Genomic DNA, 144179 nt, shown 5'->3' on the forward strand with positions numbered 1-144179 from the left:
GTGGTTCTCAAGAAATGCTCCCTCAGGTAAAAACAATAGTAAGACAGAAAATGAATCACTACTGGACTGGTTTTTCTCTCCTATAATAAAAACATTCATAGAAAATTAACCTGCATTCAGTATTTAAGTCATTTTTCATATAGAGATAACTTTCCAAATAACCTTGAAGCAATTTGGAAGATATTTCTCCTTTAATTAATTTTCCTAAGAGTTTTGTGGACTTGTTAACTTTCTTAAACTGAGGTGCATGCCACAGTTTTTTCTAATTATTTATTTATATATACTGTGTGTGTGTGTGTATGTATAATGTTTATTTATTGAAGAAGTAGACAGATCTGAGAGAGGAAAATGGACAGTTCATTTTGCTGTCTCTACTCCTAAATACTATCAAAACATCCTCCCTTGCTGCCTATTTAAACAAACACATATATTTGGAGTGTATTTTTTAGTTACCACATCAGTGTCAGGGATAAGAAATATTATCAGGTATGTACCTTCCAAAAATACCACATCATCAAAAAAAAATAATATCGCACCAAGTAGGTCAACCATTCATTAGAGCCTGGGGAACAGCAATCACAGACTAATGTCAAGAGAAAGTAGGCCTGGCACCACATAGAGAAAAGCACTCTGTCTGCAGGAGACCAAACGCTAGCGTTCGGATATGAAAGAGGAAATTGCTTCCTCTCCTCCGTTTCTTTTTAATCTCCAAGCTTTCATTCATTCAATAAATATTTGTCAAGTGTCTACTACATTAAAGTCACGGGGGCTGGCAGTGGGGGAGATGGGGAGCTGCTGTTCAACGGGTGTCGAGTTTCAGTTATGCTGGGTGAGCAAGTGCTGGAGGTCTGCTGTACAACACAGTGCCTACAGCTGGCAGCACTGCACTGCTCCCTTCAACATCCGTTAAGACAGGAACTCTCGTGGGGAGTGCCCTTACAAAACACACACACACACACAAGGGCATGAGGAACTCTGGGAGAAGTTGGTCATGCCTATTACCTTACTTCTGGTGATGGTATCAGGGGTCTTGGCATAGGTGCAAACTCATCAAATCATACACATTAAACATGTGCCATTCTTTGTATTTCAATTACACCTCAATAAAGCTGTTTAAATTTTTTTTAAAAGATACAAGAGCCTGTTCTGAGCATTCAGAATGTAGCAATGACAAACAAGTCTCTGTCTTGAGGGCACTTATTTTCTAGCAGGGGAGGCAGAAAATAAACGTAAAAGAATATCAGTTAGTGATATGCTAAAATCACAGATGACACATCTTAAGTTTAAAGCTTATGGACATCATTGTCACACACATTGACATTAGCATTGCCCTTACCACCTTAAAATGACTTTTATTCAACACCTAAGAATGCCACTAGGCCAAAGGCTACAGAAGACAAATTTAAAAATACTATCTCTGCACTCTGGTGGTATTTGATGAGGATGAAATTGTTACAAGTCAACAGAAGAACATCTAATACTTATGCAAAGTTAATTTGTAATCAACAATTGATAGTATAGTGTGTGAGGATACAATTATAAAAAGAATAGGGGGTGTTATGCAGATGGCCTGTCTACTTCCATGAGTCACCAACTGACTTCAAGCTTCCACCAAAAAAAGGAACAAACTCACCCTGGCTGGGTGGCTCAGTTGGTTGGAGCAGCGTCCCATGCACCAACATGTTTCAGGTTCCATCCCCAGCCAGGGCACATACCTAGGTTGTCGGTTTGATTCCCAGTTGGTCAGGGCACATAGGGGAGGCAACAGATACCAATTGATCTCTCTCTCTCTTAATCAATGTCTCTCTCTCTCTCTCTCTCTCTCTCTCTCTCTCTCTCTCTAATTAATAAGCATATCCTTGGGTGAGAAGTTTTGAAAAAGGGAAAAAAAGGAGCAGACTGATTTTTACCCTGGGCAGTTGCCCCAATGTTTCACCCTACTCAACTATTCTAAGAACTCTTGGCCAACCCTTTGTCACTTGCTGTTGCAGCTGAGCCAAAGCTGACGTGGACAAGGCGGGCTCCTTCCTAGGATTAAGGCCAACCCCAGAAGATCCTCACTGTTCTCCTCAGTGTTGCTTTGCTTCCCAAGAAAGTTCCTATATGGGGACAGGGTATCATACCAATCAAAACCAGAAAAAGTGCGGCTGTGGGTCTAATGTGAACTGAACCTGAGTACTGAAAGCCATACACCTTGCTACACAAGGCCATTTTTCTATGTTCCATATTATGGCCATGCAAATTTAGATGGTAACAATTGGTGGACTTACTAAAATTCTAGAGAAATAATAAAATTGACACAGTACACCTCTACTTGGGCAGAGTCCTTTGTATCAGGAGATGTCATAGGGTGCTGGTCAGACAATGAAATACTGTCCTTGGGTCGCATGTCAATGCACGATACAATGGGCTATAGAAGAGTGTCCTGTGATTCATGCTGCTGCAGCTAAGGGTTCTGAGTGAGGGAGTTTCTCAAGGTGAGATCATGAGTAGGAGAAGAAATGAAAAATGTGAGTGTCTGTGGAAACATGCCACCTGGAGTCCATTACCCACTGAATTATAAGATGAATTAGCTACCCTACAGTGGGTCCCAGGATCTCTAGGTGATGGGGAAGACAGCAGGAAAAATTAACTGGAAGGAAGAAGAATAAAAGAGAGGAGTGGAAGTTAAGTAAACTACTCAGCCCAAGGGGTATGATTGGGCGGTATGTAAATGAGTGATTCTTTGGGCCTGTCTATAAAGACAATATAAGGAGGCTGGATCACCTGTAGAAGAGATGAGCCTTGCTATAATGGGTAGCAGTTGTCAACGTAGGTTACATATAAAAACTGCTTGCTCCCCTTCCTGAATTTTGCTGGAAGCCAGACCTCTGTGTGTGACATGAAATGGCAAATTTTCTGTTTTTATCTGGATGCTTGACAACATAGATACAGTCTCAATATTCATGAATAATTAGGTGTGGGAAAAGATTAAAGCATAAAATACATGAGCCAGCAGAAGCCTTCCAAGACTGAAGGGGCAGTAAATAAGTGCTAATAGGAATGAGCTGAACACATCTCCCCAGGCCACATGGTTCCTTCTGGACACACTCAAAGACTCAACTCCTTGTCTCTTACAGGAAGGGGATATGGTGCCTGCCAGTAAAACTACTTACCATGCACTCTACGAGACCCCTGTTCCTTCCCAGAGGGTCCAGCTCTGGGCTAAAAAGCACAAGGAAAAGCAAATGGTTTGGAAAGAAAAGTTGTTGATGTCTCTTTTCCCCAAAGGTACTTCAAGCAGTAAATGAACACACACAATCTGTGTTTATTTTCTTTTAAATACATTTTTGAAAATATTGTGTGATCCAAAATATGTGTTTTCAATTTGACTTGTCATTCCCTGGCCGTGAGTGATGTATTTTATCCATATTCATAACCATGCACAAACTTTCTATTCATAGCTCACTCTGCAGTATAAATTCTGGCAGCAAGGAGGAATTTCCTTGTGTGGCCCGCATATGGCAATCCTTTACCAGAGGCCTGGCTCCAAATCAGTGTTTGCATTCCTCCAATGGCTCAGGTTAAATGTAAAGGTATGGAGTATTTGGGTCCTTTTTCAAAAAATTAACTGCATTTACATGTCCAGGGAGGATAGGACAGTCTGTTCACAAGCTCTTGCTAGCTTCAGGAATGTCTAACCTGATTTCCTGTTATAAATATCCCTTAAAAAAAGACTTCAGAAAATATGCCAGTTCAAACCCAGTGCAGAGCCTTCCAACCCCAGCTCTCTGCGGCAGTGGGAAACCAGCACCGCAGGCCCCGGTGCCCAGTCCCAGGAGGTCATGGGCATCCCTGCTGCTCCTTTCTTCATCCTCCGTGTGAGGGAGTCATTTTCCCGGGGGTCTCTCCTGGGTGGCAGGGGTAGAGCTGTGGGTGGTAACTCTGTGTGTGCACAGCTTGGAAAGGAGGCATGTTTACTAAGGGGGTGACTTCAAAGGTGTCTCGTAGAGGAAGCGTCTGTCCCCGTGTCCACCCCTGCTCTAGAGAACAGGCTTTCAGTTTCAGGTAGAAATCTTGGTTGGAGCTTCCTTGTTTGAGGGACGACTGCCAGCCCCTTTTCTTTGCACTTTGAGGAGGAGGCACTGGCTCATCACAGGATCCTCCTGCCGCCCAAGCTTGGAGGGTACCATACCGTGCATGTCTGTGGGCTGATGCCTGGGAAGGTCTGGCCTTTGGAAGTGAGTGAAGTTGCCTCCTAGGTTAAAAAGCAAGCCCAAGGCAGTTCACTTTTCCTAGTCCCTCACCCACTCACATCTTCCCACTTGGCATTCATTCCTGGGGCTACCAGCGAACTGAAACTGAGAAGCTATGAAAATATACACAGAAGCGGGAGGTAAGGGAAGGGCATTGCTTGTTCCTCTGGATCTGAAATCATAAGTTTCTCTGGGTTCTTTTTGCCTTTTCTCACTTGGCAGTCCCACCCCAAATTAGATACCATTCTCCTTCATTTGATTTGCCCTCATTGGATGTAGGGCCAGCTTTGTGGAAGAAGCAAAGGAGAATTTAAATACGCTAAGAGCCCCTCGGAGAGTGGTCCCGTTTCCAGTGAATGGCTTTTTTTTTCTCTGAGGCGAAACAGGAGCAGATTGGGGTGTTGTCTTTTTCTGGTACATTTCCCAGATGCAGCTCTCAGGTTTCCCAGCAATGCCACTCAGGAGGATCCTGTTTTTACTATTAAACTTGGAATCATTCACATAACGTTGTTGCAATCGCTGTTTTGAATGTTTCCAAACTGACTGGCATAAAGTTAATAACATAGATCAAGGCCAGCTGTGTCAACAGAGGTTAAGGAATTTGAATGGCCAATTCCTTGATGATATTTATAACTCTTGTACAGAAAATATGTCAGTAATTATAATAAATAACAGGTAGAAAAGGTTTATCTACATTCTGCATATACCAAAGACAACTTTATCAGTACTCCTCATATTAATAACATACGTATGTCTCTTCCCAGAAGAAATCTACACTCAGCTTCCCTCACCAGCTGTATACTCAATCACCTATCTAAGAAAGGGTTAAGGAGCACCTACATTTTCTGGAAACACAGGGAACACCAATCAGATAGATATGGCTTTCTTTCTTAAGAGACAATATGGGTGAGCAAACCAACAATTATGATACACTAACATACAATTTAGAAGATGTGCTTAAGGAAGCAAGCAGTCTATATCCAAGTTGTGTTGGGGGATAGAGTGTCGGGAAAAATGTCCTTAGAAGAGAATTTTAGTGGACTCTTGATGGTGGGTAATATTTACTGGGTTTGGATGGGGTAGAGAGTTCAGTGGGTTGTTCTCGCAAGTGCAAAGATGTGAATATGGGAAAGTGTTAGAAATATGAAGAATCCATAATTTGCTGAGACTGAAGTGTAGTGTGCACTTTGGGGACATCAGGAGTTAAGAAGGAAGGATTAAGTAAGGAAACAGTTGATTAAAACTTCGATGCCACTCTAAGCAATTAGCAAGTATCTGACATCCTCACCTTCCTGGAGAAGCCAATGCAAGATTATATCAAGTGAATGTTCTGAAGTTATTATTTTAGAAAATATCATTATAGCAGTAACACTGAAGACTGATAAAGAAGAGAGGGGCAAGGCTAGATGCAGGGAAGATATCAAGTAGCTACAGCAACTGGGTTTCAAAGGGAAAAAAAGAATTATGGAGCTCTGAATGGGAAATAGTCTATAAAGTTCAGTGTCCAATTTGGGGGAAGGGTGGATACATGAGTGAGAAAAATGTCAAAAACTGTAAAAGGTGGGCGATTTTACCTTCCTCGTGATCTAACAATTTAGCCTACCATAGTTTCATGGATGCTGACAGAAGACACAAGTCTCCTGAGTCAGAGACAAAAGACTGTTTCTGTGCCAGCATTTTTGTGCCAGTTCCTTGAGCTTCTGTGTCCACATGGGGACACAAAGAAGGGTCAGGTGACACCTGCAAGCCCAGTGGGTTGTATTATGGGGGGAAAATAGCCTGAGTGTAGGGAACTCAAAGCAAATTATGAGCTTTAAACCTGCCTGTACTTTTCTCTGAAGGGAGACACTGTATCTGTCTTCCAAGACTGTAAGCAAATTTGTACTATGCTCCGAAGAAAGACCCTATCTCTGTCTGTCAAGTCTCTACACTCTGCACACATCTTTGTGAGGACGACGCAAAAACAGTGATCACTCGGTGCCTTGATCGCAGAAATGCAGTACAGCTGTGGAAAACTGTCTCACCATAGAAAACACTGAGGGAAAAGAAGTACCTGGAATGACCCTCAATTCTGTGGCACAAGCAACTAGGGGAAAGAACTGCAGGAGGAACGGGAGAAGGATGTGTGGTCCCTTGTGCGTGTCAGAGCCCATATGGTAAAGAACATGACACAAATGAGTCCTCTGTATCACAGGGCAGAAATATCAAGTCATATATGGCAATGGTGAACCTCTCATATGTAGTTTAGGGTTGTCTTTTGTCTTCACCATACTGTTCTGATGAGTCTTCTTAGTCAGCATAATCCTTTCTGAAAGAAATTCAGAATTTTTGCCAAGTTTTGAATCAATGTCCAACTTGAATATGGATATGGTGCCTGCTCTTCTAGCCTCCAAGAAGAATCTGTGAGATGAAGGAAAACCACGCAAGAGCAGAATTAGCAGCTAATGCATAATTCAATCTAAGACACACTTGAGGAACTGTAGATCCTTTCCAAGTTTTCCCAGACCAAGGAGATATATATCTAAATGAGTATCATTCACATGGTATCCTCCAAACTGAAAGAAAGACAACCGAGTTTGTTGTGGACTTAAGTGCCGTTGGAGAGACCCTCATACATCCACTCCCAGCCCCACCACAGTGCTGATGTCTATGATTTGCAATTCTTTGGTTACAATTGTTCATCTCTTTCAATAAACCGCAACTTTCTGGAACTAGGGAGAATGCTATTCATCTTTGTATTTTCTCACATCTATCTGCAGTCTATGTTGCATAAATCAGGAATGAGAAGTCAATTTATTTTAAATTTAACATTTGCATTTTAGAAACTCTTTTGTCCTCCACACCATATAACTTGGAAACCATCCAACAAGCCAAATTATCTTCAGAAATTAGGTAGAATTGCCCGAGCAGTTTCTATAAGCAAGATTTTGAAAATCTTACTTAGGTGCTATTAATTTTATTCATGAATGAATATAATCCCCTCATACAAAACAATGATTTACTGTAATGCATATTTTCTTTCTTAAAGTAATTCATGGCTTTGTAAAGAAAACAGTGACATCACTACATTAATCTACAGGTTAATTATAAAACATTAGTTGCTCTGAATTTTAACAGCCCAATTAGTATTGTTCTTGCTGTTAGCCTTTTTAAAGATACTATCTGTTTATGTGAGTTCGTGTTTTGCAGTTTCTATAGCTTACCTGAGCTCCAAGGCTTATGTCACTGAAACCATTACAGCATTATAAAGTAATTCTGGTACTACACAGAGAACAATTAGTGGTTTTGTATACCACCATTGAGTTACATCTCAAAATTTAAGGTCTATGGTGTTTTCACAGGTGGAATGGTAATAACAAAAAAATTGACAGGAAAGGAGGAGAGAGGTTTTAGACACTTGAATAGGATGATTTGGAGCAGGGTTATAGAAATTTTATTAAAAATTTCCTTAAGTGCAATACATCTTCTCTGAAGGTTTCAGCTATTGTATTAGTTTCCAAAAGCTGCTATAACAAAGTACCACAAACTGAACGGCTTAAATGGCAGAAGTTTATTGCCTTGCAGTTCTGGAGGCTAGAGGTCCAAGATCAAGGGGTCGGCTGGGTTGATCCCTTCCGAGAGCTGTGGAAAGAATCTGTGCTGTGCCTATCTCATCTTCTGGAGGTTTCTCAGGGATCTTTGGCATTCCTTGGCTCGCAGACACATCACCCCAATCTCTGCCTCGATATTCACATGGAGTTCTGTGTGTGTGTGCAAACTTCCTCTTCTCATAAGGGCATCACTCATATTGGATGAGGGCCCACCCTAATGATCTCATTTTAGCTTGAGTATGTCCAAAGGACCCTATTTTCAAATCAGGTCACATTCTGAGGTACTGAGGGTTAAGACTTTAACATATGAATTCATTTGAAGAGACATAATTCCCATAACAGCCACTGATGCTCAAACCCCCACTTTGTTAATTCTCTTTTTATGCATTTAGCTCTTTTTTTTTTAGAGCCTACAATCTCTCAATAGTGCACACTAGCCCACAGGGCAAAAATAAAACTCCAATGACCTTGGTTAATTGAAAAATAACTTTTTTCTCAATTTTTATGTTTCAGATCTTCAGACAAATTTTTTTCAACATAAGCAAGAAGTAGAATTCCAATTGAAGTGAAATTATATCTTGGTGCATTATCACTCCCAGCTTCCATCTAGAATTTCAAACATCAAATAAAAGATACCAAATCATGTGCTTAATTACATCAGAATGCCTGGGATTGTTCTGAGCATGTATCAAATTCTCAATAAATGTCAGTTAATTTTCTTTAAATATAGTGATTATAAATCTTAAGTTCAGGAATAATTTATTTCTTTATTATCTATAAATCAAACCAATTCCCTTAAAGAGTGTTCATTTATTGAGGTGGAAGCAAGTCCCATCTTACTGGGATTCTAATGTTTTAGTACAGACACAGCTTATTAAACCATCTTCACCTCATCTGTCCAGGGACAGCTCTTTCTAGTTTAAAAAGAAATTCCTCCCTATCTTCTTCTCCACACCACTCTTTCTGAACTCCAATCTTACTTGAATAGGTTTTATAGTGCAGTATACACAGAACCTGGCTCATTAGCAATAGAAGTCGTGTTCTCCTTTCCTCAGGACAATAAGGTTTAAATATTCAAATCTTCCAAGAAAGTGAAAAGAAATATTTGTATCTTTGTCTTCTAGTAAATTAAAAGAAAGGAAGCAAGACAAAAGAATTATGATGATATAATAAAACTCACATCCAATCTAGACCAGAGAACAAGGTCAGAACTAAGTTAAATCACATTTTCCAACTACACACAGTGAGTTGTTAAATGAATAAAGGAAAGCGGTTCTTTCCTGACACAGGAAAAACCCTCAGGCATCCCGAGGGAAAATGCGGAGGGATAGGCAGTAAATTACTTCAAGGGCTTACATTTTGGAGTGAGAAGACCCAAGTTCAAATTCTAGTCTTTGCTGTTTGACCCATTTTGAGTCTTGGTTTCTTTGACTATTAAATAGAGATAATTAACATTTCGGGAGTCTTGTGAAATTTTAGAAATAATTTATCTCAATTGCTCGGCAAGTTAAAATACTTCACATATGGGTAACTGTGGTATTTACGATTATTATTGTTTTGTTGTTATTGTTTTTACATCCTCAATAAATCATACATAGCTTGGCATATTGTTGCTGTTTAATGGAAGGTTAACTGAAAAGCTAGAGCTTTCTTGTGGTTTCTCACGGACAGTATGGATCGATAGAACATCAAACTTCATTGTTTCATTATAGAACACTTTGGTAGACAGAATAATGCCCCCCTCCCCTACAAAGATGTCCATGTCCAAATTCCCAGAACTTGTGAATATGATTAAGTTAAGAGTCTTGAGATGGGGAGATTATCTTAGTGAACCCAACATAACCACAAGAATCCTTAGAAGAGGGGGCAAGAGCGTCAAAGTCAGGAAAAGATGAAAGAGGCAGATGCAGAGGTTGGAGTGATGTGTGTCAAAGACTAGGTGGCTTAAACAACAGATATTATAAATCTTCTAATATCCCAGGATGCGCCTTCATATGGGAGAGGCAGACCAGCCAGACTTGTGACAGATTGTTGAGATTAGGTTCCGGCTACAGCTGACTACTAGTTTCCCAGGCACATTGATCGGTGTGAGAAGCCCACAATGTGGGAAATCATTCTGCAGCTTCACTCCATGGGACAACTTCATCATTTAATCCTTCCGATTTTGTTAAATTACATTTTCTATGACTTGGTTTGGCAGGACAGACAACCTCAGGTAAAGTTGAAGGAGGAGAGTTGAGGTTCCAGAATATAGGGGACAAGAAACAAGAAGTCAGCAGCTAGTAGATGGCAGTAGGGGTGGAGAGTAGCCAATAGGACAGGAGAGAGCTGTGTGTAGGCAGTTCATTGGAAAGGCCCTACAGAAATGAGGGGAATGTCAACATTCGGTAGTGATTTACACAATATATTCTTCTTAAGGGATAGCTGCTTTGTCACTAGCTTGTTGAATGTAAAGGAAGTCAGACACGGTTAACTAACAATACAGTAGGAAGACAATAAGCAAGTATGGTATCCTGGAACTCTAGTGAAGAAGATGTGAAAGGGATGATTATGTATGATAAATGCAGATGATGGGTCAGATAAGATGCAACCTGAGAACTTGCCTGAGATTTACAGCTACTATGTTTAAATAAAGCCAATTCATATTTAGTATTAGCATTCGTTTTATGGTCAGATAGTGCTAGGCATTCAGACACATACATTTTCCCTTTTACTTGATATTTCCTGCTCTTAATTGTGAGAGAGTGTGGCAATGCACTGAACTTTCACTGTCCCTGTAGTGGAAACTCATTCCCACTCCGTTACTCCTCTCTGTACTTCACTTGATATGAAAGCTTCATTTTTCTCCAAACAATTCCACTCCATCTACTTTTACACTTCATATTCCTTCTGTCAGAAATGCCTTTGCCCTTGTTTACCTAGCCATCTTTCAAACAAACTCAAGTGTCTCTACCTCTACAGAAATACAGCCCCTTTTTAAAAAAATTTTGACTACCATTTATTAAGGGCAGCCATATACTGGCATTGAGCTAATATTTTCCCATGCGAGATCTCATTTAATTCTCAACCCAAAGACAAAGGTCCTGTTATTAAAATCTCTACTTTAGAAAAGGCATGGGGAAGATAAATGATTGATTTCAGAACTAGAGCTCTTAACTTCTATACCATTGTCCTCTCCCATTGCCCACTTCTCCCCTCTCTCCCACTCTCTGCTTAGAGAGCATCTCACTGCCCCACAGTGCACTAAATTACTCATAGAGTGCTTCCTTTGTTGTGTGTTATGCAGTTTTGTATATGTCTGTCTCCCCGTAGTCTCTAATACCTTGAGAACCTACACTGTTTTCCCTTTTCCTTCATAGTGTGTTCTCTGTGGATGGTGTAGGGATGGATAGACAGCAGCAAGCAGGTCCCTAGAGTTTGCTGACATGTGTTTTTCTCCAGAGAAGAAAGGCCTTCTACGTATTCCAGGCTTGTTATTCAGCATGACAGCAGTGTTTCCTGGTTGTCATATACAAACAAATATGTTAATAAGAATTCTCCTTCTAATTCTAGTTTTACCACTTAAGCTCCCAGGGTGACATCATTTAACTTTTTTTTTTAAGCTAGAGAGTTAGGACAGGTGGGGAGAAGCAGGAGAAAACAGATTTTGACTGATATTCTGATGCTATTTGTAAAGAAATGCTCAATTTCCAGAATCTGAGAGTTCAGGGTAAGTAGGTAAAACAAAGCAGAATGCTAAAAGGACGTGTTCACACTTTTGCTCCCTATGCAACCATAGTTACACTACTAAAACCATCCATTCTATACTAGAAGGGGTGCTTTAAAGTAATAAAGGGAAAGAACTTATATGGTTTTGCTTTTCAAGCAAAGACCTCCAGTTCTTGATTAAAATAGTCTAAATTTTAAAACAATATCAGATGTTGGCAAGACACATCTGGACCTTGAGCTGTTAACCAAAAAAATAATTTATGGACTTTTATTGCTAATGTGTAAATCACATTAAATAGTTTTTACATCTTTTATGGTAAAATGGGCTACTTGGAAATCCTATAGACAGAAACACCAACTTCCATCAGCCCCACCTCCCAACCAGATCTTGGAAGCTGGAAGTGCCCTGAAAGGTCCCTCTTGGAGGTGGCACTGAGCCCAGCAGGCATCGGCTCTACCTGGGCAAGGCCATGGTGCTCAGGGCTTTTGTTCCAGGAGGTCCACTATCTTACAAAAGTGAAAAATACAATCAATCACAACCATTTTGACCTTTCAGGGAATGTTGTTATGAATAGGTGAGTTTTGGGTTCTGGTAGGGTATTTATGCCTTACAGTATTATTTGTTGGCTTCAAACATACTTAATTGATCAAAATCTTACTGAATATCATTTTATGTTTCCTATTTCTGGAACCAATAATCAAATATCATTGGAGATTTTCTTTGTCACTTAATATCACCAGCATTAACATTTCCAATGAGCTCTATTGCAAGGCCATGATGGTTCTTGGGTTTATCAAAATTGAAAAGGATTTGGGCCTCTACATTGAATGACTCTGTATATACTTATAAAGCGTGGGCTTTTTTGGGGGGGGGGGCCTTGTAGCATTTTCCCAGCTTTTCTTATGTACTTTCTCTCTCTTCTATGAATACAGATGTCAATGACTGCAGATCTGAAATGCCTTGGATTATAAAGCAATTTACATCTACAGTAACCACAGGTATGTTGTGTGATACAGTAATAACTGTGATGCGTGTATTGTTGGTGGAAATTAGGCTCTTCCATGGAATCGCCAGGAAGGCATTCCAGGGACCCATGCATAGGAGGTTGTGCTGTGGCACTGTGGTTTACTAGTGTGGAAGGCTACCTCTGTACCCCCTTTCTGTCTGTCTCACCATGGGAAAAGTCCAATCGTTTCTTCAGCAACGCTAAACAAAAGCCTGTGTCCAAAGTTTCTGCATCATATGATATAGCTTAGTGTTTTTGGAGCCCACACAGTCTGCCGTGGGCCCTGGTACCTGCTAGACCCACATGGTTGCGTGCTCCCAGTGGGAGAGAACATGAGAATGCCCGGAGCAAGTGTGGGTCACAAGCAAGAGAGAGAGTGAGAGAGTGTCTTTGTTCCTCTGGGGTTATATTAGCTTGGGTATTGGATGAACCAGATGCTTTTTCAAAAGAACCAATGAACTTTCTCAGGTTTTTGATATACCCACCCCCTAGTTAGACTAACAGGCCTCTTTGGTCAAGCACTTCTCTCTGTGTCCCCCAACAATCCAGCACCAGAGTTGAGGAGAGAGGAGTATTAATCCCCTTGGTAGGGAAATGCTATAATTTCTTGGGGTGTGAAGCTGTAGCTTCCTGGTGGAGCAATCAGGCTCATGCTCCCCAGTTTATTAAGATTAATTTCCAATTCCCTTTGCTTCCTATGCCTTTATTAATAACTAGTTAACTACCTATGGTAGCATATGTGTAGTAACATTAAATACTAAAGGGAGGACCAGATATGGCCTCCTGCGAATACTGGAGCTGTGCCTGGGTGCCTTGCTTTGGTATGGATATTTTAGCAGTCCAGAGCTGGTTTGTTTGTTTTGTTTTGTCTTGGCTATTGTTCCTGGTTTGAACTGTATTCCAAATACATAAGGTTGCCAAGTAGATGAGTTCCTAATAGACCAGGTACTGAAATAATGAGTGCACTTATCTTATACCTGTACAATTATGTCCATCTGGGCACTTCAGACAGAACTTGGATTGTGTAGTGGTGAAGAGAATGAGCTCTGTAAACTGGCCTGCTGGCTTCTTAATCACTGAGCAGCTTTGTGACTTTAGGCAAGTTGTTTAATCCATCTGTGCCACGGTTGTCTCATCTATAAAAGAGAGGTGATAATAGTACCTAACTTATGGGGTTAGTGTGAAGATTAAATATGTAGAGTCCATAGCACTTGCCTAGCACATCTGAGCACTCAGTGCATATTAGCTTTTATTAAATTGTTGTTGCAAACCTAGAACGGTGGACCCTGTGTGTTAAGTCACTGAGGTGCTCGATATCCACAGTCCACCCAAATTCTGCTTCCTGCAAAGACCTTCCCCAAATGTAATAGGCCCTCTCTTTAATCAGGGGAACATTGATCTACTTTTCTTTTAGTGTTTATCTTGCAGTACCTACAATTACAGTCATTGAAAACAAAAGCTCTGTAGAGGGCAACAACTGTAGTATTATTGACCACCATGACCTAAAGCAGCAGCACTTAAGGCCAGTCAAAAACTAGTGTGAATTGAGAGTGCACTTGTTATTAAGCAGCTCTTTCACCTAAAAGTTGTATGTATAAATGACACCTTGAGGAACATATCTGATTAATGACCATCTTACAGAGGAAAACTTGTCCTGGGAGTGAGTAATGCTTACCAGAAAAATTAAGTTTTCTAAGTGCTTTTTTGGGCTGCTAAATCTCAGCACTTTAAGTCAGTAGGAAAGCAACCTCTCCAAAGAATGTGACTTTCAGTAATAACAGCAGGACTTTTCCTCTCATGCCCAGACCTTTCTCTGAAAAAAGGAAAATCAATGCCCTGCAGGGGATTTTCCAGGTTGATTTCTTCCAAAGTTGCCCTGCTCTGGCCGTGCGTGCCGACAGCCCAGATGGAAAATGTTGAAACGTTTATAAGGGTGCTCTTCCAACTACATCAAGCTGAAGCCTGTGGAACAGCTTTGATATACCTACCATTTTCCTTACTCTTCCAAGTCTCTCAAGTTAAGTAGTGAAGGATGTGGATTCAATGCATAACACTTTATCAGTGATAAATGGTCTATTGGAACCATTGCTTATAGGTTATAATACATAGGTAGTTCATGGTCTATGAACTCAACTGAAAAATGTCTTGTGACTGAAAAAGAGAAGTTGCATTCTGTGGGGTGCACATATTGCTGGGTCACTTCTGAAGACAAAATACTGCCTTTCAGGGAGGTTAGAAAGAAAGAAAGATTAATGTTAGATAAGGAGGAGGAGATGGGAAGAGAAACATTGCTATCTTGAGAAGCGAAGGAACTTGGCCTCTGAAGAAAGCACAACCAGCATGTGCCAAGTTTCTTGATTTGCAAACTTGCCCTTTCCCCTCCTAATCTTCCTTAGCCTCTCCTTGCAGCAAGACAACCAAGCTAGACTGGTCTCTTTGCTCCACCTTGTGGCAACATCTAAACACTCTTTAAAACAGTGTTGTTTTATTTCTTTTTTTCAGAAATATTCCCAAAACCTGCATGAAGCTCTTCCTTTTCTGGTTAAATAAGGTTTTTTTGAAGCACCACTTAAGGTAACTAAAAATTTCCTTCATGCCATTAAATCATGTAATGTATACTGTTTTGTCCTTTGGTAGCACAGGCTGCTAGCAATAACTCATCACCATTTGTATTTGTGTATTATTAGTTTGAGGCTACTGATTAGCAATAAATTTTTATAATATAAACTCTTTTGCTATTGAAAACACTGAAAGCAGAACTACCGTGGAATCAAGGAAATACCTATAAAATATATACAATAAAAATAACAAAATTTTAATGTAAGAAAGATGTGGAGCACAAGAAAACTGGCTGCACTTCTGCTTTCCTAAGCGAAGGCCTCCTCAGATCAGCCTGTGACAGTGGGAGGCCTGGGGTGGTTCCATCCCTTCCAATAAGAACTCTACAGATAATTGATATCTCCAAGATCCATCTTTGTTCCCAAAGATTCAGAAAACTATATGGTGTGTTCTTTTTTTAAAATTTTTTTTAAAGATTTTATTTATTTATTTTTAGAGAGGGAAGGGAGATAGAGAGAGAAACATCAATGTGCGGTTGCTGGGGGTTATGGCCTGCAACCCAGGCATGTACCCTGGCTGGGAATCGAACCTGGGACACTTTGGTTCCCAGCCCACGCTCAATCCACTGAGCTATGCCAGCCAGGGCTTATGGTGTGTTCTTGATGAAAAATAAACTCCCCGTGGAAGAGAATGCTTGAGTTTAATATTCATTCCAGTGTTCGTATTGGGTTCAAGGTAAAAGAAACGTGAACAAAGAGCTGAAGACATAGAGGTGTTCGGAGATGAAAAGAAATGTTGACTTCAAAGAAAGTAACAAAAGGAGACATCTGGATTTAAAAAGAAACTTCCAAACTCCCATTCATTAGCTGCAGAAATGAAGAGACATAACTAAGTTGACACATGGCTTATTCATAATAGTGTGGAACAAGAGTCAAAGAACGTCTGACCCCCAGCTCATCAGCCCTCTCAATAGCAGAGGAAGAGATTCAGGCCACGATGAAATAAAGTCAGTGAAGTGAAATAGGAAAGCGACAGTCATGCTCTCTTCTAAACTTAGACCTGGCTGGCTGTGTTGCTCTAGGTGGCATGTAATACACAGAGTTCTCTGTAGACGAAAGGGAGGATCTAATCAGAATAGTAAGTACACCAAACCACCTTGTCCAGCATTTCTAAATGACTCCAGGGGTAAAGAAACAAGTGCTGTTTTTGGATTTCTTGCCAATCACATGACCTGGTATCAGCACATTGTTAGACTAAACCTTAATGAGGCGAGTTCTGAACTTATATTACTCTGGGACTTGTAGCAACTGCAGACATGGCCTTCCTGTTTGCACAAGGAACCTCCGGGACAGGCTGAGAATGGGGCTCTTGATGGGTAATATCCATCTTGACATATCTCAGTCCCGGTGAAGCCAAACTGCTGTGTCACTGTTACCTGTTCTAATCTCCCCAAGCCATGGGTTTCAATGGAAACTCTGTTTATGTGTATAGGAAAGCATCACATCTGACTTTTTTTTTTATTAAAGTTATTGTGGTGACATTGAGTAATAGGGTCATGCTGAGCTAAGGGAAAGTCACCTCTTGTAATGGTGCTCTCATCAGAACTAGGACACTTACTGACTTTTAAACAACCATTGCACCCACACTTCAGGGGCAAGTGACGACAAAAACCAATGCCACTGGAATCCATCCAGCTTCCCCAGGATGTGGCATGCCCTGATCCATGTTACCCTTGTTGTTGCGCCCATCAGAGACAGGCATGTTGGGACATCTGTAGTTATGTGATGTCAAAGAAGGGTTTGCCGCAGGCTTTGGCTGGACAGTTTTGAATCATTTCCAGAATTTTGGAGGTATTACTGTATTTTCCAAATATAATGTATCCACTTTTTTATGCTGCCAAAATATGTTATATGGGAAAGACAACATGGAAAGTTGCCTGTGTCTACAGGATTCTAGTTCCTGTGTGTTTCTGTGATCTACATGTATATGTTAGGAGCTGGGCTGTATGAGGAGGGTAATATATTACATTAGTAATATATTACTGAGCTATTAATATTTATATAGTGTGGGGTGTCTAGGCACTCACACAACAAAGCTAGGAGCGTGGCCTCAGAGTCATGTTACCCTAGTTTTTCTTATTTATATAAAATAAGAATATTTACCTAGATTTGTTGCAAGTATTGAATTGTATAACACAAGCACAGTGCTGCTCATTACTGGCACAGACTGTTCTAAAAATGTCACATAAGACAATAATTCAGACTGTGAGTAAATGGTTAGAAACATTAAAATATTTGAAATCACCTCATCAATTGAATTTTTAAAAATTTACCATAACACAGACTTATCCTGGAATTGCCTTTTTCAAAACATTTCATTTCACATGGGGTGTGTAGCATGTTTTGCATGTACTTTTGTACAATAAATGTTTGTAAAATAAATGAATAAAAAAAGGAATGAACAAATGTATTGTTACCCATCACATAATATATATTTTTTTTCTTTCAAAATCATCATAGAAATTTATCTTTAGCCTGTATTTGCCTGAGCACTTATGAGAAATGGAAGAAGAGTTGAATACAAGTCAATGAATATGCTTATTTTTCTGACCCTCATTTATATGAATATACTCATTTTAATAGCAAGTTAATCTGTGCACAAATAATTATTGGCAGCTGCTAGGTACGAGGCATTAGTGATACACATGTGAGAAAGAAGGGACTTCCTCAGGGAGTTTATATTCTGCTTGGAGTTCAGAGAGCACACACAAGAAATACCACAACAGGGGAGTGAATGTAATTCCTTCAGACATTGGTAATTTGGATAAGATAAAACAGGATATGATAGAGACTAGAATATAGGACATGGTGGGGAGAACATTTTGCAGGGATAACTGAGGAGGTTTTTCTGAAGAGGTTAATGGGGAGAAGACCATTGCAAAAATGTTGAGACATATTTTTTCTTTCAATAACTCTTTGTAAATGACTTTAAGATATTCATATGTCTCTATCAATCTGTATATTTTAATGTTATTCATTAAAAGCAGTCTGTTAATTTATGAAACCATTATCTATTTTTATTATTCTTATAAACACTAAATATTATTTTTTAAAACTTGTTGCTAATTCTCAGTTCTTTTAAAGCTACTTAAATTTTACAGTGAGATTATTTATGCTGATATTTTAAAATCTCTTTTATCTCTATCTGTTGCTCTAATTGGATTGAATCCAATTTAGGAACTAAAATGTTCCTTTTATCCTTTTTCAGAAATTCCATTTGTATCAAAACAGTCTGATAAAAATATTGGTACCAAATGATCTAAGACAAGCTGGAGTAAAACAAAAGGATCATAAGGGTGGAAGCAGATGAACATATTCTTTTTCCAGTATTTTAATTTGGTACTGGTTATTGGTTTTTCCACCAAAAAAATGCTTAGAGGAAATTCATGATTCAAGCCAAGCACAGCTAAAGAGATGTGGAATCTTTCAGCAAAATGAGACTAGCTGTATAACAAATCTCCAATAGAAGCCCAAGGAAAGCCTTACAAAGAGCGCTGTAACTTCATAGTTATTGAAGATTGTCGCAATGAAACCATACAAAGGGACACAAGCTTCAGACATCAGGATCCTCCCCTGAGCAGTGCTATTCCCTGCTGATGCCTCAGGACAGCAGGAGACCGAATCCGCGGCCTGAGGCCTGCTGTGGGTTTCAAGCAGAGGAGTGCCCTGGAGATAGGGAGTGAAGTCTGTCCGGTCCATCGATTCCATGGTGAACAGTAAGAATGGCTTTGCAACTTTCAAACACAAACACAATATAATACCTTTTTTAAAAATCCAGAGCAAGGACTTATAACCATGGTACTTCTGTGTCCAGGAGCAAGGAAGGTAAATACACGCATGTAGTATATATATATATATATATATATATATATATATATATATATATATATAACAAAGAATAATGAAAAGTGATGAAAACAAAGCATAGTGGGGGAGATGTGAAGATACAGACATTTATTCACTATGTAGCTTAAGAATTTCAAGGCACCGGACTGACTTCTCAAAGGCATTTAATACAATTCAACTCAACTCAACATATATTAAGTGTTTATTATGTGCCAGACATTGGATCTAGGTCAATTTTCTCAGTTCTTTGAAACAAGCCCACTGCCAAGCATGCAGTATATATAACATAAGTGCTACTGAATAAAATTGTATGACTCACTCAAAAATCTGTCAGAAACTAAATTCATATTTCTTTCTCGATCTGATTCCATCTCTTCTATTCGCTATTTAACTTATAAGTAATTGCATATTTCTAGGCACCCAAGTTGACTTTAGTTGTTTCCTCACTTAGGTTGGTTTTTCTATTATGACTAAAACACACTAGCATGCACATAACAACCTAAAACACCGCTCATCTTTTATCTCACTGTTCCGTAGGTCAAAAGTCGTCTCTGCTCAGGGTCTCACAAGACTAAAGTCAAGGTACTGGTTGGGCTGACTCTTATTGAAAGGCTTGGGGAAGGAATCCCATTCGTTCTCATTCAGGTTGGCCAAATTCAATCTCTTGCACTTGTGGGACCTAGATCACTGTCTTGCTAGCTGATGGCTAGGAGTTTCTTTCACCTTCTGCTGAAAGCCTCAGCTTCGCTTTTCTGTCTTCAACTAGCAGCAGCCAGTCCTTCTCACAGGGGGGGTTCGGTACTTCTCATGCCTTAAACCTCTCAGACCTCTCTCCTACTCCCAGCCAGAGAAAACTTTCTGCTCTTAAAAGGCTCATGCAATTGGATTAGGACCACGTGGATAACCTCCTTTTTGTCATATAATATATAATGACAGGTGCAGTACTAGGGCATAACGGTCATGAGGACCATCTTAAAATTCTGTTTCCCAAAGTCTCTCACACCCACTGAATTGTCAAGCATTATGGATTCTCACAATCACTCCTTTGCATTACTACTACATATACATGAATAAGGAGGGTTGGCGTACTTACGAGGAAGTAGTAGGAAGTATAGAGTCTTGCCCTGGGCAGGCAGTAGCCCAATGTTAGATTTTCAATAAAAACCTAAAAACCTACATTTGAAGAAATAACTATGTCTATTTCAACTATATCAACTTTTAAATAATTTATGCAGATCCAAACAAACATTTCTGCTCACTAAAACTAGCCCTGGGTTATTAGTTTATATTATCTGCACTAGACACTGTGTAGATTTCTAGCTCTTCTCAAGACAAGGGTTGTATATCTGCTTATTTTCAACATCTGGAATTGCTCTGACACCTGTTACATCCTCAATTGATGTGTATTTACTGAATTAATGATTATATTCATATTTAGTTAAAATAAGGTAATGGTGTATGTCATTTGCCTCTTCCATGAGAATGTAACAGAGTCAGATTTTTTTTATCTCGTTAGATAACAGGCATGCCCCTGATTTAGAAGCACAGGAGAAGATATATTTTAATAGTAGAGTAATAGGGTGTGTTCTAGGAGCAACTACAGTTAATAAATAAAGAAAATATTTCCACCAATGAAACTGACATTCCTCAAGGAAGTAGGAGGGGAGATCAAAAAATCCAGAATTTATTTATAAAAATTGTGTATTTATTCTTACACTTTTTAAACTTTAGTTACCTTCAGAGTACTCTCATTTGATGCAATAAACCTATCGAGACATTTTCTCCACTGCTAAAAACAGTTTTTGAACTGGTGGATTTTGATTCCTTTTAGAGCTTCTGCCATTTTTTGTTTCACATCTTCTATATCAGCAAAATGTTTCTCTTTGAGGACATTAGTTCATCTGGAGAAACAACCCAAAAAAAGTCACTGGGGTGAGAAAGGGTGAATAAAGAGGGTGGGGCACATGGGTTATGCCATTTTTGCTCCAAAATGACTGAACACTTGAGGTGCGGGCAGGTGCACTCATAAATCAACCATCATGAAATGGGCAAACTTGTTGAAAGAGTCTACAAAAAAATTCACTAAAGCTGACCATTACCCCTCACAACAACACCGGCTGGCACACTGATACAGGTGGGTCCCTAGAACACTTGCCCAGCGGGGGAAGGCTGTACTACAAGGGGCCCGCCCTCCAGAAGATAGCTCTGATTTTTTTAGTTCCCCCCTTGTCTACCAGCCTTTGACAACATTTATGTCCACATCATTCAAAGATTGACCAAAAGCATTTATTCTGTTTCAGAAGCCACATGTGCAATATCCAAAACCTTCTGAGATATTCCATTAAATGCTTTACAAGTGAGTTTTTTACTCAAAGCCCAGGTTTTTAAGTACATTATCAATCCCTGATCCCCAGAGGTTTCTCACATGGCTCTTCACCAGTGTAATGGTCTCACATGGCGTCATATTTATCACCAGCTTTAAAGCCTCACTCAAAATTTAAATGTATGTTCTCAAAAAATAAGATGGCTCAAACTGGTGGGCAGGTATTGGGTAGAGAAGGATTTTAAAAAAGCACAAATGATGATTTTACAAATTACCGTGAAGAGCCTCAGTCAGTGATCTAGACAAAAGGCCCATCCCATCAACAAAACAGCATACGATACATTTTGAATTTCTGGGGTGACTATCACACTTCATTTTCTTGGAGCCTCAGAACCTCTTTGTCTCCATGGCAAACAAAATGTATTTTGAGCTCAGAAACTATCGGCAAAGAGATTTAGCAAACTGCTGGTTCTGTTGCTCCTGCACAAAGATAACAGCATCCCCTGCACTGGCCTGAGGACAAAGCTGGCCACTTGGAGTTGGTGCTGTCTCAGTGTTGCTTACGGTCAAATTCAAAGAACGCAGGGCTAGCTGAAGTATTTAAAATTGTGTACCTTGTTACATCACTAGACTACATGGCTGCCTCCATGTGTTTCCCAGCAGATGTGTAAAAGTGCTGTGATTTTCTTTATCATATTGAAATAGTAGTTCTGAAGGCGCATGGCACTGGATTTTTAGGTGGATCATTCAGCTATTTTTGGTTGGTGGTTCTCATGTCCTCACTTGCTACTTTAAGTGCTTTACAAGGAGAATGGCATTTTTGAACTGAACGGAAACCTGGTATTCTTACGAATTGTGCAGAAAGTTAATCTACACCTTGTGGTAAAATGTTCTGATTTTTATTCTATGATTACAAAACTAGTTAGCTGACCAACTATATCCAGTATCCTAAGCCAATTGAATTGATACTAAGTTCTAGAAAAATAAATGAAATGAAATGAATTATTTTAAGGGAGGTAATTCTTACACCATAAAACACAGCTGCTTCTCAAATAACCTTAACTGGATTTTTAATATAACCTATTAGAATTTTGTTTTTTCTTTCCCCTCTTCTGGAGACGTTTTAAGTCAAATATAGTAACCACAATCTACAGTTTGGCTCTCCTCTCTCCAGGCATCCTTTGCTCAATTCCCCCTATTTTTAGCTTTATGCAGTTGTTCCAAGAACTTACCTTTTCTCAGAAAGTAATATTTTCTCCACCTTCAGAAGAAAAATTTAGGAAAAGTTCAGAAAATGCAGACTCTCTAAAAATGTACTTGGCGTGCTTCTTCTCAGAATTTAAGAATACCTGTGTTTCTCTGGGGCAGTGACTCTGAAACACAAAGGGACAGCGACGTTCTGCTGTTGTAACCACGCCACTCAACTGATGATGAGCTAGCAAACTCAGACCGCAGTCCCCTCAAACCAAGTCTGTCCCTGCTGTTAATTCACTTACTTTATTGAGTAGCTGGTCCCTCATTTTCACCGATGCTCACAGACAAGGCTGGTCTTGAATATCTAGAAAACGTTAGCCCACGTTTGAAGGGGAGCCACACTCTTGCCACCATCAAACTGCCTGTTGGGATATTGATTTGACGCTGGTTCTTGAGAAACAAGACTCAGAGACAACTTTGAGTCTTCCCCTTTCTTGATGGATAGACCTGCTCCTGGAAGGAAATCTTAGGATGTTCACCCGAGCCTGATGTGAATTAAATATGGTGGATGGGGCGGCTCCAGGGGACGGCCTGGGGACTAGACCACCCTGGGTGTCCCACCGGAGCAAGAAGGTGCCTGCCCCGTGTGTTCTGCTCCTCCCGATCACCTGTGAATTGCCCACTTTTACTTTATAATCTAATGCCCAGGTCCCTGGTTTCCCAAAGTGACATCTATACCCCAATTTTCTTTCTCTGTTTTGGGGAAATTTTCATGCTTACGTGAATTTCATGTTTGTAAGTATTAAAATTTTATTTTCTCCTGTTAATCTGTTTTTGTTAATTTGATTATTAGCCTAGCTACAAGAACTTAGAAGGTGGGAGGAAAAGTATTTTTTTTTCTGCTTCCACAGACTCCATTGCTCTCTTCAGCTCTATTTAATATCATTGAGAGCTTGCCAGGAGAATTATATTGACCAGCACACAGTGATTAGGCAGGAAGTGCGGTAATCGCACTGATATTTTATTATAGGGATGTGATATAATGATATATTTAGAGGTGTGATATGATGTAATATGTGATATAATGAGTTCCAAATAAATAAGTGATACTAGTATAAAATACCTAGAAAGACACAAGTGCAGGAGTCAAGTATAATTCACAAGGATAAAAATTATTAAAGTAAACATTCATTGTGGTGATTTCTACTTTGTAGGGGGTTATGTTTTATTTGTTTATATCTTTCTCTTTTGTTTTGTTTTTGGAATAGTGTGAGGAAAGGAAATTACTATGTTTTTTAGTATATATTCTCTGAAGGTACAAGAAATATGGTGCTTTCAGGTTGACTAATTAATAGTGAAAAAATAAATCTCTAATTCTGTTCCCTTCTCCTTACAGAAGTCGAAGGGGGAAGCTGAAATTTTAAAGCCCATGCTATGTGATGAGGCCCAGAGTAGGCCGTTATTTGCTGGGTGGTTTACATTAATGAGTTTTTTGGTATGAGAAGTAGGCTCAGACGTGAGTGGGTGGTGGAGAGTTTATTTGCAGGACACCCTAAGATGATAAGCCCGAGAAATGGAAGAATGAGTGAAGCAGGAGAGGCCATGAGAAAGAGATGGGGCTGGAGTAACACAGCCAGAGTAGTAAAGCCAACCAAAAAACTTAGCATGATGGGAAATAATTAATTTTGAAATATTTGTATTCCATAGCTGTTAAAAACTCACTGCATTGTACCTACTCTTAGGCAAAAATCTGAGACACACACAGTACCACTGGGCAGTCTGGTGAATCATTCTTAAGCATTAGCTCAAATGTCACCCCTTCTTTGTGACTGTAACTCTAACAACCCACCTGTTTCCCAGAAAGCCCATCAGAGAAAAGTAACCCGTTTTTGCTCTGCGTTCTTGTACTTCACACATAGCTTCTAGAACTTACAGTTTTGTTTTGAAAATTTGTTTCATCCATAAGACTATAAACTATTTTAAGTCAAGGGCCTTTTCTATCTCTGAAACTCTAAAATCCCGGAACTATGCCTGCCTAGCACCTAATAAACCTTCAATAACTCTTGGTTGAAATGAATCAGTTAAGGCAGCCTTCTAAGAACAAGTAAACTTCTCATCAGTACCACGTGCTAACCAGTTGTACCACTGGAGCTCCTCAAGTAAACTTCTTAAAAAGAAACATTAGTTAAAAAGTTAAAAATAAAAGGCAGGAACAACCACTTACTGATCAGATAGAAAGATAGATACCAAAATAAATTGTATGCATGTAGGAATTAGGGTGGACTTCTAACGTGTTGCAGGGCATGGCCCAGGACACACTTTGTACATGTGTTCCCTTATGTCATTCATATTCCCTAGTGCCATTTACAGTCCCTTTTGGCATCATATTCATTTATGGCATTTAGAAGGCTGTATTGCCACTAATTGTTTTCAAGTTTCCCACTAACCTGTAAACACCTTGATGCCAAGACTGTTTTGTGTTCCTAAATAGATCCCCAGTAGCGGTACGGTAACTGACACATAGAGTAAGCTGTCAAGAAAAAGTTTGACGAAGGAAGAAAGACAGGAAATAAAGGAAAGGGAAAAGTATGAAAGAGTTGGGGGGAAGGCAAAGGGTAAAAATTTAAGAGCATGGTATAAAAATGTTACAAAAGAGCCCTGGCTGGTGTGGCTTGGTGGACTGAGCACAGGGTGCTCAAACCAAAGGGTCACCGGTTTGATTCCCAGCTAGGGCACATGCTTGGGTTGTGGGCCAGGTCCCTAGTAGGGGGTGCTCGAGGGACAACCACACATTGATGTTTCTCTCCCTCTCTCCTTCCCTTCCCTCTCTCTAAAAATAAATAAATAAAATCTTTAAAAAATACATTACGAAAGGTTTTTTTTATGGGACTGGGTGTGTTAGGCCCAATAAAGCACTCAGAATAGAAGTTTCCAGAATGACGGTGATTGAGCCAAAAGCAAACCTTTTCTTCCCAGTCTCCTCCTTGCTGCTCAGGTGCCACATGCGTATCTGAATAGTGTCCAAACAGAAAGCTGGCCTCCTTGGATAAAAATGTGCTGGCAAGCCGTCAGTGACCTTTAAGAATCAATCACGGCAAACGGGCACCACCGCAAGAGGAAATGATCTTCAGCTGGGCTGTTCCTCTTCTGCTGGCAAAGAGGGGTGCATACAATTACACGGAGCAGAATTTTTTGTTTTCAAACCGCCTGTCCAGATCTTCCAGCATTTTCCATAGCTCTGCTGCAAAAAATAACACTAGCCTCAGGTTTAACAGGATGTGAAAACTCCTTCCACGTCTCGGAGACAACCCCCCTCCTGAGCTGCTGCTCCGCCCACTGGCCTCTTTTATTCACCCAGTGTGATTTGCGTAAATTGTTTTAGCAGCCAGGTACCAAGAGCAAATATTGGCCTCTCTTCTTCCTGAGCCCCTGATTTTTCCCTTTACCCACATGCTCCTGCCAAATCCCCGAAGTCGGGAGGCATTGCCTAGGTTGTACTTTTCAGTCCAGTGTGGATAAACACAGCCGGTCAGCAGTCCCTAGGCCTGCTTCCTCACTCGGCCCTTTCCTCTCCCTCTCCCAGTGCAGGGCCTCACTGCCTACCTGAAGCTGCCTACCTCTGGCTCTCTTCAGAGCACCATGCAGAGTAGGGTGCTAGGCTGCAAGGGCAACACCTGACCAGACATTTAAAAAGTGACATAAGCTCTTGCTTATGTGGCTGGGTTGGAGCGTTGTCCTGTAAACCAAAGGGCTGTGGGTTTGATTCCCAGTCAGGGCACATGACTAGATATGGGTTCAGTCCCCAGTTGGGATGCCTGATTGTGCGGCAAGCAACCGATGGATGTTTCTTTCTCACATAGATGTTTCTCTCTCTCCCCCTTCCTCTAAAAAACAATGAAAAAAATGTTCTCGGGTGAGGATTAAAAATAATAGTAATAATAATAATAATGTGCATTAAATATGGTATCTAGAATAATATTACTCCTTTGACATTTTCCAAGTTCTCACTCACAGGCTTATACATGTTTTCCTTGAGTGGTTAGTAGAAATTGACAGTTCCTGCTATTCTTCTAAGGCAGAGATGCAGACATACACACATGTGGGAAACATATCTTTTGTTTGTTTACTTGTTTGCTTTTGGAATGGAAGGAGGAGTTGAAGAAAGAAAGTTGGTTTGTTTTCTAGTATCTATACATATATATGATATATGATATATGTATATCATATATATTTTATATATATGTTAAAAAAAAACAGGTGTATCAGCTTTTTAAAATCATACTGTGTTGGTACTTTAGATATGTGTCATTTTTTTTCTAAAAGATAACATTTCCAGCACAAGTAGAGGAGGTCAGCCAGAAAGAAGCTAAGCTGCCATGGGAAGCAATGTAATGTTAGAACAATCCAATGTTGTTATAACATTTTGTCACCAGCTGACGATAAGCAACAGCTTCATAGAAGTTTACATATTGTTCAGAAGTGAATTTAATGTTGTGGATGAAACACTGCTGTTGAAAGTATTTTTCTATTTGAACTTACCTGTAGACTATAACACATGTAATTGTCATTGTATATCTAACTGTGAAAAAATGTGTGGATGGAAATGTGTTTGAATAAAATTTATACTATACAACCTTCTAAAAAGTTTATTATCATTGTATTTTTTTCAAAAATCTATTGGAATAAATCTCAAAGTCTCATTTTTGTTCTCTCCTATTTATATCTCTTCTTAGAAATTTGCTGTGAATGTGTGTTCAGAGCCACAAAGTCATGTAAGAGTCCATTCCTCTACCTCAAAGTCTACCTAGGCAGTGGGAAGCCTTATTACAACAGGCTGGTATGAGACTAGGTTTGCTCTAGAGCACATTTGACATCACTCCACTGGCCCAGCACCCCTAACAGACACCACTGATGAAGCCGGTTGCTTTCTCCTGCAGAGAATAGATTAGACCCAACCCTGCCAGATATGAAGCTCCAGACAGCTAGGGAAACCTATCTCTTTAACTGGTTACAGAGCTGGAGGAAGTCAATGCTGTCCTTTAAAGTCCCTCTCTGTGTCTTGGCATTGTGGTCCCCTACCCACCGTCATCATTCTGGGGGGGTTTGTCGTGGCCAGCCTGGGAAGCGTCGTAGCTACTGCTTTTCCGTAGTTCTGTAATAGAAAGAAAAAAGTGTGTGACCTCTCCGGTTGTACGAGTCAGAGAACTTTCAGAATATTAATAGCGCTGGACCAGGCCTGCTCCTGGAAGAGCTAGTGCCAGGACAGGAGGTTTCTGCAGCTGTGGAAGAGGCACATTCTGTTCCTTTTCTCGTTCCGCCAGCCAGACAAAATAAGAACAGGACTCCCCTCATCTCTGGAGCCGCATTCCGGTGTGGACTGGAGAGGTGCCCCCGACACATGGCATTTCCTACTGGGAAAAGTGCTAAAATTAACCAGAAGTTCCTCAAGCGCTGGCCAGCGAGATATCTCCGTCAGCCCGGCTCACGTTTCCCTCCGGCACACTGGTTTCTTTGCTATCTCTGGAGAGAGTTATCCTTGGCACCCGTGGAGCATTTATAATTGCTGTGTCTTAAAACTTCTAACTCTCTAGTAATGACCAACTTGTGGAAATTTCAGTGAATAGAGCTTTTTTACTCTACTAATTCCAGCCATGAGCTACAAACAGAAAGATCCTTTCTGAGGATTTTTCTTGCACAGGCTCCATCTGGCGTTTGCAACGTGAGTCCAGGGGAACCTCCAAATGAAACGAAGCCTCCTGGTGCTCCCCCAGTTATCTGCTGGGTCTGCTCTTTAAGACTGCCCTTTCTGCACCACGCTGCCCTCCTTTTCAAACAACCATCTCAGGGACAGGGGTGAAGGGGCCCGAGGCGCTAAGACCAGTGCAGAAGCGCCACACACACAGGCAGCTTCAGCCGCAGAGGCCCAGCAGTCCCGGGCCATGACAGAGCGGTCACGGCCCTGCCCGTTCCCCAAACCCTCTGAGTGAATGTCACTTTGTCCCCGTGCTCACAGAGGTGTCCAGGCCCTGTGAGACTACCCACCCAGAGCTGACTCCAAGTCCCAACACAAACATTTGACTTTGGATCTGCTTACGTCACCCCCACCCCCACTCCCTCTAGCTCTCTGCTTCGGCCTGAGATGACTTCTCACCCCCCAGTCAGGTCGGCCCTGGTGCACTCGCCTCACCCTTACTAGCATTCTCCTGTGTCCCGAACAGACCACGGACCTGCCCTCCTGCTGACAAAACATACCTGTGCCCCTGGGTCCCTTCTCTCCAGGCCTCTAGTGTCTTTCTGGAAACTTCCAATCAAGATTCAGCCTCCCAGAAAGCAGGAAGTGGGGACACAGCCCAAACAAGGGCCACCTGTGGCGGGATGTGGGCGCCAGGAAATGCTGGGATGAGTGTGCAGCCTGGGGGCCACTTACCCGTCCGCTCCGGGACCTTAAGCAAGTCAGACCTGCTCTGAGGCTTGATTTTGATTTTCATCCTCACAAGGGGAGAGCTCCGATACCCAAGGTCTAATTAAGTATTCTCTTCAAAACCTTTAGCCTGGTAGTAGCATAAACAACAAACAAACAAAAAAAAAACCTTTAGCCTGGCAGATGGTACTTCTCAATATTCGTTTTTGTAATTCCAGCATGTAATCTCACGATTTATCATACCAACAAGCCTTCCGAGTTCAAAAATGCAGATGTATAACGTTCAGAGTTCCTCCACACAGCTCCATTTCTACTTCCTCATCCATAATGTGGGACCGATAGTAGTCTCTCCCTCCTATTTATTATTTTGTGAGCACGAAATCAGGTGCCATATATTAAACATTTAGCAAAATACCCGGTATAGCCTATGTGCCCAACACATATTAACAGGAAGTATTCCTTTTACTACTGCAACAATGACTATGTGGTGACTCGAGAACTCCTGTAATTCAAAACACAAAAACTTTTTACTGTTGCTGAGTGAAGTGTTTCCGAATGTAATTTCAACTCCTTAACAGTTAAGGAGTAGTTACATTTATATAGTTCTAAAACTATTTCGGCCCTTTGAAGGCAACTGCAAGGCTGATGTGGCCCCCGGTAAGAATGAGTTTGACACCCTTGCTCTTATATGTGACCTCTATTTCTGTGAATCTGTTCCTGTTCTAGTTGTTTGCTTAGTTTGTTTTTGCATTCGCTTTTTTTTTTTTGGTTCTGCTGTTGATAGTTGTGAGTTTGTTGTCATTTTACTGTTCATATTTTTAATCTTCTTTTTCTTAGATAAGTTCTTTTAACATTTCATATAGTAAGGACTTGGTGACAATGAACTCCTTTAACTTGACCTTATCTGGGAAGCACTTTATCTGCCCTTCTATTCTAAGTGAAAGCTTTGCTGGATAGAGCAATCTTGGATGTAGATCTTTGCTTTTCATGACTTGGAATACTTCTTTCCAGCCCCTTCTTGCCTGCAAGATTTCTTTTGAGAAATCAGCTGATAGTCTCATGGGAACGCCTTTGTAGGTAACTGTCTCCTTTCCTCTTGCTGCTTTTAAGATTCTCTCCTTATCTTTAATCTTGGGTAACATAATTATGATGTGCCTTGGTGTGTGATTCCTTGGGTCCAACTTTTTTGGGTCTCTCGAGCTTCCTAGATTTCCAGGAAGTCTATTTCCTTTGCCAGACTAGGGAAGTTCTCCTTCATTATGTTTTCAAGTAAGTTTTCAATTTCTTGCTCTTCCTCTTCTTCTTCTGGCACCCCTATGATTCAGATGTTGGAATGTTTGAAGTTGTCCTGCAGGCCCCTAAGTCTCTCTTCATTTTTTTTGAATTCCTGTTTCTTCATTCTGTTCATTCTGTTCTGGTTGAATGTTTATTTCTTCCTTCTGCTCCAAACTGTTGATTTGAGTCCTGGTTTCCTTCCCTTCACTGTTGGTTCCCTGTACATTTTCCTTTGTTTCACTTTTCATAGCCTTCACTTCTTCCTCTATTTTATGACCATATTCAGCCAATTATGTGAGCATCCTGATTACTAGTGTTTTGAACTATGCATCTGATAGGTTGGCTATCTCTTCATTGCTTAGTTGTATTTTTTCTGGAGCCTTGATCTGTTCTTTCATTTAGGCCATATTTTTTTTTGGTCTGGGCACACCTGTTTTGTACTAAGGGGAGGAGCCTTATGTGTTCACCAGGGCGGGGCAACCCACGTCTCTGCATTGTGGCCCGGTCTGCATGAACGTTTCTTCTTTAACTCCTTGGTTGTCAGACTTTCATACAGTTCAATTTTCTGGAAGTTCTGGTCATTTTTTGTTTTTAAATTTGTTGTTGTCCTTCTGTTGGCTGTGTGGGGAGGCAAAGTGTATCTATCTATGCCTCCATCTTTGTTGGAAGCCCCATTAGTGAGTGCACTTCTAAAGTAAGGACTTTATCTTTTCTCTTTAGACAGTTTGTACACAGTAATGCACCTGACGTTAATGTATTTAGCACTAAATACTGTTTTAAAATAATAATATCTTTTCAAGTACATTTAAAATACAAACATTAATGTACACAGCTTTCATTACCCAGTTCATCTATTTCCTGAGAAGGATTATGAACTCTTGCAGGCAGGTAATATAATGTGAAGCTTCCTGTTCATTCGACAAAGTTCAATGAAACCAATACTATTATACCACACACCTGCTAAAGATTCTTAAAACATAAAATATGGCTGTAGCAGTGTTTCTCATAGATGGACATTAACAATAAATTTGGATGTTTTATTATTTGTTTAATTGCTTCCATCTGAAGCGGCTAGAAACATTTGATCACATCATTGTGTTCAATAGGTTCCACTAGTAACGTGAGACAGAGACTGAAGGAAATGATATTTGGGGTCAAAACAAGTGTCTTTTAAAAGACTATATTAAGATAAGCGTCCTTGTTCTTCCTACATAATACAAGTAGAAAATATGAAATTCTATCAGGGTTGCATTAAGATTTTTATGTAGATCCTCAGATGCCCACCCAACCATCTAACAATATTGAAATCATTCTTAAGTTCTTACTTTGGAATCTTTCCAGAGAAAATTAGCACTGTCTTTGCAAGGTGGCAGCTCTACCGGAAGAGGGCACTGTAGCCCCAACTCACTCCAAAAGAAGCTAAAATTAGAAACAGTACTGTGTCCTGGCTTACTGGAGATTCCAGATGTTGCAAAAGAACATTTGCACATATTGATTGTACTCAAATGAAAATGAAACAGGGAAGCCCTTATGAGCTCAATTCTTCCAAAGGCAAGAAAACAAATGTAATGACAACTAGTGGTTTGTCAGTGCCTCGAGTCATTTTTCATTCGTCCACAAGGTGGCACCTCTTCCTCAATGACAGCTGAGCTGCTCCCGGGGACCGCTATAAATTTCTTTTTTAAAAACTTTGTCTTGAAAGGTACTGTGGGGAAAAAAAAACCAACTCTGATAAGTAGAAGCTTTATTAAAAACTTTTGAAGTTATTTCACCTACCTTTAAAATTTTTCTGTTTTTAGAGAATGTGTTTCTGCAAAGATGGCCAAATGGGAGTACAAGGAGCTAGAGCGCTGTTTTCGCTACTCCTAAGGGATTCCCACCAGTGCCTGAGTGGAGGCTTATATAATGAGGATAATGCTGAGTCTCACATGTCTCTCGTTCCCAGTACTAGGCTCAACCTCTCAGCAAAACTGACAGAAATCCGTATTTTAAACAATCAGTAACAAGTTAACCATGAAGTCCATGAAAAAGATAAATTATATTTTGAAGAATGATTTCATTACTTAGTGTTGCAATTAGGTTCTCAATTATAAGTTTAGCTGGATCATTTTCTAACTCGTACTGTTCTCATTTGGCCTTTGACCTACACAGCCCATTATTAGTAAAGGTCTCCGGTCCGAGGCGTTCCTGGGCTGGATTACAGCACCGTGAACGGGGGGGGTTCTTTCTGTCACGTTACGATGATGTGCTCTCCCATTCAGGAAGAGGAAAGAAGAGAGCAGACAAGTGAGAATGGGTTTCTATAAGAAATGTGCTGTGATACGGTGTAACAAGAACACTGATGAACATTTTTAAGAAGCCACTGCATGGCTTTCATTAACCATTGTGAGTGTTTTAGGTCCCTTTCCTAACACGATGTTTTAGTAGCTGTGATGTGAGGACTGGGGCTGAGTAGCTTTATTTTCAGAAAATGCCCATGGTGATTATGACTGACATCCAGGTTTTAAAATCGCTGATGAGGAAACTATGGCAAAAGGCCTGTTGAGAGACAACTAGCCTGAGTTAAACTTGTAAAGATGAGGACAGCAGAAAATATTCCAGGGTCTACAAGACCTAGGGACAGGCAGACAGACTGTGAGGACTAAAGAATCGAGTGAAATCTCTGTTGAGTTCAAATTTCCGTCTAGGTGAGCCGCCCATGGAGTGAAAGGTCAGTGGTTTGGTCCTGTTCAGAGCACATGCCTTGGGGTGCGGATTCAGTGCCCAGAAGTGGCACGTAGGAGAGGCGGCTGACTGATGTTTCTCTCTCATATGGATATTTCTCTCCCTCTCTTTCTCCCTGCCTTCCCCTCCCACTAAATAAATAAATAAATAAATAAGATCTTTAAAAAAATTCAGTCTAGGTGAATGAGATGACTGTGGTGCCAGTTGACAAGAGGGAAATAGATAAGAACATAGACTTTTTGGAGCAAAATGATTCCATTTGAAATATAGTAACTTTTGAAGTGAATATACATCTAACTGAAAAAAAATGTATTTGCCATATATTAATATATTGTGTAATAATATAACGTACATTAATATATAATGTAATTCTTGTATTCATATAACTAAGTTGTTTTGTCTAGCCCAGTGTGTTTGGAAACCAAGAATTATCACGAGGCAAACGATGGTGAGTCCCATGGAGAAGACAGAACCCCAACAAGCCCCAGCATGTGAGTCTGGAGCCTGCTGAAGCACATTGTGTAGGGTCCGCTCAGCCTTTTTTTTTTAATTTAAAAAACTTTCTAGTTGAGGCTTGTGTTCTTCATTTTGTTCAGAGACCCCTTTATTCCAAATTTTCTGAGACTCGATAAGAAGGCTTATTTATATTACCAATGTGGCCACCATGGTTATTGAATTTGCCTCCTCACACTCAAGGAGTGCGAAGGGTTCGAGAAAAGAAACATTGGGAAAGAGTTAGGAGAGAATTGTGATGTATCAGCAAAGGGAAAAAGTATGAAGAAGGAAGAAGAAGGCAGTGATCATTGTTTTAAACTCAACAGAGGAGGTAGACGAGGTTGGTCTCAGAAACAACCTGGGTTTTCATCTGATAACTCATGAAAGACTGCAGTTGTCAACAAGTGTTTAGTGGTGGTTTCTCTGAACCCAGTAGTATGTTGGGAACCAGTGAGACACAATGAACATGATAGGTATCATTTGGTCTTCATGGAAGGTATAGGCCAGAGGACATAGAAAAAAATATATAGGGAATATACAATAATAAATCCTCTAAAAAGTCAGCATATGATGCTGTTAGATAATAGATGAGGAGTGGCTAACCCAGATGAGGGGCAGGGGGTGGGCAGGAAAGTGTCTGGGAGGAAAGCGCACCTGCAGCTGGCCACTTCTGTGTGGGTGCCTGATGTCCTTGGCTGGGGCCAATCTGACTGGGTTTTCTGCTCTTCTTTGGCTCTGCACTCTCATGAAATAGTTGGAAACTCCCCACTCCTGCCGCACTCCCAAGGAGCCCCATTGACTGGGTAGAAAAGCTTTCATCCTCCTCCTTGGGAAAAGTAAGGATTCAGGCAGACACCAAGTCATTTCAGATATCCACTCATAGAGAGATTTGTTGACACATACACTTCTCAGTGTCATGAGTCTCCATCTAGGCTGCTGTCTACGGGCATGAAAGGGGCCCAGCCATCTCCCTGAGTCGAGGAGACAGAACTAGGATTACAGGAAAGCCAAGGATGCTCGAGTTTATCCTTCGGATGAGCTCAGAGTTCAGCACGGATGCAAGTAGAGAATGAAAAAAAGAGAGAAAGGCATAGAGAGAAATCTCCAAGAACCTGCAGGGGTCCCATTCAGTATTAAGTTGACTATTAATCAGCTCAAGCTTACACGAGAGAAAACCCGCCTGAAAGGATTCCAGGGAATAGAGCCTGGAGGTCACTCACCAACAGCCAGAGTAGAAAACCATAATTCATGGGGGACTGGTTAAAATGCTGGAAAGAGCTTGATTCAGTAGTGGGGAAAAAATAACCTTAGACTAAATTCTGCTCTGTTTGCACACACAGCTTAAATCTGGAGTTTCTTTCAAAGGGGGGAAAAAAAGCAAGATCTAGGGATTATACAGCTTCCAAGTAATTTAAGAATGTTCTATAAAATGTTCAAGAATGTTTATAATAATACAAAAATACCCAACAACCAACAAGGTAAATTTCAAAATGGCTGGAATTCCATCAAAAATTCATGCAAAAAATGTCCTGCAAAGACGCAGGAAGATAACAGTTGGTGACGGAGAAATAAAGTCAATCCGCTGAAACTGCCCTAGAGATGTGAAGGTGGGGGTTTAGCAGACGATAGCATCACAATAGTTACTAGACCTGCATTGCACACGTTCAGAGTACACCTCAAGCATGTTAAGTAGAAACAGGGAAGATTTGGTTCAAATTTTTAGAGATGAAAACTGCAATACCTTTAATTAAAAATACATCGCATGGTAATAACAGTGGAGAAGACATTGCTGAAAAGACCTAACAATAGAAACTTGGAATAAAACACAGTGAGACAAAAAAGACCCCATGGAAATAGTGAATAAAGCACTAATGACTCTGGGACGACTTTAAGAGGCCAAATATACAAATAATTGGAGTCCTGGAGGAGGAAGATAGGGGGCAGAAAAACTTTTTGAAGAAATAGCCACAATTTTTCCAAATATGGTAGAAACTATAAATGCAGATCCAAGAACATTAACAGAACTCAAACCCAAGAAACACGAACAAAATTATATTAAGGTGCTCAGAACTACTGATAATTTAGAGACAGATACAGATTCAGATATAGATATAAGGTATATCTACCTCTATACTTTTCTGTGAAACTTCACTTTTTCATTTATACTTTTTAAAATATTTTATAAGAAGGTGAAAAATTAGTACAGATAGTCTTTGTACCATGCACCCAGCTGTCCACAGTGATAACATCTTAAATAATCCTAGTACATTGTCAAAAGGACATTGGTGTGATACAATTCACTGAACTACAGACAATGTCTGTATTTCACCAGTGTTTGCAGGTATTATTTCTTTTTATTTGGGAGGAGGAGAAGGGTACTTCGTCCTACGAAATCTTATCACATGTGTGCATTTGTGTAACTGTCACAACCAGGACACAGAACTATTCCATTGCCGCAAAGACAGTCCTTCATTTTACCCCTTTATGATTCATACTCTACAGCCAACCCTAATTCCTAGCAACCACTGACCTGTCTTCCATCACCATGACTGTGTCGTTTTGATGATGTTGTATGAAGGGAATCTTACATTATGTAACCTTTCAAAATTGCCTTTTCACTCCTTAAAATGACACTGAGAATGCTCCCCTGTTCTTGCATCAATAGTTCATTCCTCTCACTGCTGAGTGGTCTTTCACTGTTGCCTGTACCCAAGTTTGTTTTTCTGTTTGAGAACATTTGGGTTGTTCTCAAACAGAGCAGTTTGAGAAAAAACTGTTTTCAGTTATTATAAATGAAGCAGCTGAGAACTGGCAGGTGGAAGGAGAGTGGGGAGGGAACACGAAAGAAAAGATGAGGAATCTGTGGCGCCCCCGTGCTAGCTCAAATGCCAGGCTGTCAGTCTGGCAGCAAGACAGACTGCTGGACCCTCCAGTAATGAGAATGCTTCCGCAGCTGCCTGGGCATCTGGCCCCTAGGGGCACCACAGCCTTGAAAACCAAGTGAGGACTCGCGTGATGTGTTGTGTACAGCTAAGTGTCATCTTTACCCTCAATGTTAGTGGTATTTTTAGAACTATTAACTTATTTTTGATATTACCTACAGATAAATGTATTTAAATTAGCAATATAAAAGATCTTTTTTTAAGTAAAATATGTCTGCATCTCCAATACGAATGTTAATGTTATATGATTTCGATCTACTCAACTCTAACTAATTTATTATTTAATTTACTGCATTTTTGAGCACGCCGCCTGCAAGAGTGAACGGGGAGCTGAGAGACGGGATGAGCAGGCAGAGAGCCTCTGGAGGAGGAGGTCCTCGGCCGCGTCCTGTGGCAAACGCTGCGCAGCTACCGAAAGACCCTTTCACCTGGACGCGTTACCCAGTGCTCAGCCTCTGGGTCAGAGCGGTTTTTAGTGTTTGTTCTGATGGGAAGAGTGGACGTTAAATTTTGCTTTATATCCTTGCAAGGAACAAAAGATTGACTTCAAGTTGACTTAGGTACAATGAAGAAGCTAGAATAAAACATTAAAAAAATTTTAAATCCTTTTAACATAGTTATATAAGAATCCTGCCCACTAGATTGTCTACTGTGACTTAACTGAAAAGTTTTCATCATTTCCAGTTTTCATCACGTTCCTTTGTAACTGCCACAGAGTTTAGCACAGTGAATTGCCTATAGTAATTTCATTATAACTATTAGTTGAATAATTCTGAAGTATGTAGTTTTAGGATAGCTCTAATTATGCATTTAAAAGTTTTTAAGTAGGTTGCCAAATCCCAATAGGCAAAATATATTTAGTATGTAAAACTCTGAAAATTCTGAATTTAGTGTTTTGTCCCAGGTGCGATGTAAATAATGTAATGTCAGACTAAATGAATCAAGTGTTTTCACATAAAGTTCTTTCATGGGCTATCTCACTGTCGGAAAAGACAGGACTGTAAGACCAGCTGAAGGCTGAGTCTTGCATTCAGGCCACACTTTGTAAACAGCAAAATGGCCAGCCACCGTGAGACCTAGCTGCATGAACTCAGAGCTTGGAGGATGGATGGAAAAAGCTGGCTTGCTGGCTGCTGCGTAAAATTCCACAAAACAGAGCATTATTATTTGGTAATGGGAAGATAATACTTTAAATCTTATTATTTCTTCTTTACCAAGAAGGAATTTAATGGAACGTGGTGCGGGGAAGAGGGTTGGAGGAGAGGAACTGTAAAACGTGCATTGTGGGCAAAAAGAAACTATGTGCCCTGGACATAAGAATTGATGCTATATTAGCTATGCAAAGAGAACTAAAAAAAATAAGACTTTTTTAAAAATCATAACTGCAATCTGTTTTTCTCCCTAAATTTGAGCTTCAGCATTCTTGTGTACCACTATATTTCAAGTCTGTAGCAGTGTCTGCCTCAAGGGTGAATGAGCAATGAAAAGTTAAATTTGCTTAAAAGCTCTGTACAGACTTCCTGCGGAGCCCACATGCATGGCCACATCCCAATTAAGCAAAGGGCAAACTGCAGGAGATTTCTGTTGACCATGAAGATAGGAGATTTTTAAAAAGAAGGATAGAAAAAATTATCTGATTAGCTAACAGAAAGCAGCAGAAGAAAACTGGCAACCTCAGAATTATGCGTAGTATATGCCATGTTTGCCAGCTCTCCGAGTGTACGAGTGTACGGGCCATATCTGGCTTCAGGCACGGGGATGGTATTGCCATAATATACTCCGGTTTTATAACTTGGAGACTATGGAGTTTCAGCAAACAGAGTACTTCATATGAGGACCGGGTGGTCCGTGGAAAGCAGCACTATTTTTGTAGCTCAGGGTGCGATCTCAGTGATGGGGCTTACAACTCCAGCGAGATTCACGAATGACTTCAGGCCCTGGGAAATCATCCTTGGAGGTCCTGGGGAAACCCTTTACGGGAAGCCGGTGGTGCAGGTGTGGAGAGTTCCAGGGGAAAAGTGCTCTTCTTTTTTTGTTCACAAACTACGTTCTCACCACTGCTCATGATTTCGCTTAAGTGCTTCCAAATTTTATTAAAGAAGTATATCGTTTTAAAAAAATATAAAGAACTAATGGACTAAATAATATATTGAAAAGTCATGATTAAGATCGTTAGATCAGAATTAAAAGTGGAAATTAAATTTAAAACCGAAACAAAAGATAATCAAAGTTAAAAGATAAGTTAAAGATCTAAACTGTTTTAATAGAAGGTGAAATATAACACACAAGCAACAGTAAAACAATTTGGAAATGTAAAGAAAGAGGCTTCAAATTCTCACAGTAAAAGGGTTAAAAAGACAAAAAAATTGATCTTAGAACTAAATCCTAAAAAAGAAAATTTTAACTTGAGATAATTGAATTTAGAAAGAAAATTTTAACTTGAGGTAACTGACTTTAGAATTTACACCAACAAATGTACTAGCGAAGGAAGCAGGTAGAGTTGGAGCTCAGAGGGGTCGGGGCAGGTGGTTAGAGGAGACCAGCGCTCCAAGCACCCCTGCTCCCTCCTGCGCGGGCTGGATTTACCACCAGGCATACAGACGCCCCCTAATGGCTGAGAGAGAGATATACTTTCCTTATTTGCTATGGATAACCTCTCTCACCCGCTGTCTTTTATTTCCCACATCTCTCCTTATTTTCTGGTTAACAGAATGTCATTATATGTAGTAGGATTATTTGTAAGAGTCTGTTTTTCCAGCCATAATAGTAATAAAAGAAGACAACTTATGGGATAATTTCTCAAAGTGAGGTGAAATACTATAATTAAATATGGAAGAAAAAGCCTCATAAAGAAATAAAAAAATAGAGAATTTTAAACTAATCATATGAAAGAAAAGGGAAAACTAACCATATGAAAGAAAAGGGAATATAAAAAACTAATTATATGAAAGAAAAGGGAAACTGGTTCACTTCAACTCTGAAGGAGCTGCAGTTTCGATAAGAACAGATTATTTCCAATAGGGAAAAAATACAACAAAATACTTCAGACACACAGCACATAACAACGAGCCAGTCATTAAAGTTGTTTTTTTTTTTGAGTGAGTGATCATGAAACTCATTCAGACCTTATATTTATTTGATTAACTATCATTCCCTCAGCAAACATGGTTTGGTTAATGTCAAATTCAGTCGCTTATGTCTAAAAGGCAGGAGAGAAAACCTGTGCTTTTTGTCAGATGTTGAGTCCCTTGAAAGTGAGATCTTGCAAAGGGAGGAAGAAAACCAATCTTGATAGCTCGGTGTGCTAGGCGCTATCTCTTCATCACCACATTGAACCCACAAGTTTATAAAGTTAGAAATTATTGTCCCTACTTTACTGATGGGAAACAGAAGCTTAGTAAAGTCCATGCAATTTGGACCTAGTCTATCCACATGTCGTTTGTAAAGCGATTGAAACCGAGCTCTCCCATGGTAGCTGCAGAACAGCATGCTCCCTACTCAGCTCTTCCGAAGGTAAGTATGCACCTGTGAAAGCAGTTTTCAACATTAAATGAAAAATATTGTGAAAGCACTTTACAGCTGTCAAAGCATTATATAAGTAGATGCCGTTATTATTGGTTGTCAATAGTTAATGGAATTATTTAAAACTATTAGGGGGAAATGGTCCAATTCAGGCTTGCATCTTACCTACATTTATAGATTATTCCCCCAATTTCCACTTTTTTGCATTACATCAATTCCACACTATTAGTCTGTGTCTATCGTTTGAAACTTTCCAAAGATATATAGCCTTATTTGTCAATATTTCTCATATACCTTATTCTTACCATGTAATTCATTTTAGCACATTCTTTAGAAAAAAAAAAAGGTAAAGGCCCTGGCTGGCATAGCTCAGTGGATTGAGTGCGGGCTGCGAACCAAAGCATCGCAGGTCCGATTCCCAGTCAGGGCACATGCCTGGGTTGCAGGCCACAGCCCCCAGCAACTGCACATTGATGTTTCTCTCTCTCTCTCTCTCACTTTCTCCCTCCCTTCCCTCTCTAAAAATAAATAGACAAACTCTTTAAAAAAAAGGTAAATTACCTTTTCTTTGCTCTATGTAAATTATACTAACTTTAATTTTAAAAAACGGTGTTTGTTGGTTGGCAAAATAAAAAGCAAATAAGGAAAAGACAGTGAACACAGGTGGATGCCCGTGTCTAGCTGGAGGTTGTGCCGTTTCCCAAGAACAGCTGGGGATCTTTAGGAAGCTGTTACGGAAACCTGACGGTGCTCTGCTGGGGAAGTTGTATGCCCCAAAGCGTATTCTTTGGGGAAAAGTTCCTCCGCCATAGCATAGGTACACTGGTCAGTGAGTTCAGGTATGCTTCACACTGCGTAACCTCTATTGACTTTCAAATGCACATTTTTATATAGTGAGGACTCTGAGAAGTTCGGCAGTAAGCCTGTTTAACTTTGTAACAATTTTTCATGATTCTGTACGTTCCATGGACCACAACTCTGGCCAAGGGAGTAAGGGATGCTGCAAGGGAGTAAGGAAAATCCACCATTTTCTGCCCATAAAATGCCAGTTTGACTCTGCTGGATTTGGATACGACTGTTGGTCAAGTTCTCGCAGGGCTGAGATGATCAAACTAACATATAAACTAGGTTCATGGACCAAATAGTCTAGGGAGAAGTGATGCTCCATGACGATGAATGGGCTTTTTTCATAAAGCTACAGTGTTACAATAGAATTCAAAAACTGCCTAAACCCATCATCCAGAGTCTTCAATTATTATCGTTTTACCATATTTGAATTATCATACTCTCCTTGTAGACAGACAATAGATATAGATTGAATTCTTCCCTAAACCATTTGAGAATAATTTGAACAAGTTGAAGACATCTAGTAATATTCATCAAAATTCACAAATATTTATAATTATTAACTAAAATCCTCAAACGTACACAATTAAGTCTGTAATTTTACTTATGATAACTTATTACAAGGAGATTTTTCAGATATGAAAGTTTTAATTAATAAGAATGTTATTCACATCAGTGTTTATCATACTGACTAGAAATGGCCAGTGTATTCACCAATAAGCATTCAGTTGAGCAAATTGTACAATGCAACTGTGTACTGCTTATAAATGCCATTAACTTCTGTGGCCATTGGGAGAAAGTTCAAAGCTCCTAATATGTCTGTCACTGTTAAATGTATCACTCTCCTCACTACTAGGACTCCTTGGATCCCAATTGATTCCTCTTCAGAGAAAATGATCATGCAAGATACCCTCAACCTCACATGGCCTTGACGAAAGTTGTTTTCATCATGTAAGTCCCTCCAACTCTCCCTGCATTAAGGATGAAATCAGGGGCTGTTGTAAATGGGTGGTTTGCCTCAGGTCCCAGGCACTCCTTCCTGGTGTCCTCGGACAGATAATGTGACCAGATCCAGCACAGCAATGGGCTCTGTCGGGAAGGCCTTTCAATGTAAGAGCAAATGAGCTTGGAATACAATCAGAATCCTACGGATTTTTATTCGATAAAGAGTCAATTGCTCAATTTACATATATTCATGAGGATTCCCAGAAGAATGTCAGCTTTATTCTTAGTCACATCAACTGGAAAACAGATTCCTGTGGCTCCAAAAACGCAAGCTTCCAAAAGCTGTGCGTTGTTTTCTAGCCAGTATGCTTTACCTTCCTTACCAAGAACAATGAACACAAATATAATATTACATAATTTCCAAAGGAAATCACTTCACTTTGACATCTCGGATTCACATGTTCTCAAGAAAAAATAAACATAAAATTTCAGATAGAGAATATTTGGGATTATCATATTTCTTATTTAAATATTTGGATGGAAAATCATAGAATCTGATATAGCAGTTAAGAAATAAAAAAATAAAATTTGACTATAAAATATGGCTTATAAATATTACAGACCTTTCATTATATGGGCAAAATTCTTAGAATCAGGAAGGAAACACTCCAAAACATAATACTTATTTAAAAGACAGTATAGTTTGTGCTGAAGACATTGTTTGTCTGGCAGAAAGGGCTTAAATATGGAATAGAAAAATGCAGCTTATTTAATTGGTTTGACTGGAAACATCAGTACGGAGTCACCTTCTCTCAAGGAATGTATAAGATACCACACAACAATTTAATTTTTTGTTGAGTTTATTAATATTGATCCAAACTTAAGAAATGAGAAAAGGACACAAGACAAGATTTAGCTAAATTATACAAAGAAAACCAAAAAAGTCACAAGATTTTCAATTGATAACAATTTTATTATGGAAAGTTAGTCTCTTATCTAATATAGAAATAAATCTACAATGGCAACTTTGACTCAAATTGAGCCAGTATGCAGCACGTATGACACCCAATGGCAGTCACTGAGACACCACATGGACCTCACACCCTCCTTGGCTGGCTCACCCACACTGTCTGACCTTTGACCTGGAACCTCACAATAGAACCCTCACGACACAGGGTTTGCAGCCAGCTACATTTTCTCCTTAGCCTACAGTCAGTTAGGTACCATTTCCATATTTTCTGTAGCCTCTTTCTTTTCCGGTAGTGACAGATCTCAAGGAAACACTCCTCTGGCCAGTGCTGAGCAGGGAAGGATACTAAAGTTGTCTGAGGTGGGTTTGGATAGTTTGGGAGCAGCAGCAGACTCAGGTAAATGAAGAGGTTGGAATGGGCATTGTCAACAAGGACGGTGGCATGGGACCCACAGGTAATTCACAGGAAAGGACAGAACTGGATGACATCGAAAGGCAGGAGGGACCCTTGTTCCACTTGGGAAGTCACACCCAAAGAATGATAAAGAGGAGGAAAACTGCAATGGCGAGAGAGAACTTTCTTTTACATTTCTAAGATGAAAGTATTTTTAAAAAGGAGTATAGAAGCCAAAGAAAAATTAAAAAGTAAAATAGCAATTATGAGTGTTTAAATAAAATGTAATACAGAGGTAAATAAAGGTTTCTTTTACTTCCACTTGACTTTGTCCAAATTTTTATAGAGGTAACATTACCAGATCAGTTTTGCTTTATTGGTGACTGGTACATTTTATCAGACATTTCTGAAGAAACGAGGAGAACCCATGACATCTCTCAGGTACACTGGGAGAGTGAGGAGGAAAGGAGTATATGAAAGATAAGTCTCCATGATCTTCACACTGACTCCTCAGACCCAAAGTGGTTTGACTTTAATATGAAATGACAGTTTCGGATCACGGAAAACACTGTCGCCAAGGACTGCAGAATTAGGACCACAAGTGTGAGCGGCTCAGCATGCTGCCCAGGACTATGAAGCACACCAGCAGCCTGAGAGAGGAGTTTCTGTTCGGAGCCGAGGAAGGAGAGACACACACCAAAGGTTCTGCTCTATATGGCCTTGCTATGTCTGGAGGTGAGGCTGTCATCCCTTGGATCTGAAAACGAAAGAGCAGACAACATCAACGAGTGCATGATTCAAGAGCAGGGCCGTGGCCAAGCCTGCGCAGCTCTTCCACTTCTGCAGGGATCAGAGTGGTGGGGGATGGAGGGACAGAGGGCTGCTGGAGTTGTCAAACGTCAGGAGAGTCACCGCCTTAAGGGATCCGGGGGAAGTGGAGAAGAGGGCCGGATGCACCTCTGGCACAGAAGAGATACAAAACAGGTTCCGCTGCTTCCTGAAACTCTCATCTCACCCTATTGCCGTTTCACTACAACGTTTGTTTTGGAGTAAGTTTCCCTCTTTAAAGGGAGTGAAATCAGATTTGGGTCAACCCAAGTAATCATTATCAGCTGGATTGGTGGCATTTATGGATCTTTGTCTGTTCCTTCGACTTTACCTGTTGTGGATTCAAGGTAAAATGTGACACCTGGTTTCCCCAAAGATTAGAACAAAGCAGGGCTCACCGACCACTCTGCATTGTCTGTCTTGGAGCACCTCACATTCACCGGCAGGCTGAGGACGAGCTCGTTGAAGGACAGACCTCCCTGCGTAGTCCACTTAAACTTATCCATGGCCTCCATGAAGGAAAGGTTTTTATACTGCTTGGGGCTTTTGATAATGAAAGGCCAGGTCCTGAATTAAAAATAAAAAACACACAATTAGTCAATTCAGAATAAAAGCATTCCATGTGTTCATTCCTTTCCAACATTCTAAAATAGACTTCATTCTTGTTCATTTTACCAGTGTAGATGATCTAGTGCAACGCATTGATGAACTCATCAGCAGTAACTAGAGGAAATGCATACTAAATAAGGAGGAGTCTTTTTAAACAATGAAATTCCTTGTTTTAGTAGAGATGAATATTACTTTTAGACAAATAATTTTGGCTTCCTCAGAGTCAGAAGGCTCCCCTAGACTCTCACAATTCCTTATTTACTTGTTTTGTGTCTAGTTAACAATGTAACTGGTACAAACAGTTGTAAATAGTGTAATAGTGTAATTAAAAATGTGTAGGATCTTTACATGGACAATAACGACACCAAAATTTCAATTCTACACACATTTTTACATTAGAGAAGCCCGACCTCTAGTGGCCGCCCTGTGCTGGCTTGCTTACATGGAGATAAATTAAAAAAATTTGAAAATGAACCAGTGTTTTTAAAATTTTACTGCAGAAAAAAAAGATACTCTTCAGATGACAGGCTTTGCTTCTACTTTGCTGCTCTAAAAACAAACAAACAAATAAAAACCATGTTAAATGTCCAAGGAAGAAAGAACAAATCACAGAATGACAAGACTTGCTTGAAAACATATTCTTCATTAAATACAAGTTTATATTATTGATTCATGAAAAAAAGAAAAGTATAAATGTTGACACACAACACAGAGTTACATGAACTAACGGCGGACCTTCCAGGAGGCTGCCATGGGTGACCAGCCAGTGTCTGGCTCCATGGCGCCCCATGAGGATGTTCCAGGAATTACCAAATAATTCACCTCCCGCTGAGGAATCTACATTTTAATATTTGATCTTCACACCTTCTTCTTTTACATACACAACCTAGTCAGACATATTGATACTATCTTTTTAAGTGCATTAAAAATTCTTTATTAATTTTTTAGAGTTGTAAAGATAAATATGTAATGTCTAAATTAAAATTATGTCCTCCATACTCTAGTAATACAATGAAAAAGCAATTCATAATACATGGTGATGTTTCTATTCTTTAGCCCTAACTTCCTTTTTTTCCTTTCATTAAAGTCAATATATTTTTGTTGAGTTTTAAATGCACTCTATACAGACTTTAAAATTGAATGTCATAAAGAGCATCAGTATCACATTACGTTAAGCATATCCACCAATGACCTAGAATCTATTGCATTTTAAAATTAAACATGCCGTGAAGATTTGTAGAGATAAATATCAGAATCAGTACAAAACAAAAACTTGAAAGGGGACTATTATGTTTACATACAATGTCCTTTTAAACATAATAAAAGCTACATCTAGATTTTATTAAATATAAAACAGTTTTAAATCGAATATTAAAATAAAATTTACTTTTCAAGGTGTCTGGGGGAAAAAACCAACTTCATAACTAGGGAAATACTGCGGGGCGGGCATGGGAAGGACGTGGGGAGAGGAATCATCAGCCTGCAACCACCTCACACACCACACGGTGGCACTAGAATCTCTACCAATGATCTGAGGCGGCCTAAATCCTCTGAATTCTCTGCAGACTTGCTGATAAAAACGAATACTGTTATTATCGTACATTGATAAGCTTTGCCGCTAGAATATATTAGCAACGTAGAGTATTTGACATGAGGCATAAAGACATTTGTTAACTTACTATACATATGTGGAAAGGATGTAAAAAGGGAAAACCCACAGGTTCATATGTTGGGGACAGCATAGCTCGACTGATAACCTGGGGGGCACAGTCACCAGCCTCTCTGGGATGGCAACGTTGTCTCCTGTTCACTGCCTCGCTTCCTCTCCTACTAACTTTGTTTGTGCCCCTACTCTACAATAGCGTTACACCGTCACCTCCGGCCTGTCCTGCACCGCACTTTTACCCTGGATAAAAAGAGGGCAAAACAGAAAGAGGAAAAATCCTGGAAAAGTGAATATTTTTATTGCGAGTATTTTCTCTTCTAACACTAAGCTTTCAGCCAGAAATAAATAACCTTGAAGTAGTACAGTCTTCTGCTATCACTGAGACTGAGAGTTAGAAATATCTGGAATGTTCTAGAAATTAAAAGTTCTACTCCTACACAGCTGGGCAATATGCAAACATCTACCCAAACAAATACTTTGAAAAGGGTATTATTTCTATATTACTGTAGTTGAAAAAAATAAATTACAATAATTTATATTAATGAGTAAGTTTTCTTTGAAATTTTCATCTAATTCACAGGTTAATTTAAAATATATTCAAAAATGAACTAAACTTAAACTATCCAAAGTAATTTGGGGAAAAGAAGAAAATGTCAAGATTTGAGGACTTACACCCTCTCATTTAAGGACAAACTATAAAACTGTAACACTTTAGTGTGGTATTATATTAAGGCTAAACATGAACAACAATGGTACAGAATTCAGAAGCCAGAAATAGGCAACACATGGATAAATGGCTTTCAACAAGCATTCCAGTGTGATTCAATAGGGAAAGGTAGGTTTTCTCCATCATATTGGTTCTTGAACAACTCGATGTCCATGTGAATAACAGCGAACCTCACATTTGTTTCATGCCACACACAGACATTTATTTAAAATGTGTCATCAACCAAGATGTAGAACCTAAAACGATAAACTCCTTAGCTTAAAGAAAAAGGAAAATATCTTCATGTCCTTAGGTAGGCAAATATTCCTTACATAGGATATCAAAAGTACAAAACAAACTATAAATTATAAAATGGATTTCAAAAACTATGGTTAAAAAATGAAAATCAAACCACAGACTGGGAGAAATTACTTGTAAAAATATATCTGACAGAAGGACTTATATCCAAGCATAAAGAACTCTTTAAAAATAGAAAGAACTCCTACAAGTCAATAGTTAGACAAATAACCCAACTAAACAGTGGACAAAAATTTGAACAATTAAATAGGAACATATGTAAATGACCAATAAGCATGTGAAAAGAGGCTCAAGATTGAGTCACAAGGGAAACAGAAAATAAAACCGAAATACAGTATCACACTACATACATACTAAAATAGATCAAATTTAAAATACTGAAAACACAAAACATCGAGAGGAATGTTAAGCCACAGGAGCACTTATACATTCCTGATGAGAATGTACAAAGGCCTACCATTTTGGATACAATTTTGAGAGTCTTACGAAATAAATGTAAACTTAGTATACAATGCAGTGACTTCCCCACCGGGCCTGACCCAGACGCTCAGCAATGAAACGTGTTCAGTGTAACTTGTGTGTTCTGCAGGTCAAGGACAAGTGCCCATTCACCCACAGAGATCTCTGAAGGGGGTGTGGAGGAATGACCCCGCAATGTTATACCCAGCCAAGTTCTGTCCAAATATAAATGCAGAAATTCTCAAATGTAAAGGAACTCTGGGCACAAAACACCTGGAAGTCCTTCTTGATTAAATAAGTTGAGACTAACATCCCAATGAATCAAATCAAAAAACTCAAAAAGGCAGAAATCATATGAAGATTCAGGATTATCACTAAATCTATTTAAAAATTAAAGTTGCATTAAATATTGTTAGCATTAAGTTTCAAAATTAAATGTAAAAATTTAAAATCTTGATAATACAAAAATTATAATATAAATAAATATTTGGAGGTACAGAAAAGGGGGGATGGATATGGTGCGAAAGTATGGATGTCCTCCTCATCTTTTAATGACCTAAAATTGAAACTTGTAGTTCAGGGGAGGGGAGAGAAGGAAAAGGAAAACAATAACTAAACAAAAAAAACACAAGAAAACAATTACCCCAAATCCCAAATTTTAAAAAGAAAAAATAAAAACAAAAAGACCAAGAAAAGACCCCACCATGTAGTTTTTAAAAAGTGAGTGTAACATCTTAATGTTTTTTACAATATATTTTCTTAACATTTGTGATCCCTTTTATTAATTACTGTCTCTTGTCGTTAAAAACAACAGCAACATTTATTTGATGTTCAATAACTCTTCAGTTTTAGTTGTTCCTTTTCCTTCTGATAAATTAAAGCAAAATTAAATTTTAATGTTTTTGTTTAAAAGAGTGAACAAGTTATAATCTTTATAACATAATCTATTCATCTTTATATTAATACCTACATAGGAAGATGTCTGTAATTGCTTTCAATTAATGTTATTAGTATTTTTTCTAACAGAATTTGAGGTGATAGTTTTTATCCTTTGTAAAACATTTTTCTGCATTACCTAAGCTATAATAAACATTTGTGATTTTTACACATTATAAACATAAAGTGATTTTTCATGTAAGTAAAAGAAAGAAAACCCTCTCCTGATTCTTTCTAGAAATAGAACAAAAAAACACAAGAACTTTTCCATCACATACACCTTCCTGGAGCTGCATTGAGCGATGTTTCAGAGAACAGAGAATTGATAAAAACTCACTATCTGTTCTGTCATCTAATTTTTGTGAGTTTTTGCTCTTCCTCAAGCCTCGCCAGCTCTGTGGGAGGCATCCCCAGAACAGAGAGGTGCTAAAACAGGATGTAGTTGTCTCTGTTTTCAACCAAGCCATCCTCTAATCTCAAGGTTGCTATGAAATGTTTAAAATGAAATGGGCCACCTACCGAATTATTATATTTAAAAGCACAAAATAGGAGATTTGGGGTTATAGGTAGATGACATTCCTTTTCAGTGTTGAATCCTGAAGCCAAATTAGCAATTTTATTTTGAGCAAAAACAGAAAAAGCCCCCAAACCATTTTCCTTTTTCTGGTCTTTTAACCAGAACCTTGTGAGTTTGCCCTTCAAAAATATTTGTGTCGCTGTGCTGATGAACTGGACTCGAAAGTCTGATTTAAAGTCCAAACATGTATTTTGTAACAGAGGCTCTTTTCACTCATAAGAATAAATACATCTAACCTGTAGTTCGATGATTTTATGTGGGCAGTCACATCTCACACTGGCCTTGCTCTGGGAAGCACTTCTCCTGCCCTTCTCAGCGATGAAAACCCAACTGCGGGATTGCCCGGGGAGGCCAGAGGCAAGGACACTGGCAGAACTCGCGGGGACATGGAAACGGAGCTTCCCGAGGCTTTACACAATAGGAACCAAAAGAAACTAATTCGACCATAGAACATTCAGAAAGAGAACGTGTTTTGAATCACCATCTGGTAAACACACAGCCTTGAAAGTCCATTTGTTTCAACATTCTTTCAAATTAACCGTTGATTAGGAAAAAGTTCTAGTCAATATATGAGAAATGTTCTAAAGGAATAAAAGACTACTTCAATGTCTGTAGGAGGCAATATGATATCAATATTTTAAAAACAAGACTATGTTCTAGTGTTTTTAGAATGGCATTTTATGTGCTGTTCTGGTTTTTATTACCATTTTATTTAAAATGTAATCATTTATTTTTAATAAAAGACATATATATTTATATCTAAGTAAAATCAGAGACCCCAATGCAGAAGCCACCGCAGCTCTGCCATTTACTGTGAACTCCAGAACACTGAGCAGTTTTATAGCCTCTCGGCCTCCGTTTCCTCCTCTATAAAACTAGCATTGCAAGTCCTGCTCCGCCTGTTAGAATTGTGTGTAAATAACTTACACGCAATCATGCATTTGAAAATACTTCATAAACTAATTTATATAAGCATTTTGTTGTTTGTATTTTGATGGATTCAGCCGTCTGTTCTGAATGGTGGTCACTGGGTTGTCTTCATAGGGACTCAGTGTAACACATTCATGAACCATAAGTTTAATTTAAAAAGGGTGTTTTAGTTCACATTTCATAATCCCTATACTATTTAGAAACAAAAAGTAGACCATAATTATATTCTCCATCAGCATTTGAATTTTACCACATCCTCATTGGGTTTTTTACCTTCTCCTTAAATATAACCCCTCGAAAATCTATGTGTAACTTTTGCCTAATTATATCAGTCTCTTTCATTCTGAAAACTCCTAATCATTAGAAAACCCTTCCTTATATTAAAACAAAATCTACCCTTCAAAATTTCCACTAGGCACCCTAATTCTTCTCTGTTTTTTCTACAACAACCTTAATATATCCACAACAGAATTTTCAATATCTCCTTCAAACAGTTTTCCACACACCATCACGCCACTCACATGACGTCACTTTTCCTTCAGTTTTCCCTTCTTTGACTGGCTCCCTGAGATGCAAGCAATCAACAAGTCCAATGAACACTCCCTTCGAAAGGTAACCCAATGTAACCATTTCTCAGTGACTCTACTGCCACCACGTGGTCCAGGGCACCTCACCTCTGCCCTGGACAATCACAATAGTCTCCTGGTTGACACTATTCTCTCCAGTCTTCCCCTCCTAGAGTCTCTTCTCAACACAATCACCAAACTGACTTCCTTTAGTACACTATAGTGTCTTCCCTTTGCACTTAAAACCCTACATCCTTATGTAGCTTAAGTCCTACATGATGTGTCCCGCTTGCCGTCAGACCGCTCACTCACTCCCTACCACATTCCTCTGCTCCAGCCAAACTCTCCTTCGTGTTGGCCTCTGAACATGCTAGCTTCTACCCACCATCGGGTCATTATACCGACTCTCCTCTCTGTGTAGGGTATCCTTGAATATCTTCGCACGGCTGGCTTCCCACCACTTAGAGCTCTGCTCAAATATCACCTCCAGCCATGGACTGAATGTCCCCAAATTTCATAGGCTAAAATCTTGTCACCCAAGGTGACATTATTAGAAGATGGAGCCTTTGGAAGTAAGTCTATGCCCTCATTTATGGGATTCATGCCCTTATACAAGCAGCTTGAGAAAGCTCCCTTGCCCTGTCTGCCATGCAAGGTTACTGTGAGAAAAATGACCATCCATGAGGAGGTGGGGCTTCCCCAGACACTAAATCTGCCCACGCTTTGATCTTGGACTTTGCAGATGCCTGAACTGTGAGAAATCAGGTTTGAGAGTTGCTAAGCCACCCCATTTATGGTCTTCAGGACACAGTGGCCAGGCTAAGACTCCTCCCCGGAAAGGCTTTCACCACCAACTGACAACAGCTACACTCATCTTTTACTGTGTTGATTATTTTCACAACATCTAATATCTGAACTTTTATATTTGTATTGTTTATTTGTTTAGTTTCTCTCCCCCACTTGAGAATATAATTGTAACTTGGCAGGAATAATGACCTAGTTTATTGTTTTGTCTTAAGTAGTTCTTATGACGTGCAATTGTGCAGAAAGAGTTAACATAGCCCGCCTGAGACTGCTGTTTTTAGAAATGCCTGCTTGGATGTTTGACATTTGGCTGGCATCAGGGACTTTGAATAGCAACCAATTTGCTATATTACTACACAATTTTCTGTAAATGATAAGAGCAACTCGTTGTGCCTAGACTGTGCAACAGTATAATTTCTCCTGAATGCCCATTTTCCTCCTGGGAGTCTGGAATGTAAGAATTTTCTAAGCAGAGGGCACCTATGTGACCAGCCCCCAATAAAAACTCTGGGCACTGAGTCTCTAATGAGCTTCTCAATTCCCCACACTTCATACATGTTGTCACAATTTGATGCTGGCTGAATGAAACACATTCTGTGTGACTCCACTGGGGCGGGTTTCTTGGAAGTTCGCATCTGTTTTTCTGTTGACTTTGCCCCATATGTGTTTTTCCTTTTGTTCATTTTTCTTTGTGTTTCCTTACTGTAATTAATATGAGCCATGAGTACAACTATATGCTGAACCCTTAGGTCCTCCTAGAAAAATCTCTGGACCTGGGAGCAGCCTTGCAGACCTGGACAAAGCAACCAAGAAGCTCACCTGGTTTCCCCAGCTGAAAATAACCAAATGGAACAGCCCATGAAGAAATATGGTGATAAATTCAATATGAAATTAACACCCATCCTTTTCAGAAGTATATTACCCCTACCATGAAATTCACTTATCACTTACGTGACTGGCCTGTAGATCTCCTTAACACCAATGAACTTAAGTTGTTCCATAATGTCTGGAATACTTGCACATCGAGTAAGATTGATTCTTGGGTAATAAAGAAGGTATGAGAGACACATTTCACTCCTGGTGCTTAGTCCTCCCTGGAAATGGAGATGTTTTGTTTAGAAAAGCATGTTCTGCTAACTGAAGCATTTATCGCATGTAAGCCACCAGGGTCATACAGTTCCTTCCAGTGTTAAAATGCAATAAATCTTAAAACTCAAACATAATATCAATGACAATTTAGTTTGTTAAAAGGTAGTAACACATTTAAAATTCATAGAATGATTTCTGTCACTTTAAAAGTGGCCTTTCTTAAATGACCTCATAATCTTCTTACATCCCTGTTTAAATTAGGTTAAATTCTCACCACAGTGAACATTTCAGAGGATTATGAGGGTATTTGGTTAACACAATATCAGTGAGGCACTGGAAAAAGTATTCACCCAGCAGCACTGAATTTTCTGTAATCTTGTTGACATCTGTGTCAATATCAGCAGCTGTGTACCACAGGGAGATGGATTTCACATTTTGAATCTAGGTAGTAAATTATCTATTAAATTAAAAGAAAAAAACTCCAAAGATCTTCAGAAGAAGAGAATCTAGAATTGATACAGCATATTATCTACCCTGTCTAATTTTTCAACTAAAAGTTATTAAACATGAAAAGAAAGAGAAAGCTATGATTTGTATTCAGAGGGAAAAATGGTTAATCAGTAGAAACGAATTGTGAAAGAATACAGTCACTGGACTTAGCAAAAACTTAAAAGCAGATATAAGCATATTTAAGGAATTAAAAAGACATTCAAGTAACTAAAGGCAAATATGTTGAAAATGAGTGAAAAAACAGGGGGTGACATCAGAGGAGGGAAAACAAAAAAGAACCAAATAAAATGCTACAGTTGAAAGATACTATGATTCAATTAAAAATTCACAGGATGAGCTCAACAGCAAATATGAGATGGAAGAGGAAAGAATCAGTGAATTTGAAGGTAGGTCAATAGAAATTATCCAATTTAAAGAACAGGAAGACTGAAGCATGTATAAATTTCCCAGAGATCAGTAGGACCATTGTAAGTGTTTCAACACATATGAAACTAGGGTTCCAGAATAAGAAAAAAGAAAGGGTTAAAAAAATTAAAAGATAATGGCTCAAATCTTCCCATTTTTAGTAAAAAACATTAACTTATAACCCTCAGAAGCTCAACAAATGCCAAAGATAAATATCACGAGAGCCATACCTCGACACATCATAGTTCATATTGCTGAGAGTCAAAGAAAAAAGAAAACCTTGAAAGAGCAAGAGAAAAATGACACAGCACATGTAGGTGAACAATAATACAATTGGCAGCTGACATTTCATACTGAATGATGGAAGCAACAAGAACCTGTTGAAATTACACATTCAACTGCTACAGGGAAAAATAATCAATAATTATGCATTCAGCATATTATTTATCCTTCAAAAATGAAGGTGAACAATTTAATAATATTGTTCATGATTATAAATTTATGTAGTGGCTAATATGCAATGACTACACATTACAAAAACATAATGCCTTACCCTAGATGAACAAGGCAGGACTGAGCAAAGGGAGAAGCTATTCTATGAATAAGGCTGCATCTGAGGCTTCTGTAAATACTACATTTATCCTTGAGCTGAGGTAGCTACTCAGAGTTTTACCAAACTGTAGGAAGGAGCTGGGCCTTTGAAATCTCACAACCACCAGTCATTAGCTGCTGGCTGCCCCACTAGAGAAAGTGTAACTTTAAATGAGTCATTCCCTGGCACCAAAGTCAATGCCTAGTGAGGGGTACAGTTGGAGCTGAGGTTTAGTTGTCTTGGATCTGAAAAGGGAGAATATTGAGGCAGAACACCAAAATACACACTAAAATAATAATTTATTATATATTTAGTAAAATACTTCATGCAAACAAAATTATATGTGAGGCATGAGAAAAATGATGTCAACACCAGTGTTCAGACTACCTTCTGTGTGCTTCTCCTCAATTCTCCTCCTCCCTATCCAAAACAAAGATGATGCTGATCTCAATATCTTGTTAATCTTTCTATTGCTTTTCATTACACTGTACACTTAGTTCACTGATGTAGGTATCCTTAATACATGTCTAATTTTGTATGTTCTCGAACTTCAGATACATGATATCACAACCACATAGAGTCAGTTGCAAATTTGCCTTTTTCAATCAACATTATGATCTTCAGATACATTAGTTAATATATGAATGGCTTTAGGTCATTAATTTTCATAACTATATATTATTTATATAATATACAGATATATCATAATATGTTTTTTGTTGTTATTGTTTTCCTTCAGATAAATAATTGAGCTGTTCCCAGGGTTTTGCTCCTGGGTTGTTACATGTTACTATAAATATTTTATATATTCCTCTCCTGGAACATTTCCTGCAAAAGTAACCTCAAGGTTAAATCCACAGAGGAATGGAAGTAGGAAGAGCATATATCAATCTCCAACTTTACTTGAGAATGCCATGTTTTTCCCTCAAAGTGGTTTTATACATTTATATTCAACAACATATGAGGTGTCTAGTTTCAATACACTGGAATTACAATTTTAAATATTGCCAAACTGCTAGGTATACAATATCTCATTCTGGTTTACATTTGCCTGACTCTGGTTTCAAATAAAACAAGGATCCTTTCATATGTTTATTATCTGTTTGGACTTTTATTTCTATGAAATGTTTTTATCTTTTGTTTCTATTGTATGTTTGTCTTATGTTACTGAATAATAACATTTCTTTTAAATGCTGAATAGTAATGCTGTTTTAATCTATGTATCGCAAATATTTTTTCTAGTTTTAAACTTTTCACTTACTTAACCATTTTTGTAACCAAAAGCTTTAATGTAGTAAAATTCATCAGTCTTTTAATTCATTGTTTGTGCTTTTATGTTTTGTTAAAGAATTCTTACCTACCCTAAAGTCATAAAGAGAGATTCGTATATTTTTTCCTAAAGGTTTAAAATTTTTCCTCTTCACATTTAAATATTTAACCTATCTGGAATTGATTTTCTGTATATCATGCAAGATAAAGAATAATTTTACTTTTGTCACTTGGATAGCCAACTGTGTCAGTATTTTTTAATGAAAAATCCATCCTTTTTTACTGATCTGAGTGACATGTATATCCTAAACCAAGTTTCCATATAAAGGATTTGTAGGTCTGTTTCCACGACACGACCCCTACTCTGCTTCACTGTTCTAACTCTGGACCCAAACACACTATTGATCACCATAATTTTAAAATAAGCCTCTATCTCCAGTGGTTTGTTTCTCATCTTGTTCTTTTTAGTAGTGTCCTCACTATTATTAACACTTTGCTATTCTATGTAGATTTTAGAATTAACTTTCTCCATGTAAAAGCTAAAACTGTTCAAGTTTTAAAAAATTACTACATAGGAGAATATCTTTGTAGCTATGTCTAGGTGAGGATTTCTTAATAACAGAGTCCCCAATCATGAAACCTCTCTGAATTTTCACTGAAATTATATAAAATGTATAGGTCAATTTAAATAGAAGAATTATTTTTATTTTACTGAGCTTTTCTACCCATGAACATAGTATCTGTTAATTTCTTTAACACATTTCTTTAATGTCTTGCTATGCATATTTACAATTTTTCCCACAGAGATCAAACACAGCTAATGTTAGATTTTATTTCTATAGAACTTAGAGCTTTTAATTGTATCTTCTTGAGATACTTTCTTAAATACTAAAATACAATTAATTTTAGATATGACCAATTTTGAGAAGACTTTTCATGTAGAAAATTACATATCTGTGAACAATGTGTTTTGTCTCTTTGCCTCTGCCTTTCTGACCTTATGTCTCATTTTTTTCTTTTCCAGTACAACATTGAATGGAAATAGTGACAATAAATATCCCTGTCTTCCTGATTTTCAAGAAGTACTTCTAGCCCTTCATTTAGTTTTGTATTTGCTATAGATTTTTCATGGCCAATTTTTATTTTGTGAAGAAAATTCTCTCTTATTTCTGGTTTGCTAAGTGCTCTTTTTTCCCCCACGACTGACCTACATTTTCATGAATGATTTTTTCTTCCTCATTTGAGGTTAACATACAACTTTTTCCTTCAGTCTCTTAAAGGAAACTTCAAGAATGGCATTAATGTATTTTCTAATTTAAGCCAGTTTGATATTTCTTAGTGAAACCCAAATTGGTCCTAACATTACATTTTTATATAATGCATTTTTATGTAATACATTTTTATATAATGCAGGATTTGACAACACTTTTGTCAATGATATTTCCATCAGGTGCATATTGTTGACTGCTCTCAAACTGCCATTCTCAAGTTTCTATTTAAGATTGTGCTAACCTCATAAAATGAGTTGGTGGGAGATGAGTTCCCTGGAAGAGATAAGCAAGTCATGAATGATCTAATTCTTGAATATTAGGAAGAACTCCCCAGTAAACCTTTTGGGATGAAATTTCCCTTTGGGGCAGAAACACTAAGATCATATAATTCATTCTTCCTTTTGAAGTCTTGATTCATCTAAATCCAGACTCATGTACATGGTCATTAGTAACCACAGGTCTTTTATTAATAATAGTGTGTGAGGAAAAACTAAAAGACTAAGGATAGCTTTTCATGAAAGTGTCAATAAATTCCAATGCAAATGTTACCATAGTATCATTAGTCAATCTGATAGAATGTTAAAACAGGTCTGATTTCACTTTTATAATGTTTCATGTTTACAACATTCAGGAATTTTGCTTCCCAATGGGAATGTTTTTTACCCTTTTATTTAAAAATCAAAGTTTACTCCTCCTTTTCTTCAAACAAAATTTAATAATAAAAATTTTCTTACCCAAGTCATCAGGTCTCTATCTTCTGTGTTGTAGCGACACTCAGTAATTAGACTATCTCCCTAAAACATAAAAAAATATGAGCTTTCAGATTGGAATTTTATGCTGCCCCATGTCTCTAATACATTTGTAGGCCAACAGTTTAATTTGCTATATGAAGGGACACATTAAGTAATTTGATTCAGGAGAAGACCCTTCATCTATTAAATTCTAGAATAACAGCAAGCAAGCAAACAAGCAAGGCTCTCTGGGCTCGGGCCAGACGCCACCATGTGCGAGCTGCATGACCCTCAGTAAGGAAATGACTCATCAGGGCACAGTATGTTCACACACAAAATAATGATAAAAATAGCGCTTATTTTGCACAGCTGTCATGAGGGGATTAAATGACAAAACACACATTTAATCCTTAGTAGAGATTAAACACTTCATAAATGTTAGCCATAGATACTAGGTATTGTGATTATCTCTTCATTTACATCATTTTCTTTAGAGGTCTTTAGTCATGTCTTTATTTCCTTACAACAGAATTGTGATGTAAATTAATAGTAATGTATTTTTCCAGTGTTTTCCAATTGTTTGGACAATTCAGCACACATAGGAAATAATACTATTTTAGGCTGCCCACTCAGGTAAGTGGGTGGGCTATTTATGGATCAGACACAGGTAACTCTGGGTGCTAGCCCTCAGATTCATTCTCCTCGCCCTGCCAGTCAGAGGGACCAGGGATCAGTATCTCAACACACTTATATGCTGCTCACAGCCGACCAGTTGGGAAGCTCTGAGGCAACACAGTAAACTGGTTGGAAAGCCCGGAGACAAGATCAGGCAAAAAAGAAAGCGTGAAGAATCTTGACTACATCTGTGTTTCTCACACTTCATCTTTCTATTCCCAGGGTGTATCAAAGAATTTCTGCACATAGAAAAAATATAGCTATTGCTCTCATTTCAAAAATAGTATGTAAGAATTGAACTTTAAAGAATAAAATAGGATAAAAATTTGGAAAAAAAATGAAGCGTCGCCAAAAAGAACAACTTTTTAAAACCTTCATTATTGTAAGGCATATGATTCTCTTCTTGTCCTTCTGCCATGGCCCCAAGTGTTGGTGCAAGGAGGTTACAGAGCACAGGATAATTAGCCATGTCTGAACACCACTGCCAAACAAGAGAGTTACCTTTGTAGTCGTGTTTACTGAAATGAAACTTCTAAAAAATATATCCTATGGAATAAGGAAAGCTCTGATGCACCATTACCAGAATTGAACCTAAAGATTTCAACTGGGGAGTCAAGTAAGAGAAGAGTAATATTAACACTTGGAATCCAATTTTTATTTCCTTTTAAAATCAATAACTTGAAGTGCCCCTGGGAATAGCAAGAAAAATAAGTTTTGACTTTGGAAAACAGAGCAAACACATTCCATCTGCTCTGTGCATCGCCCATTGTGGTGGTTTAAAAATAAGGATACCGTGAAGCTTTCATTTCACCAGTAGAAACCTTGCTAATTCTCAGCAGATATATGTCTCGTGACTTTTATAACATTCATTGAGAAAGAACAAAACATTCATACTGGTAAGATTGTTTGTTCTTCTTTTAGATACTGAAACTCCTGGAAATTGAAGTCAAAATTGTCATCATAAGCAAGTAATCTCAGTTCCTCCCCTTTGCGAATATGACGCAGCCTGATGCCTCTGCCGGCCAGGTGAGCGTGGAGAAGAACAGCAAACACGTGGACTCCGCTGGGCTTTTCGGCTTCCAGAGCCTAGGGGTTCGGGTTGGGGAGAGAGGAAGACTCGATTAGCCCATACAAGGGAGTATTCAGATAGTGCTTGTTAAAAGTGACTTGGAAAGACAACTGAGAAGAAAAGCTAAGGCAATTTGAGTAAGTGCTTGAGCCATGAAACATTTTGAATTTGGATTTTCCATGGCATTCCTGCCAGTGTTATCATTGTGAAGCAACATTTATTGCACCACTCCTAAATATTATCTTTCTTTTTCCTTCTTTTAAGAGGTAAACAGGAAGTCAAAGCTCCTGGCAAAAATATTCCGGTATGTTAGAAACCTGCAAATTAAAACTCTTAAAAGGAGAAATTATTTATAGATAAGAAAACCAAGCGGGAGAGATGCATTAAATGGGCTTGCCCATGGTCCTACAGCTTGTAAGTGATGTAATGGCAATTTGAATTTTGATCGAATAACTCACAAGAGCATATTTCCACTTCACCAGCCTCCCACACCGCCTACAATCACACCATCTTTTAATTCATAAAGAATCTGATCTATGTTAAAATACTGTCATTCAATAGAAATGAATATAAATGGAAGTGGCTATCATTAAATATTTATGCATGGTTTTATCTTACCCAATCTGTATTTTCTGAATATAGTTTATGGATTATGCTGTTACAGTTGGCCTGTTTCCCCTCCCCCTTTTTCCCCTCCACCCTACACATCCTCTCCTACCTGCATCCCTCCCCCTCCCCCTCTTTAGTTCATGTCCATGGATCACACATATAAGTTCTTTGGCTTCTACATTTCCTATATTATTCTTAACCTCCCCCTGTCTATTTTCTACCTTCTATTTATGCTACTTATTCCCTGTACCTTTTCTCCCATTCCTCTCCTCCCTGCTGATAACCCTCCATGTGATCTCCATTTCTGTGATTCTCTTCCTGTTCTAATTGCTTGCTTAATTTGTTTTTGTTTTCATTTTTCTAGGTTTGATTGTTGATAGTTGTGAGTTTGTCGTCATTTTACTGTTCATATTTTTATATTAGTTATTCTTGCTTTTTGGTTAAAGAAGGGAAGGAAACTATGAAGCAAAGAAAAAGAGAAAAAACTGAAAATAAATGATGGAAAAAAATTGAGATGCAAGGTAAAGCTGAGAAAAGAAACTACACAAACAGAAAGGGAAATTTTAAAAGATAAACTGAAGTGTCCAATATGAAACAAGCAAAGGAGGTGGGGCCAAGACCAAAAACACACTGAGTCATTCTTATCTTCAGAATTCTACTCCTGTAGCCTTCAAGATTTGAAAAAGCAATCAAAGGCCTTGCTAAAATTGAAACAATGGTTTTATAGTGTGACAGTAAGAAAAACATTGATAATGAGCAAGCAGGGAATTTTTCCAACAGAGTTTTCTAAGAACATTGACTAATCTGTACATAGCAGCACGCACATTGAGACGCAGCCTACCTCTCCCAGGCACTCCAGAGTGCAGTGACCCTCGGACTGGAACTCCGGCATGCCTGGAGGGATGGTGTGGAAGAGGCTTACCCAGAGGCCAGCCTCAATCACCCCGGCATCATATTTCCTTATATCTGTGGTATGAAATAACCTCAGTCCGGAGTTATCTATTAAGCCTGGAACAAGAGCATATAATTAAAAGTGAATTTACATTCTTAAAAAGAGAAAATCCCTATGTGCAGTTGAAGTGTTTCATTAATTTTCCCTAAAGTCTCACAAAGAAAAGGAATACATGCAAAGATTGATGGAAGACAACATCCAGCTTCACAAATGGGGATTAAAAGACGAGTCACCATATTGTCTGCATTCACAGGAGAAATGTTTGTATTGTCTAGCTGATCTATTCCAATGATCTAATATGAAGACAGAAAGAAAATCCTAAAGTCATTCATTAGAGTGTTGAAGAACTCAACAGAAGTCTTATATGGTTTTCAGGTGAAGTTCAATAACATTTGCCCAGAGGTGAAAACCAACCGCTTAGTTGAGAAACCATGGAGAAAAATATTAATAATTAACTTTCTATATAGTTTGTCACCATCCTTTCAATCACCCAACGATTATTCAGTCAATACTAATTGAGACTTTATTGTGTGAAAAGCACTACAATAGGCATTGTGGAATGAAAGGTGAATAAGACACATTCCTTGCTGTGATGTAAGGAGGGAAAATATGAATCCCACACTTCATACATCTGCTCCATCAGTTTTGAAATTAGTTGACTCCTTTCTGCAGTGGTGACGTACCTACCTATGAATACCAAATTAACCCTTTGGGTCAATTAGCATATGTTATATATAATTTTATATTAATTGATGTGATTATTCTATTGTTTCTCTTTCCTACTACACTATAATTTCCACACTGGCAAAATCAGTGTGTTTTGCACAAACATTACATCATTAAGTACAGGTCCAGCACATAGTCGGTGTTCAGTATTTGCAGAATAATTGCATGAACTGATATAAAACAATAACTTTATGTTGTTTCTGTTGATAAGTTCATATTAAATCTTTTAATATTTTGGCTTTAGAATATTACATAAATAAATGTAGAAATCAAATGTAAATACGTATCCTTCTTCATTTCAATATCATATCATGTAGTGTCTCTAAGTACTTGTTGAGTATATTTATGGTTTACCTTTCACAAAACAAAATGCTTAATATTTTCTAGTGTGATAAATGGTAGTTTTTCATATATGTACTTAGAAAATGTTTCATAAGCACACTGTATGTGGGACTGATTTACATAACAAAGGGAAGAGCCTATTCTTCTACTTCCTGGTAAGTAGTCACACACTTTGTTTAAGATTAATGACCACAAGGCCCATCTGCCGTGTTTATTGCTGGTAATGACTCTTGTTCCAGTGTAATTATTAATAGTACCCTCTTTTACTCTAAAAAGTATCCTAATTTGAATCATAAACATAAAATTTTATTCTAACAGTGGATACTATTTTATTTTGACTTTAAGGCAGAAGTTACAGAACTTTTTAAAATCACAGGTTGAATACATGAAGAACAAACTCACCTTCCTTATATGCCGGATTGTCATAATGAACTTCCAGAAGCACATAACGAGGATCTAACGGAGTGCCGAGGGATAATCCCACGTGAGGTGGATAGGAAAAACCCTAAATTAGAAAAATTCCATGAGACAGTGTCCTATGAAAGTGAAGGAAAGCTCTAGTCCATTCAAAAACCAACCTTTCTGAAAGAGATTTCAACATACTGGAACTCTATTAATCAATAGCTAATAAGATAAAATGGCTTAAGGAAGCAAATCTTTTCCTTGGAAAGAAAAATAAGCCACCCTCATATCAAAACTAATGTATAGCTTTACTTATAAGTATTGGATTCGTAGGGAAAAGCATAATCAGTTAATTGTTACATTTCAGTAAATACTAGCCCCACCTCTCCACCAATGGCCCAGGCAAACACAACGGTCTCGCAAGTGTGGAATGCATCGGGCATGTTGGGGTGGTAGCACTCGTGGCCATAGTCCAGAACACTGTCGTTCAAGTTGCTGCTGCACTGATAGAGCAGGATGTGATGGACCAGACTCTCGTGGCCTCTCTGTATCACGGGCTCCACCTGAACAGGCACAGAGCAGAGAGAGGAGGCAATAAAGTAAATCAGTCTACCACACGGCACAAGCATGAGACCAGCATCACTGATGATCAGTTTTTCAAAGAAGTGGTTTTCTCAGTCATGTAAAAGCTATGTGGCTCAAGTATAATTTGTTGTAATGATGATGACACCGACCGCCACAACAACAAAGAGGAGATAACTGTTGACTCCAAGAATCACAGGACTTTATTAATGTTTTTTTTAACTTCCTCTTGTTTCCCTTACCATTCTGCATAATAGATGTGTCAAAACTTGCTTGCCTTCTGCTAGCCTTTCCCTTTCCCTTGTTCCTCTTCCCTTCTTTTTTATTTCCAAATAGAAAGAAAAAATCAAGGCACCTCTGCTGGAGGCGATAGATGATGTCTCATGCATCTGCCTAGCATCAGTCTATTTATCCGTCCATCTTCTTCACGCTGAGCACAGAGCTGAGCACAGAACAGGGCTCAACAATGGGTATTTTTATTTTAGGATTTAAAGGGAAATTCTATTAAGAATTTGGCTATTAGAATTTGGGAGAGAAAAGAGAAAACACTGCAGTGATGTGCTATTGTGACACCCCTAAAATTAGGAAGGGGAAGCCGTGAAAATAGAATCAGCAGGGAAGCTAGTCCTCGGAGTGAAAGCACGGTCCAAGGGAGCACGGCTCCTTCCACTGCCCCTTCCGTGAGCTCCCTTCAGGACACCCTCTCACTTCAGCCGGGGAGCTCAGAGAGAGCCACGCATATCCTCACATCCCAAAGAGCCTTCTAGCCAGAGCAAATAAATGCATGAGCCCTGCACTTAGCCTCGCTGAGTTATTGATGCTGCCACCAGTTGTAAGGTTCTTTGAGTCTTCTATTTATCGGACAAAGAAGCCCTAGTGTGTCCCTAAATTTCCAAAAGTTAAGCTGTCTTAGGGCTCTTCCACACTTCTTCTTTTAGCCTTATTTACTCAAATGCAGGCAATACATTTTGAAATCCTTGCTTGTTCTCTGCCTCAGACATGCATATAAAGATGAAGTGTTACCCTGGCTGGCATAGCTCAGTGGATTGAGCACGGGCTGCGAACTAAAGTGTTGCAGGTTCGATTCCCAGTCAGGGCACATGCCTGGGTTGCAGGCCATGACCCCCAGCAACCGCACATTGATGTTTCTCTATCTCCCTCCCTTCCCTCTCTAAAAATAAATAAATAAAATCTTAAAAAAAAGATGAAGTGTTTTCAGCTATTTTCTCCGAAGGCTTTCCATTTAAGTTTTCTACATAGTTTCACTTTAAAATATAGTAAAATCTAAGCAGCAGAATTGCACAGTGAGGCATTCCTTACTTACCACTTGTACATTTTTAACATCACATACACAGAAATGACGTTGCCCTTGGCTTTGTCTGCACTTGTCTTGTCTCGAAAACAATGTGCCCCCTGAAGGCAGAAACTATTTTCTATTTTGCTTGGAAAAGACAACAGATATTGTTCAAACATAGTTGCATAATATACAATGGTTACACAAAAAGGTAACCCAGGATTTCTATTAGATTTCACTTTCCACATGTACTTTGAGCTTTCTTGTGAGACTTTATTTATTTGGGTATCTCAGTGCTCCAAGGGGGACAGGGCACTGCAAATATGTCCACAGTGAAATATTTAGGCACATGTGAGATTTTTGCTAAGTGCATTATAAATTCAAGAGGAACTTGTAGGTTGTACTTAACTTTACAAGGTAGATCCTAGAAAGGAATTGTTAGGTCAAAACAGTTGGGTATTGCCAAGGCAGCTACAGACACTAGTGGTCTTCATTAAGGTATAGCAAGAGTGAGTTGAGTGTGTTTGCAGAGATGTGAGGCTAGGTAGTGCCTGCCATTAAGATGCTTAAAAAGAGGCAAAGGACCCAAATAGATGCTTCTCCAAAGACAACATACAGATGGCTGATAGATATATGAAAAGATGCTCAAAATTACTAATCATCAGAGAAATGCAAATTAAACCCACCATGAGATATCACCTCACACCTGTCAGAATGGCTATCATCAATAAATCAACAAACAGCAAGTGCTGGCAAGGATGTAGAGAAACGGGAACCCTCATGTTCTGTTGGTGGGAATGCAGACTGGTACAGGCACTATGGAGATACCTCCAAAAATTAAATATGAAACTGCCTTGTGATCCAGCGATTCCTTCCACTTCTGGGAATTTATCCAAAGAAATCCAAAACACTGATTCAAAAAAATACATGCACCCCTATGTTCATTACAGCATTATGTACAATAACCAAGATTTAGAAGCAGCCCAAGTGTACATCAGTAGGTAAGTGAATAAAAAAACTGTGGTACATTTATAAAATGGAACTACTCAGCTGTAAAAAAGAAGAAAATTTTATCCTTTTTGACAGCATTGATGGACCTGGAGAGCACTATGTTAAGTGAAATAAGCCAGTCAGAAAAAGACAAATACCATATGATTTCACTCATAAGTGGAATCTAATGAACAAAATGAACAAACAAAATAGTGATAGGCTCATAGATAGAGAGCAGGCTGACAGCTCTTGGTGGGGTGTGGCAGGGAGGTGGAGGGATAGAACAAAAAAAAATAAAAAAGCTCACAGACACGGACAATAGTGTGGTGACTGCTTGGGGGAGAAGGGTTGGGGGAGGTGGAGGAAGACGAACGTGGGATAAATGGTGATGGAAAGAGACTTGACTTGCAGTGGTGAGCCCACAATACCATGTACAGATAGATGCCTGTAGAACTGTGCACCTGAAACCTGTATGATTTTAACCAGTGTCACCCCAATAAATTCAATTAAAAAGATGCTTCAAATAAACGTCTTAAAAGAAGCCTTTTTTTTAAAAAAAAAAAAAAGAAAGCTTAAAAAGCTCTCTTTTTAAAAGAGAGCAAATAACAAATTATCTCCTTGAAACCTGGTGAGAGCTTCAAGAAAAATTAAAATGTAATCCGACCTACAGATTGCAAATTGAGGGTATGCACTAGAAAATGAGGATTTCCTAAGAAAAAATACATTCATAATACAATAAGGAAACTTTATGCATGCCCACCTAGGCAGTGGTCACAGGAACAGATAAGTAGACTCTGAAGAAGCAATTTCTTGGCAAAATAGAATGGACGTGAGAGATGAAAGGGACAGACAGACAAAGAAGTGCCGGGGAAGTATATGTAAAGCTAGCAACTGAATTAAGGGACTACTAATGTAGGAGAAGATAAATGAGTTATCAAACTTCCACAGAATGGGTGAATTTCTCAAGAAAGACATTTAAGATAATCATGTGGAATAACTGAGAAACCAAGAATATTGGATAAGCACAACCCGTTTGGTGCAGGGTAAAAGTTCCAGAAAATCGGGGCACTTTGATCAGAGGAGATCACAGCCATTGGTTCACAGCATGCTCCCCCCGCCACCAGTAGGATTGAAGTTCCCACAAAACTTCCTGCCATGCTTACAGAGCCTAGGGATAGTGTTGCTTTGCTACCAACCCCCAAAAGATGGCTGTTGTTATCTTCTGCTTCCTTGCAAGCCCCGCAAAACACCTGAGGCAGCCATGGCCCGTGTGTTCTATACCCTGTTGTGATCTTCTTTAGCCCAAGTGATGCTGAGGCAGAGACTGGAGAGCAGTGTCCAAGGCAGGATGGGGAGGCACACCAATGCCCCAGACACGTGCTACTCATTGGCTGAAAACAAGCACCAGACACTACTAACACTACTGTTTCTTGTGTATTCACTAGCTGTCCATGGGAAAAAAAAACGCTTCTTTCTGCACCATCAGAGTATTTGAAACAAAGGTGCAGTTATACATTTTCGTATTAAAAATATTTCTGAGATAAATAAGGCTGTAACGTATCGGTGCTACAAGAAGCAGCACTTGAAGAGAGTGCCCTATTTTGATCACTTCACAGATGTCACATTGTTATCGCAACCAAATGGGAATGCCAGGCGGTTGCCTCTATTCAAAAAATATTAAACTTACAGAAATTGTCAAAGAAGGCAGGCAACATAAAGTATAGAAAGAAATGAATTGGTGTTTCTGAGACTGAAATGAACACTTAAGTTTTGTTTTAGGCTGGCTCTACGATTGCAGAAGAAATAAATACAAAGGAATACAAAACAGAGCATATGGAAGTGGGTGGCAATGACATACTCACCCGATGACATATTAAAGTATGTTATTGATCACTGTGTTCTTCATCACAAAAGTGGGATTTACACACCTGCTTTCATATGCAATAGATGCCAGGCGAGGATGGCTTGGCAGTTGGAGGTGATCCGTGAAGGTGGGTGCATAGTAAAGGAGCAGCCCAGGAACCAAAACACAGATGAAAGAGACGTAAAAAAGAGTTGCTAAGTATAGCCAAGACCAAGGTGGAAATTAACATGGACCGTAAAACTGAACCTGGAAAGTGAAGAGCCCCAAATATTTATACGATTCCATATGACCTGTCATCTCTTACCCTCTTTTTCCAGGTCAGATGTTGTAGCATAGTCCCTGCCACATACAGACTGCTTAATAAATGGTTATTGAGTGAAAATGAGTAAATATTCCCCTTTCTCTGAGGCCATCATCAATAAGTCTGAGTCATCAAATTCAAATGCACTGACCTCTAATTTCTTGATAGTCTCAATTCTACTGACCTACCCTGCATTGCACTTCAGCAACCCCACTGTCCCACCCTGTACTTATTACTACCCAGGGCTACACTCCCTCTGAAACTTTCTTTCCACCCCATTCCCTGTTCTTTTAGTTCTTTCATACCTTTCTAGTCACTCGACCCACCACTTTTTCCCAGGAGGCCCCTTAAACTACTTACTCAGTCACCAGGCCCTCACCATTGACCCGGATGCTCACAACTGTGAATCAGTCCTGTGATCTGCCCTTCTGATCCTCCACTTGGGATGCTTGCACAACCATTCGCACAAGACCTCAACATTCACGATTCACACTTTTGCCTCCATGCCTTGGTCTTTCTTTATTTTGCTCTGCATTCTTTTCCTTGGCTATGAATGGGCATAACCTGTTTGGTGCAGGGCGCAACTTCGAGGGAATGGGAGCCCTTTGCTCTCATTGCAAACCTTTAAGAATCTGTGCATACTCCTAATTGGTTCTCAGTAAATGACTCAATATTTCAGTGAGAGGTGAGTGAATACCTAGCTATTCTAGCTGCATAAGGGCAGCTGGGGGTACAGCTTCATGGAAAGGACAAAATTATTGAAAAAATCTTAAACATCAGCAACCTATTCTACATATTCAGTTTTTTACAAGTACATAAAATTTTATAAAGTAACACAATGGTCCAAAGAATCTCACATAGTGTCATCTTATTTTAGTTGAGATAGAATAAGACAGGGCTAAGATTTAAAAACAAAAACAAAACTTCTATGTGTCTCAAAATTCCTTCAAACTTAGAGCCAAGGCACTGAGAACAGGAGGTAAGAAAACCTTAGGAGAAATGTCTGTTATCTTTCTGTGATTGGAGCTGGGGGTGAGGGTCCTTGACAAAGCTGTGCTTACCTCCTGCTCTCCCTTTACCAGCACCTACTGTGAAACAGATTCAGTTCAAACAGGACTTCTCCTTAAAACCCCTTCACATCAGGAAACTTAAGAATCCACATTCCTTTGAAACTTCAAACACCAATTACCTAAACAAAAACAGTTACTGAGAGAGACATTTTTTTTGGCTGAATTCATTTGTGCTGGGTTGAATGGTACCCCTCCAAAATTTATGACCCCCAGAACCTCAGAATATGACCTTATTTGGAAATAAGGTCTTCTTCAGATAGAAGCAGTAAAGATGAAGTCACCCTGCCCCAGGGAGGGTCCTAAAACCAATGACTAGTATCTTTATAGAAACGTAGAGGGACACTCAGATCCAGACACACAGAAAGAGAAGATGGCCACATAAAGACAGAAGCAGATATCAGAGTCAAGCTACCACAAGCCAAGGAATGCCAGAAACCACCAGAAGCTGGAAAAAACAAGGAAGGATTCTTTCCCAGAGCCTGTGGAGAGAGTGTGACCCTGCTGATGCCTTGATTTTTGAACTTCAGGCCTCCAGAGCTCTGAGAGATTAAATTTCTGCTCTTTCAAGTTACCAGCTTGTGGTTATTTATTATAGTACCATAGAAAGCTAATACATCCACTACTCTCAATTTTGGGGTCATAAACTAACCATTTGCAGACTTGTACATTTTATGCCTACGTCATAATTGTCCCTCCATTTATTTGTGATGTGAACTCATCACAAATATACATGCTCCCCCTTACATGATTGAGGTTGACTAGGTTTCATTATCTATAGCTGAATGTATATGTATCTTGCTTTAGATTTTATTTCGTGGGGTAAAAAATGGGGGAGTGCCCTTCTTGACTTGTCTAAGTATAGCTCAGTGTGAGAACAACAAGAGGCTGTTAGAGGTCTTATGAACAGTTTCCCTATACTCACTCTTCCAAGTTTGCCCACTTAAGATATTGCTTGTTAAAACATGAGTGGAACATAGCTCTCCTCAAACAACTTGCAGTTCAATAAATTAAAATTAAAACAAAATGAAAGAGGTAATGGGTGGGCTCTGTAATGAGCTGGAAATTTTGTAAATTCCCATCACTTGTCTTCCTGCCTGTTCTTGTTCCTGGCACCTTGCTTGTATCCATTTGTTCAAGGCACAGGTTGCTACCCATGTACGAGCCAGTAAACCATCTCTGACAGAGGTTATCCAAAGAGCAGCTGGCTCGTAAAGAGATGCTGCCTATGAGGGCATTTCTGCAGGAGCTAGCAGTGTATATAGCTGACTACAAGATCATGCCAATATGCTCATGTGATCATAGTGGGACAGGGGTATCCGATTTACAAGAGGTAACCAAACTGAGTAAGAGAATGGCCGTCCCACAGGTAATCCACTCTGAGAAAGGGCAGGTTCCAAGCAAAACCTGACTTGCTGATGTGGTGTCAAAGGGCCATAGCCTGAATGGACTGGGTGGCTGAAGCTCAGGAAGTGATGGTCGAGTGGGAGAGAGTTGAAGAAAAAGAATGAAGAAAGGGGGAGAACTGAGGGAGAGTTAGTTTTTCTGGGAAAAAATTAACCCCCTACTGCAACCCTGAATTTTTATGGGAAGCATTTCTCAAGCAGGGTGCCCTGCCAGCCACCATTGACCAGGTCAGGGATCGGTACCCAACACATCAATCTTTTCTTGGGATTTTCAAACTATGGAAAACAAAACAAAACAGAACAGAACAAAGCAAAACATCACCCTCTGGAAGCTGGAGATCGTAGAAGCCAGTGTGCAGTGGGATACAAGTCAGCACACAGAAAAATTCCAAAGACAACAGGCAGACCTGGCAGGGTTTGAATACCTAACAAGTTGTGTCTGAAAGCAGCTGCATCTCTGCCATTTTGTGGCTTATTTAGTCAACTTCTCCTTGTATTTCGTGAGTCAATACATTCCTTTTTATTTCCTAAGCTAGTTCAGGTTGGGTTTCTGTTATTTGCAACCAAGAGTTCTCATTACTAACCAAACCCGAGTAACTATGCTTCAATTCATCAAGACACATGTGCATTTATGTATGTGCTATCTGAAATTATCCTTTATTTTTTTCCTTAGGAAACTCACCATATAAAATTACTTTGCTTTTGCTTTACTCTTTCATTTTAATTGGATCTGGGTGAGTTAATAACCAAGTTACTTCAATAAATGCCCTTGAGAAGCAATAGGAGGGGGAAATCACCCCCTATAACACACACAATGTCTTTCTCCCTTGGTTACTGATTCCAGAAATTCCAGATAGGTACATAGTATTAAGGCCGTTTTCTACATGAATATACAAGGATCCTTGAGAATGATAAAACATTATGATTTACATTCATTACACCTCAAGAATATAAAAACAAACAAAACAGAAAATTACATTTAAGAAAGTTTATAACACAGTATGTTTAGTGTTCATATTGTTCTTTGAATTTTTAATAGATTATTAATTAACTCTAAGGTAGCTTCCGAGGCTATATTAACATGTATATTAATTTTCAGATAACTGAAATACTCAATAAACTAGAGGCCACTTAGCTACTCTAAGAAATTTTAAATTAGCCCCTATATGGCCAGAAAGGAGTGGTAGAAAGACCTGGAGGCCAGGAGACCACTTCCTAGCTGTCGGGAGCTGACCAACACCCGACCCTTGACACAGTCAGGACGGATGAGACGCATCTGCACAGCAGAGGAGACTGTGGCTGGATCTCCTGTCTATCTCTTCCTGTGTGCCCGCCCCTGCTAGCAACAGGTGGTGGGATTTTTGGATACCTGTGCATTATAACAAAAAATCTGCACGATGTCTCTGATTCTGCACGAAATGACTTGCTGACCACAGAATAGAAACCCCTAACAACCCTAGTGCTGCCTACTTCCCCCACCTGGGAAGTTGGGGACAAAATTAAACTATGAGCAGACCAACTGCCAGAATGCTGAAGGAAGCTGTTACTAGGAATGTTTCTTAAGGAGTCACCACTTAAAAGCTTAAGATTTATTAGAGCCACTACCCCTCCCATATCCTGGACAATTGTAAAGAAGCAAGGAGTTCTAGTTGAAAATAATAATAATCTCAATACATGAAAACGAATTCAAAACATGCCCCCCCTCCGCCAAGATGTGTAAATCAAAAGAGCTAGGCAGGAAACCAGTTACCTAACCTAGACAAATCTAACCTCAACCTCAACAGACAATAGCTAATTTCTATATAACCTATAAATTACCCCTTGCACCCTTTTAACTTAGACCAGTCCCTAGAATCTTAATAGATACCTAGTTACTAATTGGCACCTGAAAGTTTGTGCCCATATACTTCATTGGCTACTTGATTGATAACCCTCTTGGTCAAAATAACTTTTGTTTAATATGGTTGATCTGTGGGACCTCCTGTAGTTTTCAGTTATTTCTTTGTTTAACATGATTGATCTGTAAAACCTTCTGTACTTTTCAAAATTATTTCTATGATAACCATTTCTGTTTTAATAATCACACTACGCATTGAATGTTGTGAAACATCCCCTATAAAAATAAAGATTGATTCTTCTCGGTGAGTCAGTTGGGCCCAAAAAGCCTGGCTGTCCTCCAGCACCCCACTGGGTATCTCACTTCATTTGCTTTGCCTGAGCCATGCATCCTTCGGGGACCCTGAGACCCCGCTGAGGCTGGATACCAGCACCTAGCTGTGCCACTAGCCAGCTGAATGACGTGACCTCCAGCAAGTGACATCCCACTAGCTCTTACTTTCCATCAGTCTCCAACACTCTAGTTTCTCTATAGACTTCAATCCTCAAAACAACCTTATGAACTTATAACAGGTTCCTCACACATTTTGTAGATGTAGAACATAAAACCCGCATCAGTAAAGAAAATTGCCCAAGTGTCAGAGCCCCAATTCTGACCTCTGGTAGCCCAAGATCAGGAGTCAGCACCCCTAACCACCACACTGGCCCACTGGCATCCTTACTGACAGGGTCTCAGTGGGATGGGACCAGCGCTCCACCAAGATCACTGCAGGCCCCTTTAACCTTTTCTGTGTGTCCATCACCCAAGTACGGGGTGCCTCATTTCTAAGCACTCACACCTGTGCCTTTCCTCCAATGCCTGATCTTGGGCTCACATTGCAGAGAGCAGAAGTACCAAAAGGTGTACATTCCCCTGGGGAAGAGGAAAGGAAAGGGAGTACCAATGTCCAGCAGTCTTGTGTCAGGGGAGGCAGACTCCAACCTGATGCTCTCCATGGGCACTGTGGACGAAACATTGGTGTCCCCCACCAAAAAAAATTATCTTGGAATCCTGCCCCACAAGGGGGTGGTATAGGAGATGAGGCCTTTGGAAGCTCATGAGGGCAATCCCTTATAAAGGGGATTAGTGCCCTTACAGAAGAGACCCCAGAGCGCTCCCTCACCCCTTCTACCATGTGAGGACTTCTTACCATGTAAGAAGACAGCTGTCACTGAGGAAGCAGCCTCCACCTGACACCCGGGGTCTTAACCTTGGACTTCACCTTCCTGTACCGTTTTGGATGCTCAGGTGCTTTCTTTCGGGACAACACTCCATATGCCAGCCAATTTTCCCAAATCAGCACCTTTCACCTCATTAATCTGACCAATCACATTCAATGGCTCCACCCCACCCATCCTGTAGTTGATCAAGGCCACACTTCTCTTTCTGAGATGCAGGCCCTCTGTCATTGGCTGAGTGTAAACTGCACAGTTACACATGCACAATGTCCCATCACAGGGATCCCTTCCCCTTTACACACCACATTCAGTGTGACCTCCGTGATTTCTTTTGCACCGTTTTCTCCATCACACATCCCCTTATCCAACTGTACTTATTAAAATCCTACTCCTTCTTGAATACCCAGGTTTTGTTTTCACTGGATGCCCTCTCTGATTATTTTGGCTTACATTTGCCTGTTTCTCAGAACTTCTTTCAGGAGGCAATACTATGTGGTAGCCTGAAGCCAAAGACTCGGTTTGGAATCCAACCTCTGGTGCTCACTAGCTGTGTGACCCGAGACAAATTGCTTAACCTTACTGAAACTCAGTTTTTTAATTTATAAGGTAGAAGTACAAATGGACTTTCAACTCATTATAAAAAATAAGGGAGAAAATGTGTCTAGCACATCATAATTTATGGTAAACAGTTGAAAACTATACTCTGTTATATGTAATTTAGCCCATATATCATTTTTTATTGAATGTAATTATTTCATATGTGACTTTTTTTCTCCTTAATTGGAGCAACAACTCATTGTTTTGCTACTTACTGACAATTCATTATATGAAGCAGACTTCTTCAAAGCCTTTATTATGTGTGTGTGTTGTAATTAGGAAAATAAAATATCAAGGCTAGATCTTGCTAGTTAGTCTTTGACGTGCTATTGCTTACATCTTTACAGGTGTAAGCTGTTTTTAAATGAAAAACTGAATTATTTTTAAGATTAGCCTATATGTCAAAACCTGGTAATTTGTGGAATTAAAAGTACATACAGTTCAAGATCATACACCACAGATATGACTTTGTAGAAAAATGGCTCAGAAACTTTTCCAACAGTTTTATTGGTCAACACGGGCTCTTTAATGCAACAATACATACATCAAAGGTGTGAGTGTATCTGGATTTCTGCCAATCTTATGCAAGGTAGAGGGGCAGCAGGAACCAACATGTCTCTTGAAGAATACAAACTGCCGAAATGGGAACCACCTTAAAGGAGGACTCCTACAGTTCTGTTTCTCAGAATGACAGGCAAGACAGAGCTGCGCAGAAAAAGGCACGGACGCTCCAACCTCATTGTATGTGACCGTCCTCCTGCCCCAGAGAAGTGAACTACAAGTTAACAGAGGAAAGAATTAGAAGCAACACTCAGCCGAGTTAAGAAAAGTAAACGTTAAATGACCGAAACAACGGAGAAAATATTTGCAACGTTTATGTCAAACGAAGAGCTGATACCCTTAATACAAAAAAGTTCTGATAACACAAACCAAAAAACCCAATAGTGAAAATGGGCAAAGCACATGAACAACAATTTCATAGCAAAGAGATTACAGAGAAAAAAGATGTTAAAATACATGAATAATTAAATAAGTGGAAATGGAATGACAAACTTTTTTCATTTAGGTTGACAACATTTTGAAAGTTTAATAGGTGATGTTGGAGAGTGTTATGGACTGAATGTTGTATTCCCCCTGCCCACCCCCACATTCATATTTGAAGCCTCAATCATCTGCAAGCTAAGAGGGGAGACCTCAGAATGAAACCTGTCTTGCTTGCACCTTGACCTTGGACTTCCCAGCCTCCCAAACAGTGAGAAAGGAATTTTTGTTGTTGAAAGACACCCAGTCTTGTTATGGAAGCCTAAGCAAACTAATACAGAAAGAAAGTATGTACTGGCATTAGAAATAATGAAATGCTGCTGATTAAATTATGTCTAAATTCAGATTATATATGATTAGATAATCATAAAAGAATAAGATAGATCTATACATACTGAAGTGGAACATTTCCCAAGAGATCCCACTAAACATAAAAGGAAGTGTCAAAATAGTGTAACCCCGTTAGTCTCTCAACATCAAAACAAGGAATGAACAGCAATAGACATAAAGGTATGTGACTGCATATATGTGTCTATAGAAAATTTTTAGAAAAATATAAGAAACTACTAATGGTGTTTATGGGAACTGAAATGTGAATGGTAGAAGTTAGCGATTCACTGCTTTTCACTTGGTGGCTTTCTGTATTTGATTTTTTTATAGTGAAAAAATATTAATTCTAAAATATATTTTTTAAAATCCTCCCTTCATCACTTACTAGCTTACTGGCCCTGACAAGATAACTAAATATATGAGTCTCTATTTCCTGCCTCACAACGTGATTGTGAAAATTACACAAGATACTGGGAAACCCCACACAGTGCACAGTTATACACAAAACAGTCACCAAATATTAGTTCTCGTGCTGCCCACCCACAATCACGTTACATGTGTATTGTATTTGTGTCATGTTATCCTAGTTAATTTTAGAATAGAGTCTCCAAAAGCCTTGGAAATTTTTATTTCCCTATACAGTGCAACATAATCTAGTTTTTCTCATAGTATTCTGAATTAAAATTTTTTACTTAGAGCAAGATGGATTTAGCACAAGGTTTCCAGAACAACACACTGTCATTCTGAAAACTCAATCATATCCTTTGAATTTTTTAAGCCCTTCGAATTATTTCAAACATTTTCTTCCCAAAACTGGCTCTGAAGACCTCACAGCACAGTGACAGATGTCGCCACGTGTGGCTTCTCCCCAGAGCAGGCGCAGCTCCTGCTGGGAGTGTCCCAGCAATGACTCAATGACGCCGTGACACCGAGGCCTTCCCTTGGTCCTGCATCAAACATTTTCTAGCTCTCTGAGTTGTTTTTTTTTTGCTTGTTGGTCTCCTTTGAAGTTAGAGTTGCTAGTCTGCTTTTATTGTTGTTGTGTTGTGTATGGGTTTCTTCTTCTTCTTCTTCTTCTTTTTTATGGTTTAAAGGCCCAGTAATCCCATCCATGAAAGGACAGAACTCAATTACTAACAGATGATCTTCATGATAAAACCCCACAGCCCCAAATTAGGGGAAAGAAACAAAAGTTTTTCATTTAGTCCAATACCACTTACATATACAAATGGCCAATTTATTTCTGCATATTTTAAAACTAACTTTTTAAAACTTATTAAAACTTTTTAAAACTTTCACATCCTGAAACTTCTAGTGCCTGTGTTTATATATAATTTATCATAATAATTTTGGCAGTTTTAAATAAAGCATATTATTTTAGCATTTATTCATCATAATTTAAGGATTATGTTTCCTGAAGAAATTTAATAAATGGGCCATCTTTTTTTTTCTTCTGAGAGAACGGAAATAATCATGGCATGGCATTTTTTCTTCCTTCAGACATAGTTTAAAGATTAGATCTAATTGTAAGCAATACAATTTATAACATTGCCTCATGCAGAATTCTACTGGCTTTATCCAGGGATCTAGAATTCACTGCTCTTTAAATTTAAAGTATATTCTGTTTTATCCTTTAATGAAAATAGGATAAACTAATGTTGAGTGTATTTCTCTAAGATATAACATAGCTATACTTTGGAGCTGGTAATAGATCCAGGTCTTCAAATCATAATGTACTTCATTGAATTTTGTAGTTGTCTATTAAATGTATCCAAGTAGCACACAGAACTGTTCAGTTCATCCCTTAAATTAGATGCACAATCCACAGGGTTAAGATAGAGTTTCTGAACATTGTTTACAACTCACCATCGTTGACTTGAGTCTACATTGAGGTTATTCATTCAACAAACATTCTTTCAGCACCACTGTCAGGGACTGTCCCCAAGGCTGAAGACCCAAGACCAGAAGGGCAAAACTGTCAGGGGACTCAAGTTTTATGGTGGGGTAGAAAGATGAGTCCCATGGAAAATGTATAGGTGTGACGGTATATCAATAATAGCTACCATTGTGTTTACATGTACTGAAGCCACTAACATATTATCACACTTAGTTTCATGTCATCTTCATACACTCCCGAGAAAGGTATCATTGCCTTCTGCTTACAGACAAGGAAACTGAGGCACAGTTCAGTACCTTTAACTAACACAGCTGCTGAGTAGCAGGCTTGAATTTGCACCTAAGGCTCACCTGCTTCAGTCCCATTACCTGGGCCACTGTGCTTGTCTTCCTCTCTTATCTGTACAGGCTGCAATGAAGTGTGAAGGGGGAAGGTATGGTTAGAAAAAGAATTGGAATAAGGCCCAAAATAATTTGGTACTTTAATATCATCGTGCTGTTTCAAAGAGCCACTGGTGTTTTTTATGGAGTTTTGCCCTTTGGTTGGAAAAGGAATGGTAAAGATATGAAAAATTCTGGGCTTCACTGCACAGAATTTATGAGTAACAGTTACTACAATTAAGAAATACCATATGGTCTCACCTTTAATAGGAACCTAAACAACAAAACAAAGAAACAAGCAAAATATAACCAAAGACACTGAAATAGGGGACAGACTGACAGTGATCAGAGGGGAGAGAAGAGGGAATTTCAGGGGAGAGTGGGTAGGGTTCACGGAAACAAACTTAAAGGACACATGGTCAAAAGCTAGGGGGAGGGTGGTAATGGGAGGGAAGTGGGAAGGGTTGGGTGGGTGGGCTGGAATGGGAGTAAAAGGGAGAAAACTGTACTTGAACAATGATTAAAATAAAATAAAAAAAAAGAAATTCTGTCTTTTTATTATGCTAAGTGAAATAAATCAATCAGAGGAAGATAAATACCGTATGATTCACTTATCTGTGGAATCTAATGAACAAAATAAACAGAATAGAAACAGACTCATAGATTCGGAGAACAGACTGACTGCTGTCAGAGGGGAGGGGGGTTGCAGGGCTGGGTGAAGAAGGTGAAGAGATTAAGCATCCCCACCAAAAAAACCCTCCTGGAGGAACAGCAGTAAAGCAGCAGTAAGGGCATTACTGGAGGGAAAGGGAGAATGGGGAGGTAGGAGAGAGTAAAGAGGGCTAAATGGTGATGGAAAGACAACTGACTTGGGCTGGTGAATACCCAATACAATGCACAGATGATTTATTAACCAATGTAACCCCAACAGACTCAATTTATAAAAAAGAAATACTGTATTTTATACTTCGGGAAAGTTAAACAAATACACCAATACCAGCGGGCGGCTTTTCTAATTCTGGCTCCTCTCTGTTTCTCTCATTATCTGTGTATTTAAGTGTGAGGCCTCCATAAAAAGAAGACCTCATTTATAAGGCAATTGCATGGAAAAGGGAAAACAAACTGAACTCTGTTTCAGGCTATGGCTGAGTTAAACACTGGTCTCCTGTGAGTCAGTCTCACTCCAGGTAGGTAACTCCCTTGGAGGAAGCCTTTGCTTAGGTTAATAAGCAGGCTCACACCTAATTCACCTTCCTAAGCCCTCATGTCTCTTGCTGCCTTCCAGCCATTTGAACAAGTGACTCTTCTCTAGACGGAGGTTTCTGGAGAGCAAAGCAAACGTCTTATTAAGCTGTGGGGTTGTTTGCTTTCGATTCCATTTGAAAAGCTCATATCCAGAGAAAACAGCGTACATCGTATACCAACCACACAGAGCTGGTTAACATCTTATCATTTTTACTTTGTTATTCATCTTTGCCTCACTAATCCAGCACCTTTCTCTGTTCCCACTAGGGACTCAATGGTGACCCGAATTGCCAAACTCATGAATGAAGGGGGTATCAAGGGCAATCTCAGGGGTCATTAGTCTCAACAAGTTTAATGTTTTTTTCTAAATTATGTCAGTCATCTCCTTTAATTTAAACCTAAAATAACTTTTGTAATTAATACACATTGTCAGAATTTAAATATTCTCAAGTCTGTAGTCATAGAAATCTTAATAAAAAGGGATCTACATATAAAGGAAACATGAAAAGCGTGAGTGAGTGATGCCAGATCTTTCTCCATCAGGTAAAAGCTATACTCAGTCTCAATTGCCTAATTTTCAGTCTGCATAGACATTCAAAGAGAAATTTGCAGTTTCCAAAACATGGCCGATCTCCTTTCTTGGTGACTGAAAGAAAAAAACCTAAAAAGATCTGATAAATTAAGTTATAATAATGGTTTGAAAAGAGACCTCATCATCTTGTCTACCTCATGAACCATCACTTCTTTTGATTTTTACTGAAGTCCTAACTCTGAATATCATGTTTTGCCAAATGCTCAAATTTCTACCTCTACAACACACCTGTGTGCATTCTCTCCTTGCTTCCAAGGCCACTTTTCCAGCTGGGGCTGCCTTCTCCTCTCACATACCCTGCTGTAGCGTGTCCAGGCTAACACCTTGGTTCTAATCTTCTGTATCTGGAACTCTACACTGAATCCTGCCATTCCTTCAGTCAAAACCAAGTAGTTCTTCTGCCTCAAGAGAAACTCAATTGTTGGCCTGTTAGCCACACTTTCAGCAAGTCTGTCACAGAATCCACCCCCTGGCAATCACCACCAAATTACCAAGAATATACGTTTTCTGTGCCTTTATCACGGCATTCCAGACTTGTCATTTCTGAATGTGGAAAAACTGAACTGATCTATCAGAACTTGAGCTATTGCTAGAAGGATAGCTCGATGTTCTGAACATCCCTTACTTGGAAAGCAACCCAGTTTTAGATTCTCAAAACTTAAAATAAATAGGCCTTGAAATGTATTGATAAGTTCAGTAAGAAATTCAGGAGTACTGTCCAAAGTTAAAAATACAAGAATATAAAATTGAAATCAAAGTGATAAACAAAAAACAGAAACTATGGCTCATGTGAGAATGTGTATCTACTACAATCCTAGAGTCTCCAGGAGGAGCGGTCACAAGGGTAGGGTAATTCAATGATGGGGGGAAGCTAAGTCTGACACACACTGCTTCCCCCCGCACCCTTCATTCAGATATAGAACCTGGACCCTCCAAGTTGATACAACTCCAGTGAAGAGGTGGACTGAAAAAATATAACTGCTAGTAAAGGCAACGAATGAAAAAACCTATTTGTCTCTGCCAGAGTTCCAGGTTGTTGTGGACTGAGTGTTCACACCCCCTCAATTCATGTATTGAAGCCCTGACTTCTGATCCAACAGCATTTGAAGCTAGGGCCTTTGAGGGATAACTAAGGTCAGACAAGGTCATGAGAGTGGGGCCCTCATAATGGGATTAGTGCCCTAATAAGAAACCAGACAGCTTGCTCTCCCTGCCTGCATTCTCACCCAGAGAAGAGGTGATACAGGCACACAATGAAATGGTGGCCACCTACAAGCCAGAGATGAGGCCTGAGAATGAAACCTTTCTGACCAGCACCGTGATCTCGGCTTCCTGGCCTCCAGAACTATACAAAATAGATTTCTGTTGTTAACCAGTCTATGGTATTTTGTTATGGTAGCCCAGCTGACTAAGACATGGGTAGAAGAAAGATAATAACAATACTCTTCCTGAAAATGTTGAGAACATAGGTCCGTCCTCATGTGAAAGTAGCATTTGAATTTATAGCCCTGAATGTTTAGGGAAGAAAATAATGAATCCCTCATAGGTTACCTCCCCTGGCTTCTGGCAAAAGCACATAAAATTTAATACTTTCTAGAAGAAGCATCCTCAGTCCAGTACATTGTGATTCCCATAAAATAGGTTAACTTGGTAAAATTTAACAAACTCTTGGGGAAACGAGAGACTAATATTTAGATTTCCAAGGACTTGAGTTATTGGAATTATCACAAATAAAATAGAAAATAACTATGTATATATTATAAATGTTTAAAAGAGGAGTTGGAAAGATGAGCAAGAAATAGGAAGATTCACTCAGCAAAACAGAACACAATTTCTACAAATAAAAATAATTGAAATTTAACACTCTATGAGGTGGATATAATATTAAAAGCAGTTTAAGGGAGAATTATTGAATGTGAAAATATCATTCTGACCTCCAACTTCTCCAAGGCAACTTTCCCCCCACTTTTATTAAAGTGTAATTGACATACACTAAACTGCATATCTTTAAAGCACAAAATTTGATGTTTTGACACAGCTGCATACTCATAAGCCATAACAATCAAGATATTGAATGGGGATATATATATATCCCCATTACCCACCAAAGTTTCCCTGTACCCCTTGGAAATCTCTCACTATCTTCCCTCTTTAATCTATCATCATCCCCAGGAAACCACTCAATGGCTTCTTTCCACTATAGATTACTTACATTTTCTAGAATTTTATTTAAGAAATGGAATCATTGTTACACATGGTTAGATCTAGGCCCTGCCTGGGAATGAAAATCAACAGGCGAAAAATGGCACCGTGGGAAGCTGCCTGCAGACCCTACCCAGGATGATTATGGTCTGGGGTTGGCTTATCTGGCATAACAGATGCAGCATTCACCCAGCAACCAGCTCCAGCCAATCAGACTCTAAAACTCCAACCACAGGTTGTTGCATTTAAAAACCCTGATCTAAGAACAACCAAGCAACTCCCAACCTCCCTTGGCTGGCTCCCCAACCTCCCTTGGTTGGCCCCACTTTCCTCTTTTCCACTTTCCCTCTAATTCCCTGCTAATAAACCCTGCTCTCCTTAGCTCGCTGCATCCGTCTGGTTTCTTGAGCGAGTCCAACCAAACATATAATTTGTTTTGTCTGGCTAGTTTCACTCAACATAAGTATTTTCCGATTAATCCATGTTGGTTTTGTGTATCAGTATTTCATTGTTTTTTATTGTTGTGTAGTGTCCCATTGTATGTCTGTCCATTCACCTATTAATACACATTTGGGCTGTGTCTACAATTTTGGCTATTACCAATAAAGCTGCTATGCATACTCTTGTTTACAAGTCTCTGTATGGACATATGCTCTCATTACACTTGGATACATAAAAAATGATAAAATTGCTGAAATACATGGTAGCACATGTTTAATTATTTTAAAAACTTCCAAATGGTTTTTCAAAGTGGTGGCACCACTTTATATTCCCATCCACAGTGTGTTCAAGTTTCAGTTACTCCACATCTTGCCAACCTTTTAATTTTCATACAGCTCTTCATAGAAGTGGTAGCCCAGTCCAGTGTGGTTTTAATTTGTGCTCCCTTAATGCATAATGGTGTTGAGCAGTGTCTCAAGACAGTGGACATGGAGCGAAAAAGGAGAGTGAACATATCTCAGAGATTTCTCTGAGAAATGAGGAATGGATGAGATCAGTCCTATGATTTCCTCAGCTTACCACCTGCAGAAAGTGCCCAGGCTGTTGCACAGGAAGTGGCCACCCCAGCGGAACCTGGCATTCTCCCTCAGTTAAGGACAGAGAACTGAGAGTTCAGGGAGACCAATGTGTTGAAAAATTTTAGTTGCTATATGAATGGAAAATATTACTCGAGTACTGACATTTCCTGTTTATCATTTAAAAAAAACTTACCGTAGTTCTCTAACCTTGTAAATTTATTCAATTGTGACTCGTGACTTTTTGCAATGAGAGCCCATCTTACATGACAAGTAAGATGGATTTGGCAGGCCAGGTCTTAATGAAAACTAAGCTTTATCTTAAAAGTGAGTATAGAAATAAAAAAGCTAAGGCAGTAAAAATAGTAACCTTAAGTTACAAAAGGACTAATATACCATAGAAAATCCAGTTGGATGTAAACAAATGTATTTCAGTGGTTCCCTCTTTTTAATGTCTCAAAAAGTTAATGAAATCAAAGTGAGTGTCACAACTGCTCTGGTATACTAGATAATTACACATAAGTAAGAGCTTTTTCCAAAACTTGAAAAGTTATTTTATTATAGATTATTTAAAGATGACAGAGTAGAAAGGGATGTAAATCTTGGGTAAACTTTTGCCTTGATATTGTCTTATATTTTATATGTTGAGAGATACAATTAACAGCAATTTGGGATTTATGACCTAAATTTGAATCCTAGTTTCAATTAATTACCTGGATGAGAAAGGCAGTTATTTTTAGTAGCCTTAATTTTCTGTAACCATGGAGGAGACTCTTGACAAAAGCAAACAGAAGGTTTAGAGTGTCAGAGTAAAGAATAAAAGCTACTACAGAATCATAATATTTCACATCTATCATGCCTCAGGTGCTTTATAACCATTTTCAAATAATTTTCACAGTAACCTGTGAGTAGAATAGATAGCATCTCCATTTTACCAATAAGAAAACGGAGATTCCAAGTTCTGTAGGCAACGACCGAGGTCACACAGACGGTAAATGAGCGTGCTGGGATTGAAACCTGCTCTGGGTGACCAGGAAGACAGGGCTCTCCCAATTTAGTCTCGTGGAAGTTACATAAACTGTGCCAGTCCCCTCTGCTAGACTAAGTAAATGATATTCTTTATGGGGTTTATTGGGGTGCCACTGGTCAACAAAGCCATACAGGTTTTAGGGTTTTATAACACTTAATACTCTGTGACACTAGGAAGGAAGAGCTGTTCTGAGCCCCCGTGTCTGCACCTGCAAAACGGCGTCAGCAGTGCGTAAAACGCGTACAGAATGAGCAATCGACAGTGCTTTTAGAACTCTGTATTTTTAAAGCACTTTCAGAGTAATCAATCTTAAGAAAGGAACTGTTATTTCCATCTTATGCAGGTATGTACTGATGCCAAGATCACAGCAATCAGTGTCATGACCTGTCATTGAATACGCCCGTTGTTGTGATGAGAAACCTGTGTTCCATTTCCGTCCAAAAGAACGGATTTTGCCTTGAAACCACGGAGTTAAAAATGAGCTATTAGGCAGAAAGCACCCAATTTCATTATTGAAGATGATTTTAGAAAACCTATGGGTTTTTTTATATTTACAAGAAGCATACATCTTTAGAGGGTGGTTTTAAACAGTATTTTTTTTCAAATCTTGGGCCATAACTGCGGTAAATAAATAATCTTTTGAGATAGATCTTATTAGACCCACGTTTCAATAAAACAAAAAATTAAATGATACAAACCTCTTCTACGAAGAATCCCACACACATTAAACACATTTAAACTATGAAGAAAATGTGACTGACATTGACAATGGGAATGGACGTCCAACAAACTACAGTTAAGTCACTGGAAGTGACTAGAGCACTAGAGAAGACGCCTTCATTTACACAAGAACCGCAAGGCCAGCTCCTCTGAGGAGCTGCCTGCAGCTTTTCTTGAAAGAACTAAATGGTTATCTGCATATGTGTGCAATTAAGAGGTAGCCTTGATTTCCATTCCGGAGAGTATGACGCAACTTGTCAGAGTGTCACCATCAAGCAGAACGGGTAAATTCATGTCCCGGGATAAAGCGACACAATGGTATCATTCAAGATAAAATCAGTGACCCCGTCTAGGTACCAGACGCCGCCGCAGTCTGCAGTCCCTTTCAGCATTTCACACTAGGGGCTTTGGGATGGATGAGGCATTCTCTGATCAAAAAATGCAGTTGCCCTGACAACAAGTCACTGCGGGGATTCTGCATTCTAATCTGACATAACTAGACTATGGATTCAAAGTTCAGCCAGCAGCTGCTGGTTGGCTCTAGCACGAGCAGATGCTGGTTGTGACATCAAGTATTGTTTGCCACATGTGGGACCAGATGGAGCTTCCGCACAAACCAATATGTAATAATTCAGCACTTTAACAATGAATCTCGATTCTTACTTCCCTGTGTTTTTCCACAGACCTAAAAGTCTTAGTTTGAGGTTAAACCAGCAAAAGTGGTCATTCATGTTTATTTTTAGAATAGACTATCTTCCTCAGGGAAATACACATGAACAAGAAAATGATCTGTATCGGGCAAGTTACTGAATCTCCCTGGGCTTCAGCATCCTCATGCGTACAGTGAGGGTAATACTACCTGCTTCCTGTAAAGGCTGACTTTGAAAAGGCTGATGGTGCACAAACTGCACAAGGCTCTCAATAAATGTTGTCTTACCCTCTGGTTTTACTGGCACTTAAGCATATAAACAGAGAAGTTGCCTCCTAACTGTCCTCACCACACGTGTCTAAGATCCACCTAGTTGTATTTCCCCCAAGTTATTCTTCCCATGTGGCACAAGACTGCCCTTCACTGCTGGCTCCTTTCTTTTTGCCTCTACGATGTGCTTTGACACCAGTGTTTGCCTCTATTGTTCATGTGTGCACCCCTTCTCCCCATCTATGGGAGGTCCTTGGAGGAGAGACGCTATGACTTATATGCCTTGTATCTGACAAAAGACATAGCGCTGAGCACTATCCAAAGCAGACACTCACTGGACACTCATTGATTCATTCTTCATTGTGATTCAGAGGTAGTGGGAAAGGATTTTTCCAGCTGCTTAAAATACGAGTACACAGTGTATCAAGTACACATCTGATTTCTGAAACATATCACAAACCAAGTGCCTTTCCTGCATTCTCAGGACTTCCTCACATTAAGCTAAAGCCTGAGAGGCTATGGGTAGCATCTACATAGTACTTATTAACAGTTATTTACATGGTCTTGCCTCCACTTAATATCTAAAATTCCACGCAGAGCAATTCAGTAAGATTTCAGTGGTGACAAGATCCCTCTTTATTGGTAAAGGAAGGCATTTAGAATGAGCAAGGTGGCCTTCAGTATACAATTTCTAAAATGGGTCCATTACATTATAAACAGTAATGTATAGAGTTAGCTTTGATGTATATATTTCACTAGAACATAAATCTTTTCCCCTTCATAAAAGAAAGTATCCCTTATATCTGAATTAGTTCATGTTGAAATTTTATAATGAAAGTCAGCTGCAGCTCCAGGAAAACAGCTGGTGTTTTTTGCTTCTCCACTTCCACAAAGAAATATGCAATGCATCAAGGAATAAACCGTCTCAAGACCATAAACTGCTTAAATCTTCTTCAAGTTCAGACAACTAACAGTGTATCTTATAGTTGGTGTTCAATGTGTGTTCAGTTTTTACATTAGTTGAGCAGTGTATTACTCAAAAAATGTGTATTGATGATGCTTAATATAAAGGATATTTTACTAGGTGCTATGAAATATAACTTAAAAACAGTCTCCTGGGAAATCTTAGTAAGTATAAAACAGTGATTCTGAATCACAGAGTTCGTATTAAAATCACTTCGATAACTTTTCCAAAAGATAGCAATGACCAACACCAGCAAAGGGGCTTTGACACCAAGCCTAAAGATTCTTTTCAGAAGACTCTAATATGTGCCTTAAGTTAGGAATAAGAAAAATAACAGTGACTCAAAAAAATCAAGGGTCAACTATAATGCTTTTGACTTGTGAGTGTAATACTTTTCTTCGTAAAAATAGATGTATTGTTAAATTCATATATAATTTTAATTTTTTATAGAAGTACATACATTTTAAATGCATCAAGAGGCTTGCTATTGTAAAAATTACAACTGTGCAGCCTTTTATAACTTGACTTGGTTATATAAAACTATCTTTTGATATATGAGTTTTATTAACTAGAATGGTAAATATCTCACTTATTAAGAGTGAGTTTCCACTACATATATATTTTATACCTATTACTGAAATATCCATTCATAAAAACTATTAAATATTTCATTGTTGCATCAAAAGGGAATCAATGGATGTCATCTTGTTTTAATAAATATATAATTTTAATATTGGAAACAGATATCAAAATTGGTGTATTATATCCTATGGGAACAGACACAAAGACTATCTTTATTTCTTTTACAATTTTTAGGAAAGCCTTTTATTATAGTTTATTTGTTAAATGTTATTGATTTATATATTTATTGTATAAATTTCCAGTTTTGTCAGTTCTAATATGTAAGTAACATCTTGGAATTTTAAGGGTTAAAGGTCACTTAGAACAACTCTCAGTTTTACAGGTCTGTCGTCTTGACCCATGTTATCAGCAAGAACTGAATTCGGTCTCCTGAGAGGCACAGTGAAGCAGCCACACGCATGCCCGGCAGACCAGCGGTTAGGGCAGGCCCACAACCCACACTCCCAGTCTGGCCCCTAGGCCACTCTGAGATGCCAACACTTCTAGTGTCCTTTCCAACAAGGATGTTTTACCCTGTCCTTGTTTTAGGGTACTTTTCTATAGGAATTTTGCCAAAATTTAACTTCCAAATGAAAATGTTAGTATTTCTTCTCGCAAGTCCCTTTTTACACACAGTTATAATGAAGGAGAAGAAAATAGGTCATTCCTATTATTTCCACTGAACTCTAAAGAGGACTGTAACTCAGTTTAAACATAGGCTAAAAGGATTGGTTCCAATGGTCCTTATGTTACAAGGTGTGTTCAACAGGATGAGCAGGCTACCTTCTTGCCACTGAAATTATTTCCTGTTCCTTCCTTCTCCACATCATTTCTGAGATTTAACATTTTGTAGCCATATGCATGTTTTGCTCAATCATCCTAATTCTGATCTTATTTAAATCCTAAATCACAAATGGAACTCTGCCTGTGTCACCCCCTGTTATCAAGCATGTCCAACCCCCAGAGTGAAAACAGCAGGCCTCTGGGTACTCAGATGTCCTCTGACGGGGTTGAAGTTCACTCCCAGCACCTTGGGACTGTGTCTCAGGACGGTTCTGGAGGGATCTGCTCGTGCAGCCCTTGGTCTCTGCACTGATTCTCTAGGGCACACAAGTATTGTGGGTTCTGGGGGCATCATCAAAGGGCCAGGGGCTGCGTATAAGCTGCCAGACATTTCTCACACAAAAGACTTTTCCTTGTAGCACGTACATCTAGAAAAATCACACGGCCTGAGCTAGTAGAAATTGTGTGGAGAAAGGCTCACCAGTTCTGCTAAGCAGTGTTCACTCTCAGCCCTGTTTCGCGTGATCTGTGTAACATTAAGCAAGTCACTTATTCATGCCATACCTCAATATGCTCACCCACAAAGTGGTGGTAATTCAACTTACCTAGTGGGAGGCTGTGAAAATCTAACAAGATAATGTATTAAGGTGGCAAAAAATAGGTAAGTATTTTATTGTACCTATATACTTCCCTGAATGAAAGGAAAAGTCATTCATATCTGAATATTACCATGCTTCATTAATGCCACTATGCCATCAATATCTAGAATTCAACATAAATGTCTTAGCACTCTTTCAATAAAAGTGATGTTGATTAAACTATTTACCGATTTTTATAGCTAATAATTATTAGCTATAATAATAGCTAATTATTAATGAATGTGCTAATGCTTTTCAATTTTTTCATGCAACCTTTTGGACTACTGTAAAAAATATACTAACGTGGAGAGGGAGTTCAGTGTAAAAGAACAAAAAAAGTAAACATATTTCCATGTCTATTGAAAATGGCATTATTTAATGCCATAGAATGGAAGGCTAATGGTTGATCTTGGAATGCAAAAGAATATTTCCCAGACGATAGCCACCAGCTGGGTTTTATCCTTACTTAGACAAGAACAGGAGGAAATTAGCTTGAATTTCATTTGGTTTAGGACAATGGAAGCAAGCTATGAAATCTAATTCCCAGGGAATCTTTTCTTCAAAATAAAATAGAGACTTACGGCCTACCCTGGTTTCAGTGCAGTCCTTCTCAAAGTATGAGAAAATACTGGAAGAAGTTTAAGTCGTCCATCTCTATAATCCCCACCGAGAGAAGAAAACAAGCAATTACAAGCCTATTATACAACAGGTGTTTCCGCTTCTATTCATTTCATCTTCACTAGAAATCATTTTCCCTGCTTCACAAGTGAAGACACAAGCTCTGAGAATTTAGTTTGCCCAAGGTCACTGAGCTAATGAAGAACAGAGTTAGATACAACCCTGACCTCCCTCCAGAGCCTCCCCAGGACCCTGCACCAACCTACAAATCTTGCCCACCCTGGCACTCTAATTTCTATTCTTTATAAAAAATGAGAGTATTTCTAAGATTTAGATTATTTATCTATTTACTTAAATTTATGTTATTTAGATTACTTCTAAGATTTAGAGATACATGAAACCAATGTGAGTTGGGAATATAGCTAGTACTTACTGAACTATCTAATAATCCATGCCAAACACATAGAACTCTACAGACAGTATCTCACTTACTAATGACAGCTACCATTGGAGATACATACTATTATTATTATTCCCATTTACAGAGGAAATGTAGCCGCAGAACATATGCTAAGAAAGTCCATGCCCAAGGCACTCAAGAAGGGGGCCTTTTAACTTCCAAGGAGGCAGTGAGGTCCTGAGCATCCCACCCTGCCACACCCAGGGACACTGGGAAGCAAGCATACCCAGATCTCAGACTACAGGGCACTCAAATCCCCGCACAGACTTCACTTCTACTTTTCAGCAAGTCATAGATATTTAGAAGTAAAAAGAGCCAGCTGAAATCATCTGGCCCAGTCCCTTTAGTTTACAGGCAAGGAATTTGAGAACCAGCAAGAGGTTAAGTACTTTCTCTAGGGTCAGAAAGCTAATTAGTGACAGTTAACAATAAATCACTTCTATGAAAAGACATGCTTTCAAAGTGAGTTCAATTACCTTGTAGCCACAAGTAGCTATTAAGAACACCCAAGTAGCTAGACAATCTCCAGTGTTTCTGTGAAATAGATGTAACCCAAGAGGATGGAAAAAGAACTTTGCAACAATGAGCCATCTAAGTCAACAGTCTTTACAATGTGCTAATTTGAGCCAACTTACTGTTAGGGGCAGCGTTCATACCAACATGTCTGACCAAAGTTATAGTATCAGCCATGTAAATGCCAAGTATTTTCATCTCTTCTGTAGTAGATAAAACATATACAAAATTTCATACATGCTTGGATATAAGGGTGTATTTATTTTGGTGTTTATGGGCTATGGATGGAAAATTCTCAAAGAAGAGGATTGTTTTGAATTTATAGTACAACTTTCCCTAGAGGTCAAGGCTCATTCATTTTGTCAATGAATGGCAAACCACAGGGGCCAGTGGTAATGCATCGGTATTAAGAACTCAACCAAAAGATTTGGTGATGGTCACTGAGCACATTGGATTCTTCTCTTGTTCGTCCACCTCCCTTGGCTTCCTCAGTAACCATGTCTGATAAACCCAATATGGCCGAGATTGAGAAATTCGATAAGTTGAAATTGAAGAAGACAGAAACACAAGAGAAAAATCCACTGCCTTCCAAAGAAAGGATTGAACAGGAGAAGCAAGTGGGCAAATCATAATGAGGCCCACACCGCCAATAAGCTGTACATTCCACAAGCATTGCCTTCTTATTTTATTATTTTTTTAGCTGTTTAACCTTGTAAGCTGCAAAGAGGTTGGATCAGTTTAAATGACTGTGCTGCCCCTTTTCACATCAGAACTACTGACAATGAAGGCCACACCTGCCTCTCCCATCTGCCTCTCTGGCTGGCAGGGAAGGAAAAGAACTTGCATGTTGGTGGAGGAAGAAGCTGGATGGGACGACAGTGAAATCTAGGGTAAAACCAAGCTGGTCCAAGGTGTCCTGCAGGCTGTAAAATGCAGTTTAATCAGAGTGCCATTCTTTTGTTAAAATGATTTTAATTATTGGAATGCACAATTTTAATACGCAAATTAAAAGTTTGAAAACCTGGGGAAAAAAGAACCAAAAAATGTTACATAATATTTAAAAGGAATGGAAAGTATTTTCACATGAGGCCTCCCTTGAAAGTTAGTTTCTTTCAAATACTAAATAAATCTGCCTAAAGATCCATAGATTTGCCTTTAGGAAATATTAAATTAGTAAAAGATAAATAGGAAATATCAGTAAGCTAAAAAAAAAAGGCTACACCATTAGAATGGAAATGGGTAAAAACATAAACCCACCATTCAGTCAGCCATCGATAGCAAACCCCTACTAGTCTGCCACATAATAAAGGGAAACAGAAGGTGAACACGTGAAAAGAGAATGAGAATTAAAGAGAAGAGTCTGCAGAGATGCATTCTGATAACAAACCAAGGAGCCATTTCCATTAGGGGGAAAACCACTTCAATTAAAGTATACTTTGAAATATCTCAGGGGAAGAAAAAGGAAGAATATATTAACAAGAAAGGAATAATTCTAAATAGGTGTCAAAGCATGTAGTTTAAAATTAAGAATACCCACAACTGACTCAGTTTAATCCTGAAATCTTACACACTTTCAGAAATAGAAACTCCCTGTTACACCTGACATTTCATCAATGCTAAAATTCTGCATTTGATGGTGTCCTTTCAATAAAAAGAATAGGGGGAGGGTGGCATGAACATCACAGAGAAATGGGGCTGGGCTGCAATGTCCATTCACCATCATACATAAAGTCACATGTTCCTGCTATGTGCCTAGTACAAAAAAAGCAACTTTTGAATGACCATTTCAAGGCTATACTCTGGCTTCAAAAACATTTCATGGTTATTCAATGACAATTATGCTTTGATTTTCTTGTCCTAGGAAACATTCCCCAAGTAAATCATTCACATTCACAAATGCCACCAACAGGGGAAAAAAAGCAGCATCTAATTTCATGGCAAGAAAGATGTTCTGTTCAGCAGCAAGTTTAAAGCATAGTATTTTCTTTCCTTCCTGCTTGTGTCGATGAAGACAATGATTGACAGTGTTTTGTTCACCTGAACTCCAGGTTTCTCCAGAGCAGGGAGTTCTCAGGATGGTCTTCCTAAATGAAATGAGTGACATGCATGGTTTTATTTGAAACTCTGTCTCCAAAGTGTTGGCTGGTTTGGGATTCCTCAGCAACCAAGAGACGTAACAAGATGATCAACAGATTAACAACTGTGTATTGCTAGTGACTTACATAATTTTATTTAATTGTTCTATTTAACAAAAACTGTGTGCCAGACCCTGTTTTAAGTACTTACAAATATTAAACTCCTGTTATTCATTTAATAGTCATGAGAACCCTCTTAGGTAAGAACTATTATGCCTGTTTTCCAGATAAGAAAAACTGAGGTGCAAGGAAGTAAATAATTTCCTCGAGGTCACAATAAAAGTAATCCTCTCTCAAAAAACTCAGCAGTGGTTAACCTTTTAGCATGATGTTCTATTCTCTCCTGGGCCTCCTCCCTAAAGGGCAGTTTTCAATGAAAAGTCATTCAGAATGCAACATGGAAAGCAAATGGCCTAACAGTAGCAGTTGGGCTTATTAAGAGTTTTTTTGTGTCAGATACTGTGCTAAGTGCTAACAATTTTTGTAAAAAACTGACATTGAATCTTTAGCACAAATAATCATACAAAGAAGCTATCATTTCCATTTGAATGATAAAGTTAAGCTGTGGATGACATTAAACTTTCCCACAGATAAAATACTAATAATGGAAAGAAAAGATTCAAACCTGCCCCTCAGAGCGCAGAACTTGACACTGTGAAGCTTACTGCTTCCCTATCAGGGAGCCAGTCCTGTAAGAAGAGGTGACTAAGAAATGATGATTCGGTCTGGCTATTTTTCTTTTTTTCCTCTTTAACATAATGGGCCACCAACAACTATTTATTAAGTTGAATAAGACACATCAAGCTTAAACAGATAAATGAGGTATTTATCTTTGAGGGTTTCCTGACAATTATCCTCAAAGGAGTGTGTTAAACCAATTGATAATCCCAGCTTCTAGCAGAGTATACCTCATCATTACTGGTAGGTGATAATGATATTACCATTGATGAAGAAAGTGGAAAGACTCACTTCCTCCCTCCAGCCCCCAAATTTCAAATTTAGGGTAAAGGCACATATTTGGCAAAACATAACTAAGGTCATGTTTAAACGTGAAGAGATGGGCTAGACAGTGGGTCTCAAGACAGACAGAGACAGAGATGACCTCATATGAGAAGTGTGGTTTTAATATAAATTACCAAGAATCTTCTTCTTCACAGTCTCCATATCAGTCTGCAAGTGTGATATGCTATCATCTGATGACACAAACATTTTCAAGTCACAGTTTTAAACATCTTTGCAAAGATCAAAATACAAGTCAATAAACTGGAATCACAAGTGAATTGGAACCACCAATAAATAGTTTTATTGGAAGCCCATCTATACAGCAGATGAAAGTATTTATCTTTGTTATTTTATAATTTTAGAAATTATTTACCATATGTCATACTTTTAGTAGTAAATATTTTTATGATTACATGATTAAAATTTAAATAAAAATGTAACTAACATTTTTAACTTTAGCCATTCCATTAAATATTTTCACGATCAAGACAACAAGTTTTTATCTGCTATCTTTAGACCTATTACAACTACGAAGTGTATATTAGCTAGTACTGTTAACATTTAAATTTTTACAAACCTTTTTTGTGTGTGAAATAGAGTGGAGACAATACAGTTGGTTTCTCGGAAAACTACCATAATCAATATGTTCTTAAAATTCACTGAGAATAACATACAATGTAAAGGCAAAATTCTTTATTCTGAGAAAGTGCCACTTGTTCAATTCAGAGACCTGTGGTTTTTGATGCAGCGATTTGTGGGACATAAACTAAGGGATAAGGAGAAGCATTTAGCTGATGGCTTTTCACAGCATAGGAGTCTTTTTGATTCTATGAAAAAGAGATGTACTTTTCTTACATTTTAGAAATCATCTCTATTAAGGAAAAGAGAACAAAAAATGAGACAATTTTAGGAGAAGTTCTAGATCTATGAATTCTACCACAGAAACTTATTTAAATTACTGTAAACTGCCATAAGCTGCAAATTAAAACTCAGAAGTTATATAACCTAAATGTTTTGAATTTATTTTCCCCAAAAACTTTCTTGTTCTTTTTGTATATCATCCTATTTGAATTCATTTTCAAGTTAAATGTTTCATAATATTTAATGAACTTGAAAATGTTTTAGGATTTAACAAGCTCAGACATTTTTTATAAGTGGTATTCTTAAATAATAATAGAATTTTAAAATCTAGCCACCGACCCTCTGCCCCACAGAAACAAAAGCTTGTTTCAGACCTTCTGCCCTTCCCTCAAATCCCCGTTGCTGGAGTAAAAAACTTTCACCCTTTTATAGACCGCCAGGCAGGGCAAAATGTTCCAAAGCCTTTCCAGTCACTGACATCCCTCTTGGTACACAGTGAAGACTGTAATGTAGGCCCAAAAGTACTTAAGTCTAAGCACACTGCTACGTAACAGATGCCCACATGTCTGAGTGTTACTAGGATGTTGCTGTGATGGGAAATCTAGCGAAGAATTCTTGGGTGAGGTACCAAGCAAAAGGCCTACGTGGAGGGTCAGGATATGCACTGCCCTCCCTTAAGTGTAGGCAGTTATTTTTATTTCATTCAATTTTGTTGTTAGCATTAATAACGACGAGACTATAAAGGCATTAGGGTAAGTGATTTAGGACTTTGCAGCCAATCAATTAACATTTGCTGAACTATGAATCAAGGACCTATTTTGGGAAACATTCGGTTTTATTTCTGAACCTGGTTTTATATATGCCCCTTCACGCAGGTTCCAATTAAATGTATTGCAATGGCACACAGTAATATACGACTCACAGTATATATAATTCTAACATTCTCTTTCTGAGGAAAGCTTTTCCTGCATATAAGGACGTAGGCACTGTATCAATACGTAAAGGTAGGCCTTGCATTCCCTTTTTATGTGTGAGAAATAGAAAGTTACATTGCATGGGGGTAAAGGACTCATGTGTAGTCCTATTGCTGGTGTCTCCTGATTACCAAAATGTTCCACAAATATTTAGGACAACTTACTAATTCAATAAACATTTTCTTAACCTGCTGCCCTAACCTCTCGAAGTAGTGATGAGTCATTCTGTAAATGAAAAGCAGATCTGTGCCACTGGACAAATCTATTAGAAATTAACAAATTTAAGTCACTTCGTAGAATGTCCTCAGTGTTTCCACCTCTGCCAGAACGTGTTGAGGTTGGTGGCCTGAGTGCTACGACTGACCGCCTTTGACAGATGGGGCACTCAGGGCCTGCAGCGCGCGTGCACCGCAGAGCGGCTTACCTGAGACGCATAGCTAATTAAAGAGTCGACCTGCACATCAAACCCACATATTTTCCTCTAAATTCCAGAATCTATAAGTTTGCTGTTTTCTCACATCCACACTGTTTCATTGCACAGCCTGAGGGATCACAAAGAGTTGGCCGTGCCTGGTTTCCAGTATTTGATAAACACTACTTAAAGACTAAGTAGTCTTGATAAAGACTACTCTGTCTTATTCTTCCTTGTGTCTTGGTCCTGACTCCTGCAATCCCCCTGCAGGTTAAGACAATGGATATCTTCAGCCACTGGAACTGCCAGGAAATTCCTGGCACAAAGCCAAGGACTTGTGAGTGTTTAAAAATACTTGCTCATTCATTAACTGGAGGCAAAAGTTTTGGGACACCTATCCCTGAGAGAGTGGCAGGGAATTACATGCCACAGGCAAACTGGGCTTGTTTGCTACATAATTCTGAACTTTGTAAATTCTGCAGAAATTCACTAATTTTTTCTTAGTTTTTTTAATACTGTAACTCTTATTTTTATGAGAATATTCAGTATTTTCAATGAAGCAGATGTTCTCCAACAACTTTGGTGGGGAATGTAACCTTTGTGGATATAATTTATCAATACATAAATATATTATTTTAATTGAAATTACAAAACTGCAACTGCAGAAGTGTTGTCCGAGAAATAACTAGAGGTTCAAACTTTCACATTTAACGTGTGAAATTAGGAGAGAAATGCAAAACACTGGGTGGGTGCAATCCCAGCGTTCTCCCTAAACTCAAAGACACTTAAGACAATGTGTGTGTCAGATAAGCCAGTTCTTTGTCTTCTAAATAACTTTCAAAGAATGGAAAATCATTTCTATATACTTTTTATCATTTTCATTTAAGAACAACAATTTCTCCTCCACTCATACAGTTTCAGCTTAGCCTGTGAGTGAGTCACATACCTTTATTACATGATGCTTTTCCTGGAACACAGGAATCTTAAACATCTGGCACCAATAGACTGTACCTTTCTTTGGGATGAGGACCTGTCTTAATAAAAAGGGGACAGGAACACAAAGTCACATCCTCTTGACAGACAATTAAATACCACAAGTAAAAACCCTCACACACTTTCAATAAGCCCACCCCTGTAGTCATAAAACCTGAAAAAACTTACGTCTTGATTTACCAGGTCAAAGTATGGTGTGGCTGCAGACAGCACATCGGTTTTCTCGGGATTCAGTAACCGCAGACTCTTGGTGCCACGATTGGAGTCGTGGTACTTGGGGCCGTCTTCTCCCACATCCTCTCGGTGATAGGCCCAGATCACTCGCATGGTGCTCTCCTGGGGACCAGACACCGCACGGTTATGTCCCAGGGGAGCATTTCTCTTACCACTGAGTCGAGTTTAAAGAACTCTATTTAAAGCAAGATATGGAAGTGAAGGAAAGAGAATAATAACATTTGGAATTCTCAATATGGTCTCTAACATTTATTGTGTAAATCTCATTAAATCAGTACGTGCCCCCCAAATAGACAAGTATCTGGGGGCGGGAGGGCGGGTGAGGGAAGAGCTGCCTCTCAGCAGGCAATGCCCTGCGTTCCGACGCGGGACGGAGGACACCGACCGCAGGCGTGCTTTCCTGCGTGCCGAAAGTGCCAGTCGTCGTCCTGCTGACCCTCCAAACTAGCGGCTGCTGGTTACCAAGCAAATATTCTTGTTAAGCAGCAGGGATTTTGGAAAGCTAAAACCTGTTTTAATGCCATGGACATTCTAGGGAAAATGAATAAATAAGATGGAAATTAAAATTAGTTTCTAGGTCAGAGAAAAGTCACGTGTATGCACTTACATAATAGGCAAACACAGGAGAAACTTCTAATGCTGGGTTTGTGTATTAACCTTGAATTTATCTAATAGTCATTTTATGAATCCTGGGACTTACTAAGGAATCGGGCTACTAGTCATCTTGATTTTAGAAGCTCGCTGATGTGAATCAGTTACAAATCAGATGAACTGCCGTATCCCAACTAGGAGAAGTATTGCCAGGTGAGATTGGCTCCCACTTGGCAATTAAGAGAGATTGCCCAAAGATGAGGGGACACAATGGAGGGTTTGCTGGGGTGTAAATAAATGGTTCAGTCCTCCCACAGATAAAGGTGTCCTTGCCACATCTTTGTAATAAGAACTTTGGAAATAAACAATAAAGCAAAAGCTATTTATTTTAAATGCTATATTCTTTCTTAATAAGTCAAATGACTATAATTATTACTCCAATTAAAGTATAATTGCACTGTATGTTACATAAAAAAGATCCATGTCTTTGCATGTTTTTTTTCCTCTTTTATTCTTTAAGCTGAATGTTAAAACAGCTTTAGATTTTTATATTCCTATTTTTAAAGCTTTGATACACTAAATAGAGGAGATAATTTTATTGGTCCATACAAAGTGAACTTGATCTAAGAAATCTGTGGAAATTTCCAAAGTCCCACATCAATTATAAAGTCTCTAAATATTAAGTTTGCATCTGCATGAAGCATTACCTTTTGTATGAGTTCTAACAATAAGAAATTTTGTATAATATGTTGATAGGCAATTTTAATTAGTTTACTATTCATCTTGATGCATCAGATGCATCAGTTACAAATCTGATGAATTATATTCACTATCATACTTCTCTCTCCTGTAATACATTTCTTCCTATCATTATCTATTGTCTGTTTTCAAACATCACAGAGAAGAAGCTTAAAGGCTTTTGTAAGTCAAATCATACACACTTTAAACAGCTCCTCAGAATTTTACATTAACACAAAAACTGCCTTATTGGTGCTTATAGTTTTAGATTTGTGTGTGTGTGGCTTGTAAAGAGAATTCAAGAATATTCCCCCCAAAACTCCGTGACTTTGTCATCAAAGGTTATTTTTAAATATTTGTTCCTTTTATCCTGTAAGGGATTTCACAACTGTAAGTGTGACACCACAACTTCTTCATGCAAGCCCTCGCTTGGACGCTCCTTACCGTTATAGTCTTGTCATTCACGTCACATGTGTGCAGTTCTCGGGTAAATTCAATCACTGTGTGTGTGCTGTTTTCCATGGCGTATTCCAGGTGGTAGTCTTGCTGAGGGTCTCTTTTCAAGTCTCTGTTTGCACTTGTAAAATAATCCTGTGGAAAAGATGGAAAAAAAGTCAGGATATCGTAAATTCAGAAGGAAGAGAATTTAGATTAAGTGAACAACAATAAAATAACAAAAATTAAAAACAGAGAGAGTATATACAGGACCTTAAAAAACTGATTCTGAGTTTGCTTATTACAAAATTCTATATCTTAGTCATTCTTTAAGTCCTAAAAATTTCTAAGGGGCTGGAGGATCCCAACTAGGGAATAAATTGCCTGGGAAACTGGCCCATGTTTGAACTTCTGGCTCTTCAGGAAAAGGCAGTGTGGATGTATAATACCATATAGCATCAAAAGAGATGGAATGTTCCAGATCACTGAGTAGTTTTCATTGATTATGCAAATAAAAAGAAGACTTCTACATGTGAAATTCCTTGCCCCAAAATGAAGTAACTAATTTGTGGCAAAGCAAGAACCAGCCCCAAGGTCAGCACTTTTTCCACCATTTCCACAGATAGTGTCTCTTCTGCACTTAAAAAGGAAACCCATCCTTAAGATGATGGGTTGTTTTAGTATGAGCTTTAAAGGCATATGCTTATTAAAACAAAATGCAATAAAAATAAGAAAATACATGGAACTACCTGAATTACAAGATATTGAAAAATTAGAGAAGTTTTGTTTTTGTGGATCAGCTATAACTTTTGTACTAAACTTATCCAGTGGGGTACAGATCACTTCTGGGAGGCAGACAGACGCAACAGAGAAGGCATGAGCTTTGGAATCACATGGTTGCAAGCTGACCCCCATCTCTCCCCTAAATAAATGCAATAGCATAGAAGGGGAAAATGCTTGTCATGGTTAGTGTCCATTCAATGCTATTTCTTTCCATTCTAAAACATAGCTTTTTTCCAAAAGATTTCTCTATGCCTTTAGCTTACTATGTTGATGGTTACAAAAATCACATTGTTAATTATTATCACTTATGGGCACAAATTTTGCCTTTCTTATACTGGTTTTTCAGTAATCACAAAGAGTTGATTCAGAATATACATACTGACACTAATAGTAAACAATTACATTTGAAGAAAATATTGCTATGCTTGGAAGAGAAAAATACATTATACACGAAAAAATACCTTAAGCCATCAATAAATGTCACACTCCAATGGGTTGTATTTGGAATTTTTATTCCTAGTACCTTCTTTAATTTTTTAAAAAAGATTTATTTATTTATTTTTAGAGAGGGAAGGGAGGGAGAAAGAGAGAGAGAGAGAGAAACATCAATGTGCGGTTGCTGGGGGTCATGGCCTGTAACCCAGGCATGTGCCCTGACTGGGAATCGAACCTGTGATGCTTTGGTTCACAGCCCACGCTCAATCCACCTAGTACCTTTTTAATGTAGTTACCAAGTGTGTGTGGATTTGTATCCAGAGTCTCAGATCTAGATATTGTTCAAACCCCGTGTTACTGGCAATGCTCCGAGCCTAACTAACTTTTTCATTCCAGTAACTACAACTTATTGGAAACATGCTATGCACCAAGCCCACTGTGAGCATTTAAATGTACTGACTCATTTAATGTTCATATCAAGTCTACAAGATAAACTCGATTTCATAAACAAAGACACTGCAGCACTAAGAATCTTGCCCAAAACGCACAACTGGTAAGCAGTAGGAAAGCCCATATTTGACCCCAGGCAGTCTGTCCTACACCACTGTGCTCACCTCTGGAAAAGTATGAGTTAGTTCATATTTCAGTCTCTGGAAAATATCTTTGTCAAGTTTTTCACATAAAATGTTACTGTTGTTACTGCTAAAGTTGGGGTTTGTCAAAAAAGATTTTGAGAACCAGTTGCGATTGTGAAAGCTGTTCAAACAAAATAATCCTATGAAACAGTGATTTCCCCACTTTTAATTACATAGATTTTCAATATGTAAACAAAATAACAGTGCCTATGGGCAATGAGGGCTTTAGATTTATGCAATGAAACGTAAGCAGATGAATCAAGCAATCAGTTTTTGCAAACAAAAAGAATACAATACAAAATGTAATCAGTTCAAAGAGTACAATAATTATCCTCGTCTTGCAAACATGTTTCTAAAGCCATTAGTCCCACAAAATATCCAGCTGGTTTGCCAATTTTCCATTTGTTCTATTTCCATTCACCAATACCAATTCCTTCCAGCTATTCTATTTTTTCTGGCTCTTCAGATAACTTAGCTCTGAAAAAGAAAATGGGAGAAGCTTCACTCAGGTCTTAACTAAAAATCCTTGAGTTCATCTGCCATGGGTAAAACACCAAGGGTTGAATAAACAGAAAGGCGGCAGCCAATCGTGCCATGGTCTAGACTCCTGGCAAAATGTGATTGTCTAAAAGAGCTGGTATCTTCAGTGTTCATGAGGGAAAACATGAATGCATCTGATTAAAACCAAAACTGAAATGCAAAACATCCTAATCACTAATGTAATTCCATTGCAATTTTTTTTCACATTTTTCAAATTTTAAGGCTTATTTGGAAACATACCTTCAGATTAGCTCTCCAAGTAGTATTAGTAGTTAGTTACATGTCTACTACAGCCAGGCCCTTATTAGTGCAGGGCAATCCATGTTACTCTCTTGCTGTTTTCTCAGGAGACACCCCAAGACAAATATCCTAAACTTTCTCTGGACAAATGGCAACATTTTTCCACCCTCAGTTTATGATCATACATCTCACTTAATTGAAGAAATTTCAACTATAACCATGAGAGCTCACATCTTGTTTTCTTTCTATCCTAAAAAATATCTACTTTATAAAACCATAAAATATAACTCAATCTAAAAGAAAGCCTAAAAATAGAAAATTAAAACAAAGAGAAGATGGGACAAAACAAATGTAAGTGAAATGAAAAACAAATACTAAAATAGATCCTACAGACATCTAAAGGTTAATATTATGTATGCCTTGATACATAAAACTTGGATAATTTAGATGAGAAGCATTCAGTCTTTTGGAAAGACACAAACCACCAACTTATTCAGAAAAACAGATACTCTAAACAGCCCTCTAATCTACTCATGGCTAAAAACCTTCCTACACAGAAAATTCTAAGCCAAGGTGCTTTCACTGGGGATTGTACCAAATCTCTAAGGAAGAGACAATACCAATCTTCAGATTGGTAGAAATCTAAGACTAGCTTTCTTGATGTTCTTTGCTTACACTGCCATTCTCCCAGCCATCCAAATTCAAAACCACAATCTTCTTTAACTTCTCCCTCTGTTACTCACAACTCCACAGTCTCTGCTCCTGTCATGTCTTCCTCCGGAAAATAACCCACCTTTTGCTTCTTCTCCATTACAACTTCTCCTATCTCACATCAGACTACCTCCTACTTACTTCTATCAAGCTCTTTCTTCAGAATTACTCTCAGTATGTGAATATATTTAATTCAACAGTTTATAGCACAAAGTCTTATAATTTAGATTCACGTTTACCTAAAATTTAGCCTAACCTGGTTTTCCAGGATGTCTATCAATTAATCTTACCACAGGGTCTCTGTTATCTATTTATTATGCCCCCTAAATACTCTGCCTTTTTCCAGCTCTTGATCAAACTGCTTTTGTTCATTTTGCTCGTCTCTATCTCCTGTTCTCCTCACCCCACTGAGACAGACTCTCCACTAATGACATCCATTGACACACGTCCTTCTCTTCCAGACTCATGCATGACTCTGCCTCCTCTATGTAGTCTTCTTTGATCATCCCAACTGGAAGCAATCATTCCCGCTCCGGATCCTTATCCCTGTACCTGCATTCCGTGTAGCAGGCAATATATTCTAGATGCAGCATATCTTCTCGACCACGTGGTAAAAGCCTAGTAACAGAGACCTAATACTGTTAATCCAGTTATAAATTTGGAACCTCAGCATAGTTGTTTACATTGTAAATAGAACAAAAAGAGGGAGACAGATTATTTTCTCACTTGCTCTCAATTATATTTACATATGGTTAAGATCTGACGTGGAATGTGTTTAACCAGATGCTAGGATGAATTTGGGTCTGCATGATCTGCCATGTAAACACATCTGGCACTGAACTCTGGGGATGTTGTTACAACCTTTTAGACCCTAAATGGACATGAATCTTATGAAACTGACATCACATCTAGAAAAAAAGTTTATGCATGCAAATACTCTTTGAAAGCCTTTCATACTAGGAGGGCATTCCCTACCTATTTTAAAGGAAAGAAAAAAAACAGTTCTAAGAGAGAAAAACCATGCTTTAGAATGTTTCCTAATGTAGAAACCATGCTTGAGAATGTTTTCTAATGTAATTTATATCTTCAGTGCCTAACAGAATGGCCTGCACAGAGCAGAGGCTCATTAAATATGTGTAATTTTGAAAGGAGCATCCTGCTTTTGTTTTGCTAAATCTAAATGAAAATTAAAAATAAGAACCCAAGAACCATATTCCAATATTCACATCTTTGTGGTAGAGTCATAATTTAGCCTGGTGGGGGCAAAACTTTCCCCAGAAATACGTTAAGTTTTTTCTTCCTTCACCCAGTATTAATAAAAATACATGGTCTATAATCAAATATGGTCTTAATACTATCGATATTATACAATAAAAATGGTTTATTGGCAAACCCTAAGAGAACAATTAAGTGAGGCAAGAGGAGAGAAAAAGCACCCTTTCCCCTCCAAAACTCCTAGCATTTAACTATTCTTGTTTGGAGGAAGAAAAGAAGGAAGGGAGGGTGGGGAAGAAGGAAAAAGAGGGAGAAAAAGAAAAGTCACTCAAGGGCCTGTCACTCTTAAAAATCCTTCATGCAGATTAACTAAACCTAAAAAAAGTATGTTCAGTGAGTTTAAAACTTTCCTGACAATGTGACAAAGGGATAAATGTAACTCAAGTGGGTAATTCAATGGAAGAGTTATTTTGTATCTATCATACTGCGGGAGCAGGAAGCAGAGGACTGGAGAATGAAACTAACAGTAAATCGTCCACCAACTAAGAGTTTGAATACCGGTAACATCACCTAGAAATTTATATTCACGAAACTGTCCTGTAGTACTTATGAGATATTTAAGAAAGTTTCCCAGATCATTTTTACTGATTTTCACTTCAGAATTAGAACTGAATGGCATCCCTTACCTCACCCCTACTCCCAGGCCCAGTGAGCAAATGGACCCCAATGCCGCTCCACTGTAAATCCACAGTGAAGGCCTTTCCTCAGCCCACTTCCTACAGTGCTTGATACTCCAGGACTTTTAAAATAAAAATAGGAATTTGATCACAGTGCACTCTTGCTGTCATGGCACAGTCAGCCATTATACAAATAAATCTAATTGGATGATATACGTACCAAATGTATTGTATATTTTATAAATATAACAAAATCCTGATAAATAAAAGTGGGCTCCAATTAAGTCTCATTAAAAATGGACTCTGTGAAGGCAAGAGCATGGAGGAGAACTTGGAGAGTTGCGACTCTGTAGAGGTTTTGTAAGAATTTAAAGATATTCAGATGTTTTAATTATGTAAATACAAAAGCTGATACCCAGAAGCCATTCTTCTCTGTGCTTGCTCAGTTTTAAGGTTCTGTGTTGTAAAGTGTGAAATAAAGTTACCCTATATCAATGGCTTTATGTTAATGTCAATCATTCTAACACAAATATCTGCATTAAGATCAGCTTCAATATGAATTGTCATTGAGATAATTTTTTATTGTGGATTATCACCATAATTATGTGTTTCACTCACTTATGTTTTTTATAGGTAAAGTATTACCTATTAGCCTTGAAAGTCTGAGTTAATAATTAGCCTCCGGCAGGAAAGTTACCACTATTCTGCAGTTGTGTCATAAAAGATACTAGTACTCCTGAAACATGTTCTCACAAGATATTTTTCCTTTTGAACATTTTATGCTTTGAAAAAATTATGAAATATATCATTAAGGTTTCAAAACACTGTGTGGCAACAGCGAAGTCAGCATTACCAACAGTTGGCATTTCCCGTGAAAGCGTGAAAGCGCCAGAACTGGCTGCCACGTTCCAGCGGAGATAACACGCCCCGCGAGGCTGGCGTCTGGATTCTACAAGATCGCTGCGACCTCTCGTCAAAAAAACATGATTGCACAGATGTTAAATTGGTTCTCACTCATTGTCAGTTTTGTTTCTCTCTTGAATAAAATCTCGGTAACAGAAGAGAGCTTTGACGCTGCTGTGTTAAACAGGATAAAGCGAAAGCCCTCCGAGTGTAATAAAAGATATGAATAAACTCTGGCTCAGCCGGGAGAACTGAATGTAAGCACAGCTGCAGGAAAAAAACTTGAGAAAAATGTTGCCATCTGTCATCACTTTCCTCAACAGGTGCTTGTAGTTTTTCTTCTTTTTCCACAACTCAAAAGCCTTGTTCCTTCAAACATTTGTTTGTAATATCAGTTTCTATAATAACTGTTATGGTGGTTAAATAATATTGAGAGTAAAATAATAAACATTTTTGTGTTAAAGGGAATCTTTGATCCTAAAAAAGTCATAAAGTTGTGTAAGTGAACTACATAAACATAATTTTCAGAATTTCAAGACAAGCTGATTTTAATAAGTTATTTCTTCACAAATCTTAGAAATTTGAACAAAGTGTCAAAATAGAAGGGGCCTGCCTTCTGGAAACCACTTCAGATAAAACTGGGACTCTAGGTCTAATGAGGGATCTGTTAAACAACTACCAGACACTGAAACATGAACCCCGCTAGCTTGCACTCCATCGAGGGGCCCACCTGGCATATCTGTTCCACAAGTTCCACCTTCTGAAAGCACACATCCTTAATAATAGTAAAGTAAATATTCTCATCTTGATTTTCTTATAATTTAGCACTTTGCTAAAATTATAGAATTATCAGAGACACAGGGTGAAATTAAAATTTTGATTCTTTAACCATAATAAACTTTAATGAAAAAGGCAACTTCAGATCTTGCCATTGAAATAAGATGTCATTTTACCTCCATCCTAAATTTTAGATGACTTCCCTTAATTCTCCGTGACCAGTTTATGCAAGGAATAAATTTTGAGAAGTGTCTTTCTTCCTTCCTCCCTCCCTTCTCCCTCTCTCCGTCCTTCCTCTTCTCTCTCCCAACACATTGTATTGAGTGACCACTATTCCTCAGCCCCTTTTATAAAGCTGAAGACACATGATTGCACAGGATAGTAGACATATTCCCCACTGTAATAAAATTGATAGTTTAGTTGGGAGATGGTGCACCATTTTTAATTGAAATAACAATGTAACCATAACTGTTTCGATGTTAGGTATATAGGAAAATAAAACAGAGATTATAGAGAGGCAGTGGAGGGCCTTCGGGCTGAGTGATCAGAAAGTCACTGCTGAGGCAATGACACTTACTTACTCTATGAAATCAACTACAAGTAGAAGCCAGCCACAAACACAAACAAACAAACAAACAAAGTAGGTTCCAGGAAGACAGAGCAGCTATTGGAAAGAACCTGAAGTGTGGTAGGTTCATCCAATTTGAGGAAGCGAACAAAAGCCAGTGTAACTGAACTATAGTAATCACAATGGGTAAATGCACTGGTCCCAGATGTTAGAACACCTTGCATGTCAGTACAGGGAATTGGGATACTAGGCTTATATAAAAGTCATTTGAGCTTTAAGCAGCAAGTGGTATATTTTGACATGCAAAAAAATATATAAACATGAGTGTACACTGCTGTGGCCACAGTGTAGAGAACGCTGAGAAGAAGGAAGAAGAGGGGCGGTCCGGGAGACGGACAGTGGTCCCAGTGGCTCCAGCTAGAGTGGGAGCAGCTTAAAGAACAAGACAGTTTCATAGTTGCTAATGTCTTCCCTTCTGTTAATTTCTTGAATAACCTAAAAGCATGACTGTGGAGAAAGGTTATTTTTAGCATCATACTCAAGTTGGAACACAACCTGAAGGTACCTAAATCCTAGCTCCTGCCAAAGGAGGATTTCTTAAGTGATGATCACAGTAGTTAATGCCTCCAGTGACAAAGCTCATAAATTTACCGCCTCACAAAAACAAATCAGTTAAGTTTAATACCTCTGCTTGTCAGAAATACCCTTTAATGTATATTAATTGGGTCTTTTTTTGTCTTTTTGGAGCCTGATAGGTAACATCTAATCCATATTTCTCGAGGGAGACAGTCCACTGGTTCAAAGACAATCATCACGTCTTTTCCACTTGTTCTTTCTCCAGGTGCGGTGTTGCCAGGTGCTCCCATTACGCAGGTACCCAATTTCCAGAGAGTTCAACCATCTTTGTAACCCCCTTTAGACAGCTCCAGTTCACCCACACATTCTTTAGAAATGCTGTTCTAGAAGGTGTCTTCTGGTGTGATTAGCCTAGTACAGAGTACTATATCAATATCCTTGATAGAAACAGTAGAGTGTATAGGTTAATACTGCCTCTGTCTGCTTAGCAAGCATATCCTTTGAGCTTAAAATCAACTAATACTTACAACTTGTTCATAAGAACTCCAATTAATCCAATTTTATACTTCTTGTGCATACATGTCTAATTTTTTAACCAAATGTTTAACTTAATTTGTGTTCTCATTGAATTTTTAACTTTTAGTTTTCTTTCATTATTTTAATATATTACTCTCTTTTGAGTCCCCAGTCATTCTGTAGTCTAATGTAGTAAATTTGTTATCAACATGCTTTGAGTTTGCATGTTTAAACATCTATGATTATAACTAATTCAACTTTATTAGTCCATCTTTTGTAAAGACATTATGCAAAACCCTGATAATTACTTACTATCATTCAGATGCACCATTTACTTGATTCCTCAATTACTGGCCCAATAAATCCAACTCAAAAGAAAATGCAGTCTTGTCAGTAGAATCTATGATTATTAAAACTATGCTGGCTTCTAGTCATTAAGGACTGCGAAGTGTTCACAAACCATTCGCTTAAAGTTTGTCCTCAAATTTTCTAAAAAATGTCTTCCAATCTCCTCCCTCTATACAGTTAACAGAAAATATCTCCCACATTCCGAAGCTGGAGCATATGTCTCCATGTAATCTTTTAACAATATTTCCTTAAGAGATTGCTTCATGGCATCTTGTATTTAGGGAGTACTTTCAATGTGTCACGTATTGTGCTAGGAGTTTTACATGCTTATTTTATGTATTCCTCACAAAAGCCCCATGCGTTGCATTACATTACCTGCCCGAAACTTAATTATTGTATAACTGGGAAAAATTTATTGTAATAACTGTGGTAATTGATGACTACTAAATCAACGATGATCACATCATAAGGTATATACATTCAATCACTATGTTGTATACCTGAAACTAACATAACATTGAGTGTCAACTATACTTTAATAAATAACTAACTAACATGGGCCAGAGAGTCAGGATTAAAGCAACAAAACCCATGCATTAGATATGATTCCTTTCTTCATAAAGGAAACTGTCCCTTAGAGAGATTAAGTAGCTTGCCGAGGGTGGCTCCATCAATAAGCAGCAAGCAAGGCTGGGATTTCCAGGATGACTTCCTGCTTCTGACTGCTCATCAGGTGTCCAGCAGATATTTCTTGGGGACCTGCCAAGCACATGGACTGGTTCCTGGTACCTCAGGAAGATGTGGCAGCACCAGCACAGCCATCAACTTGTAAAAAAAAAAGACTATTTACCTCTTTTGCTACTTTCTCTTCTTCTCCCTTCTGCAACTATAGCTGTGGAGCATTTCACACTGTGGGGCTTATAAGCATCCTTGGAAAACACCAGAGGGAAAGGAAAGGCTGTGTATTTATATAACTGGAGAAACACTTGAGGAGAGTTTAACCAAATACAAAGGGAGTCCACTCTGTTACTGTTAATTCTAATAAAAGATTTTAGAGAACACTTTTCTTGGCTTAAATACAGGCTGGTAATTCTCTGGGACATTCCTTTATTAATGTTCCATTGATGCTCTGGTATCATATATAACATATGTTAGACTCTGTGTGGGCAAATATTCCTGTTGCTTGGAAATACAGCAGCTAGTACCAGCAGAAGAAAGGTGTGGCGGTATGGCAAGGGCTTGGAGGAGGACAGAGATTTCTGGTTCTGCGTATTTTGAAACATATCACTACCCAGTTCTTCCATTGCTGGTCTTGTTTCAACATGTACATTTAAGAAAATACATAGAATTATCAACTAATTCATTAAACTCACCTCACGATTGTTTCCTTTCTAGGAAAACCACTTTATTTTTGTTTTTGCAAAATAATCTTAAATACCAAATGCTAGCCCTTGCTTCAAACACCAAATGGTTAGTGTAAGTTGCTTTGTACAGAGACCTGCTTTGCATCCCTATGCCCTGTGCCTGGAATCTTCCAAGCTTCTCTATGTGGATCACAAAGGAATCACTGTATTCTTATCAGAGCATCTGACCACACAGGGTCAGCATTTCCCGAGCTTGCCTGCAGATAAAAATCACCAGGAAAACTAAAAAAATATATTACTGTCTGTGTCCACCACCCCCTGCAGACTGTGATTTCACTGATGTGGGGGAGGGAGAGAAAGGATTTTCTGGACATTAAAGATTTTAAAAGACACCCAAGTGACCCTAATGTGCAGAAAAACTTCGGAACATCTGACATGGAAGCATCTTTGCCAGTTCTCAGCTCTCTGTTAGCCCCACCCACCCAACACTAGACTCCAATCTGCCATAACATGAATCCATCTTGGCCTTGACCAAAGGCGTCCAAAGTACCGGAAGGATGAGCTTCCACGTGGTTTTATCTACCGTGAGTTTCCTTGTAGGAGTGTGTTTCAGTGTATAGACTTTCCTAGGGGCAGGAGGGCAGGAAGGTAGCAATTAAATTTTATCTATGAAACCAAGATTCAAAGGTTTTAGTTTAAAAATTGCCTAAAAGATGGGAATCCTCCCCAGACATATGTGGTTTTGTTGATCTAGCTTCTCAGAATCCCTGAGCTCTATAAGATTATTGAAAATGAAAAAGAGCACAGAGTATAAGAGAAAAACATTCCCACCTAGTATTAAGAAACTTCTATAAAATCATCAACTCTCTAGATCAAAGCTTGAAAGACTCTAGCTGAGCCTACTAAACATCTGTGTAAGAATGCCACAGAAATAGAAGAGAGTGCTCATGCGGTTCAGACACATTTGAAAAAGCACTAATTATACTTCCTCCAGGTAGGCACTTCCCTGTATTCAAGGTCTACAGAGTTCTTTGATGCCCATACCAGATAATCTTCTTCATAGCATATAGTATTTTTCATTGTAAACACTATGGCTAGTCTTGAAAACAACGTTTAAAACTTGGGATAACTTATTTTCCTTCATGGTTTGATGATAAGCATCCTAATCTGAAAAAGCCACACAGCCCCTTATCACACCACCGGCTTTTAATTCTTGGCACAGCACTTACCACTTTCCAATATTTTTCTTGTTCATTTATTTATTTGTTTACTCCCACCAAAATATGAGCTCCATAATACCAATAACTTTGTCTCACTCAGTGCTATGTGCCCAGCGTCTAGAACGGTTTGATAAACCTTCAGTAAATATTGACTGGATGAACGCATGAACATGCCAGCATTCTCTGTCTATAGGGAAGTACTTTATGAAAACAGTCAAAGTCGAAATGACCCCCAAGCTGTGTGACCTAATGCCTCAGGATAACACATCCACAAAGTGGGATAAACAAGGTACTGATCACTGGGCTATCGTGAGAATTACATACTTTAAGGAGTTACCATAATGCATGGTTGGTTATATTAAGAACTCAGCAAATGAAAATTGTATCCTAGAAATTTATACCTATGATATTTATCGTGAAACAAAAGTAGTCAAAATACAATGATTTCATTTTATCAGTCTCTTAAAAATGTATTTTATCATACAAGGTCTTTCACTACTAAGGAAGAAAATGCATATGATTTTTGTAAATTACAGCTTGCTTGCAGAAGAAAGAACATCAGATTGGAACTCAGGAAGGCAACAAGCCATTTACATAACAGCTACTCAAAACTCAGTTTCCTCATCTTTAAAATGAGAGGGGAGTAAGAAGCAGCAAGCAAAGACATAAAACATCAACACTGAACCTGTAAAAATAAGAAGTGTTTAAAGATTTTCTCATAGTTATATGTGTACATTAGATTAATAAGAAGACCTCAATAGTAAACTAAATTTGGTCCATTCATTATTTGTGTAGCACTCAGCTATATGATCCCAATTCTACAGTTAACAAAAATTATCTACTTGTAATTATTTTGCAAAATTCTCTACTTATGTGTTGTATGCTGTCCTTAGGAGTAGGGTTTTTTTTTTTTTATCTGCTCTAGAGTTTTACAAGTTAAAAAGACATAGATTTGGAAGAAGATTCCTGGAGAAATATTTTTCTTTTTAGAAGTTCTGCATTACTTATTTTTTGAAGTTACAATAAACAGCATTGCGATGCATCTGTATGCACAGTTTTTTTTTAACATATGGATCAAACATTTCCAGAAACATGATGATGTATAATGAATTCATTCCTTTCGCCAGCAACTTTATTTTACTGTGGTTCTATTACAAATGACAATTCAATAAAACACCATTCACTTTCTTTGAAGTAGAATCTTGCCTGTCCTTTCAAGAATTCAGAAATGGCCGTTGGTTGCCTGAAGCCTCGAAATCTGTTGGTCAATTCAGGTACATTGTTTCCGTGGCTCTTAGGTCTGCGGTTTCCTCAGGCTGTCATTACGAAATCATCTGCTCTGCCAGGGAGAACCACACGCTGAAGACTACCACTGTGTACTGAGCATCACACCAGTCATGTGTCTGTATTACTAATACCCAAGCATGAGCCTTGGAGAAGTCCCTTTGTCGTCTGGTTATTGGGGGGCATTGTCCAAAGGCTCATAAATATCTCTTAACAAAGCCCCAGCTGAGCTGTGTCAGGGTTGCACACTCTCCCAGTCTTCCCCTTACAGCTTTTCAATTTGCTTTCCAAACATTTCTTTGTTGCCGTTGGCTGGGGTGCACTTAAAAGAAGCACATCATTAACCACAAAGAATGCTCACTGTTTTCTGTGATTTCAAATCAGTTCCAAGCACTTCCTCAGCTCCTCAGCAAGCAGCCGGGCAGCAATTACCCTGCCGCTGAGGACTCACTCCTCATCACAGAAACGCTTCAGTTTTAGAGACAGCCAACAAGCAAGGCTGTAACAAATGATGACACATATTTTGGCCTCCATTCACTAATGATTTACACCCCCAAAGGAAGAGTGAATCAATTTTTGTGCAAATTCAACAGCACATCCGACAATGCTGCCCTCTTCCCTAACTCGCACAAACTGTGCATTCATCAACCCGGATCACTTGCCTCAAATGGGACTCACAGTTGCTAAGTGGCTCCGGTGGGGGTGGGATTGCTCTGTGTCAAAAAGGGGCAAAGTACAAGGAAAGGACATGATCTGTCAAGGAAGGGAGCATTGAGTTAATTCATTGAGAAAAAAAATGGTGAAGTTTTCAAAAGCTGATGCCAAAGGAAGGACTGCTTTCCATCCCCACCCCTGGCAATTCTGTGAAAGATTGTGTAGAGAGTGACTCAGCAGCATCCTCCCGCAGAGCACGGTCTCCCCAAGGGTAAGCCTCTGTAGAACAAAGTCCCTCATAGAGTACACTGAGACAGGCTTTGCTTCGCAACCACACTTCTCTCTTTTCTTCTCCATTTCGGTGGTACCTGATTATATAGCATTTCAGGAAATATCTCCAGACAGGGTCACAGGGTTACAAAATGGGCAAGGAAAATTCTCATAATACCTCTTCTCTGGGAACAGTAAGTCTTTTTTGCCTTGCAAGGGTTTTTCATTACACCAACTGACAAGTAAATGTCACACTGCCCTCTGGAGGTTGACTCATTGGGTAGTTGGCAACCATTGGACACTATGGGTTGTAGAAGATCAGAACTCATTTTGCGATGGGGGCAGGAGTGGAAGGAGTATGGAATAGGAGGACAATGGAGAAATCACCAACTGATCACTAACTTCTTACAATTAGTAAGTTTGCATGTGCATGCATCAGAGAGGGAGAGAGGAGGAAGGAAAGAAGGTGAATAAGTAAACACTGCCTCCACATCTCAGCAGTGGCAAGAGAGAGTGGATGCATCTAGACAGGCTCAAAATTCAAAAGCAGCCAGTGGCAAGACTGTAAGGATGGTATGGTAGAATGTTTCTTCCAAAGATGGCCATACTGATGTCCTTCATTCCCACGTGACCTCCTTACAATGTGATGTTCCCTCTTAAACCCAGTGGAACTGTGACTATAGCAGAAGGCACATTACATGACTCAAAGGCTAGGTTTAAAAAAGGCTATACAGTTCCACAGGGACCTCTCTGGATGTTCACTCTTGGGACCCAGTCACTTTGCTGTGGAGAAGCCCAGAAGCTATACGCAGAGGCCACACTCCCACCGCAGCACCAGCGGAGGTCCCTGACAACAGCCAACATCAGCTGCCAGTCAGGCCTTCAGATGATTCCAACCACTCACCTTGGAGTTGACACCAAGTGGAACAGAGAAGAGGTGTCCCCACTAAGCCCTGCTCTAACTACAGATTTGCGAGCAAAATAAGAGCTATCCTTGGATGAAGCCACTATATTTTGGAGTGGTTTGTTACACAGTAGATAACCAAAACAATGGGCAAGGTCCCTTCTGACACCGGGTGGAACATTTGTGGCACAGAAATAAACCTGACCTGAAAAGACATGGAACCCACCTCTCTGCCTTTCATAGATTCTCATAATTGGGGATGACACTTTATTAACATTAGCTTTTTTCCCTCTTGGTCCCAGATGAAGCTGTCTATAGGATCTATCTGAACTGAAACCATGTGTGTATATGTGCACTATGCGGTGCTTTGAACAAACTTGAATTGTGGCCAGTATTTGGCAATCAGAAGATTTTATTGCACACACACAATTAAATTTCTGTCTTGTCTCAAAAACAGAACAAAACAAAACAAGATAGAAAAATCTGGTAATACTTGATGTGCATCCCCACCTAACAGTAAATCACTTGCAAAAACTCTGGTTTCCTCCATCCTCTCCACTTTTCTGTTTCATGATGTCCTGCTTGTCCACCCCAGCCCAACCCTCTTTTCCATAAGCTGCTTGTCCTACATAGGTATTCAGGTCTGTAACATCTATTTAGCCAACAACTTTCTACCTGGTTGGTTGGGACTTATTCGTACAGTTCTTCAGCAGGTAACATCCCACTGAAAAGAAGGGTTTGATCAGACAAATAAAATTCAGAATAATAAAAGAACAAAAAACCCCTAAAAGTCAAGTCTGTAAAACTTGAATAAGAGAGAATGAAATCAAACAATGGGAAAAAGTCACAGGGGGCGGGGCCTGGGAAGTCGGCCTGGCCTCGGTTATCCTGCAGCCCCATGCCGTCTCCAGTATCAATGGCGGCTGCACGTGCAAAGAAGCCCCAGAAGCTGATGATTTTGCTTCATTGATTCATGTAAAGTTTGTATCTCTGGAACTAAAATGACACAGTTTCCAAAGTCTCCAATTGGCACTGCATGTGCTATGGTTAGGGACTCTTTACCTTTGGGTACACTTGCTGAGAATGCCCTTATCACACCACTGCATGGACACTCTCAGATAACTTCTAGAGAGAAGATTTAGCATCAACTGTTGGCAAATGGAATCACCCAGCTTGGATGAATGAGCTGGATCGGACACATTTCTTTGTAATTTTGGTCTTTGGTGTCTTTAATTTTATTAGAGGCTTTTAATAAATTATCTTTGAACCTAATTGATTACCATAATTTTATTGTCTCTTATATGGCCTAAAATGATTAGGATGTTTAAGGAAATTATACAGTACAGGCAGTCAACCAACTAAGAAAATGGTTATCTTTATATATGAAAATAAGGATTTTTCTTTAGGAATAAAAATGAAGGAAAATAATCCTATTTCTCACTCGTTCATTATATTAGAAAAACATCCATTATAAGGTTTATCGCATTGTGATATGTATCTACTAATTATTTTAAGAGAAATTCTATGGTTCAAAATCAACCTAAATAGCACTTAATTAATTCTTATGCAATCTTTATAAAGAACCACCACCACCAGTGTGAAAACCCGCTTTATTTAACAAAGTCTGTGCTTGTGTTGGGCCCATTATGGCATGTTGAAACAGGATTCTACTCTTGGCCTTTCATTTGATATCTAACTTAGTGGGTTTTCTAGAAATGCTACTCTTTTGGGAAAAACAATTTCAAGTTATCTTTGAGAGTATAGCCTGTTTTGTGATATAAACTTAGGAAGATTCCCATGTTCCCTTCAATAAAACATGCAGGGACAGTCACAGGGCATATTACTCTCCCCACCCTAAACAAACAACAGACAAAAACCAGACAAAAGGTTCTGTTCAAATAGTTATTTATATGAGGTATTGTCTACTTTGTATCACAGGAGGGTCAAGAGAGCTTCTGAGGGCTGTGTTTGGGGTCGAATTCATGGTTTACAAATTTAATGTCTGAGATGCTGCACCAGAAGAAATTTATACATCAGTGACTTCAACAGAGTGTTATCCTCATAAAACTTGATTTTATTGGAGTTGTAGAATACTTTGTTTGGGAGGGAAGGATTAATTTATGGGGGAAAAATAGAGAACGGGGTGGTTTTGAAGTTTTAATTGCCGTCATTTTCTTTATTTCCGGCCAACTTGTGTAGGTTGGTGCCAGAATTAGGGTTCAAATTTGATGGCATCTCAGTCAGAATGTTGTAGAAATCAAACCCAGAAGCCAGGAATGAAATTACTGGGAAGTGCACTCTGAAATCTATGGGGTACATTGATTTTAATATCACCAAAGCCTAACACGATGCCAAAACAACTAGGAGTCTTCATCTGAATCCAGAGACTTTTAGCAAAGGGTAGTTGGATGAACTTTGGTAAGTAAATACGCTGTTATGTCATTGTGGAAAAGTGTCCAAATGTTGGTCAAGATCAAAAACCAAGATGTCCAGAACATTTAACCACCTAATCATTCTCGTCATCTCACAAGGCTTTTCTCCTAGTCATCAAGACATCTATGGGAATTTCAGGGGAATTTCAGGAGAAAAGGGGAAGGGTTTACAGGAACAAGTATAAGGACACATGGATAAAAACTAGGGGCGGGTGGAAATGCGAGGGAGGAGGGGAGGGCTGGGTGGCTGGGCTGGGATGGAGTAAAAGATAGAAAATTGTACTTCAACAACAATTAAAATAATATTTTTAAAAAGGACATCTATGAACGGGCAACATCGCTACTCCAGCTCTTTCAAAACAAACCGTCAGCTGCCACATTAGCTTTGCTACCTAGTAAAGTTTGTGAAAAGTTTTGCCACTTCATAAGGGATTTTGCCCCGCTCTAGATTTTGCAGATCCTTAAATGCAGCTTCCTAAGCGGCTCTCAGAATAGCAAAGATCCTAAAGGATTCTTGGAGACTTACCTTCATCTATCTGAAGAAGTAGCTGACACCAGCCCGGCGCATAGGGGTTCCCAAATAGCCGTGACTCTCTCAGAGTCCCCGACACGAGGCAGCAAGTCCGCAAAATGCCTAAAACTCTCCGGCCCATCCAACCCGGAGAGCGGTCCAGTAGGTCCCCGAAACCTGGGTCCCTTTCCTTTTCCATCAGGGATGAAGGGGAAGTGCGGCAGGTGTGTACGAGGGGGTCTATTAAGTGGGGCGCTGGAGAAGGAATAGTATGCACAGACGGAAAACTGCCTGGAGTCACCGTGCTCAGATTCCGGGGGCGAAAACTCTGTGCCGGGCAGCACAGGCGGGGAGCCAGACGGCTGGCTGCTGGGGGCCCCGGGTGTGCGGAGCTGACCGCAACCGGGAGCGTGAGCAGGGCTGCGCGGGGCGAAGGCGTCCAGCCTCAGCCAAAGAGACAGCCGGTGGCCCCGGGTGGCCCTCCACTCACGCCTACCCCGGAGTAGGGACGGGACCCGGCAGGGTGCGCTAGGGGAGGGGACGCGCTTACCTGGAGGTAGGGTCGGCCCTGGGCCACCCCGCCCACGATGATGTCTGCCGCGGCCATGGCCCCCGTGGGCGAGAAGCCGAAGCCCACGTAGCCGGCGGTGCGCACCTCGAGGCGGAAGGCAATCCGGTTGCCCTGTGCGCTCCAGCTTAGCCAGAACTTGCCCTCAGAGTCCAAGAGCGTGCGGTGCGGGAAGGTGTGGCCCGAGCCCCCCGCCACCGCCCGGGGGAACAGCGCCCACAGCAGCAGTAGCAACCAGCCGTGCATCCTCCGCGCCTCCTGCCCGCAGGCACCTGGGCTCCCGCCGACTGGCGGAGCGAGGAGGAGGCACGAGGGGCGGCGGCGCGAGAGCGAGCCTGGGACCGCCCAGCCGCCGGCCGGGAGGGGCACGACCCGCGCTCCCAACCCCGCCCGTGGGGCCGGAGTCCCGACCACTCTGGCCCTGGCCCTCGCTTCCCGCTGAGCCACCTGCCGCCCCCCACCCCTGACTGGGTCCCAGAGGTCTGGATTCGGTGGCAAGGAAAGCAAGGGGCATCCTGGAGAGAAAGGAGGGAAAGGACGAGGGAGAGTGATCCTGTGGGTAGGGTGTGGGCACTTGCTGGGGAAGTGGGGCCCCGGGATCCCCGCGCAAAAAATGAGCATTCAGGAGAAGGAAAGTTTAGCCGAGGCCGGAACAGGAGAAGTTGAGCGTGAGAAAGAGGTAATCCTGGGTTTTGCGGAGGGAAAGTGAGGGAAAGTCCCGTTCAGTAACATCTTTCTACCCCGTGCTGTTGGTTTCCTGGAGCCAGTGAAGCCAGCAAAGACCCCCTCTGCTGGAGAGATGCGGTTGCCCTCCGGGGCATTTCTCTCACCCTTGAACCCTGCTGGGGCCCCACGTCTGGGGCGGGGGGGTCTTGTTCTCCCCCAGGGAGTCAGGCCTCAGCACCCTGAGACTGGCCTACCGCACGGGCTGAGTTTGGTTTGGTTTGGTTTGGTTTTGAGAGGACAATTCTGCCAAACTTCTTTGCCATCCGTAAGTAGAGTAAGGCAGAATTAAAGCGCCAATTGGCAGTTAGATTTTAATTTGAAGTCCTCTTTTCCTGCTATTTCAAGTTCTGGCCACAGCCACGTTTATCAAAGGGCGTTTTGCCTCTGCCTCGGACCACATCACCTCTGTCTTCGGAAGGCTAATTACTCAACGTGGCAACTGTAAATTGCCTTCTTTATTTGTTGACTTACTTATACTCTGCCATGTTTCCAAAAAAAAGTTTATAAGGTGTTTAAGCCTCATACAAATGATACAAAAAAGAAAAATAATGTGAAAGGATAAATGAAAAATATGGGTAAGAAGAATACTATAAATATGTACTATTTTTGCTGGATTCAGAGGCTCTGCACAAGCCACCTACATTTCTTATTCTCTCTCTTCAAGACATGTTTCAGCTTGTTTTGTTCTTGCTCCTGTTTTCTCTTCCCATTTCTTTTCCCATAATTTTTCCAAAGTCACCAGCATGCATCAAAACCCCCAAAGCTTCAGGCATATTTGGCAGAGTCTGGAAGGCAGCCATCAAGTGGGTCTGCTTACCAGGGAGGGAGCTCAAGGAGTTACCCAGGAAGGGATTTATCCCAAGGAGAGAGGGGTTTGGGTCCACAATTTTAGCCAATGACAAAAGGCCAATATCAGAGAGAAGTGATGTTCAAACATCGGGAAAAGGCAAGAAATAAGAGTCTGGGATGCCTTAATAGAACTTTGGCATTGAGAGTATGAACTATCAGCAACTACAGGATCAACTGGGTGGACATGAGTGCAGCAGGATCAGCTGCAGCAGCCTAAGAGCTACCACCTTAAAACTGAGTGTCTGTGGATACCAGGGGCTTAGCTACTACTGGCTGGCTCCAGCCTGGAAGAGGAGAGTGTATACAGAGAGAGAAACAGAATGGATGAAAAGGTCAGGCCAGTGTCCCAGCCCGCTGGACTGCCCATGACTCAGTTATCCCCATCTCTTGATAACCTGCAGCTTAGTTGAAACTCCCACCTCGCACAACAGATATCTCACTCCAGCCATAATGGCCAATGGTCAGACTGACCTTCCTATACCGGGGAACAGCCCTGCCCTTTACCTAACCCATTGTCCTGGCTTACATCCTGAAACCCTGAGGCTAAACCAGAAGAACAAGAGAGTAACCCCTCCCCTATCCCTACAAATCCCCACTTTTTCTTTTAAAAATCTCATTATTGCCTTGCCCCGGGGCTGCAGTTGGTCCAGACTCAGCCTGCCTGTAAGCCCAGCATCAAATAAAGGCATTTGGATCAGATCATCTGGCTCCTCCCACCTCTCTCACACGTTTCTAACAGTGGCCATGGACACCAAGAAGAACTGTTCTTGCCACTGTGTGAGGCACACTCACCACACTGGCCAGCATCTCAGGAGTGTCGACTTACTCCAGGGTGATCAAAGGCAAATTTCCTGTGTTGTGACCCTACTTGTATTCTTAGCACAGAGGAGCTTGGAACACATGGCTGTGCCTGTTTCCCAGAGTTCATTATGCAAACTCCAAATTCATGTCTAGAATTACCCTCGTTTACTGTTCTACTTTCCCCTTCCATCACTCTTATGCCATCCACCCATTGCCCTCTGGACACATGACAACTACCTCGGGGATTCTCAGAAGAGAGCCCTGCTGTGTCATTCACATCACAGCCCACTGGCACCTTTTCAGACTGAGAACTCGGCCAAGACTGCCCCTTCTCCCCTTTTTTCATGGTATTTTCCAACCCCCCTTCCCACCCTTTGAGGTGGTGCCTGTGGAATGGTCCTGTGAACCTCATGCTGGCCCCCCTAATACTGCAGTGTCTGTGCACTTGTTTTCCCCCAGGAGCCCCTCTGGGTCAGGAGCAGCTTCAAGGGCCCTGCTGTAACTCCCCTGCTGAGAATGCGGACCAGCATGCAGGAGGGACTTCATAAACAGTTGCAGGAAGAGCAAAGGCATTTCCTGATCCTCCCGGTAGAGACCTCTTAACAAAGTTGGATTATGGCATGGTCCCAAGATAGGATTGAATATTCTTCTCTGCATTTGTATGAGGAAAAAAATAATAAAGAAGATGATACATAAATATGCAAAAGAGGAAGTCATAATGGCTTTTATTCTTTCTTTAAGTGAGATCAGGTCACTGAGAATGAAGGTATTGTCTTTTGTTTGTCTGTGACTGGCACTGCATCTAAAACACCCTGAGTGCTCAAGAAATATTAAAATTATATAATCATTTTGTGATTGGTCCACAAACAGAATATTATTAACATAGTTTATACTCAGGAAACCTGCTGTGCTTTGGTTTGAATTACCACGGTAAATGAACAAAAGAGAAAATTTTATCTAAGGGTGCTTTATAAGTTGCCTAGGTTCTCTAGATCAAAACCAACTCCCCACTCAATTGCATAGAGGTCTCAGTCTCCCAATTTGGAAATTAATTACTATATAAGGAAAGCAGGAAGGAAGTGTAGATCCATTAAAAGCTTGGGGTATAAGGCAGACAAATGAGATCATTGGTAAGGGGTTTCAAATTTATTTTTTTAAAAAACACTACTTTTTATTTAAAGAAAAAGGTCAGGTAATGCAAAAAAAAAAGGATGAATAAGAAAGTAAACTAAAAAAAAAGTCACCTGGAATTCCACCATCTAATAATAACCTTGTGTGTATTCTGAGGACATCATTCCAGAACCTAGTTCCATTACAGCCTTGGAGGAACAGCTTTTTGGACAAGAATTTGCAATGAAACAGGTGAATTCGTTTTGCAGGATTTTACTTGAAACAAACAGAGTAACTCTAAACATTTTAGTTACAATGCTTTTTTTTAGATGTCTTCCCTTTACACGTATCCAAAACAGAAACAGAGCTGGCAAAGCTGGACACTCAGTGAGGTTTTATTTAAGTTTAGAACATTCAACCAAATTATTCACTCTTAAAATGAATAATTTTCTCACACTTTTCAGTCAGGAATTCTAAATGTAATGTTTATTTTGAATCTCCACCCATTCTGATACACAGCGTCAGATCGGCCAGTGTGACTGCACCCATGCTGAGCTTCCTCACCTTGGTTTATTTATACTTCCGCACCCATCCACTGCAAGGGGGGCGGGGGGAGGGGGGCAACAAAGCCCGACACACAGAAACGAGCCAACGCAAAGTTGTTTGGTATGAAATAGGATTGTCTGAAATAAGTAACTTCTTACATAATATGGTAGTATCATAACTTTCTGTCTACTTGCACCTAAGGTGAAACAATAATATTAAATATTTATAAAGTCCATGTCTTCTAGGGAGCTCAAAGAGAAATATTTATATAAGTGATCTCAGCAGGTCTCCTACATTAAAATAGGAAAGCCGGAGCATTTTCTCACTTTCTCCTCTATTTACTGTGCCTCTTGTGTGGATAGGTGACTGGTTCAAGTTCATGCTATGAGTCAGTGGCAGAAAAGCCAAAAATAGAACTTTGGTTTCTTTCCTTTAAAAAAGAAGTTTAACTGAATACTTTCTCTAGCTCTCACCTCATCACCAGTTTAAAAAAAAATGTAAAGTCACCACATCATTACCATGAGATATTCTTTTAGTAGGGTTGATTTTTGTCACATGAACAAAATGCTATGATCCACTAATAACCCAATGTCATATTAATTTTAACAATGGATGACACTAATGCTGATGGCGGTATGGGTAAAGGCGAGGCTATAGCGCGTATCGTAAGTGCTTTTCAGCAGGAAACTGAAATGGGCTTAACTGAGTTCTTGAAGTTACTTTGAAATTGAGTGCCATTTGGCATTGAAAATCACTCTTACATTCTTCCATATGAAAACAACAAGCAAACCGATTTCTCTGTGCAAAAATCTACATTTTGGTATTATCCGTAAGCTATGTTTTGAAATGAAACTCAACCTAAATGAAGTCTGGGGAAAAATAATACTTCCTTTAATCACTATTGATCATTTGTTAGGATTTTCCTATAAGGAGCCGTGATGTATATGAATAACATGGTAGGGAAAAATTGATTTGTATTAGTACTCAGCCTATATTATGGTAAAGTCATATCTATAAAGTTGTTTGGGTATTTTTAAAAATATATATGTATTGGTTTTTAGAGAGATAAGAAGGGAGGGAGCAAGAGAGAAAGACATGGATATGACAGGCAAATATGGTTATGTATCCTCCCACACATGCCCAGGCATCAAACTTGCAACCTTCTGATGTGCAGGACGATGCTCCAACTAACTGAGCCACACCGGCCAGGGCAAAGTGGCCGGGGTGTTGATGAAAGCAGTATGCCCTGGCATTGTGCTCTTTATCAGAGACATCTTTATGAAAAGTAACCATGTCCTCAACAATTTGACAAATTTCACTTCTAAGGGGATGAAGCAACTGACGTTGTCCGTGATTACGGGAGAAGAAAGGAAGGAAGATAACGTGTGCCAAGGTGGTCCCAGGAATGTCAGCCTGAAGAGGAAACTTAGTCTGTGCTCTCGGCTTGCGGATGAGGAAAGTAAGTCCTGGAGAGAAGTGAATTGTTCAAGGCTACAATTTTTAACTAGATACAAGCAAGAAGTTTGGTTGCCTGGCACAATTAACAACGTCTGGCTCTTTCTACTTCCTCTTCTTCACAGTTATTCTTTTGGGTGTCTCCTGTTCACTACTGGTACTTCATGACACCAAGGTTTAACCTACATAAACATTTTGGGAGAAAGAGTAGAGAGGAAGAAGGCCTTGTGAACACAGGGATACTCACTCCAAGCACGGGACTCCCTAGATAATACCACTCTGGTTATGCAGTTGATTTGGCACTTAACTACATGTGCTTCTACAAGTTTTCACTTCTATGGTTGTCAGTTTAAAGAAAAGTCTGAGTGCTTAGTCGAAATGAGCAACCAGCATCAAAACTGAATATAAATTTAGCTCCATGTGGAGAAGGATGAGATGATGCAGCCCTACTTGATTCTAAAATTCCACATGTGGTTTTGGAAAAATTTAAAAGAACTCTCTACTATAATTTAAAGAAAAACAAAAATTAGAAATATAAATATAAAAATTTAATTATCCAAAATCTTAATTGAAATCATTACAATTACATAATACATAATAAAAATAGTTTCCCTCAAATGAAAAACTGGAATAATTAGCAACTATTTTTACATATGGAAACTGGCAAAAACAATAAGACAGTCTGGAAATTAGTGTCAAACAGGGCATGGAAACTCTAATCAATACTAGAGTAAAAAAGAAAAATGTGTGTTTATCTCTCATGCTGCAAGATTTTATCTCCTCACATGTCTAAATCTTCCTCTAGTCTCAACTTTTTGGAAATTTCCACATTTAAAAATCCACATTAAGAATTAAAGATTAATTAACCTAGCTTTACATAAATGCAATCTGATTTTTAAAAGGCATCTTTTACCTTACTTAAATAATTAAACAAAGGACTGAATTGTAAACCAAATAATTAGATTGACTGTCATTGCTAAAATTGACCAGATAATTGCTGTCATCTCTCTTACAGGAGAGTTTGCTCAAACAGAGTCTATCAAAACCCCAAGCGAATATACAGTTAGCCTCAGGAGTAGAACTACCATAATAATGATAATACAGAAGCATGACCAGATGGGAATATGTAAGGAGCCCTAAACTTGGGGAGAATGTCACTGTATTCACTCTATGTCCTCTTCCTCCTAACTCCTTCTTCTTCCAAGTTAATGTTTTATAAAACCAATTCCAACAGTGAGCTTCAGACACCAAAAGAATAAAGAATAATTGTTAAAAGGGGAATATGAAAGGAGACATATTGCTAGCCTTAGGAGTAAAGCCATGATAAAAATACTGATGATGATGATAATAATAATACATCTATTGAGTGCTGCAGATATGTTACATGAATTATCTCATTTAATCTTTACAGTAGCTTTATGGGGTCAGTGGTGTCTTCTCCCATTTTGAGGAAACAAGAAGAAAATTGCTTTTCAATTTATATAAGAGCTAAGACAATAGGATCTTCTCTCAACTGTGAAAGAAGAAATTTCTTGTAATATTAAATTATTAATACCATAAACATGTATTTTGGAAAAGTTTTATATCTCCTATCAAGCAACTCTGTTGATAGTATTTTTATTGAATACAGATAAACAAACAAAAAAGCATAGAAAACGAGTTTGCTAAAGATTTTTGGACATTTTCTTGATACAAATTTCTGAAACTTTATGTGGTTACTGAGTTCCCAGAAAGTGGCTATATGCTGACATTGGCTGTATGGCAATGGGACACATACAAAGTCCATGTTAAAAAGGTCACGGTGGGAATATCATGTGAAGAGGAGAAATGAGTCTGAGTGAAATTGAATGAAGTTAGTCATCTCTCTCTCATGAGTGCACATTAAAGTTAATTAATTGTTCTTGTTGGGGGGCAGTTGTTATTAATGCGTACTTCTTTTTTCAGATGTTAGGGAAGGGAGAACTACACATGTTGAAAATATAAACTTTATGCACCGTAAAATGAGAGTAGATGTCTTGTAAGGAACAACTCAGAAGAAAATAAATAACTAGCTCTGTCTCTGAAGTGTGCAATCAGTGCTTGGGATCCAAAGCAGTGCAGAGCATGGAGAAAATTGCCATGATCACATTTACTCAGGTTGTAGGTTTATGTTGTGACTCCCAGTGACATTGGTGAGTGCTTTAGAGAGGTGTAAGGTGTCTAGAGAGCGTCTGATGGAGATGTGAGAGATATTAGAGGGCGCCTTAGAGAGATATAGGGCATGCAGATAATTCACACTGACAAGCATTAGTCAGTTAGTGAGTACAAAACATTTTGAAAACTTAATTTTAAAGAGGAAGCATGTTCTTTAAAAAAATGAAAAATAATGTTTTATTGTTGCTACATACATTGCTGGACTATTAAGTCAGAAAAAAATCTAAGGGAGTCAAAAATAACATTACTTTGGATACAAACCAGAAAAATCAAAATATTATTTCTGTAACTCCAATACTGTTAAATAGAGCTTTTTTTTTTTGACTGGCATAACAAGTGTTTTTGGTTTGAAAGTTTTCAAAAATATGAACCCTTGTGAGGTGAGTTTATCCACAGAGGGGGCCTGAGTGTCCCCAAAGGCAGGCGGCTCTGACCTGGGGGAGCCCTTTGACCTGCTTCCTGCAAAGAAGAGTCACATCCTCAGAACCATCTCCTGCTCTGTTCTTCCTTTCTCTTTAAAACCGATGCCTTAATTCAGTCTCGTAGTGATTCCTGGAGCAATCTACTCGTTGAGGAAATAATAAGTAGTACTGAGTAAAGAACATTAATTTTAATCCCCTAACAGGCTGTGAGAGTAAACACCATAGGATAAAATGCATGTTATTTGAGGATAGCCAAGTTAGGCAAACTAATAACTCATGTGGTAGTGATCTCTTAAAGTACATTTATTGTCAGTTTTGAATTTCCTATGTCCCCTTTAATATGCATAAACTATCTAACATGTGTTCATCATTGGTAAAAATACAGAAGCTTGTAAATACTGGTAGCTCTTCACAAAAGGCTGAACCACACAGATTTCTCCATTGTTGAATGTATACTGTGAGCATTTCTTTCTATTAAATATTTGAATAGTATTTTTTAATTTTAAACCGTTTAAAACGATTTTAAACTAATTTAGCATGCATTCTGTAGGTTCCTTTGGTGTCTGAGAATGAAAAAGAGAGGACCAGAAAAAGCAACAGATTGAACCCCACAGCATGAGTCAGAGGAGTGGGAGATGTGTAAAAATGAAAGGGACAAGGGTGACGGCAGGGACGGCAGGACACAAGAGTCCTGCCAAATCAAGCACCCGGCCTCAGCCCACATTATCTCCCTCTCTGCCACATAGCCTGGCTCAAGGAAACTCTACCTCGATCATGGATATTGCCTTAATTTGGCTTGTCTGATAGTTTGCAATAGACCGTCAAAACTGAGAGAGCAGAGGCTGGGGATTTTCCAGCAGAAAGCAGAAACTTACAATTAGCCAAGACTGCTCTGCTCCACGCAAAGGTGTTATGAGAAGGAAGACAAGCTCATACAAAGAGGTGATAGCAATAGAGTTTATCTAAGGATCCAGTCTAAAAGGAAAGTTAAAGATTAAAATATAATTTTAATGTGTACCTGAGATGGGAGGTCTGAGTTCTGAGGAGTCCTCTGTGCGGTCTGGATTAGGAAAAAGATGACCAGCTATGGGACGGATTTTAGGCTGGAGAATGCCAAAACTTTAAAATCAGAAAGCCTAGGAAAAATGTGATTTTTACAGAAAGAACTGTTTACAATTAAGAAAAACTACTCAATTATTTAATGGGAATGTTCACAGTATACATTCTATAATGAATATTTTTAATTCAACTTTTTGTGAATAGCTATCAGTGTTTATAAGCTTCTGTATTTTTGGAAATGATTAAAAATTATCAGAGCAGTTGATTTTCATGAAAAATTCTAAATAAGCAAACCAAAAATTTTACATTTTGAAATTTTATTGTGAAGCCAAACCTTTCTAAGAAACCATGTTCATATACAGCCCTAAAAAAGAACATTTAACTTGTTAGGATTAATCCTTTTAAACATTTTTTTTTGTTTGAAAGCTTTGAATTTTTGTATTTAGATAGCATCCTGGCATTGTTATTTTATTCATTTATTCATTCACAAATACTTTTGATAATCTATTGTGTGCCTATACTTCCAGACACTGGGGCTATCTCACTGAACAAAACTCATTTAAAAAAAGTCTGTTCCATCACACGGTTTGTGTTCTAGTGATTTAAGTAACTGAAGAAGTACTAGAAGAACAATCAAATTATAGGTAGTCTAAAACTCACAGGTTTTTTTTTCCCTTTTGAACTGGTTGTGGAATGCATGTTTTTTAATATAAAACCATTTTTGAAACATTATCACTTTCTTATTTCGAGTTCCTTCAAAAGAAAGAACACAATAAACGCCTCCATTCTCCTAAATAAATAGTGTTGAAATGTTTTCCTCCATGTGGTAAGAATTATCGGAACATGGAGAGTAACTAAAACAAAGCAAAATTTGGGGGAAGAGTATTTATATAAGAGAGAACTGCATCAAGATACTTTTAGTGGAGCCAAGACACAAAGTTTAAACCACCATAAAGGAGTAATGAGTGCAAGCACTAAAGAAACAAATGGAGATGCTTCATTCTAAGCAGGGCTGGAGTATGAGGTTCATGGAGGTCTGAAATGCTGATACATTTTATAGGATACTCCAAAGCATAGATGTTTAACTTCAACATTAAGAAATTAATTTACTAGGAAGCAAACTTTATCAACCAAATGAATATTGGGTATAACATTTTGAATTAGCTTTGTTATGTAAATATATTCATCTTCTGTTTTATATTTACTCAAATTGCTTCACACACAATCACTGCTCTTCCTTCTCTTTTGTCTTTCTCCCTTCTCTCTCTTCCTTTCTCTCTCTTTCCCCCCTCTCTCTCCCTCTCTCTCCCTCTCCCTCTCTCTCTTCTCCCCCTTCCTTCCTGCTTAGTTTCTATGTTCAGAGTATACCAATAGCTAACAAGATACAGGTTCAAATTTTGTGGAAAATTTAGAACACGGACTTTGGAGCAGGGGATACTGGAGTTGAATCTCAGCCCCACCACTTGTCAGCTTGTCAGCTATGCAAACTTAGGAAAGCTAGTTAACTTTTCATTGTTTCATCACTTATAAAATATGGATAAAATTAACAGTTATCTCATAAGATTGTTAGGGTTAAGTGAACCTATGAAGTCCTTAAAACCTGGCAGTAAGAAGTGCTATATAAGTACATGTTAATAAGATTAAAAAAATAAGCCTACAGATAAAGTTGTTCTTCACTCCTAGAAATAATTTCTCCACACCAAAAAACAAAACAAGACATGGAAATTAGTTAAGCCAGCCAGTTTTTCCATTGCACCTATTCCTGCATGACAAATATATTCTATTTCAAGAAATTGAAATTGATTTCTTCTGTCCTTATTTTTAAATAAAAATTCCGAAGGGTATCTATTGTTTACACTCCATTGGTCACTAACAAAAGGCAGAATTGTTTCTGAAATTAGATGTAAGAGGAGTGGAAAGAAAAAAAAAGTAAAGAAGTGACTATAAGTGACATACAGGGAAGCAGAAGAAAACATTTTAAAAGCCTCTAATTAGAAGCATGCAAAGAGTCCTGTTGACCTCGGCTGACTCCAATAAGAGAAGTAGTCCATTCCAGCACGTTGTTAACCATAAACACAGAGGTGAAGAGGTCCAGGACAAATAACATCAAAGGCAAAGGGAAAGTGTGATGGGGCAAAGGGACCCCACCCAACTTCCCTGGATGAGCTGGGATTAACATCATTTTCCAGCAGACTAACCAAATCAGCCACTTTAACCCTGAGTGTAAATTTTCAGCAACTCGAGCAGACACGCCTGCCAAGTAGTTATAGGCAGTTACTCTCGGGGATCAAGGAGCGCACTGAAATTAGAGAGAGACCTTTCACTCCCTTGTCTCTCAGTGGTGATCTGAGTTTGTCTTGGATGAACGAGGCCCCTCTCAGAAACGCAGACTCCCCTTAAGGCTTTGACATCACTTGCAAAGCACTCGCTGCAGCCTGCTGCCCTCTGACCTAGTGGGAAAATCTAGTTCCCGAAAGAAATCTGAGATAACTACTCATTTGTAATTAAAGTACAAGTCTACGAGCAATCATTTTGAACTAGTTATTAATTTTGTGAATTTAAAAAGTGAATATTTTGAATTATTTTTATTGATCCTTAATTGCTAGTTTACTACATCACTATTTGATATCTACTCTCAAAAGTTTTGTAAGAGTGAAGTAAAATGTGTAGCAAGAGAAAAACCTAAGTATTTTTATTTACAGTTATCAAGAAAAAACTGATAATTTCCTTTGAGATTGAGAGAAATACAATTTATTTATGGTAGAGAAAGTTGGGATACATAACTCTCCATACCAATAGTCAACTAGCTGTCTTGTCCAGAATGTACCCATTTTGGAATGTGAGGTCTTTCTAATCAATTAATTTAAATTGTGAAAACTTTCTGGCACACAAAAAGACATAAAGAATAATGTAACACAACTCTGTAAAAAGATGGTCAACCAAACACTTGGTTTGCCTGATTGTCTTCTCAAAACCCACTAAGATAATGTTTCAAGACCCTAAACTCACAAAGAAAAAGACAATGTAAGAGGAGAAAGGAACAGCTAATTTTTGGAAACTATTAAACATATGTCAATGGTAACCAACTCAGGAGATCTGAGAAAACTAAATCCTAACCTGGCAACAGAGAAACTCCAGGAGAAAGGTGATTTAAATCACAAAATCTGCAAATGACCTAGCACTGAGGACTCCAGATACCCCGGCAAGTGGAAGTGACAAGTAGGGAGACAATGGGAAGATTGTTTGAAAACTTAGGAAGCAGTTAGGCAACCAAGTTCCCTTTATGCCTTTCACCTGCATCAAGGACCATCCTCTGTTCCAGCCCCAGACTGAAGGATTATTCTCCAGAAAGGGTAACAGAGAAATTCGAATCTAACTGGGGAAGGGGTGAGAGGAGTAAGAAGCATTGAGTAAGAGTCCTGGGAGGGAAGAAGGGGAATAAGTGCAGTGAGAGATTATAGTCCTTCTTTCTTTATTAGCTCTTGACCCACGAGAGCTGACTTATGACCTCCAAGTGGAAGATTGTTCACTGGACTATCTACTCAGCCTAAATACACTGCTGCTGGGACTCCCCAGCTTAATTTCTACATCAAATCATCCCACCATGAAGACCACAGTGTACAAGTCCCAAAAGGCCCTAGGGCTTCCCATTGAATTCTTCAGAATGAGTGAACTGCAAAGAATATCAAGGCACTTGAGGAAATCCTCTACAATTCTAAAATAAAAATCAGAGACTCCCCCAAAAGGGAAAATAAATCATCAAAAAAAATTTTAATGCAACTAGAGGAAATGGAAACTATCGTGAGAAAACGAAGTATAACAAAAATCTATCACTAATATCCTCAGAGAGCTAATAATTAATATAGCACCTGTGAAATAATAATAGAAAGGAACACCATGATAATAAATGGAGTCTGAGAGATTTAACATACCACAAATTAAAAGCTCAAAAGAAGTCTTAGAAGATAATGTTGGGGAAAAAAACAGATTAAAATAAGCTTCAAAATAAGTACTTTTAATAACATGAAATCAGTAAAAAAAGTTTCTATTCAAATAACAGAAGTTCCAGAAAAAAATAGTAGAATAATTCGGGGAAGAAGAGAATGTTATCAAAAAATTCAAGAAAAACTCCCAGAAGTTGGTCCCCTGGGCTCAGGATGAAAATAAAACTACATCAAACAATATCATCATTAAATCACTATACATTGTAAAAACAATCTGGAAATTGCTAGAGAAAGGGAGAATTTGAGAAAGGAAAAATATGGGAATCAAATTGGCTCCAACTTCCCAATAACCCATTGGAAGCCAGAAGTCATTAGAGCCAACATCAGATTCCTTAAGAAAAATATTTCCAGCCTAAAAAATTTAGGCCCAGTCAAATGACCAGTTAAGGATGAGGGTACCAATAAAACATTTCCAGGCTTGCAAAATCTCAAAAACTTATCTCTTACGCCTTCTTTCTCAGAAACATTCTGGATGGAATACAGCAAGGAAGAGGATGATTATGGATAGAGCTGTCAATCATGGTCTCAGAGACAAAAGAGACAAAGAAAGAGCTCCCCAAGATTTTTTTTTAAGATTTTATTTATTTATTTTTAGAGAGGGAAGTGAGAGAGAAAGAGAAAGAGACAGAAACATCAATGTGCGGTTGCTGGGGGTCATGGCCTGCAACCCAGGCATGCACCCTGACTGGGAATCGAACCTGTGACACTGCTCCTCAAGAATCTGATAAAGATAGACTCAGGGATGACAACTTGTCATATAAAGAAATCAGTTGCCATTGGCACAGAACAAAAGGCTCCAGTAGGACTTCCAATGCTCTGAAATTAACAGGATGCTGATGCGTTGGGAAATATGGAGGACAGATTTTTACTTTTGGGAAAGTTTAAGAATAGACTTATGACAAAATCATAGACATCTAAGTAAATAACACATATAGAGCCAAAATTAAGAATTTTAGCTTTTACATTTAGGTTATGATCCATTTGAATTAATTTTTGTGTATGGTATGAGATAAGGGTCTAAATTCCTCTTTTTGCCTCTAGATAGTTAATTGCCCCAGGATTATATTTTGAAAGGGTTATCCTTTCTTCCCAAAGAATTGCCTGGGAGCCATTGTTGAAAATCAATTCACCATAAACATAAAGAATATTTAAATTTTAGGACTTTAAATTCTGTTTCATTGACCCCTAGGCCTATTCCCATGCCAATAAATACTACTTAGTCTTAATTACTGTAGTTTTATACTTAACTTTTGAAATCAGGAATTCTAAATTCTCCAATTTTTTTTCAAAATTGTTCTAGCAGTTCTAGACTTTTGTATTTTCACATATATTTGAGGGTAAGAGTGTTAATTTATGTAATCCTTCTGCAATGAAGAATTTTGAGAGAATTGCTTAATATTGCATCATCCAATCGATAAACATGACTTGCCTCTCTATTTATTTAGATTTATAAATTTTCTTGGACAAGTTTCATAGTTTTCTTGGACAAGTTTTTTGTATACATAGTTTTGCACTTTTGTTAAATTTGCTCCTAAGTATTCAATCTTTTAAATTTTATTTTAGATTGCTGTAGTATACAGAAATAAAGTTAATATTTATATGTTAATCTTGCATCTAACCTGGTTGAACTTTTTATTAGTTCTAATGAAATCTTTGGGGCTTTCTGAATATAGGATCATATCATCTGAAAAAACACAGCTTTACTCTTCCTTTCCAAACGATACCCTTTATTTCTTGCTAGAATCTCTGATGCTGGAAGAAGTAACAAAGTAGATATATTTGCCTTGTTCCTGATTTTAGGGCAGAAACATGCAGTCTTTCATCATTAAGTACTGTGTTAGATATGATTTTTATAGATGCCCTTTATCAAGTTGGGAAGTGTCTATTTCTAATTTGTTGAGCTTTCTTAAAAACATAAATGGCATTGATTTTGTCAAATTGTTTTCTGTGCCTGTGGAAATGATCATATGGTGTTTTGTCCAGCTTTATAGTTGCTTTTAAGGGAGAAGATTTACTTAACTCCTCGCTCTGACATACCACAATGGAAGTCCTTATGGGATTGTAATTTTGATTATTATGTAATTTATTCCATGTTTGTGGTTGTTATTGTTCTTATTTCTTTTTAAGTCTGACTGATCATGTTTATGTGTTTATTTTCTTTTTTCTCATTTTTGCTATTTAAAGAATAGTTATGTTATATTTTTATTTTCATAATCCTTTGATCTGAAATACTGGGTGTTCAGTTTTGTAGTTTATTGTTTCTTTTAGGTCTCACTCATAATAGCTTGTTTCCTTGTGTGATTTATAATTTTCTAATGTGCGCTCACATTTATTAAGCATACACTACATAGGCACAATTTTTTTCCCTACTGAACTAAAGCCAATGCAGATGGCATTTATTGTTTACCTTTCTGGGTGGGTAGATTTTTCTAGTCCCACTTTTGCTAAGGGTGGAACTCTTTGAGGGTTCCAGGTATACTGTTAGGTTTTTATTCCAAATCCCCATCCTTTGGTGGTCTAAGCCTTAGTTATTAATACCTGCTATAGTTAGAAGATTTTGCCTCAGACCCAGGAAGTTGGAGACTAGCAAATCTCTTAGGGATAATTTAATTCCATGCTACTTAGCACAAAGGCTTTTTAGCTCTCCTTATTTCCTGTTTTTTTTTTTTCCCCTTATTTCTCGAGTATGTATCTGTGGATATAGAGCAGTGTTGTATCTAGTTTCCAGGATTGCTTTCAATGATATTCCCTTCTCGGTATTCACATCCTTGTGTAGTTCCCTCCAACATTGAATCATTGTTGACCTGTGTGCCCATTAGGATAATGTGGAAATGAGGGTGTGCATCTTCTAAAGGTAGGTCATAAAACATTGCAGTTTCCATCTTGGCCTCTCTCCATGATTGCTTGCTCTAGTGAAAACCAGTGTCATGTTGTAGGAACATTCAAGCAACCCACAGAGAGGTCCACAGAAGGGGTAAACTGAGGCTTTCAACCAACAAGCAGCATCATCAACTTTCCAGGAGTAATGTGAAAGAGTTACCCTGGAAGCAGATCTCAGTTATGCCACTTACCCTCACCTACAAAAACTGTGAGAGACAATGAATATTTGCTGTTATTTTAATCCATTAAGTAATTTGCTATACATAATAGAAACCTAGTACAGGTGGCATGTAGTATAGCATATCCACATTTAAAGATGTTTTATAAAGGGAATGTTTGATGCAGACACCAGCCTGCAGTGTCCATGGCATTATGGATGAGACATGAGAAAAATTCACATGGACTACCGAGTCCTGTGGAGGAAAAGGGATGGCATGGCTACTCTCTCGAGGGGAGAGCGCCCCGACCCTTGCCTTGACAGGATTTTATTGGGGTTGTTTTGCACAAGAATATAGGTAATGCTTATTAACCACTATCAGGCAGTAAGAATCAAACATACAAAGAACTCCGAGGACTTATTTTGAGTCAGGGTCAGATAGCTAAAGAGCCATAAAACTTTGAGGAACAAACTCACTTCTCTATTGGACTCTTATCATTTAATTGAGAGCATTAGAAACAAAGCAGGTTTCACGGGATTTTACATATTCTTTCTTAGGTCTGATTGCCCTAGGGAACCTGCCTTTTCCAGCACAGGGCAGCACCCACCACCAGCATTGTTTCAGGCTTAAGGCACTGTTTTAGGCTTAAGTCAGGCAGGGGAAGTAAGGCAGCCAAGAGATTAGGAGACTTCTCACAGACAGAATGAGGACTCAGGCTATGCCAAAGTGGAGGGGTGAGGGTCCATCACCCCCTTTTGCTGTAACCCCCCAAGTCCTTCCCTGGGATCTCCACGTGATCATGCCTGTCTTAGATCATTCCCCCCTTGGGGAATCTTACCCATCATTGGCTAACCCATCAAGCATTGGGGACCAGTTATAGATGAAGTAAAAGGAGCAGAAGTGGCGCTCCTGCCAGGGACGTAAGCTTTGTCTCCTTAGTGGCTTATGGTCCAAAGGTCGCCTTAGCCATGGGGGGGTTACAGCTTCTGAAACCAGGCAGGGCAGTTTTGTTCACAAGTTTTTGGTCCATAACAGTCTCAGAATCACAAGTATTCGCTATGAAATAAACACACAGATGCCCTCCTGCCTCAAGATGTTTTCACTTGCTAGGCCCTTCTCTGGTCATCTTATCTTAAATTGTTAAGCCTTTCTCTCTTATTTTTCATCCTCCTTCCCTGTTTTTTTTCTTTCTCTCCCTAGCACTTATTACTATGAAACATATTAATAATTTTATTAATTTCAAATGTTGTGTATATTCCAACTACAACATATATCCTTTTAAGAGCAATGATTTTGTTCTGATTAGTTCACTGCTGTGTCCCCATGACCCAAGAACTATGCCTGGAACATAGTAAATGTCTGACAAATATTTGTAGAATTAGTAAAGGACTAGATGATATTTTAGCCTTTGATATTACATCGATAAAACCTTCCTGCATTATACTCTGCTATCTCCCTGAGCTTCCGTGTCTCCCAATGGTATTAGCTACTAAGTCTCAGTTCTCCAGATTTGGAGTGTGAGTGTGACATGCTTTTCTTTCCATTCATTTCTGTTCTTCTTCATGTTGATAGCATCTTCTGGCTATCAATCACTGAAAGTGTTTGGCTAGTAAAATTCCCCAAGTTTCCCATTTTTCCAGACAGGGCTTGCTCTGATCCAAGTTTGATATCTCCCAACTACTTCTTCAGTCTTATTTAGATAGAACAAACCCTCCATATTTGAACTAAACCCTTTCAAGATCTCTGAAGTAGGAGGAAAGTTGTAAGTTTTACAACTACATCCATTGATCTGGGTTCAGCATTTCCTCTATCACCTCACCTAATTTTTTTTATCTTAGACATTATAAACCCTGCTCCTCATAATATTAAATTTTAAAAACCAGATTCCTATACATAGTAATATCAGAAAACTCCAGAAAGAAAACTAAATACAAGGCTTTTAAGAATTTTACTTCTCCTTGAATACTTAGCTCAAATGGTCTTTTTATGTTAGTTTAAATTCCACAAAAAAGTTTGTGTTTATTTGGTTATTCATCACTAAAAAAAGAAGGAAAGTCATGTTTGTTACTGTAAGTATTAAAGTGGAAAAGAATGTTTGTTTCCAAATAACAAAAATGGAGCCGAATAAGATTCATTCCTTGCTGTCCTCTTACGGAGGTTGTGCCAGAAGAACACTGATCAAAGCGTGTCCTTTAATTGTATTAAAGAGAACACAAAGGACAAGTTAGTTTTTTAACCTAAGCAATATTGTCTTGACAAATTCTACTAGAAATATTTACTTGACTAGAGTATGAAGAAGGTTACTTCTGATCTCTAGAACATATGGCTGTTTTAAACAAGCCATGAAGCTGTTATTTATTTGGCTGACTAGCATCAGATCTCCACATGGCAAATAAACCAAGCCAATTACACTAGAAAACTCTTGATGGTTTCAGATTAATTCAGCTATCAAGGTGGTGGAGTGATATATCAGAGAGTCAAAAGTCACTTGGCATACACATTGCATGCCAAACAAAACAGAAAATAAAGTCCTTCTCAAGGGTTTTATCATGACAAAATAGAAAATTCAAAAGGAAAATATGGACTGGTTCCCCACTTTGCATTGTAACAATGAAGATGCTACTATCACTCTTGTCAATTTCTAGAGAACAATTAATACACTTCTTTTTTTAAAGATTTTATTTATTTACCTTTAGAGACAGGGAATGGGAGGGAGGAAGAGAGGAGAAGGAACATCAATGTGTGGTTGTCTCTCGCATGTCTTCAAACTAGGGACCTGGCCGCAGCCCAGGCATGTGCCCTGACTGGAGTGGAACCAACGACCTTTTGATTCACAGGCTGGTGCTCAAGCCCCTGAACCACACCAGCCAGAGCACACTTCTTAATTACATATAAAATGTCGTAAACTTTCCTGGCCTTCAGACACTCATATATCATTTTATTGAGACCAACTCACCCCTTGTGCAATGAGTTTAGACTATTTCGAGTTCATTAGAGAAAAGTTTTTCTGGGTGTGCACAGGAGCAAATGAAAGCATGTATGTGAACACACACAGAAGAAAAGTAGGTCAAACTGACAGGCTTTTATCTTTTCAGCACATGGAATGTCTTTTACTGAGTTGGTACAAAACCTAAGTGTCTGTAATTTTCCTGGAGAAAGGTCCCCAAGTACATTTGTGCCTGCAGATGTCATTCCAGTAGGTACTCTGGCTATTGTCTTCCAGGAAATTGGAGCTAAATTTATTTTACATGAGTGAATGCAAGAATTTATATATGACATGGCTTGGCTCCTAGTCAAGATGGTAGCATAGGTAAATGTGGTACTTGCACCCTCCCTTACCACATCAAAATTTCAACTAAACTACAGAACAACCATTAATAAATACCACCTGAAATCTAGCTGAACAGAAGTCCTACGACTCAGGATATAAAGAAGAAGCTGCATCGAGATGGGTAGGAGGGACAGAGACAAGGAACAGGCTGGTCCTATACCAATGTGTGGCAGATAATAATCAAGAAGGATATCTCAGCTGTAGAGGCCCCCTCTGAGGACTGAGGGGACCCAACCCCAGACCAGACCTCCCAGTCCAGGGTCCCAGTGACAGGAAGAGAAGTTTCCATAACTTCTGGCTCTAAAAACAAGCAGGGGTTGTGGTTGAGTGAGACAGAGGGCTCCTGGAGTCCCAGGCAGTTCCTCTTAAAGGGCCAGAGCACAGACTTACTCAGACTCACTCTTTCTGAGTTCAAGCACTGGGGCAGCAGCTCAAAAGGCACCAGGGACATACAGAGAGAAACTGAATTGTCTAGCATCAGACAAGAGCTGGAGGAACAGCTTTCTCTCAGACAGAAGTGCTGGTAGAAGTCTTTGTTTCTTTTTACAGCCCTTCCCCCTTCAGAGCTGGCAGGCAGCACATATCTGAGTCTTCATGAACCTGCCTATCATTTCACCCCATCCCCATGATTCCTTGAGACCTTGTTCCACCCAACGTGCAGGCCCACCCAATCTTTTTCCAGTGGCTTTTCTATCCAAGTGGACATGCTTAAGGTTTTTCTAAAATTTCTCAAAGAAGCAGCATCTGGCCTTGGTGAGCGTCATACCTCTTGCTAAGTGGCTCCAGGCCCAGTACTCATGGCAGCTGGCTTTTGTTCACAGCTTGGCTTCTCTATGACACCTCCAAGTCCAGCACAAATAATAGCCACCTGCAGGTCGCTTTGCGGCTCATGCCAGGTGGCTCCAGGCAGAATACAGGTGGCAGATGACCTTGGCTTGTACCTCCCAGGAACTCCCAGAGCAAGTACACCCCATGGGAAGCTTCAGATCACATGCAAGCACCACTCAACCACCTCCATAAGCAACACAGGCGAGGGACAGACTCAGGAGCACCAGAGGCCCAAAGGAAGTAGGACCTGCTCTGTGGGGTGGGCCCTTGCACGGGTGATGCTCCACAGTGCTTGTAGCTAGTCTTTGCAGCTAATCTACCAAGGAGTAAATTCCTCCCACTGATGTGTCAATAGCAATCAGGCTCAACTACAATAGGAGGGTATACACAGCTCACATGGGGTGGGGGTGGGGGGATGCTCACCTGGAGTTCCCAGTTCAGGTGAATCGGGAAAGAGTGCCATTGAACCCTACAGGACACCTACTACATCAGGCCACTTTACCAAACCTGGGAGATGCAGCAGCTCTACCTAATACATAGAAGCAAACACAGAAAGGCTGTCAAAATAAGGAGACAAAGAAACATGCCCCAAGTGAAATAACACAAAAAATCTTTTCTTTGCACCAGAAAAAGGAGTAAACAAAATGGAGACATACAATCTACTAACTGCTGAATTCAAAACACTGGTTATAAGGATGCTCAATGAACTTAGGGGCAGAGTAAATGAACTTAAAACATGAACAGCATAAAAAATGACATAGAAACTATAAAAAATAATTAGCCAGAAGTGTAAGATACACCTAAATGAAATAAAGAATAATTTACAGGAATCAACAGCAAGATGGATGAAGCCAAGAATCAAAACAGCAATTTGGAATATAAACCCAATCAGAAAGCAAAAAGAAAAAAGAATTCCTCCAAATGAGGATAGTGTAAGGAGCCTCTAGGACAACTTCAAGCATGCCAACATTCACATCATGGGGTTTCTGGAAGTTAAAGAGGGAGAACAACAAGTTGAAAACTTATTTGAAAAAATAATGAGAGAAAACTTCCCTAACCTGGTGAAGGAAACAGATATACAAGTTAGGAAGCCTAGAGAGTCCCAAACAAAATGAACTCAAAGCGGTCCACACCAAGACACATCATAATTAAAATGCAAAAGCTAAAAACAAAGAGAGAAGCTTAAAAGCAGCATGAGAACAGTAGATAGTTACCTACAAGGGGGCTCCCATAAGACTGTCAGCTGCTTTCTCAACAGAAACTTTTCAGGCCGGAAGGAATTGACAACAAATATTCAAAGAGATGAAAAATAAGGGCCTACAACCAAGAATACTCTACACAGCAAAGCTACCATTTACAATCAAAGACAGATAGAGTTTCCCAGACAAGAAAAAGCTAAAGGAGTTCATTACCACCAAACAAGTATAACATCAAATATTAAAAGGTCTTTTTTTAAGAAGAAAAATAGATAAAACATGTGAACAATAAATGGCAATAAATATGCATCTATCAACAATTGAACCTGAAAAATAAAATAAACATAAAAGCAGAGCAGAAAGAGACTCATAGACACAGAAAACATTTTGACAGTCACCAGGTGGGAGGGGACATGGGAAGATGGATGGAAAAGGTGAAGGGATTGAGAAGTACAAATGGGTAGTTATAGGATAGTTATGGGGATGTAAGTACAGCATAGGGAATATAGTCAACAACAGTCCGATAACTATGTGTGGTGTCAGATGGGTATGAGATTTATCAGGATGATCACTTAGTAAGTTATATAATGTCTAATCACTGGGGTGTACACTTGAAGCTAACATACTATTGTATGTCAACTGTAATTGAAAAATAATAAAATTTTAAAATAAAATTAATAAATAAATAAAACCATGAAAGAAAGAAGTTATATACACATCCAGAGCAACGAAGAGTGATTTTTTGTACAATAGCATCCACGGCCACTGAGAAGACAAAGAGACTCTGGTCTCAATGGAAGTGGAGAATGGAAAGATTATGCTAACCTTTAGAGAATCCCTAAATTTGAATGATGAAGTTGACCTTGAGCTCAGTCCCTTTATTTAATGTATGTACTTATGCATAATAAATAGTTACACTTCGTAGCAAAGCTGTTGAGGATGAGTATCTCAGTTGGGAAGGGGAAAGGCTGTAAGGGACGTCCCACGGCACAGAAGGACTGTACGCCCTTGCATGGAGGTGTCCGAGGGTTTAGGTCTCCGGGCCCCTGCCTCATCAAGTGTAAGCCTGACAGGAGCTCTGGATGTTTTTCCCAGGGCATTTTCTGAAATATTGGAGAAAGGACTTGATTTCCTGACCCGAGGATTAGTAATCCCTCACCCCTACTCACATTTGCACCCAGCAAATCTTATTCCTACCTGTCCCCTTCTACACTGGAGGTCCTAGAACATGAATGCCTGAGACATTTTTCGTTAATTGTACTCACACAGCTGCTCTCTCCAAACTGCAAATGGTAAGTATGTATCAATTGACTACACACTAGTCACCCAATAAATGTGGATTATTTGGGGGGTGGAGTATAGAGACCACAGGATGAAGGGTAAAATATAAACATGAAACTCAGTGCCTAATTTAGCAATCTCATTGTGGTTTATTTTGTTTTAATTCCAAGGTCAGAAAGGTAGAACATCTATATCTGTAATTAATCCTGTTGTGTACAAAATCTAATACCATGTTCTATGGTATTAGAACATAGTGTTCTATGTTTGAAAGTCAGTAGATTAACTCAGTAAAATATTTTTGTGAATTTCTGGATTTGTTTGTATATTCTGGATACCAATTCACAATCATTTGTTTCTTTACTCACAACTTGTTTCTTAATTATGAACCTACCAACTGCTTCACTTGTTAGCTTTTCAAATCATTCTTAAATGGGGAAATGTTTTGAACTCAAATCTAATGTAAAAGAATTATGAACATTAACTGCTATGGAAATATGGCTTCATTTTTGTAGTTGTGTAGTGTTTGCAGTTATTAAACTTTAGGAAATATGTAACTGAAGGGAGGTAATATGAACAAAGAATAAGAATAAAATTTACTTGTTTGTAAATCTCTTTAAATTCATTAAAAATGACCTGTAGTGAATTTTCTCAAATGTAAAGAGTATTGGTTTTATAAACATCAAAATTGCTTGTTCAATCATGTTCTTTCTTCAGAACATGAACTGTAGTTATCATTACTGTACAGTATTATTGAAAACAAAATATGAGGCTGCAAACAGGAATGTTTTATTCCTATTCTTTTTTTCTTTCAGATTTTATTTATTTATTTCTAGAGAGAGGGGAAGGGAAGGAGAAAGAAAGGGAGAGAAACATTAATGTGTGGTTGCCTCTCACATGCCCCAAACTGGGGATCTGGCCTGCAACCCAGGCATGTGCCCTCCCTGGGAATTGAACTGCAACCCTTTGGTTAGCAGGCCCATACTCAGTCTGCTGAGCTATACCAGCCAGGGCTTATTTCTGTTCTTTAAAGGTTAATTGTTAAAATGTTTAGAAAGCAAATTTGGTATTTTCTAATATTTTATCCTTTGTGCTTTCATTTTAGATATCTGGTATCTCTAACTCCATTATTTATTGATTTATAATATGCTTTTAAATATTTAGATAGGTTATTTCCTGGGCTAGTTCATTGAATTGATTTTTTACTATAAAATTTCATCTTTACCTATATTCATTTACCTATCTTTAACTGAATCAAATTAGATATCAAGTAGTGTGACCTACAAAATAACAAAGACAGTTAACTGAATTTTTTAAAAATTAGAAATAAACAAATGAGCATTCCAGTTCTGCTTTAAAGAAAAATAATGTTATTATGTTTGAAGCTAAAATATGTATTAATTCTGTGTCAGGCTTACTCCCTGCATTCTGAATAAGCTTCATTCCTTAAACATATATCTATTTAAAAACTATAGTATTACACAAATATTCTCAAAACTATAAACCGGTTAAAACAAGCTCCCTGATCCTCCAAGGCCAAGATTTTAAATGGATCTCTGTAAGCATAGCCAAATGTGCTCACAGCCATGCATCTCTTCAGGAACCAGAGCATGCCTCGAGGGGATTAAAATGAAGGTGGGCCGAGGTGAATCACAGGCTTCTGAACTGACATCATCAGTCAGGGTTTTGGACTGAAACAAGAGTCGCTCTACTCACTGAAGTCCTCCACTGAACCACTAACCTGTTTGATTCCCGGGAGATCCTCTCCCCGAGCTGAGAAAGGAAAGCAACCCCTTTCTCTGCTGAACATGTAGGGAAAGCGTGTTCTACAAAAGAAAGTTTTTTGAAGTTTTGAAGCCAAGGTGTCTGTTAAGCTGACAGTTATTGTTGTTGTTATTGTTTTTATTCAATACCAGCCTGCTCAGGAATCATTGAAACAATGGAAGAAAGTCCTGGATTTCTGAAACTACTTAGGACAGAGACTCAAGCTACTTTATTTGGATATCAATGTAAAATGTGACTCCAACATCCTAGAAAACTTGGGAAGGCTTGGTTGCATACATATAGATATGGATTTTATATGTCGATAGAACAAATTTGGGGGGATGTAAACCAAACTGTTAAACAATATTTATTGGGAAAGGGGGTGACTGGAAAGCTTCAGTTGTCTACTTTTTACAACTGTTTTAAAGTGAGCATGGTCTATCTTTATGAACATGAGAACTAATAAAGATATTTCCGTGACCATTATTTTTATGAATTGGCATAAAATCTTAACATAGGAATTATTTAGTCGATAGTCTTGTTTGGAAAGTACAAATTTTACCTACCATTCTCACTCCTTCTGCTGGTTGTCCAACCGGAGCAACGCAGCAGCCTTCAGGGGCCACATGTTCGGGCAGACAATGGTGGGCAGGAGAACGATAGCACGGCCTCATTAGAGGCTGTTGATTGCAGAATGAGGACAATATTTGCTGGTCACTTCTTAGTCTGGAGGGAAGCCAGTGGCTTTTTCCTGGAGAATTCTAAATATGAAGGCAATGCAGAATACATCACCTGATGTTCCCCTAAATCCTGCCAATGGAATCTTATGGATGGTGACTTTTAACCTTAACTTCCATTTATCAAGTGAATGAATCTCTTTCCTTCTTGTGTCTATCTTGAAATTTCCAGGAAATGGAGTGTGTTGCACAATCAGAACCTCATTAGTCACGTTGCACCAGCCATCACCCCCTGGGTCCCCAGCACTTTAAACACACACCCACAGGCATGCTAGGAGAGCTCTGGGCTGATGATGATGCCAGTGTGATCTCCTCAGGGCCCATTCTCTCCCCCTAGCTGCCAGAGCTCATCCTTCCTGCCTCCAGTTCCCAGGATGTTATATTTTTTCCTTTAATACCCCCAAATTATTTTTTATTTAATCTTTATTGTATTTTTCCATTACATTTAGTCCCCTTATTCTGTCCTCCCCTCAGCAATCACCACACTGTTGTCCATGTCCATGAGTCCTTTTTCCTTCTTGCTTAATCCCTCCACCCCATAACCTCCCCCTCTCCACTGGCTGTCATCTGTTCTCCATCTATGAGTCTGTCTCTGTTTTGTTTTTTAGTTCAGTCTGTTCAGTACATTCCACATGTGAGTGAAATCATATGCTATTTGTCTTTCTCTGACTGGCTGATTTCACTTAGCATAACGTTCTTCAGGTCCATCCATACTGTTGCAGAGGGTAAAATTTTCTTCTTTTTTTTACAACCAAGTAGTATTCCGTTGTGTAAATGTCCAATAGTTGTTTTATCCACTCATCTACTTATGGACACTTGGGCTGCTTCCTTATCTTGGAGATTGTAAATAATACTTCAACGAACATAGGGGTGCTTATGTTTCTTCGAATTAGTGTTTTGGGTTCCTTTGGATCTATTCCCGGAAGTGGGATAGCTGGGTCAAAAAGCAGATCCATTTTTAATTTTTTGAGGTATTTCCATACTATTTTTCACAATGGCTATTCCAATCTGCATCCCCACCAACAGTGTCCCAGTGTTCCCTTTTCTCCACATCCTTGCCAGCAATTGGTGTTTGATTTATTGATAATAGCCATTCTGACAGGTGTAACATATTATCTCATTGTGGTTTTAATTTATTTTTCTGATGATTGGTGATGTTGAGCATCTTTTCATTTGTCTATTGGCCATCTGTATGTAGGTCTCTGGACTTTAAATAGTGCTGGCTGCCCCATCATCCTGCTGAACCAGACTTGACCTCTACTCCCTGGGACACCTTTCATGCTCTCATTTCTGTCGTCCCCTGCCTGACATCCTCACTTCCTGCAAAATGCTGCCTGACATACTATTGACTGCTTTCTCGACCAATTAGAAAGCACTGTTCTCTCCCTGTGTCCAGCTTTCAAAGAAAGAGAAGTTCTCATAGCAAACAAATAGCCCAATGGCAATTCACTCTGGTCTTCCCTTTCCTTTCTAGTACAACCTCGCATTCTAAAATAAACTATTCAAGCACTGTGATGAGTCTAACTGCTAGACAGTTTAATTACTGCTGGGGATTTTCCTCCAAGGTGCCCTCTTGTTCCTCCCTGAAATCTGTCTTCATTTCTGCAGTTATAATCCCTCTCACCCTTCTCAGTCTGTTCATTGGCATATTTCCATGTGCATAAACGGAAACCCTGACCTGATTTCAACATCATTTATAGGGATGTTATGCTAATTGCCTTCTAGCATTCTGTGACAGAGAAGCATTGAGGATCTGTTTGGCAATGTATGTAGACACCATTCAAAAAGACGTCAGTGGTGGTCAGGGGAGGACTTATAAATTACCACGTTGTTAACGAAGCTTGATCTGCAGAGGCTCTCACTTGCACCTATCTATGACTTGCTGTGTTCTTTTGGTAGCCGGGGAGGAAGAGGTGGCCCTATCCATGAGCAGGAGGCAGGAAACATTACCCACCTGGCTTGGAGTCACCTCTACAATCCCGGGGTGGTACTGGCACTGCAGTGGGAACAGCAGGCTGTCAGCAATACTTCCATTTCATCCTGGGCCCCCAGGTATAACTTCAGGCTCCTGGAGCCTATCTATGCTCACAGGGAGAAAGGCCAAAGAGAGGTATGTTTCCTTGATTTTGGACGACTCTGACCCAGGCTTCAAGAGTATTTTCCATCCACAATCTCAGGTATTGCTCAGTGGGAAGAGGGGACAGCACAGACCTAACCAAAGTGGACCATCTGCCGTGGCAAGGGCCGTGAAGAGTTCACACCCAGTGATAGCAACAGGCTAGAGTTTTCCCATGATTTTCCTTATCACTGCCTGAGCAGGGTTTCAGATGTGGCATTAATCAGTAATGAATGATGAAGTTGCAAGAAAGCTTTCTGATCACTCAGTTTCCATCAAGCCTGAGAGGGGACAGCATGAATTATATTTCTAGTCTTCTGGAGAAAAAAATTACAAGATGTTTCACATGGAGAGATAAGCTACAGGTGTGCAGCCCAAACATGTAGAAAAAAGTTGTTGCAGAGATGTTTGGCAGGTCGTCGTGGTCGCCATCATCATGGCCTATTATTTTCCTAGATGTTGTGATGTTTGTGCTATTTAACCCACCCAATACAATTTTCTCCTACATTATGATGGTTATGATAAGGAGAGAGGAGCGCGGGTTCTCCCTGTGGTGGTTTCAGCTGTGGAATTGAAGCCACTGCCCACTGAAGAGAGTCTTAACAAAAGAAAAGTACCTCTGGGCTGGTTAAAAGGGAGTGGCTACAGGGATGGGCAATCAAATGTCAGTGTAAACTAAACATTGTGGTTCAGTTACAGTGCTCTCATTCCTTCTGAGATCTCTAGTTGTGTATCAACATGGAAGTGCAGACAACGATTTAGCTTTATCCCCTTAAAATATTGCTATTAAAAGGCTAGCTGTCCTCTTCCTGTTAGCTACTTTTTCATTAGCCCTCATTGGTTTTAAAGGAGTTACTAGGGCAAGAAAGGTAAGAGTTTTGGATCAGCGTCTCGAGTGACAGAGGTGAGAGCGTTGCAAGCAGTGCCGCTCCACAGATAAAACCGTGCCCCTGCAGTGCGTGTGCCTGAGTATGCCTCCGTGTGTGGTTTCTCCACAGCA

General features: G+C 39.1%; 2 protein-coding genes across 2 annotated transcripts; one reads left to right on the top strand and one right to left on the bottom strand.

Moving 5' to 3' along the window:
• Positions 1-42643: 42643 nt before the first annotated feature.
• On the bottom strand, positions 42644-116035 carry MOXD1 (monooxygenase DBH like 1). Its single transcript, XM_028509330.2, has 12 exons — positions 115709-116035; positions 97605-97751; positions 95766-95933; positions 95551-95634; positions 62480-62659; positions 62097-62199; positions 60516-60682; positions 58891-59082; positions 57325-57384; positions 52406-52548; positions 44282-44450; positions 42644-43812 (listed from the first exon to the last, which is right to left on the bottom strand). Exons 1-12 carry the CDS (start codon positions 115970-115972, stop codon positions 43645-43647), a joined length of 1845 nt encoding a protein of 614 aa, XP_028365131.1. The 5' UTR covers positions 115973-116035; the 3' UTR covers positions 42644-43644.
• Positions 89648-89865, top strand: LOC114494311 (thymosin beta-4-like). Its single transcript, XM_036024735.1, has one exon. It carries the CDS (start codon positions 89718-89720, stop codon positions 89850-89852), a length of 135 nt encoding a protein of 44 aa, XP_035880628.1. The 5' UTR covers positions 89648-89717; the 3' UTR covers positions 89853-89865.
• Positions 116036-144179: the final 28144 nt, after the last annotated feature.

Source organism: Phyllostomus discolor, chromosome 4, assembly GCF_004126475.2.
Source record: "Phyllostomus discolor isolate MPI-MPIP mPhyDis1 chromosome 4, mPhyDis1.pri.v3, whole genome shotgun sequence".
Taxonomy (NCBI): domain Eukaryota; kingdom Metazoa; phylum Chordata; class Mammalia; order Chiroptera; family Phyllostomidae; genus Phyllostomus; species Phyllostomus discolor.

Bases quoted from the DNA above. Each gene is read 5' to 3' on its own strand.
- LOC114494311 (XM_036024735.1), top strand. From the start codon at position 89,718: ATGTCTGATAAACCCAATATGGCCGAGATTGAGAAATTCGATAAGTTG.
- MOXD1 (XM_028509330.2), bottom strand. From the start codon at position 115,972: ATGCACGGCTGGTTGCTACTGCTGCTGTGGGCGCTGTTCCCCCGGGCG. The intron at 62,200-62,479 runs GTGGGGCTAGTA...TTTCTAATTTAG, and splicing joins CCTGGGCCATTGGTGGAGAG to GGTTTTTCCTATCCACCTCA. The intron at 43,813-44,281 runs GTGAGCCCTGCT...TTTCGTTTTCAG, and splicing joins CAGACAATGCAGAGTGGTCG to ATCCAAGGGATGACAGCCTC.